The 134,133-nt window shown below is 39.6% G+C and overlaps 1 protein-coding gene across 1 annotated transcript; it reads right to left on the bottom strand.

Moving 5' to 3' along the window:
* Window positions 1-2,993: 2,993 nt before the first annotated feature.
* efnb3b (ephrin-B3b) lies at window positions 2,994-107,485 on the bottom strand. The gene is made up of 5 exons (XM_062993307.1): window positions 107,326-107,485; window positions 60,220-60,515; window positions 11,400-11,492; window positions 8,253-8,315; window positions 2,994-4,052 (listed from the first exon to the last, which is right to left on the bottom strand). The coding sequence occupies exons 1-5, from the start codon at window positions 107,472-107,474 to the stop codon at window positions 3,628-3,630; spliced, it is 1,026 nt and encodes a 341-aa protein (XP_062849377.1). The 5' UTR covers window positions 107,475-107,485; the 3' UTR covers window positions 2,994-3,627.
* Between the last annotated feature and the right edge of the window lie 26,648 nt (window positions 107,486-134,133).

Below are 134,133 nucleotides of genomic sequence, written 5' to 3' on the forward strand. Positions count from 1 at the left end.
ATACTCATTGTCACAACAAAGTAACACTGACATGTAGCGAACTTGATTGTGAAGCTTTAACAGAGAATATTGACATGACACAAAAACAATTCTGCTGTGTTACATTAGATTAACTCATCAAAACTTCTTTCCATATCAGGTTTCTAAACAAGACTCGCCTTGAGCATGAAATGTGTGTGTGTATGTTTATGTGAGGCCCTCTGTCTGAACCCAGCTTTGAGCGAAACATGAAGCACACACTGATTAGCTGTAACACAGTAAGCAGTAGCGTACATTACCTTAACGACCACCTTCTAGCATCGGCGCACATATTGCAATGTAACAAAAAAAACTCACAATACTGGGGAAAAACGAGACTCACGTTGGCACAAATAAAATCACAAACCTGTCTTTTACTGTATGAGTGTAATCAGAATGTGTATATGTGTGTGTGAGTGACTCCAATCAGAATTTATTTCATGTAATCAGCATCCATATTTTCGACCTGAATGGATTTTCATTGTATACCTGTGTGTGTGCATATGTGTAGCTGTATGCAGTATGTAGACACCCGAAGATCACATCCATGTGTGCTTACTTGTTATGTGCATTAACATGAATCTGGACACCTCCTATACATTTTGGAATGACTGCATGACTCGCTTGCATGAGTAAGGTTGGGCACTGATTGGTTGTATAGCCTTGCTTGATTTAGCATGATGGTTCACTCATGTTGGATGGGAGTGATGTTAGAGCTTTGTGCAGGTCGGTCAAAACAGGAATGAACCTTAGCCTTAACTGTTTCTACAAAATTAAAAGCAACTACATCTCTAGAACAGTGGTACTTAAATAAAAGCCTGACAGTGGCTATGCTCGAGGACCCAACATTGGTAGCTTGGCGATGCCAAGATTTGATCCTTAATCCTTTAGTACAACACAGAGTCCCAAGCACTGAACCACACAGCCACATTTCATAACTGTAGATGGTAAATGTGTGCATGTTTTGACAGTAAAGGATTTCAATCATTCTTCGTCCAATTAAATATGTGAAAGCCTGTCTGGTCTGAGCCTGTGCTGTAAGGACCTATAGAGCCAAATACAAAGACCTAAACACAACACTTAGTGAAACACGATTGGCTGCTATATATGTAAGCCTTGCAGTAAATTAAATCCTGGGTTATAAAAATATGTCATAAAAACCGGGTGAGTCAAAATGATGTTAACACTAATGAATCTATTTCCTGCAAAATGTGTGTGAGAGCTTTATTGTTTGTTTGTTTATTAGGATTTTAACGTCATGTTTTACACTTTGGTTACATTCATGACAGGAACGGTAGTTACTCATTACACAAGATTCATCAGTTCACAAGGTTATATCAAACACAGTCATGGACAATTTAGTGTCTCCAATTTACCTCACTTGCACGTCTTTGGACTGTGGGAGGAAACCGGAGCACCCGGACGAAACCCACACGGACACTGACAGAACATGCAAACTCCACACAGAGAGGACCCGGACCGCCCCACGTGGGAATCGAAACCAGGACCTTCTTGCTGTGAGGCAACAGTGCTACCCACTTTGGGCTTTAAATGGTAGTTGCTCGCTGGTTTTTGTGTGTTGAACACGATGGTGAACAGGTTGAATCTGTCCTGTAAATAAATCATTTTACACATATGAAGAATGTTTTTTAAATAAATGGTTTCCGCCAATCAAGTGTTAACATCATTTTAATTCACCCGGTATTGCCATTTAGCAAAAGCAAGCAACTGACAAATTAACTACCATTAATAAGTGTTAATCTTTCCATCAAGTGACTTTAGGTACCACTAAACCCTGAAGGCTGTATAATTAAGATTTCTATTTACTGAACTATTAAGCTCAGCCCAACCCATGCATTATAAGGAGTGTCCAAATCATTGTATCATTGCTTTGTAGTTCTAAGAACAACACTTATGTTAAATTATGTGTCTTTTTTGATGTGCGTTCTTATTTTCGGATGAATGTGTAGCTGCACCTGTTTTTGCTCATATGCATGTGTGTGCATGTGTTATTATACTGAGGTGTATCGCGAGAGACTGAAAAAAGTTGAATCGACTCTCAAATATTTCCACTTCAGAAAAAAAGATGTATGAAAATCTATTTCCATCTATCCATCTGAATCCCTTTTTTTTCTCAGCAGCTTTGTGGCTGTGTACTTAGAAATCATATTTCCCTCTCCTATTTTCACACAACTTGTTTCAGAGTTGCATTACTTTTCACCATCTTCCTTTCATTTCACCACCCCTGTATCTACCTCAAGATGACATCCTTCGAGGATCCTTCACCTCCCCATTCCACCCCCTATCCCTCCCCTTCCTCAATTCGCACTTTTTGTCTACCCTGCACCTCCTTCTGTTCCTATTGTCTATTTCCTCCACAGGCAGCACCGGTATTCTTTTCTGGCCACCCCTCTCTTTTTTTCTTTCATTCTTTCCTTTTTTTCTTTTTTCTTATAAAAAAAGAAAGTGTCTTTGCACATTTACGAAAGGAAACTTTTCCCGATTGTGCCTCTACCTCAACACTTTCACAAAACGAGGTCTAACTTCAAAACTACATCATTGTACAAGGAGTTATAAAAATATACATGGAGAGCAAAGACTCCTGGGAAATGAGGAATGAGTAGAAATAAAAAAAAAGAAAGCAGAAAGATCTGCGAAATGAAATGAAAAGTATTAAATTAACTTGTAATACAAAGGAGAAACGGGGTCAGCTCTGTAAAACAGACCAAAACTAGTCTAACAATTTACATTTCAGGTAAATAAAAATGAAAACATATGATTTGATGGAAAATTCATACATCATAATAATGTAATGAAAGCAATAAAAAACATTTTTGATATTTGCTCATTGTTTTTTTGTGTGTTTTGGTTTTGAAACAGTCTAACTTACATTCACGCAAGTGCAACACACACTCTCTCTCTTACACACACACAAAAACACTGCGACTGAAGCACAGAATGTGTTCACACACGTGTGTGCGCCGGCAGTGCCGTACTTATTACCCTACACACTCACAAAATACACGTTATGAAAATATACAAGATTTTCGACTCTCCTACTAATCCACCGATCACAGGGTCATGTGACAACAGCCTGCTCTGTAATTGGCTGAGCCGGGGCCTCCTCTTTTTAGTTGAGGAATAACAAACACAAACGATGAAACTAAACTGCTATTTGTAAATTATTGTAGTATTTCAAGTCTGGATAGACAGTTTACTTTGTGACAATCTTTTTTTTCTCTTGTTGTTGTTGATCATTCACAAAGGTGTATTTTCTGCCATGTTTCTTTTACACACCTCCGGGAGTCATCAAGCCTTTCAGGTTTATTTCCATGTGTTTTCGGCTCTGAAGGGGGTCTCGTTTAACATTTAGAGCATCTCTTGCTCCAAATGACACAAGGATTTTAATACAAACTCCTCATGTGTGTCTGCATTAATATATGTATGTGTGCATGTAGTGGGTTTCAGTAAGAGGGTTCGGGAGAGTCACAGTCAGAGCTAGTACTGCAGATACAGGGAAAGGTTTGCTTCATACTGCTATGGTTTAGGTAGTAGGTGAGGGTGGCACACTCTGGGTACTGCAGGCTGGCATCATCCGTTTGCTCGTCCTCATACTTTGTAGTAGATGTTGGCTGGGCTCTGAGGTGGCATCTCCTGGACGATGTAGACCGGGTGCCCATAGTCACCGCTCACCTTCTCGTAGTGTGGGCAGTACGCAGAGTCCGAAGTACGCAGCGGGATGATGATGTCACTGGGCTCGGAGCCGTTGTTGTTACCCCCGCCTCCACCACCACGCTTGGGCGAGGTCAGGGAGGAGAGAGAGAGAGGTGGGTGGTGTGATTCCGAATGCTTCGAGTGACGCCGGCGGTAGCACACCACACAGATTACGGCGGTGACCAGGAGGAGGAAAGCGGAGCCTCCGGCTGCGCCAGCGATCAAAGCGATATTGGAGGCAGGAAGAGGGCCATTCTCGCCACCTGATGTAGCTCCGCCTCCACTAGGCACTTTGGGTAATGTGTTGTTTCCAGTAGACCCTGTGGCATGAGAGAAAAAAATTAGCATTTACTGGCATAAATCCTTACTGGCCTGCAGATGAATGATGGCATGATTATCGTCTTTAAACTAAAATATCCATCCATCCATCCATCTATCTATCTACCTACCTACCAACCTAACTATTTATTTATTTATTTAAGGCAAAATCCATGAAGAATCATAAAAAGCATTGTACTCTGGTGGTTAAGGTACTGGGCTAGTAATCGTAAGGTCCTTGGTTCAAGCCCCACCTCTGCCAGGTTGTCACTGGTGGGCTCTTAAGCAAGGCCCTTAACCCTCAATTGCTCATACAATATACTGTCACAGTACTGTAAGTCGCTTTGGATAAAAGCGTCTGCTAAATGCCAAAAATGTAAATGCATTGACACAGCATAACAATCACTGGACACCCTTACAGTACTGGTCAAGCATTTAGAGCTGTACTGTTCACTTGGTAAATTCCATACATGCACTAGCTCACTTGTGATTGAAAACAACTAAACATGAACCACTTTAGTCTTTGGAACTGAAGCTCCTGTCATCTGTAATTCTTGATGCAAGTGTAATTTGTCAGTAATATAGGGCTGAAGTGCTTATTCAAGATGAATTAATCATTGTTAAGCTTGATATATTCCAGGCAGCCGGGGCTTGTTAACAGGGACTCTGGGCTATTTTGACAGTGCTGGCCACTTACTGCTACAATACGCTCAGACATACTGTACTGTTTTATTTTTTAATAAAATGCCCAAATGTCAGCCAGTACATGACTGGTTGGTGCAAAAATGTCAAAGTACTTCACAATTCAGTGTCCATAGTTACCAGCTACTTATACAGACTTGCATCATTTAATTTAGTTTGCTAAAAGCTGAGGAAACTGTATGACCCGTAAGACCAACATAACACACCCATGCTACAGACTGCTTAATTAAATGCCATACCAAACAAAAATATGCACACATTAATCTGTCTGTTTGATTATTGCTTGTTATTGTTCTTATTTATGTGCTTATAATGAAGCTCTACATTCAATATTCAAGTGTCCTTGTAAAACCATAAATAATAATGAGTAAGACGGGCTTCAGGGTCGACATACAGCATGAAGTTTAAAGCTACAGACCATGTCTCATTAGTAATTATGTATACACAAATGAGCGCCTAGTGGCATTTAAGTACCAAACTAGAGAAAATAGAGCATGTCTAATTTAAAATGAAGAATAGTTTTTCATCTACTGGATCCTATTCTGCATCATTAAACAGATGGCCGAAATGACCACGATTGTCCACATACAATTGCGGAGTGTATCAATAGCAGAACACTACAGATTTAAATATCTCTAACTTTGGGGACTTATTAAACACAAAGTGAAAGACCGGATAGTGGTCACTGACTGGGTATAATGGTCTCAATTTAGGTTCAATTTATTCCTGTGTGTGTATGTAAATGGGTGTGTGTGAGTGGCAGCCAGCAGCCAGGGCAGGAGCTCATACCGAGCAAGGGATTGGTCAGTAATAGTAGGGATTCGTTTGCAGGCGGGCTCAATTGCCACATCGTTATTCAGCGCACAATTTCCCTTGTTTTCTCTCTCACACCCCCATCCTACCCCTCCTTGTAGCCTCGTTGTGTGGCTCTAATGCCGTTCCTGTTATTGAGCTCATAATGACCCCCCGTGCCCTAACTGATCTGTCTGTACTAACATAATAAGAGAGTGTTAGTGTTGCTGCTTTGTTCATCAGTGTCTGGCGCTCCTCTTGTTTCTATAATTCTCAGAAATAGGAGGTGGATAGAAGAAAGGTCGTCATTTCGCACCTCTTAGCTTAGCTTAATTTCTAGTTGTGTATACACTTAGACATCAAGGGCTATTTTTAGTAATTAAGTAATACATCTGAGGACAATATGAACATATCTGACTGTCATTGTACCTTTACATTGTCCGTATCAAAGGCTATGTGTTAGCTAGACAAATAATTATTGTATTACAAACTGTATTTTAGTTAGATGACATTGAGGTGAGTGTTATCAATAAAGGTCATCAAGTGATGGCAAGCCAGGTTTTAGTAAGAACTGTCACAATTGTGATGAATTCTTTTGCATGTTTTCCAATTTTCCCCCCAATCTAGTCATATCCAATTACTCAATTCCATTTCACTTCCTTTCCACTAACACATGACTAACACACGCACTCTCCGACACGTGTGCAGAGTCATGTACTAATCTCCATTATCCCTCAATCCTGGTGCAGGCCATTAATCAGCCAGCAGAGATCGTAATTGCATTATTTATGGGGAACACCCTTCGGCATCCAACCCGACGGACAAACCAATCATTTTCGATGCAGGTGCCCAGCCCGCCGGTAGCAAAGCTGAGGTTTGAACTCAGCATCTCATTAGAAGTGCCTGTGTTACCCATCTTCTTCTTTTTCTGCTACTCCCATTAGCCCCATTGCATTAAAGACTTAAAAAAGATCCAAGCAAGATCCGTTAAGGAAGTTTCACTCTAACGGATACAAAAAGCTTAAGCCAGAGCCTAGTTGATCCTTTGTCCGGACACAAGGCAGATTGAGACTGCTGGTGGGGTCCAGTGCATTTGATGCTGTGCTGATAAGCCATAGCTGGATAGATTTGTGTAGTCGCTGTTCCATACATATCACACATTTAGTTTAATATTGAGTGAAAGCTATGGAACAGACATGACAGAAATAAATCCGTGACAAATACAGTGAATGACTAATAATCACCTCTGTCCTCTTTTCCCACTCTCTCTCCTGCTTTTCCTTTTCTCACCCTTTGTCTCTGTCCATCTTTTCCCTTCTATCTTTCTATCTCTCCGGACCAACAAAAACCAGGCCGCCAAACTAATAGCAGTAATAACTCTTTGAAATGGTTCCGCACTCCTCCCTGCAGCCTTCTCCTCTCCCTGGACAGCCATTATCAAACCATACACTGCCTCCGGCACGGGCCTTGCAGGAGACTCAGAGGAGAGCGTGAGGCAGAGAGAACAGAAGGATGGAATATATCAAACGAAACCGCCGTGCCAGCATTTGTCCACTTCTCCCTCTCTCTTGCCATATGTTGCTTCTTTCTCTCTTGCCATGACCATAACTTGGTTTGAATTTTTGGTGTGTTTTTGGGATGTACTGCTTTTTACATACATTATTATACATAACATTATTTTTATCAGGTAGCAGCTCAGGGCATCAAACAAGGATAGATTTTTGTTCAAAAAAAGCTATTTGAGAGGAAGCTCATTATTTTTAGCCAAAGGTAAAAACATTAGAAGTACCTTTGGCTTAGGTTTTCAAAAATCTGGTTTTGCCAGCCTTGTGAATGGAATCAATCTTTTGGAAAGAAATTTACAGGCACTAAAATAAGTCCAACAAAGTTGCGTACATTCTCAGATTACTGCTCATTTACCTTGCTTGCCAATTCACCTTAGTCACTTGCTAGGCCAACAAAAACAGTACAAATAATGAAATAAAAATTAGTTTTTACAGACTAAGAAACATTGCTTTTTTTGTATGGAATACGTAATTGCTGGGTTGTGAAGTATGATGTGAAAGCTCATACCAGCACTCTGCTGAAGCATTGCTTCCTTTATTAAAGTTGGTGCTTTCTTTAAGGGTCGAGACAGTAAGATGACATTATCGGTATACAATGCTAATTCAAGGCTCAAAATTTTTATTTGACAGATTATTAAAGTTGAACTTTATGTAGGGTAAGTGCAATGCAAAATCATTATCACAGTCAATTATTTTAATATAACCAGCATTTTGCTTGTAACCCAGTCTGAGCACAGCTTTATGGCTACAGTTATGGTTAATGTGCTCACATCTCATTACAGATGCAGTTTTTCTATCCAGCTACCACTTTTTATATACAAAAACACATACTAAGAGCTAAAGCGTTAACCATAAAGATGCACTGATCTGATAGTAAGTATGACCATATACATTTAGATTTTAAATATTCTTCTGGTTCACTAATGCATTTTACAAACATAAACCATCATGCACAGAAACATAGCACAGTAATTGATATAAAACTTGCTTGTCTTATTATGCTTGTATTTTTCACCAGTGTTTGCTTGGTTACTGTAACAATGACATTATTGGATCACAATCAGATATTAGCCAATATTCAGAACCTTGATATCAGTGTAGTATTACAAATACATAAATTGGATCAGGACATGATTAGTTTACCTGGACGTCTGTTGTGTCCCGTCTGTTCTGTTTTTCCTGACTTGGGGGGCAATCCATAAGGACCTGTTAAAAATACAAAGAAAAACCTATTTTTAAAAATAGGAATATAAAGCTAATGTTTTACCTTCATCACAGACCAGTCTGGACAGCTGGTTTCTAGCAGGCTAGCCAAACAGTACAAAGCAAAAAGTAATTGGGAAAAAAAACTGAAAAGGCAGTTCAACATGCTTCCGATCCGACTAAGAACACTAGATGTTAGATGCCGGCCTCTTTGTTATTTGCCAATTTTATTTACATAAAGTAACTAGATTATTATGTTATATATTTTAAAACATTCAACTACAATTAAAAAAAAAATTCCTAATAATGTAACTGATATAACTGAAACTTTTAACTCCAAAATAGACTATTTAAGCTATTATAAGCTTTATCTAGATGGCATATTAAGTTAGCGACCAGAGCTAATTGGATGCTGTGTACCACCTTGAGTCAGAGTACTAATGATCTCAAAGCTAGTGCACTTATTTGACGTACTATCTAGTACAGCTGTATGTAATATGGGACAGAGCCAAAAAAGGCAGCTGAAAGTGATCTGGTCTGGCCTAATATTTTTGAATGTCAGGAAAACATGGGGAAATTTTAATATGACCTTTGAGAGTTCCTTAGATGGCAAAGAAGACAAACAAATGGATCATCGATCAAGTCAAACCTGGACTGGAAGTCCAGATAGCCAAACTAAGGCTGTCTGATTTTGGACACATTATGAGAAGAACCAATTAATTGGAAAAGACAATAATGCTTGGAAGAGTTGAAGGTAAAAGAGGAAAAGGACAACAACAAGATTGATGGATACAGTTAGAGAAGTAATGAACAAGCCATTAAAAAGCCTAAAGGAACATGCAGGAGACAACATGTTTTGAATGAACACTATTCATAATGTCACCAGTAGTCAGAATTGACTTAATAATAATATTAATAATAATAATAATAATATAAATAAAAAGAAGAAACTAACTTAGCTACATCTACATATTTCATTTTAATGGTTAAAAACTACAATCTCATAATGCTGGACATATCAAAAGCTCTGTAAATTTAATTTTATGTGAGCTGAGGGAGCCACGCTTATGAATATGATGACAGCAACACATGCTTTAGATGCTAATCAAATTGTCTCAGTCTGAGCTTGTGGGCCACCGTCAGGTTTTTGTTATTTTCAGGAGACCATGCTCACGTTTGTGTGGTTGTGTGTGTTTATGTCTGTATGTACTGCGTATCTCATCAGAAATCTGCACCCGGCTTCTATTTAGATGACAAACAAAACAGATGTGACCTTTCAGCCGCAGAGCAGATAGAAAACAGGGCGAGAGAAAGAGATGGATGGAGGGATGTTTTAAAATGTGCTATGCAAAAAATGTCAAAAAATTGAAACAGAACTCAGAGAAGCACAAAAGCAGGTACTCGATAAGCCCCAGAGAGAATTCTGAAATGGAAAAAAGAGAGAGAGCAAAAGGAAGAAGTTCTGGTGTGTATTTTTTTGTTTTGTAATTTTGCGATGGTTAGAGTTGACAGTAGCTCAATACTGGAAACTTTCATGCACACACAACTGTTATGGCTAAAATGTTATGTCAACATGGCCAGGATTCGAAGCTACTGTCGAGGTAAACCAAGTTCACTAATACAGTCACCTCACAATGGAAATATTTGTGAATGGTAACATGTGCATGCATATAAATATTGTCTAGAAGTTATTATCCTGATCTAATGATTTACAAATCCAACATCTGTTACTGCGATTTTGACAGAGACTCTGCCTTGTGGCTTTTATCTTCTTATTGGGACCATATGATATGAACAAAAATCACATATTGCATTAATAACACTACAGTATTGCAAGTGTGCTATGCCTTGCAAGATATTAATACAAGTTATTACCTGTTATTAGTTACAGTTTACCTGAAAATGAAATAAAATATACAGTAGGAAAAGTCAGGGGATTTTTAAGGATGTAATGATCCGATGTTGATCAAGGGTATCGGGGTAAAACTGGCCTGAAACAGGGAATCTGTATCTAATTTGACATATTTTATGCTGTATATGTATAACAACAGTAATTATCCATATAAACACTGACACAAACAAATCTTGTGACTGTCGATTGTGTGGTATTAGATCTGTATCTGATATCAGCTGATACTTAGAAGTTTTAATATTATTATCAGTGGGACAAGAAATAAGTCACAAATAAAACACAGCAGCTTTAAATCATGCAATCATCTTACATGTGCATTAATATGACAAAATAGTGTTATTATTTTTGCGATTCTTATTTATTATTTTGCTAGATTTTGTAGTTTGTGTTTTACTTTTCTATATAATTTAGTTTAATTAAGCTTAAAAAACATCCCACTGTACTTGTACAGTGACAGTAAAGATATCCTATCCTGTCTTGTCCTGTCCTATCCTAGATCATATCCTATCCCCTATCCTATTCGAGATCCTATCCTAGATCCTAAATCCTATCCTATCCCATCCCCTGTCCCATTCCCTATCCTATCCTAGATCCCATCCTAGATTCTATTCTAGATCCTATCATAGATCCTATCCTAGATTTTATCCTATTCTAGATCCAAAATCCTATCCTATCCTAGATCCTATCCTAGATCCTATCCTAGATCCTATCCTAGATCCTATCATAGATCCTATCATAGATCCATCCCATCCCATCCCATCCCATCCCCTATCCTGTCTTAGATCCTATCCCATCCCCTATCTTATCATAGATCCTATCCTATTCTAGATCCTAAATCCTAAATCCTATCCTATCCTATCCCATCCCCTATCCTATCCTAGATCCTATCCTATTCTAGATCCTATTCTATCCTACTGTATATCTTATCATATCCTGGATCCTATCCTATCCTAGATCCTATCCAATTCTAGATCTTAGATCCTATCCTAGATCCTATCCTATCCTAGATCATATCCTATCCTATCCCAACCCCGATCATTATTTATTATTTTTACTATCAGGCAGATTTATCTACAGTACTTGTAATGTCAAGGACCTACTTCATATGCCAGAGTTTAAGCCATATTCTTGTCCTGGTGCTTGTAAGTGGCAAAAAAATGCATTTGTGTACTTACTTTGTCCAACTTTGAGTACCACCTTCATGCCCTCTGTGGCGCACACCCCTCCCCTCATGCTCTCCAAGCCTTGACGTGTACCATCCGATGTGGCTGAGGAAAGGAACAAAATACTGTGAATTAGCACATTAGCACATATATAACACCGCTCTTCTACAGGGTATTTGTCAGTATTTATTTTTTTTTTTTCTTATCTTTTGTTAAGAACGTAAAAAACATGATTAGCCATTAAATAACTTCATATAAAAATATCTAGCTAGTACATTTTTGGCTAAAGAAACATTTGAATATTTTATTCTCCGCTTTAGTTTGGTAGTAGATTTAAACAAACATTAAAACGGTTGATTAATTCACATGAATTCATGAGTGCATGCACATGAGCCCCCACAGGCAGTGTATTTTCTCCTGCTATAATGACACAACCCCCTACACACACACACACACACACACACACACACACACACACAAACACACACATTTGGTGGCACTGAGTCACTGTTCTCACATTTTAAATTCACACACAGTAATGCAAAAATGTTCAGCGCGTAGCTGCAGAACTCATACATGTCCTCATTTAGAGCGTCCCCAGAGGACATTTTACACCGTAATGCAACTGGTCTGGATTTTAGCAATCTCCATCCTTTCAAATGCGCACTCACTCATTTTTAAGTGGTCGTACCATTATGTTGAACTGAGCTAGCACAGGCCAGGTGTGGGCTGACCCTGGCTTTACCAGGCCTAGAAAATGAATAGATGGCTCTCAACCCACAGACTGTTACACAATGAGCTATGGACTGCATTTCTACACTATATGCCTTACTTCCCATTCGTGCATTGAAACTACATTACAACATTTTTAAAAGTATTAATGGAAATACATCTTATTGTACAGGCATTTGCAACAAGAATGTATATAAGTATTATTATATTTAGTAGATTCAAGTATATTCATATTTTTACAACATACCTAGACAGATTTTAATATATTTTCATTTAATTAAGGGTTGTAAGTGCCAGACCTGAACTATTGACAAGAAAGGGCACAGTCTGCCCTTGGTGCAGACTTCAATAAGCAGAGGCAAAAGAGAAAAAGCAAGAGTGTGTGTGCTTAAGCGAAAGGAGGAAATGTCTTCATATACGCATATAATATAGTTCTTATTTACTGAAGGCTGGAGAGATAAAGGATGAAATATGATGGCTGAAAGGCCAGACACACGTCCACTGTCTCGCACCTTAGCTCTTTATCAGAATTTTTTCCATTTGAGGAGAAATCATAAATCAGCCTTTTCACCTGCACGGCTGAGCTATAGCGGAGCATCTTAAATAGGGCCGGAGGGTGTCAACAAACAGGCATTCACACCTCTCTTCCTTTTTCTCCATCCTTCTATCACTCATTCTTTCTCATTCACACACTCGGCAAAGAAGAATAAAACGTGTGAACGCAGGACGGTAAAAAATACAGACAGCTTTCGGAATCCTGCACACACTTGAAGACATGATCGAAAGAGAATAGCAGACGGTTTAGAATATCACACGGAAAGGGTATTATATAAAGAACAAAGGGATGAATAAGACAGGCCAAGAGAGACTGTGAGACATCATCAGCAGTTGAGAAAGCATCATTTCCTCACAGAATCCTAGAGATTACAGGCTATTTTGATTCACCACAGCGGGGGCCACACATATGAAAGTGTACCTAAAAAAGTAATGCATAAAGGTAGTTCTAATGTGTCCGTATAAATGTTTTTGTTAGCTTTTTTGTTAGACCTCACCATATATAAGAGCATAGCTGTGTACATATTATATACACTAATCAGCCATAACATTAAAACCACCTCCTTGTTTCTACACACACTGTCCATTTTATCAGCTCCACTTACCATATAGAAGCACTTTGTAGTTCTACAATTACTGACTGTAGTCCATCTATTTCTTTACAAACTTTTTTAGCCTGCTTTGACCCTGTTCTTCAATATTCAGGACCCCTACAGGACCACCACAGAGCAGGTATTACTTAGGTGGTGGATGATTCTCAGCACTGCAGTGACAATGACATGGTGGTGGTGTGTTAGTGTGTGTTGTGCTGGTATGAGTGGATCAGACACAGCAGCGCTGCTGGAGTTTTTAAATACTGTGTGCACTCACTGTCCACTCTATTAGCCACTCCTACCTAGTTGGTCCACCTTGTAGATGTAAAGTCAGAGACGACTGCTCATCTATTGCTGCTGTTTGAGTTGGTCATCTTCTAGACCTTCATCAGTGGTCACAGGACGCTGCCCACGGGGCGCTGCTGGCTGGATATTTTTGGTTGGTGGATTATTCTCAGTCCAGCAGTGACAGTGAGGTGTTTAAAAACTCCATCAGTGCTGCTGTGTCTGATCCACTCATGCCAGCACAACACAAACTAACACACCACCACCACTGCAGTGCTGAGAATGATCCACCACCTAAATAACACCTACTCTGTAGTGGTCCTGGGAGAGTCCTGACCATTGAAGAACAGCATGAAAGGGGGCTAACAAAGCATGTAGAGAAACAGATGGACTACAGTCAGTAATTGTAGAACTACAAAGTGCTCCTATATGGTAAGTGGAGCTGATGAAATGGAATAGTATAGAAACAAGGAGGTGGTTTTAATGTTATGGCTGATCAGTGTATATTGTCTACAATCTTGAACAGCACAGATTTACACATTCATAACAAACAATTAACAGTCGTTTTCTGTAAAAATAATAAAAGTTATATTAATAATAATCTGCACTTGAAGCCTGTATGTCTGACTGAAGTCACATGTTTGATTAGGTTACTCTCTCAGCTACAGTATGTTCATGAGTCTACAACGTTAATACACATTTCATAATGTCAACAGTAATTATCATGCCCCAATAATTTAGGCGAGCAGTCATATTTATCAAGCGTGAAAAAATTGTTTGGACCCTGGGTGTATTTGATAAGGGAATTATCAGCCGGTTAGCAAATGGTATGTTTAAACAAAATAGCTCTTTTAATTGATACAGCTGCATTTTAAACTACAACAGTAAATGTGTCAAATCAGTGCATCAATATGTGAGTCAGCGGTGTCTATACTATACTATGTAATGCAGTAGTGGGTTTGTGCTTAACAAACTTAATTAAAACAAATGTTTTAAATGACAGTAAAATCAAGAATGTTTGAATTGTTTATTCTCCTTAACAAAGAAAAGATTTCCAATGTTTTATTGACCAAGTAATTTGGATTTTGTAAATATAAACTAATTTAGTATTTAAAACATGCAATGCATTCAGAAAAGTTGGGCCATAGGCATGTTTACCACTGAATTACTGCACAGTTCCAATAAAATACCCTTTTTAATTGTTTGGTAACTGAAGACACTAATTGTTGCAGTATTGCAAGTGGAATTTCTGCCCATTCTTGCTTAATACAAGACTTCACCAGTGGTCTGATTCTGCTTTTCATGCTGTAACATACATTTTCAATAGTAGTCAGATCTACTGAGACAGTGGTAGCTTAGGTTAGTGGACAAAGCTTTGAAAAGATTGTGAGCTCAAATCCCATCTCTGCCATGCAGTCACTGTTGGGCCCTTGAACAAGGCCATTAACCCTGTACAATGGCTGACCCAGCACTCTGACCCCACCTTCAGAGGGGCAGAGACCTGATGCTGTCTTGCTAAAATAACTATGTACCTACCACTGGTGTGTAGGAACAGAGTTCTATACTGAAATCCAGGGCTGAAATCTAGTAACCATAACTGAGCAGAACTAGGAAGCCAGCCAACCACAGGTACAAAATCAGGTCAGAGGCCCACAGGAGACACAGGGTCAGCCTACAAAAAGTTTTACATATATATTCTCCATGACCTTTTCTTTTTACTAGTTACTTCTAATTTCCAATCTCCCCCAAAATATGTGCACACAAGAATACACATATATACGCATAATTCATTTCACACGTCATATGTGACCCATAATACATAAGACTCATAATGATCCATGAATAATGGTCCATCATTCAAAATTCCACCTGGAATAGTCCCTTGTTTACCCTTACAATTTAATTCCCTCAACGTCAGCAAAGTTCCTCCACAGTTGTTTGCGCCTCTGTAAATCAGAAGCTGTCCGGGCGCCAAGGTCATAAAACCGCAAACAAGCTAGTAACAACACCACTCTAGCCTTCCTGCCATGTCTAAAACATAACGGCAACAACAACAAAATAAGCAGCACCATGCTGCTTTAATTAAACGTGAATGTAATCGAGTACATTTGTTTTCTATTTTTAAAAGATGAAAGATTTTTGTTTGCAGCTCTGTAAGTTCAGCGTACTGTTTCTCAAGGTCTCAAGAGTGTTTTGGTCATCAGTGGCATGAAGAAACTTCTCATTTTGATAAACAAAGACATAATGGAGCATCAATCTTTTAAAAACTACTATTTTAAGGTTTCATGACCATGTTAAATCGGACAGCCGGGGTTATTTAATGAGCCAAGGACATCAGTGACGTTACTAATGTAGCACTTTCCACAAGGTTGTACTGTACTTTCATTTTCACTGATAAAAATGTGATGAATAATCAGCTTTTGCTCTAGCTCTCATCGAAGTGTGACTGAGTTCAGTTTTACATAACCGTTTTGGATAAACGTCTGACTGGCAACCACAGGGTTGCTCAACTTTCAAGCATACAAAGTAAAGGTAGGAAATAATTGGAAAAAATTTATAGATGCAGGAAAAGCTGGGGTAACAAAACACTGATTGCTCTCGACAGGCTGTTGTTGACATGTCTGATAGGAAGAACTTATGCATGAAGAAAGAAGAGAAAATGAAATTGGTAAAAGAAATATAAAAGGCAACAGGCCCCCCCCCGGTGCTGGTTATTTGTGGAGCAACTGTTTCTTCAGTGTACAACAAAAAGTGAAGGAAAACGCAGGAGGAAAAATAGAGTGATAAATAAGGGAAACGAGTTTTGGCAGCTTGTTTGTAGTGTTTAGGTTAAAAATGGAAGGGGGGTGGAAGGGAAAAAAGCCAGAAGGAGGAGGATGAAAATGTGAGTTGAAAGAAAAAAAAAGAGAGGGAAGGAGTAGGGCTAAGTAACAGAGGTGATGATAAACAGTAATGTTAAAATTTAGAGAAACTGGGAGGACATGAGCTCCGATAGAATGTCGTTTCCCATAAAAAGCAAAAGTGAAAATGAGGTAAGGAGATGAGTGGAGGAAAAAGCTGCACTGATGAAATATGAGCACATTTAGTCCCATTTGGAAAGCACTACCAGTCAACCAACATACAAAATTATACATTTACTAAGTGCACCTCCATGTGTTTGTGTTTCTTACAGATGCACAAGGTTTTTCCAGGTCACCAACACCCACTAAAGAAAACGTGTAGTCCAACACCACAGTAACACTCATGTGATCTAAATGTAATACAAACGCTACCCACCAACACCCTGACATTTCTTATTTTACACCCATCTTTACCAAGAGTGCCAATAATTCTAAAGCTAACTCTACATTACAGGCCTATTGCTGTAAAAAGCATAAAATAAAATGGTATGTTTTATTAGAGTGTGAAGTGGCATTGGCAGACAGAGTGATTGATCATTTCAGTCACTAAAATTAAAATGACTAAATCTGATTACAGAACTAAAATGTATAAAAAACAAACAATTAGTAATTTATTCATTCATTCATTGTGTTTACCCTATTCGGCATCATTGGTGGGTACAATTCACCAGGCAAAAGACAGGAAACACCACAGACAGATCGCCAGTCCATTACAGGGCAAAAGCACACACACCCACACCTAGGGTAATTGTAATATCTCCAATTAACCTGACAATTAACCAATGTCTTTGGACTGTGGGATGAAAACCAGAGCTCCACCTGGGAATTGAACCCAAGACCTTGTTGCTGTGAGCCACCTTCAAATAAAAAATAAAAATAAATAAATCCCAACAAATAATTTTTTAACAAAAATATTAAAACTTAGATACATGCTTTTCTACTTTTAGTTGTTCAAAGTGTGGGGGGTGGGGGGCGGGGTCACAAAGCAACATGGTTCCTGAGGTCCTGGGTGCGATCCTGGCTTCTGATCACTGTCTGTATGAACTTCATCCCAAACTTCTACTAAATCAGTTGATTTGTCCTGATTTTTTTCATCATGGTGGTTATACAAGTATGACATTTTTAACAGTGGGCATGTGAATAATTTAAGCTGCTTGAGTTGTATGACAGCTTGCATGACAACTCAAGCAGCTTAAATTATTCACATGCTTGCATGACAACTCAAGATCCAGATTTGTGGTGAAATGTTTGGCTTTACGGATATACCAATTTACCCTATGAGTCAAACAGCAAAACATGTATTCTTATTTTATTAATTAGCAATGTTTTCTTTATTATAGTAAACAGTCATCATTCTAGCAATGTTAGTCACATGACATTTGCAACTCTGGTTTTAGGTTATGATGTTTATAGAAAGTAAATCCCCCATAAAGTGAAAAGGGCAATTCCCAGGAACTGTACATTCTTTAATTAAATGATTCAAAGCTCGTTCTAACCACGCTCTCTTGTGCAGACAGTAGCATTTTGGGTAGCATTTTGGTGCCCGAGAATCTGAAAAAGTTCCAGATCAGGAAACAGCACCAGAATGTCAGCAGAAAATGTCTACAATGCATTTGGATGAAAAATTAAACAAAAACAAATTCGAAAGGTCATGCGTTGTCAGTGCTGAAACGAATGAACTATCAAATAAAGAGAAAGTAAAATTGGAAGATGTCCCACTATGTAAGATTAATGGAATTGATTTGACTTCGCTGTTGACACTTTGATAACACATAACAGAGACGATCACAAGGGTGAAAGCTCTTACTGCGCTGAACTGTTTATACGAGCGCTGCAGATGTTGCAATGTGTCTGTGCTAACCCCACAGTAAGTGTGTGAGACCTAACATAAGTCATAATGCGACTCGATTGAATGCACATGTTCAGCTCGTATCTCAATAACTTCAAACAGAAACATAACTCAAAACACGTCTGTGAATGCGCCGCATCTGTGGATAGAAACGTCCAGCAAAAATGTGTGTGCAGGAGCGTCGGTGTAAATCTTAGTTTGTGGATGTGTTTGAGTATGTATGATGTGTTAGTGTGTGTATGTGTGTTTGGTTTTTTATCATAAATCTACAGAACCATGGTACAAATCATGCTCATCAGAAAAGGCCAAAGGGTGTTTTGGCATGGATATTTTTCAAACACACAAAGTACTAGAACTTTTGCTGGCAGGAACCTGGAATCATGTATTTTCCAACAACTGTATCATCGAGTTTGGTTCCAACAGAACATTATGGTTTGATGCCACAGTAACACTCATGTGATCTAAATGTAAAACATAACCTACCCAATTTCCACCCACATCTTGACATTTCTTTTTTTTTTTTTACCCATCTGTACCAAGAGTGCCAATAATTCTGAATCTAACTGTACAATACAGGCACATTGCCCATTACTAAAAAGCATAAAACTTTATTAGTGTGGAAATGATGTTGGCAGAATAGAGTAAGAGTTCATTCCAGTCACAAAAATTAAAATGACTAAATTTGGCATCTAAACTATAATATATAAGAAGTTAACAATTATATAACCAAATATACAAAAATATCACAACTAAGATACATGCTTTTCTCTTTTTAGTTGCTCAAAGTCGTAAAGCAACATGGTTCCCAAGCCCCTGGATGTGACCCTCGCTTCTGGTCATGGTCTGTGTGTGTTTCATCCCAAACTGCTATTAAATCAATTAAACTATCAGTTACTATTAAATCAGTAGAACTTTTGCTACCAGGAAATGGGAATCATGAATTTTTAATTAACATCTGTACCATCCAACTTAGTACCAAAGATTTCTGTTCTTGTTTGGTTCCAACAGGACGTAATAATTCAGCTAGTACCACTTTTATTGCTGTAGAGCCCTGAGTTACAGTGAGACTCCTGTAAAACAGCTGTCGAAAAAAATATATTGTTATTTTTTATATATATATATATATACACTGATCAACCATAAAATTAAAACCACTTCCTTGTTTCTACACTCACTGTCCATTTTATCAGCTCCACTTACCATATAGAAGCACTTTGTAGTTCTACAATTACTGACTGTAGTCCATCTGTTTCTCTGCATGCTTTGTTAGCCCACTTTCATACTGTTCTTCAATGGTCAGGACCACTACAGAGTAGGTATTATTTGGGTGGTGGATCATTCTCAGCACTGCAGTGACACTGACATGGTGCTGGTATGAGTGGATCAGACACAGCAGCGCTGCTGGAGTTTTTAAACACCTCACTGTCCCTGCTGGACTGAAAATAGTCCACCAACCAAAAATATATCTAGCCAACAGCGCCCTGTGGGCAGCGTCCTGTGACCACTGATGAAGGTCTAGAAGATGACCAACTCAAACAGCAGCAATAGATGAGCGATCGTCTCTGACTTTACATCTACAAGGTGGACCAATCAGGTAGGAGTGTCTAATAGAGTAGACAGTGAGTGGACACGGTATTTAAAAACTCCATCAGCGCTGCTGTGTCTGATCCACTCATACCAGCACAACACACACTAACACACCACCACCATGTCATTGTAACTGCAGTGCTGAGAATGATCACCACCCAAATAATACCTGCTCTGTGGTGGTCCTCTGGGGGTCCTGACCATTGAAGAACAGCATGAAAGTGGGCTAAAAAAGTATGCAGAGAAACAGATGGACTACAGTCAGTAATTGTAGAACTAAAAAGTGCTTCTATATGGTAAGTGGAGCTGATAAATAGACAGTGAGTGTAGAAACAAAGAGGTGGTTTTAATGTTATGGCTGATCGGTGTATAGGCTCACAGATGCCCGGTAAAGGAATAGTATACTAGACAAGTCTTTCCTTTCATAAAACTAAACAAACCAGATTGGCATTTGATGTTAAAAATTTCCAGACAAAATGAATGTGCCACATTTTGCTATAACAGTTACTGTTAAACCTTTAGTTAGTAATTACACTAATATGAACTGAATGCTAAGAAACATGCAGCTACTTATTCACATCAGCACTTTAAATGTTCCAGTTGTCTCTTAAATTGGTGGAAAATAACCTAGAGCCCCATCTATTGCTAAAACCTGTTTGGAGCATTTCTTGTTTTTGAGTGTTCAGTATAAAAACATCCTGTGTGTAAAAATGTTACTGCCTTACAAGTAATCAAAGAAAGCTAAGACAGAACTTTGTTGGTTCCCATGAGAAAAACTGCTTCGTCACACAGAAAAGACTTTATTTGAAATCCGAAAGGTTTATGTTTAGATACTGTGGTTCAACTTAGGCTTCAGTTTGTGAGGCGGCAGAGTAAAATGAGAAACCGACAAAAAAAATGCAAGGCTGTTGTGTGTTGAACTGCACATGTGTGAGTTATGGTGTGTTTTTTTCTCTCAGGCCAAACTGGGAGAACTGTTCTCCCACTCACCTCGGCCCACTATTTATATCTTTGGCTCTTGCTTCGTATTTCCTCCGACCAAAAAGTCTTTATAAATCACATTCAGCACCTTCATAAAAATGATATAAGCTATCGACGAAGGCTTCGTACGCAATTAAGAGATTGAGGACAGCTGGAGGAGAGCGAAAGAGCAAGTGAGAGAAACACAGAAAGAGAGATAAACAGCCTTTAAAGTACATGAGGGGAAAAGAACAAGAGCGGAGAAGTGGTTATTAACAACACTTGGAGGCAACACAAATCTTAATGTTCCTTCATAAACATGCAAAAAAATGGCTGCTGTGTGACCCTAAAAGAAGAAGTTTAACGACAAAGAAGAGCTGTTGTGGAAACTGCCCGCGCAAATGTGTAATGACTTGCAGCATGAAGGGACCTGGTGACTCTGATGCTGACGGTACTTAACGTAATGCGGCTCAGTTCAGAGGAGCTTGTGTCGAGATTTGTCAGTTTATGACAGAGCTAAAGATGAAGGTGTGTAGTCGGAGTGAGAAAAAAACAGAATTAGTTTTCTGCAGAGGATGCTGGAGTAGTTGTACACCTCAAGTACTGTTTGGTATGTTAGTAAGATAGGCATCTATCTAGAGAACATACAATTCAAATCACAGTCCACAGCATCAGGTTTACAGTTCAGGATCAAGAATTATTATATTATGTATTTATTAGGATTTCAACATCAGGTTTTACACACTTTGGTTACATTAATGACAGAAATGGTAGTTACCATGAGGGTAGTAACCCTCAATTTCTTAGACTGTAAACTGTCACATTACTGTAAGTCGCTTTGAATAAAGGCGTCTGCTAAATGCAAAAAATGTCAATACACAAGACTCATCAGTTCACAAGTTTAATGTCAAACAGTTATGGACAATTTTGTATCTCCAATTTACCTCACTTGCATGTTTTTGGACTGTGGGAGGCAATCGGAGCTCCTGGAGGAAACCCACACAGACACGGGGAGAACATGCAAACTCCACACAGAAAGGACCCGGACCGCCCTTCCTGGGGATATAATAATATAATTATTATATTAAGATTAAAAATGTGTTTAAAACTATTATCAATAAAAAAAAACAATACTGTAACCCTACATTTAGACTGGCAGTAATGTGACTCTAATTTTCAATTAGAGCTGGCGATTTCCGGGAACAAGATGTGGAACAAACGTTGTCGACACAAAAAAATTGAGCAATGTTTAACGTTATGCAAATTAGAAGCGAAACAATGTGGTGATTATCAGTAGGAATTGAGCATTGAGCAGAGCTGTACTCACATGAAACGGTACATTTCGTTTTTGATTCCTAGATAATAGTTCCTAGTAGAGATAAAAGAGAAACACATTGTCACGTTGTCAAACTTATGTAAATAGACGGCAGCGATCACAAAGAGCAAACAGAGTTTTCTTGTCATGTTGACTGCACAGACAGTGATGAACTGCGCAGGGATGAAATATGTCTGATTAGAGGTACAAACTGTGTGAGAAGTAATCCGATTTGTGATCAAATTATTTTTTCTATACACTCTGTAGATACTAGCCACTAAAGTACGCTGTACTTTCATGGCATTTGCTTTTTTTGGTTAAACCATGGAAACCAAATGGCCACAGGTGATGATGACACTGCTGGTGTAAAAACAGGGTGATGAGCGGTCAGCAATTAGGGCGACAAGAGACGAAAAGTCACTGCCAGTCTGAACATAGGGTTAAATGTATTTTCAGTTTGCTAGCTTAATAAATAGTTAATAACTCCCACTGTTTATCATTTATTCATTGATCTTCATTGACTGCCCTGATGCCATCCAGAAATGCTAGACAGAAGGCAGGAACAAACCCAGACCAGCATGCCAAACCATTGCATCAAAAAGTACACTCACTCACACCTTGGGAGAAATTTCATTTAGCCAATACATCAAATACATTTTTATTCATTTTAAGAGGTGGGAGGAAATCAGGGGAACCAAAAAAAATCCACACAGACACTAAATTCCTTACAGATAATGATCAGTGGTCTGGACTGAACCCAGGTTTAAAGACTCCCACACTACCTGCTGCATGAGGACATGTAAGGTCATATTGGGTTCAAAGCTAATTAGAGAAAGCATCACACTCTTCAGTTTTACTCTCTTACAGGGAGAACATGACAAAATGTATACAGTCAATACCTAAAGGGTTGGATTGAAGCCAGGTCCCAGACCTCCAGGCCCACAATTATCTGGCATATTCAATCATTTAGATGGGTAAATAATTTAATGCCCCATAAATGTGAGAAAGTTAGTGAATGTCTGTGTTGGCCAACAATGTATTGGTGCCAAGTACAAGATGCACTCCTGCCCTGCGCTGAGTGTTTCTATCAACAAAACAATTCAGAATTTGGCCCCATTGAGTTGGCATCTCTAAGTGCACCTTATGCCTAGCAGTTATTTGAGTGAATGCCATTTGAGATTTAGTCACAGTAAAAGAAATGTAAGGCGTAATGTAAGTAAATAAACGTACATTTTAAAGGGGAAAAATTATTGGAACATTTCATTCAAAAAGCTATTAATGTAACAAAAATGTATCATTTTGCTAGCTGTCTTTCCTTCTCTGATGTGTAGGAGTGTGGGAGTCAGAGTAAAGGGTTGTCTAGGCGTGAGAGGCTAGACTAAATCACACGAGAGTGTATGACCGAGTACAGTTTTGGGAGTGTGAACTTGTGTGCGTTGTGTGTCCAGAACAGCTAAAGTAGCCTCCTGTGGTACGTCTGAGTATATCACGCTGACAGTTCTGGCGCTGATGCATTAATGTGCCTCATAATAATTACAAATGAGAATATGCATAGTTGCACACACCCAAACACAGCCAAATCAAAAGCAGACGTCTATTCTTTGCACTAGCGTACGCACATGCGCCGCAATGAGCTCGGTGACTCGGCTTGCGTGCTGCTCATCACCTTGATCTGCCCATGGCGCATCGTGACATTTCCATTCTCAGCAACTTCTATACTTTCCAGCACGATTAATATCATCCTCTTTCATCGCTCATCTCACTCTGTCTCTTCATATTTTCTCTAGTTTACCATCCAGTGTTGAGGCACAGACCCCAGGGCATCACTAAGTTGCCAGATCCTCCACTGAGAGACCTGGCTGTAGGCACACAACCAATTCCAAAACAAATCTTTGCTGCATCAAATGACATACCAACATACATTTTTAGACCAATTGAGAAATATGCAGACTGCTGAAATGTTTCTACATAATTGGCAACATATTTAAAATGATGTATGGTACAAGGTGCCAATAATGTACCACTGTGCTCCTGATTTTTCTTTCAGATCTGCCTAACAATTTTCCTAGCCAAGGTAACGCAGTGCCAGTTGCAGGGTAAATCACAGGTGTTATAATTAAAATGAATTACTTGGATGGGAAGAAATATGCGGGGTTTTTTTTGGATGCAACGGGTGGAAGATTTAGCCAAAACAGTGGTAAAGGTTTATATCAGCATATAACACTTTTTTTTATGTAGAAGAATGGCAGAAAAGGTTGCTCATGTTTTATTTATCTGCTTAAAATGATCAACAGTGGACTTAGACCCCTTGATTTTTTGCATGGATATTTAAAATGACTCAATCTACACTCAATCACATATAAGTGAAAACGTTTAATTATTATTATTATTTTAATGTTGCTGTATTTGGCTGTATTTATCCATCTTTCCATTATCACCAGTCTACCACTGAGAAGAATCCCCATACCATGGTGCTGCCACCACCATGTTTCACTGTAGTATTAATAAAATTAATCAGGCAATGTTCACTGTCTGTAGTTTATACACATAAATAGTTAAGCACATATATCCCTAGACAGTTCCTTTGAATGTATGGCTTGTTTTTAGTCATAACAGTGCAGTTTAAATTGTGGGAACTTATGGACCCAAGTGTGTCTTTCAAACCTACGTCTAATCAGTTTAAATTGCAACAGGCGGACTTTAAGTGAGTTATAAACACATCTCAAGAAAGCTAATGGACACATTTATATTATCACAGCTTTTACCTTGCTGGACTGGTGGCTGTCTGGTGATACAAAACACCCAGAGGGTGGGTGGGAAATGGTATGTGTTAAACTGGTAAAAAAAACTGTGTTCCTTTTTCATTAAAATGCCACCAAAACAACTATACATGCATTTTAATGCACATTTATGACAGCCCAGAATAGAAGGTCCCCATGAGACTCCAGTCTCTTCATATCAGCAAAGTAAGCACATCACCACCTGTAATTCTTAATTGAATTAAATTAAATTAAATTAAATTAAATTGTAATGTCTGTAATTCTTCATTTAACTTGGCCATAGAAGCCTTCAGAAAGTGAGCCTGATCATTTTGATTACTGTCAGTCTAAAATTGTTGTACAATTTCTTATAATTGCGGCATTTAGCAGACGCTCTTATCTAAAGCGATTTACAATTATGACTTAATACGACTCAATTTAACCAATTGAGGATTAAAGGCCTTGCTCTAGAGCCCAACAGTGGCAACTTGGCAGTGGTGGGGCTTGAGCCAATGCTAGTCCAATGCGTTAACCACTGAGCCACCACTTTTATATCCATATGTAACACAAATATGAAAATGGGATTAATTAGAACTATGCAGGAGGGAAAGAAAAGGCAGACAGAAAGGTTTTGTTTATATAACTATACATAAGTGTGTGTGTGTGTGTGTGTGTGTGTGTGTGTGTGTGTGTGTGTGTGTGTGTATGGGCAGCATGAGCGACTGGAGGCCTGCCAGGCTGGGTGCTAAGCCATGAGGAAAGCCGTTAACCTGTCTGCCCCTGTAATCGTCTCAACTTCAACAAACGCTCCACCGCCATTCACTCTGTCAATCACAACAACAACACAACACAAACAAACAACCCACACGGCCAGAGCAGGTGTCCGGTGCCTTACATGGGTCAAACAAAAACAAGATTTAAAGAGATAAGGATGAGTCTGAGGATCTGACAAAAGTTTTATCCTGTTCTCTCATTATTTGAAGTGATTCTGTTATTTTCCATCGGGTGGTTTAAGCTAAAAATAAAGAGATCAACAAAACAAGCCACTTCTGCACATCGCCTACGGATGTCAGCCTTTTCTCAACCACTTTATTTCATAAGCGCTTTCTGAGTTTCTGAGTGAACAGATTGTTGTGCTGTGAACAGGAATAATACAACTGACACCGCAAACGATTGCTGTGGTGTTAATTAAAAATCTAATGGGTTACAAAATACACTCAGTAGTTATGCTAATTCGCTAAAGTCTACAGTATGAAATCGACCGCATGAAATTTCATTTCTAAATATTTAGAAAACCAGCTAATAAGAATTAACTATGAGGCTGACTGTGGTCCAAATGGGTTCAGCAGAGAGTTCCATATCCAGGATGGAAGAAAGTCCAAAATCAAAACTGTAATTATACGAGGAATTATACTGTAAGTGAGAACGGCAAGGAAGAAATTAAAGGAAAAAAGAATGAGAAATGTGGAAATGATCGAGAATGCATAAACGAGATTTTTATATTTCATTTCAATACAAACAGCAAGTTTTAAACGTTGGCTACAAGACAGCACAGTGACATGTATCTAATTTTGTGATTTATATAAACCAAGACAGAAAAAGACCATAATGCTAAAGATTTAAAACATAAAACTTTTCCTATTTTATAAAGCACATTCAGAGAGGATATTTCAGAAGGCAAAGGTGCAAAATTAGGTGTAACACCAGCCATAAGCAGACGAAGCAACACAAATGTATGAAGTATAAATTGATTTATATATACCAGGACAGAAAAAGACCATAATGCTAAAGATTTGAAACATAAAGTTTCCTTATGTTATTTCTTTTAAAATAAAGCACACTGTGAAAGGATACTTCAGAAGGAAGAGGTGCAAAATTTGGCATAACACCAGCATTAAGCAGACGAAGCAGTTGATGAACACGAGTAAATGAAGTATAAATTGATTTATATATACCAGGACAGAAAAAGACCATAATAATTTCCTTATTTTATTTATTTAAAAATAAAGCCCATTCTGAGAGGATACTTTAGAAGGCAAAGGTACAAAATTTGGCGTAACACCAGCATTAAGCAGACGAAGCAGTTGATAAACAAAAGTGTATGAAGTGTAAATTGATTTATATATACCAGGACAGAAAAAGACCATAATGCTAAAGATAAAAACATAAAAGTGTCCTTATTTTATTTACTTAAAAATAAAGCACAATCTGAGAGGATACTTTAGAAGGTAAAGGTGCAGAATTTGGCATAACACCAGCATTAAGCAGACTAAGCAGTTAATAAACACAAGTCTATGAAGTATAAATTGATTTATATATACCAGGAAAGATATATTTATTTTAAAAATAAAGCCCATTCTGAGAGGATACTTTGGAAGGCAAAGGTGCAAAATTTGGCATAACACCAGCATTACACAGCATTAAGAAGACAAAGAAGTTGATAAACACGAGTGTATGAAGTATTAATTGATTTATATATATCAGGACAGAAAAATATCCTAATACTAACAATAAAAACTAAAAAATACAAGTGTTCTTATTTTATTTATTTTAAAATAAAGCACATTCTGAGGATACTTTAGAAAGCAGAGGTGCTAAATTTGGCATAACACCAGCATTAAGCGGACCAAGCTGTTGATAAACACAAGTGTATGAAGTATTAATTCCAATTGCTACAGGAATTATCAGGCAAAAATAATGAAATTGTGAAATGGTGCATCCTGGTACATAACACTGTAAAGCTAGTGGTAACTCCACTAATGGTAATTACCCTTATTTTGAGAAGTTAGACAAGAAGAAAGATAAAATTAACAAGCAAGCAAATTAATACCATATGAACACATTAAACAATAATTATTTAAGTAAATACAATATGAGCTGTAGTGTTTTAAGATGACCAGTTCCCATAAGTGTTATGGACCCTCTCCTAAGAGTATGTTGTAGAAAAGCTTAACAGGGATGTGGATTTTGTTGAGGTAACGGACTGGGTTAACCGTCATCGCAGTGCTTTCATAACACCGGCGGGAACATGAGGGTCGCACAGGAACAAAATCCACTTAAAACCGGATCGAGGATAAACACAAACATGCTAAACTGAGTCTTTTTGTGTCTTTCAAGGTTGTTCATGTGCGTGTTTTTTATTCATCTCAGACGAGAGCGATTTTACTAAATCTAGAGTTTCACCTTGAGTAATGTGGTTTCAGTTCACTAGGGATGAATCAGATTTCCAATGATAAAATCTGGCAAGATACAAAATATGAATCTAGGAAGGTAAGACCTCTATTTTGTTTAGCAGTCGAAAAAGACTTTTATTTGTTTCCGTCTTGATTTATCTGGACAAAAGGTCATGATGTGATGGAATAGTCAGGTTAAACGTGTGTGTATAATAAACCAGTGTGTGCATGATTGTCTACAATTGGGTTTTCATGCACACAATATCCAAATCAGTTAAGGGAAAGCCTACATAGGTGAGTATGCCGTGCATAAGTGAGTGTATGTGTGAGTGTCTATAGTCCTACTTGAGTGAATGTTGTTCTTAGAGACAGTGGTATTCTAGTGGGTAAAGCTAAAGATGGCCAATTGGAAGGTTGTGGGTTTGAATCGTGGCTCTGCCAGGCAGCCACTGTTAAATCCCTCAGCTCCAAGGGTGGCGTACAATGGCTGCCCCTGCGCTCTGACCCCAGCTTCCAAACAAGCTGGGATATGCGAGTAAAGTATTTAATTGTACTGTACACATGTATATGTATATACGACAAATAAATGCATTCCATCTGCCCTAGATTATCCTTATCCTTGCTGCCTGAGTGAGGTCATTGGTATAGATACTGTGCATGAACATTTTGTTCACCAAGGTAATAGCAATGTACATGAACCTCTGAGGTACAAGAGTGTTCCTCAGGGTCCAATTAGGTATCTGAGCTGGGTCCTAAAAGTATACCACATTCACTTTACCAAGCAAAATGTATCTCTCTAGTGACAGGGCATGTAATGCTGAAAGGTACTGTCTGTTAGCTTTTTTGAGCTGTCAGTTTTTTTAAGAAGAAAACTGTGAAGGAGCAAGTGCAGGTCTGTGTGTGTCCTGTCTTACTTATATCAGTCACTGTACTGGAGGCATGTGGAAATGGGTCACTGGTGGCCATCGCTCTCTCTCTCTCTAGACTGTGCTCTTTGCTCGTACAAGCATGAATGTCTTTTTTATCCTTGCTATTTTCTTCTCCATCTGACAAATGTACAAAGTTAAAATGTGTTTCTCGACTCTGTAATGCCGAACATCTCTAGGCTTACACTCAGCTGAGAACACACACACACACAAACTCCTGTTCTTTTTAAGTTGGAGTCTTGTATACATTGGATTTTCAGTTACCATTTTCTTGTCTCTAGAGTCCATAATTATAGTCTACAGTCCATCTCCAGCCTTCAACTGACCCAAGCACACACACACACACACACACACACACACACACACACACACACACACACACACACTATAAACACACTGTGAGTCCTGTGCTTTTAAAGGTGTAGTCAGAAATATTTAGTGAGAAAAGTTGTCCACACATCAGGAGCTAACAATAAAATATAAGTTGATAAAGCAATTTGGTCTCTGTATCTGAACCAGGTTCTGTAAACAGGGCAACAACAAACAGAGGTGGCGGTCAATATTTAACCAGAGAGAGAAGGTGTTTTGCTTGGAGGTAAATTATGTTTGAACACGTAAATGGATATGAAAAAATCCAAGGGAGTGGCAGAATTTAATTGGTTGGTGAGTTTAAAACTTTAACTATGGTGGCTAAAACAGTCACTTTCTTCAACAAGATGGACTTTTTTATTAGATTTAAATTGTTGTACCTTGTTACTGCATTAAATCAATAATGACTTGGTAAAATTTTAACAAGACAATTATATTTTTACCAAATAATGGACAGCATTGTTTTTTTAACACAAACCAGAAGTCTGAGTGCTTTCCTAGATTTTCCTCACAATGTTATACATTTTGTTTGTTTGTTTATTAGGATTTTAACGTCATGTTGTACACTTTGGTTACAATTATGACAGGAACAGTAGTTACTCATTACACAAGGTTCATCAGTTCACACAAGGTTATATCGAACACAGTCATGTATCTCCAATTTACCTCACTTGCATGTTTTTGGACTGTGGGAGGAAACCGGAGCACCCCGAGTAAACCCACGCAGACATGGGGAGAACATGCAAACTCCACACAGAAAGGACCCAGACAGCCCCACCTGGGGATCGAACCCAGGACCTTCTTGCTGTGAGGCGACAGTGCTACCCACTCAGCCACTGTGCCGCCTAAATTTTTTACCATTTATTTAACTTATTAAATCAAACTTGAAAAAACATAGTAGGAAAATAAGCAGAACTTTGACAGTAATAATAGTTTTGACAGTAAATAAATGAGTTTTAGCCTTTGTTATTTGTAATATGTCATATACTATGTGTCACATCTATTATTCCTGAAATAACCATTCTGCTTTTCCCTCAAAGTATATATTAGTCCTGAGGGAAGCACTGATAAATGACAAATGGACTTAATTATAAAACATATATATATATATTTAAACTTAAAAATACCAACACCAACAGCACTGAATCTGTTGCATTCTGAATACGGATGTTAATGATTCACTAAAACCCACAAACAAGGCCTTGTTGGACTATTGCTGTCAGTTAAAAAGGTCATTCAAATGAATTTTCAAGAACTGACAGTTGATTTGAATTTAGAACAAAGATTCAGATGTAACACACACAGCAGCGTTGTGAGTGACTGACAGAGAGTCAGTGTTATGCTGGACTTTGCACACATGACAAACAGCGAAATTATTATGTTTTTAAATTATTTAAATCATATGCATCAATATGAAGTCACTTGTAAACAAATTATACTGAACTTAGCACGTTTGAATACCTGTATAACGACATTTTTTAACAAAAATAATTTAAACATTGTGATTCAAGCTCTAGTATAAAGACCGGAATCTGCTAACCTTTGTTAAATTAGTCATTGTTGTGACAGAACTTTAAGATACTGGTGCCATCTTTATTTGGTAAGCATTCTTATCTGTAATAAACTGTCAGTTGCATAAAATCAATGAAGTTGAATTAAATTTACATTATAAATGTTGAACTGACTCTAGAACCTTTGTGATACATTACTGTAGTGTTGTAGTTTTAATGTTAAGTTGTGTGTGTGTGTGTGTGTGTGTGTGTGTGTGTGTGTGTGTTTGTGTGTGTATTAGTTAATGCAGTCATTTATTCTCAGTAACCACTGGCAGTAGGTCCAGAGCTACCCAGCAACACTTGCTACCGCAAGAATGCATCCCAATTTCTTAAAGGCCTAAGTAGAACAATCCACCTTCTGCATGTTTTGGGAGGTGGAAGCAACCTAGAGAGAAACCCATATGGACGTGGAAAAAGCATGTCAAACTCCTCACAGACTAACTGGAGGCCAGAGTTTTTCTGTGTGACCACTCTGACCTCCCTAAGGAACCTTTCTGAGCTCATTTAAAATGAGTGTTTTGGAAGCTTGTGCTCGACCCAAATCCAGACAGAGAAGGATTTAGATCGGAGCATGTCACAATAATGAGTTCTCATTTGCATGTTCTCATTTTAAATGTGCTCAGTTTCCTTTTAAACTTCTCATACTCTGAATCTACATTGGTGGATGGTTATTTTATGGCTGTTCTAGGAAAATAAAATATGTACAGTGTATCACAAAAGTGAGTACACCCCTCACATTTCTGCAGATATTTAAGTATATATTTTCATGGGACAACACTGACAAAATGACACTTTGACACAATGAAAAGTAGTCTGTGTGCAGCTTATATAACAGTGTAAATTTATTCTTCCCTCAAAATAACTCAATATACAGCCATTAATGTCTAAACCACCGGCAACAAAAGTGAGTGCACCCCTTAGTGAAAGTTCCTGAAGTGTCAATATTTTGTGTGGCCACCATTATTTCCCAGAACTGCCTTAACTCTCCTGGGCATGGAGTTTACCAGAGCTTCACAGGTTGCCACTGGAATGCTTTTCCACTCCTCCATGACGACATCACGGAGCTGGCGGATATTCGAGACTTTGCGCTCCTCCACCTTCCGCTTGAGGATGCCCCAAAGATGTTCTATTGGGTTTAGGTCTGGAGACATGCTTGGCCAGTCCATCACCTTTACCCTCAGCCTCTTCAATAAAGCAGTGGTCGTCTTAGAGGTGTGTTTGGGGTCATTATCATGCTGGAACACTGCCATGCGACCCAGCTTCTGGAGGGAGGGGATCATGCTCTGCTTCAGTATTTCACAGTACATATTGGAGTTCATGTGTCCCTCAATGAAATGTAACTCCCCAACACCTGCTGCACCCATGCAGCTCCAGACCATGGCATTCCCACCACCATGCTTGACTGTAGGCATGACACACTTATCTTTGTACTCCTCACCTGATTGCCGCCACACATGCTTGAGACCATCTGAACCAAACAAATTAATCTTGGTCTCATCAGACCATAGGACATGGTTCCAGTAATCCATGTCCTTTGTTGACATGTCTTCAGCAAACTGTTTGCGGGCTTTCTTGTGTAGAGACTTTAGAAGAGGCTTCCTTCTGGGGTGACAGCCATGCAGACCAATTTGATGTAGTGTGCGGCGTATGGTCTGAGCACTGACAGGCTGACCCCCCACCTTTTCAATCTCTGCAGCAATGCTGACAGCACTCCTGCGCCTATCTTTCAAAGACAGCAGTTGGATGTGACGCTGAGCACGTGCACTCAGCTTCTTTGGACGACCAACGCGAGGTCTGTTCTGAGTGGACCCTGCTCTTTTAAAACGCTGGATGATCTTGGCCACTGTGCTGCAGCTCAGTTTCAGGGTGTTGGCAATCTTCTTGTAGCCTTGGCCATCTTCATGTAGCGCAACAATTCGTCTTTTAAGATCCTCAGAGAGTTCTTTGCCATGAGGTGCCATGTTGGAACTTTCAGTGACCAGTATGAGAGAGTGTGAGGGCTGTACTACTAAATTGAACACACCTGCTCCCTATGCACACCTGAGACCTAGTAACACTAACGAGTCACATGACATTTTGGAGGGAAAATGACAAGCAGTGCTCAATTTGGACATTTAGGGGTGTAGTCTCTTAGGGGTGTACTCACTTTTGTTGCCGGCGGTTAAGACATTAATGGCTGTATATTGAGTTATTTTGAGGGAAGAATAAATTTACACTGTTATATAAGCTGCACACAGACTACTTTTCATTGTGTCAAAGTGTCATTTTGTCAGTGTTGTCCCATGAAAAGATATACTTAAATATCTGCAGAAATGTGAGGGGTGTACTCACTTTTGTGATACACTGTACATTGTCACCATATCATCTTGGTGTCAGTTATTATGAGATTTTTATTTCTATTATTTATTATTATTTTTTTTTTATTAAATTATTTTAATTTTGATTCATCCATTCTTTCCTTCTTATTTAAATTATTCATATTTTTATTCTGATTTTTATCACTGCCTTTAGTATAGTCACTCTTAATTTAACCTGGATGTTAAGTACAGAAGTGCTGCACAGTAATTACATAACCACCCAAACTTGTAAAGAAAAATAACCAACCTAGACCTTGCTGTCATAATTAAATTCATTTGACTCTGAATGCTATTCTGAGTTGGAAAAAAAGAATTGTAATTGAAATGTGTCTGTGGCAAAATGTGCATATTTGGTCAAATAAGCCCTTGACAGATGAGAAGCTCTGATGCACCAATGAATTGATGTTCCAATGGAGTTGAGGTCAGACTCAAACCAAATCTTTATGGACCTTGCTTTGTGGGCAAAGGTGAAGCAAAGTTGAATGCACACAACTTACTTAACGTCTTTGATTTTATATAATTGTTAGCAGTGGGTGTGTCCATACACCTGAACTCAACCATTAGAATAGGGAGTTAACATACCTATGGACATCTAGTCTACAAACTCATCCTAACATTTAGAAAATTCCTGCTATATAATCTATATGCTGCTTGTATGTTGTGTATTATCTGTAAATTATATGTAGATTGTTTGTATATTGTATATAACTCTAGAGAGACACCAAAAGCCAAGACCAAATATATTGTGTCAACAAACTAGGCCGATAAATCTGATCTCCTGTTTTACCAAATCCCAAAGTGCTCAGTTGGGTATTAATCTGGTGACCGAGTAGGCCAAACCAGGCAACGATTGTCCTGTCCTTAGCAGTCCAGTCTGATTTGATCTTTCTCTTCTGCGCTCTACTGTATCTGTATTCAGAGTCGCCATGCCACATTCAACCCCAGCATAATGTGTGACAAAACATTTGTACAACCCCCAGGCCCCTTCGATTTAAGAAACGTCAGGGCAGACTGGGTAGCAAAATAAAGCGGTCAAGGTGAAGGGCAAGAATTCAGAGGAAAGTAATGGGGCGATGAGGGATGGAAGGATGAGTGGGGGAAAAAAACAGGGAAGTGGGTCAATGGTCTGATGGGAGGATAGAGGCCTGTGAAATGGAGAAAAAAGAGCAAGGGGAAGAGGGAGGATGCTATATTAAGAAAAAGGGATACAGGAGTGAAGGATATGAAGAAGGAGAAGATTAGGGTGATCTGAAAGGCATCTTTAAAGACGAGCTAGTCAATTCTAGGTCATTTTGAAGCCAAATGTTATACAGGAAAAGATTTCTCGCACACACACACACACACACACACACACACAGATACACACTTTCTCAGGCAGTGAAAAGTGTGGCATAATGTTCAGGAGCACACAGTCCGTTTTAAAGACTGTAATTACATTTTACTGTCACTTTTAATTAAAGGTTATAATGAAGGCAAGCACAGCACTGGAAGACAAGAAAACCAGCGAGTACCCTGACACTGACGGGGTGTAGGCATGTGTGCGCGCCCATGTGTGTGTTCGTGTGTTCCGTAATCACAGATGGCGTATATTCCTGTGCGCCAACGGTCGTGCATGTCATTAGTGCTAGAATGTGTGTCTACAAAGTTATTCTGTTTCCATCTGTTTTTATTTGATGCTTTGTGTTTTTACCAAGCATGAGCGAGCATGCAAATGTGCACTGGTCAGTGTGTGCATGTGCGTCGCTGCCAGGGACGGGCTGTAATGGATACAAGTATTTAGAATTATCCTTTTATCTTTGGAAACTGCTAAATCCCGGTTGGCGTAGAGTTGGGTCCGGAGTTTGATGGGACACACTGAACAGAGCACCAGTTAATCAAAGAGCATCACATATTCACTTATTTAAGCATTCATTCAGTCAAACCTGTGTTCAATTAACAGCATATCAATCTACTGTCATGTTTTTGGGAATGTAGACCGAATGTACAGAACTTCTCACAGACTGTTACCAGAGACAAAATTAAACACAGGTCTTCGAGACACCAATCTAATTGCAACACCACCATGACTCCTAAATTTATATTTAAAAACAAAACATATATTAATATTCAGCCCAAAACACATTTCTAAAAGGCAGTATTTATTAACTCATTTTTTCTTCCTTTACAAGATTAATCCTGTTTCTATTCTTAACATATATAATATATCATTTTAGACTGTGTGTCAGGAAAACTGACAACTCATTCTTAAATCTAGTTGCTTTCTTAAAATGTAAAATGAAATAGGAACATTGACGACCTAATGAGGATTGTTTGTGAGGAGTTTTGCTCTCCTTTCTTCATGTGTCACAATAGGTTTCCTCTGGACACTCCAGATTCTATCCACCATACACAAAAATACAATTAACTGATAATTTAACTAATTTAAATTCTTTTGTGTAAGTAAGTGAATAAATATGTGATTTTGTGTTGCCCTGCAAAAGATTGCAGCTTAGTCCGAGGTGTATTCCTTATGTGCGCCCAGAGTTTTTGACCAGAGTGGCACCAAACCCACTGGAAACCAAACCCACTGGAAACCCACGACCTAATGAGGATAGTTTGTGAGGAGTTTTGCTCTCCTTTCTGCTTGTGTCACCATGGGTTTCCTCTGGACACTCCAGATTTGTTTTACCTCACAAAAATACAAATAACTGATGGGTTAATTTAAATTCCCCTTTTGTGTAAGTAAGTGAATAAATGTGTGAGTTTGTGTTGCCTTGCAACAGACTGCCACCTAGTCCAGGGTGTGTTCCTTACTTGCGATCAAAGTTTTTGACCAGAGTGGCACCAAACCCACTGGAAACCAAACCCACTGGAAACCCACGACCTAATGAGGATTGTTTGTGAGGAGTTTTGCTCTCCTTTCTTCTTCTTGTGTCACCATGGGTTTCTTCTGGACACTCCAGATTTGTTTTACCTCACAAAAATACAAATAACTGACTGGTTAATTTAAATTCCCCTTTTGTGTAAGTAAGTGAATAAATTTGTAAGTTTGTGTTGCCATGTAATAAATTGCCACCAAATGGCACCAAACCCACTGGAAATCAAAAATAAAGTTATAATGAATACATTTAAAACACAATGCTGATTATTTATTGTTTCTGGTTGTACTGGTTTTGAAAGGATATTAAGCTTCTGAATACATTACTAATGATTCATTATAAGACTTCTTTTTTTAGGGGGTGGGGGTGGTGCAGGTCAATTTTAATCAAATGATATAGCCTGATATGTTACACATTTTTATTTGTTTAAAAAACTGCTTTGTGCTTCTATTTACCCAGCCACCTGAGATCACTTGCATTTAGACACAAGTGGGTCCAAAACTCTCAACACAATGGCACAGTATTTATATTCTGAACACATATGTTCAGTTCAGCAATTAAAAAGTAACTGTGCATTAAAATGTACAGAAGTTTAATGTACATGATGTGTACATCACAAAAAAAATACAAAATGTGGAATTTGACTATGAGACTCCATTCTTGGATCCATGCCTAGGACCTTACTTTTAAAATAAGCACAATACAGACATAAATGCACACACAACAGAGAAAAGCTGGATAAGAATAGATTTGTTGGTACACAAACCCTCAAACTTATGGTTTAGCCAGGCAGTCTAAACACACACACACACACACACACACCCTATGCAACAATTTCGAAAGACAGTCTAAAGCTATAATGATCTTCAAACCAGACTCCACCAACACCACAGACTGCAGAGTTCTGTGAAAAGAACGAGGGAGAAAGCAGTGGAGAGAGAGAGAGAGAGAGAGAGAGAGAGAGAGAGAGAGTGATCACAGCCAAATTACTGTGTTCATTAAAAGAACAGACACTAACAACACTTTACACACACTCACACACACTTACCCACACTCGCAGGCAAGTAAACTGTTCAATATGCGAAAGATGTAGCAAAGCGCCCCAAACGGCTCAGGAAAGTCCAGAAAGCAATCAGCGTCCCCGCTCTCAACACTATTAAACGTCTTCCTGCAAACTACACAGTATACACGCTCGCTAATGAAGGCATTAATCCTGTAGTTTTGCGCATGAGTTACGTTTTTATTAAAACCACCGAAATGTCAATAGTAACAAGAAACCTTGAGATAATACGGGATCTGATCTGATGTACTGCTATAGCAATGGGATACATTACAGCTTCCACAATGAAAATAAATCACAATTAACATATACACCGATCAGCCATAAAATTAAAACCACCACCTTGTTTCTACACACATTGTCTATTTTATTAGCTCCACTTACCACATAGGAGCACTTTGTAGTTCTACAATTACTGACTGTAGTCCATCTGTTTCTCTGCATGCTTTATTAGCCCCTGTTCATGCTGTTCTTCTATGGTCAGGACTCTCCCAGGACCATCACAAAGTAGGTGCTACTTGGGTGGTGGATCATTCTCAGCACTGCAGTGACACTGATATGGTGGTGGTTTGTTTGTGTGTTGTGCTGGTATGAGTGGATCAGACACAGCAGCGCTGTTGGAGTTTTTAAACACCTTACTGTCACTGATGGACTGAGAATAGTCCACCAACCAAAATTATCCAGCCAACAGCGCCCCATGGGCAGCGTCCTGTGACCACTAATGAAGGTCTAGAAGATGACCAACTCAAACAGCAGCAATAGATGAGCGATCGTCTCTGACTTTACATCTACAAGGTGGACCAACTAGGTAGGAGTGTCTAATAGAGTGGACAGTGAGTGGACACGGTATTTAAAAACCCCAGCAGCGCTGCTGTGTCTGATGCACTCATACCAGCACAACACACACTAACACACCACCACCATGTCAGTGTCACTGCAGTGCTGAGGATGATCCACCACCTAAATAATACCTGCTCTGTGGTGGTCCTGTGGGGGTCCTGACCATTGAAGAACAGGGTGAAAGCAGGTTAAAAAAGCATGTAGAGAAACAGATGGACTACAGTCAGTAATTGGAGCTGACAAAATGAACAGTGAGTGTAGAAACAAGGAGGTGTTTTTAATGTTATGGCTTATCAGTGCACATTACACACTTTCAAACATTACATTTTGCCATCTTATTTGAGATGATGCTAACAGTCAGGTTAATCAACTACCAAACCATTCAAATCCATTCCACAAACATTACAGCATGGATTGAGCCAACCAATTCTTTCAAATCTAATTAATGATACGGAATCAAACCTATCTGATTCAATCAATTCCACAGAGTGTTTATATAAAACACCCACAACAGCATATATTTAAAGATAAACCGTATTGATTCATTTTTTTAGAACTGACTCTTGGTCCAAATTGTGGTGGGTCCAGTGCTATTTAGAAACACTGTAAATATACTTTGGACTGAGCACCAATCCATACAGCAACACACTCAAACATTTACACACTCCCACGTAGGGGCAATTAATTGTAGTCAGTCCAACTTCTGAATGTTTTGAAAGGTGAAAAGAAACTGAAGTACCCTGGGGAAAGGTACTTTCAGATACAGGGAACACATGGGAACGATTTTTACAGACACTGAGGGAAACCAGTCATGGGTTCCTACTCTACCAGCTGCACAATCATGTCAGCCACAGATTATTATATAACCAAAATTTAATTGCTATCATATACACTTTTACAGCCTGCTGTATATGTTGCAGTGGTTGATGAGAAATGGTTTGTCCAAGTTGTTTTGTATCTGATACATTCAACCATTTATTATCAGAGACAAAATAAAACAGACATAGATTAAACTGTAAATTATATAAGATATATAAAATGATTCTCACATAAGTAAACGCTAAATAAGCACTAGAAACACTTTAATCCAGTCAAGCTTTTGAACCAGCGTAATCAATTTAGACAAAACCATGATTTGATTAAACTGGCAATAGCGTCCCCTCTTAGGAAAACATACAGTGTTACCCCTCCCTCTGCTCACAATAAATCTGTGTAAGCAAGTGAGTGAGGAAGTTAGTTTATGACATGTTTTGCATTTAAAAACATCCAGTTAAGAAGACTAAAAAAATAATTGACTACTTTCCAAAGGTCAGGTGTCAATGCGTGAACATAACTGACAGGTAAAATGCCTCCTTGTGCTGATTGGTTACATTTTGAGTGCCACGTCTGTTTGTTTTGTTCTTCTGTTTACAGGGTTTGGTGCAGCCTGACAGACTGATTTTGTATTTCTGAACATATATTTTATTGCTATCCTACAGCATGCATGAAGAAATTTTCAACCATTTTATTTCCACTAAACTGGGTATAAACAAACAGGCTATTAGATGAATAGCATATAGAAACAATGGAACACTCATAATAAAAGGTGGCACAGCAGTCTTATGCACAATCTCAGCTGTGCTATTGACCAGGCCAGGCATCTAGCAGACATAAATGCCCATGACTGAGGTAGGGAGGTTTATAAGGTTTCATTACCATTGCACCAATACAAATTCTGCTGTCTGGTCGAGTATAATTCACGAAAAGCATAGTTTGACTTTCCATATACAATACAGCTATCTGTGAGACTTCGTCGCCGGCAGATGACAAGAAGTCAGCTGGTGGGTGTGATAGTCTGTGGCTCCCTCAGTCAGTGTGTGGAAAGAAAATTGCAATAGAAATTTGAGAACAAATCGATAAAGAGAACAAATGACAGAAATGAAATAAATAGAGAAATTTCCATTAAAAAACAGCAGTACAAGCACTGATCATGTTAAATTCATCACAACCCTGAGTGTTCATCTGAGATTCTAATCAGAGCAAAATTCTGACACATGTAACTAAAGCAAAAATGTGTACTCTCAAAATGAATATGCAACTAAACCTAATTATATCAGCAAAATGACCAAGTACACAATTTTAAAAGGAATACTAAAACTAAGCCTGATTCAGAATTTATTTCCCTGACATCTGGACTCATGGTGACACTGCACCCCCTTTCAAAAAGGGAGATAGATTTGATCCTAATAATTACCAAGCCATCTGTGTTAACAATAATCTAGGAAAAGCTCTTTGTACTATTATTCATTTAAGACTCTCATCAAGCAGATTGGATTTGTACCAAATCACTGCATATTAGATCAGAGTTACGGCTCACAGGGATTAATTGAACAGAACCAGAACCACGACTAAATATCAGCATGTGTGGGCTTACGTTTGCCCATAGTTATGCACTTATTATTGCTAGCTTTCCGTTTTATCTGGCACAGTTTACTACATTTTTTAAGCTGGCATAGATGGTAAAACATATGATATTAATAAATCCATATACATACCCAAGTGTGTGTAATATAAAGGGAACTCTAATTTCTCTCAGGAGCGATGAGTGAGAAAACACAGCTACCTAAACTCAGCGTTCAATGATTACATGACTAAATTAGCCACCATTTTAACTAAGTCCGCAGCACCTGGTGTGCACACCGCTGAGATCAAATTGCTCCTCATAGAGAACGACCTGATTCTGCCACCCCCTCCCGATAAACACGGCCTAAAGCACAGTCTGGATCCACTGAAGCAAAGCTGACAGACCAAAAGCCTGACAGGAAACATGAAAAAGACTAAAAGAGTCATTTTCTAAAACAGATCCAGACCTCAGGGCACTGAAGACCGACTGTCCAAAGACATCCATGGATGTCCTTTATTAAGTCAATCTGGACTCAATTAAATCAGCCCTTAAGACGACACAGTCTTCTTACAGTAGTTACATTAATGACTGCAATATGCTCTGCAAAAATTCGGAAAACACACTGGTTCAAGCTCCTGAGTGGCATCACAAAACAACCCTTCACATTATCAGAAGATGAAGCCCTGAAAATGTCACAGCTATTAATGGGTTTGAATCAAAGGAAGCATGGTTGTTGTTCTCTGCATGGGACAGGTTGTATTTCTCTCTATCAATCAAAAAACACTAGCCAGTCTCACGCATCTGTAACGTCCTCCTTCGAATCCCAGAACTACCATGCAGTAATTATTGGGTCCTTGAGCAAGGCCCTCAACCCTCTCGGCTCGTGGGGCTGGTTCTGCGCTCTGACTCCAGCTTCCAAAAAAGGTGAAGGTAAAGAATTTCACCGTACCGTAAACATTTATATGTATATATGATAAATAAAGCCAATCCATCTGCCCTAGATTATGCTCATCCTTAATTATATTTTCAGTTAAATTGTATGAGCTAAAATTCCCAAAAAGTCCAATACAGAACAGAACTGAAGGGTGCAAATTGGCAACAATGTATTTCAAAAAATACGAGTAAATGTGGAATGGCATATGGTTAAATACAGGTGTGCATAATTTGAACCAGAATTATTTGTTATTAATTACCAATTCTTAAAATGTGTTTGTTTGATTGTTTTTATAATGTCATGTTATCACATTTGTGATATTTATGACAGGAATCTGTGATTTATGCTAGTTTTACTGGTCGTGCGTTGGTATTTAAAAACTCCAGCAGCGCTGCTGTGTCTTATTCACTCATACCAGCACAACACACACTAACACACCGTTACCATGTCATTGTCACTGCAGTGCTGAGAATGATCCACCACCTAAATAATACCTGCTCTCTGGTGGTCCTGACCATTGAAGAACAGGGTGAAAGCAGGTTAAAAAAGTACGTAGAGAAACAGATGGACTACAGTCAGTAATTGTAGAACTACAAAGTGCTATATGGTAAGTGGAGCTGATAAAATGGACAGTGAGTGTAAAAACAAGGTGGTGAAACAAAAGGTGGTTTTAATGTTATGGCTTATCAGTATATATATATATATATATATATATATATATACTGTATATATATATATATATATATATGTGTGTGTTTTCAGTCTTATAGTATTGAGGAATTAATTCTATATTGTCTTGGGTGAGGATTTTTTTTTAATGTATTGTGCATATGTAGTCGTCTTTCTCTGTTATACTTTGGGCATTCATTTAGGATGTGTTTGTTCATTTGCATATTGTAGTCTTATGTGACCTAAGCACATGGATCATTCAGAGCCTAAACAATGAACAATGCATCGTGCAATTCTGAAAAACTGTTGGCTTAGTTTACATCGTCCCTGGCAGCCTAATCCAGCCTTTAAATATACACCTGGAAAGAATCCACACTGGCATAGGAAGAACATGGAAAACCATTCACAGACGGTGACCGGAGACTCAGATTAAACCTAGATCCTTAGAAACCAATCCATATGACTGAGGATCACTCACCCGACCACCTATTTCTCTTTATGCCTGTTTATACAGCATAGAATTTAAGGCTTGGTTCATCTGCTGAGGAACTAAAATCAAAAACATGCCAGACACAATTAAACAACACATTTACTATCTATTTGCCATCTATATGAAGAGTAAACTAAGCTTAAATGGCTCAATTATCCATTCTCCAATATTGTGGTGGGTTATGTAAACTGCTTAACAAACCACAATGGTGCCCAATGGGACAAATACCCAGCTGTAATTTTGTAAAAGCATTCAGTGAATGTTCACATGCCCTGCTATCCCCTCCAACCGTTTTTTTCTGCTTCACTTACTCTCCTATTGTTGCACTTATTTGCATTTTTTCCTTTTCTTGCTTTGCTTTACTATTCTTTACTCTCCCTGACTGTAACCAAAAACAATGTTCCCTTAATTTCTTAATACATCAGTTCTTGTTATTTGTGATGCTCCTTTGGCAACTTTGCAACTAAAAACAGACAATAAAGCTCATCGCACTGATGTGAAACAGAGAGAGAAGAGTGCAACTTAGGGAAGCAGCCAGTTGAAATAATGCATCCTGACATCTGTCCCTGCCCAGTGCTCCGAGAAGGGCTATAGAAAAAGAAAGAGAGAGAAAGTAAGAAAATGGAGGGGAAAGAGGGAGGACACAGAGCTGATGGTTTGTGTGAGAAGAAGGGGTGATGACAGGGGAACGACAATGTGTTTGTGTATCCGTGATGCATGTGGACGAGTGCATGTTTGTGTCCCTGTATGTGTGTGTGTGTGCGCTTGTTGCATGATGTGATTACAGCCTGATTGTTCTCTCTCTCTCTTTCTCTCTCTCTTTTCTCTCTCTCTCTCTCTCTCTCTCTCTCTCTCTCTCTCTCTCTCTCTCTCTCTCTCTCTCGTGTGAGTGTGTGTGTGTGTGTTTATTTGCAGAACGTGGCATACTTTCTGTTGTCTATCTTTCCTCAGTGGATTTGCAGATTTGGAAGCTGGTTTTGGAAGCTGACACATTTGGATGGATGCTCTTTTTGGCAGTGTGTGTGTTTGTGGGAAAGAGAATGGGTATGAAGTATAGAGAGCTTCTGTGTGAATTAGAATAAAAGAGAAAGAAGGTGATGAGAAGGATTGGTTACTATTCCTTTAAACAACTTTTCATCAATGCTAGGTTCTGAATTTACACAGCTGAAGTAAAGAATGGTTGACAGAGTCATGAGAGACATGTACTGTATGTGTTGGCAGTTTGGGGATTTCAGTCTTTAAGCCTATGGTAGTGGGGCACGGTGGCAAGAAGGTCCTGGGTTCGATCCCCAGGTGGGGCGGTCCGGGTCCTTTCTGTGTGGAGTTTGCATGTTCTCCCCGTGTTAGCATGGGACTTCCTCCCACAGTCCAAAAACATGCAAGTGAGGTGAATTGGAGATACAAAATTGTCGTGATTGTGTTTAACATTAAAATTGTGAACTGATTAATCTTAACTACCGTTTCTGTCATGAATGTTACCAAAGTGTAAAACATGACGGTAAAATCCTAATAAATAAATAAATAAGCCCATGGTAGTGAAAAGCTTGCTTGGCAGTCGATAGTAACATCTGTGTTTTAGTAGTTTTAAATAGGGAGTATTTGCTCTTTGCATGAGGTCACTATGACCTTGACATAAGACCACTGTTCCTTATAGTTTGTTTGCCTTTAAACTAGCCTCATTTATTTGGTCACATAGATAGTCACAGTCAAAGATGAGCACCTGCTACCTCATGTCCAGTAGAAACATGGATCACTGTCCTGCAGCTGTATTTTGCTGTCTATTGACACTGCATGAGCAGCCTTTACAAAAGATGAGCACCATAGCTGGTGGTTTAAAAAAAAAAAAAAAAACCTCTTGCATGTGATATGGCTGGCTAACATTTACATTAACAGCATTTAGCGGACACTTTTATCACTTTTATTCAAAGCAACTTGCTATTTATTTTCATTACAATGTTTTTATTACACTTTTTAACACTAGTACTCAAGTAGCAGTGTTTGTAGTTCTATTTGTTTCTTCTGTACGTCAGTGAGTAATTAAAACCCTTTTTCATCAAGATATATTGAAGCCATATGCTCAGTTATTGAGCATCGGTGCCAAAAAATATTGTGTCCAAGTTTTTTTTTTTTTGCAGAACTCAAAGCTACCAGCTAAATTTCGAGTGCAGTGATGACTTGGTCGGTGTGTTAGGTCTGGTTTAAAAAAACTTTCCTGTAAATGTATTTCTTATCTCGCAGCTCTGCCTGTTTCAGACACTTCAGATTTAAAAGTAGGCTATTAGCTTGTGAGTGAACACACACACACACACACACACACACACACACACACACACACTTCGCTCCCATTATCTAAGGCTGTTTTGTGTCTGGAGTGCAGGGTATTAGGATTAAGTCAGATCCATAACTGAATAGAGAAAGGTTTTGTGCGTGTCCCGCTCTTGCACCCCTACAGAATAAATTACCCTAATTAAAGTCCCTAATTGCATGCATTATAAGAAAGGATTGAAAAGGTGCAAATGAAAGAACCAGGATCAGACGGGACAGACAGAGCGGTAGGGGTGTGCAGCAAAATTCTGTTTTCAACCTCGTACCTATCCATATCATCCTGACAGAATGTAACAACGGCCCTGAGGGGCCTTTCATTATAATTGAGGCATCGTGGTGGGTCTTCGTGGTGGGCTTATCTCAAAATTATTGAGCACAGGCTGGAAATTTCCTCTGGACGGGTCATTCACTTACTAATTACAGTTAGGTTACATTTTAAGTAGACAGTCTATTTACTGGCATTTTTGGGGGAGTAACTAAAGCGCAGACAGAAACGAGGTAAAAACAAACCCTGGGTCGATGGATCTATGCGGCACTTAAATAACCCATTACCCACCAAACCACCCACAGTGATGAGTGAAGTAAATAGTAATCACACAAACAATATATTTGTGGTGTGTAAAACAAAGGTTGGAAAGTGCTGGACTTTTCTTTAAATCCAACCAGTCGAACATGAACCTACACCCTGAGACAAAAACTCATCAACCCCCCTCTACAATCCCCCTCACAGCCTCTTTCTCGCTCTTCGCTTTCCATCAGTCTCTCTGTCTTTTACTGCGAAAGTGGACAAAGCCGACATTGTTCCACATTCTTGCAAGGAACTACTCGCCGAGGGATGTGTTTCCCTGAAACAGGGGGCCGGTTTATCCAACGTGCACTATGCCATTGACCCCTGACACCGGCTCAGCGGTCTGAATGCAAGGACGTGCAAACACGAGCGTGATTTAGCGTGCAGGATCACGCAAACATGACCCATTAATGGCTGTAATGAACACAGTGAGCATTTACAACACATGCACACAGCTGCTGCTATACAGTCTGTGTTGTAATGCCACAATGGAACCTTCGCTCTTACAGACTTAATTTACACTCTCAGACAGACACGCGATTGAGGTACTAGCCTTAACGTGGCAGTCAGACATGGTCGGGTTGTAAATTTTGTCAGACTATGCATTTGTAATAAACGCACACCGTTTCTATTAGTGCAGTCAACCTAGCCCTATTTATAGGGGCACAGAGAAGTCAAGATAGAAACCTAAAAAGTTGGGTTTATTTTGGAAAATGCAATATAAATTAGAATATGTGATTCAGTAATGATAAAAAACACTAAATACTTTAAATACTACTTTTTTAAAATTTCTTAATACTAGATACAGTCAATTCTATGTTCTTTATATGTATTTTGAATATTTGTATTTTCTTACACCCCAATCCTGTTGTTGTGTTACCATAAGGTAACTTATGGTACCAGTAGGCAGTTGTAGCCTTAACCCTCCCTAACCCTCAATCGCTTAGGCAATATGCACCAATCAGCCATAACATTAAAACCACCTCCTTGCTTCTACACTCACTGTCCATGTCATCAGCTCAACTTACAATATAGAAGCACTTTGTAGTTCCATCTGTTTCTCTGCATGCTTTGTTAGCCCCCGTTCATGCTGTTCTTTAATGGTCAGGACTCTCCCAGGACCACTACAGAGTAGGTATTATTTGGGTGGTGGATCATTCTCAGCACTGCAGTGACACTGACATGGTGGTGGTGTGTTAGTGTGTGTTGTGCTGGTATGAGTGGATAAGACACAGCAATGCTGATGGAGTTTTTAAACACCTCACTGTCACTTCTGGACTGAGAATAGTCCACCAACCAAAAATATATCCAACCAACAGCGCCCCGTGGGCAGCGTCCTGTGACCACCGATGAAGGTTAAGAAGATGACCAACTCAAACAGCAGCAATAGATGATGAGTGGACACGGTGCTGCTGTGTCTGATCCACTCATACCAGCTCAACACACACTACCACACCGCCATCATGTCAGTGTCACTGCAGTGCTGAGAATGATCCACCACCTAAATAATACCTGCTCTGTGGTGGTCCTGGGAGTCCTGATCATTGAAGAACAGCGTGAAAGCAGGCTTAAAAGGTATGCAGAGAAACAGATGGCCTACAGTCAGTAATTGAAGAACTACAAAGTGCTTCTATATGGTAAATGGAGCTGAAAAAATGGACTGTGAGTGTAGAAACAAGGAGGAGGTTTTAATGTTATGGCTGATCAGTGTATACTGTCATGGTACTGTAAGTCGCTTTAGATAATAGCATCTTCTTCTTATTTTTTTGTAAATCTAATTCTTCAGGACATCTAGTTAATACAAGGAGACATTTGTCTCTACCCCAATCAGTCTTCTATCTTTCTCCCTCCCACACTTTCTCTCTCACCCTTCTCTCTCCTCTTGCTTTTTTTTGTTCTATAGGCCGAACAATGCCAAAAGAATAAATCACTGCACGCTGTTATACGATTCCAAGATTTTAATCATTGTTAAGGACGCAAAACCAATGTTGGCGTATTGGGAAGTGGTGTTTGTGTGTAACCGATCACCTTGATGATATTATCGGTCTTGTAATGTAAGTGGACCGCCTTTTGCCGCTGCGATAGGTCGATTTGGGTTCCACTTGAGGGCTTACGCTTCTAGAATAACACGTAACAGGACTACAGCCTGCAAGGATTTAGATCGACTTGCACAGATTAGTGAGCGGGTAACACAGCGAACATTACTCAGTGTTCCTGCTTAAAATGCCATTTAAAAGAGGTTTTAATTACAGATAAGTTAGAACAATGTGCAGGTTTATTTAATTCATTAAAGGAATGTTTCAGCGTGTCTATCTAGAGCATCTGTCACGTATGTGTAATTACCCCAAATTATAAATTCAGCATGTTTGTCTGTACTGACAAAAGAACAAAAACCTAGAAGTTCTCGATGAAGACAAGAAGTCTAAACCATGAGCTTGTTGGACATCCCAGATCGAAAACAAATGGTATTATTTTTTATCTCTTTGTGACCTTTTTAGCTACAACAAGACCTTAAAGAGGGACTGTGGGAGTTTGTGCACATTCAGTCAAAACATTATTTGTCTGGCTGGGCACTGATGTTGGTCAGAAAAGTCTAAACTAAAGCTGTTCAGTGGGGCTGAGGTCAGGTCAGAGTTTCTTTAAAAAAAAAGCCTTTCTTCATGTGTTTGCATGGGAAAGGACCTTCCCTAAACAGTTGATGCATTGTTGGAAGCATATAATTTCCTTAAAATAATAAACTATTACACCTGTTAGCAATTGTTATGTCTGAAACACATGAATTCAAATATTAGAAAAGATGTCCCAATACTTGGAATGGAATTAAACATGATACCAAGGGGCTATTTGCTATTTTGAACTGACCCTAGGTGTAAGTAAGTGAATGTATATGTGTGTGTTGCCCTGTAATGTATTAATACCCTGTACCCAGTGTTTCCGGGTGGTGCAAGACCCATTTGGACCCTGACCAGGATAAAAAGGTTAATAAAAATGAATAAAATAAATGTACATATGAAGTCTTGCCATTTTCTTTATTGATGGTGGCATGACGGCATGGCAGGCTGAGCGTGACAAGAGGAGTTTGGACTGTTTCTCCTGTATCTTGGTGTCTTTCAACCTCTGAAAAAACACATACAATATGTGGATTGGCTATGCCAACTTGCCCCTGGCTGGGAGTAAGTGAGTAAATGTTTGAGTGTGTGGTGCTCTGTGATGTCCAGGGAGTATTTCAGCCTTGTGCTTCCAAGTGATACTGGATCAATATGGCACGATTATTGAAGATATGACAATGGAACAGGTATTATATACATACTGACCACCGTATACTACAAATAAAGATACATAAAGGTATCAGTAAGTACTTTTGACTGCCGAACCCCAACAACTGCCCTTAGACCTCCTTTAAAAGTGAGTTTTGATTAGAGAAGATTTGTAATTTTTTTTTTTTTTTTTTTTTGCTCTTCCATGTTCATTGGCCACCCGGTACAGATACTGTAACCAGGGACCGGCTAAAAATGCTTTAAATGAATCACAGCGTTAGTAGGAATCCAATTAGCATCAGCTTTGTAATGTCTGATCATTAGGGAACGAAACACAAAGTGCAAATTGCAAAAAGCAGCAAATGAGGTGCCACAGCAACAGCTAAGCACATATGGTCCAAACACACACATACGCACACACACCCAAGCTTTTGCTTGTATAGATGCGGGTTTAAAATGTTGACCTAAATCGGAGAGGCGACCTGTCACATTCTCTTATTCACACTGAGCACACACTTTATTTTTCTTGTCCTCTCTCTCATCAACTATGTCGTAGTGTAGCATATATCCCACACTCCGCTTTGCCCTACATTGTTTTGTCTGTATCTGTGTCTGTATGTTAGATGTGTGTGTCTGTGTGTGTCCACTTATGTAACATGTATTAGATCTTCCTGTTTGCCGTCACTAGTATTCTAGTCACTGTCTGTGAGGACTGTCAGCACCATAGCATGCTGATTGGCAGACGAAGCCACCCAGAACATGTCTCGTCCAATAAGAGCGGAGCGAGCCAGATGTGCCATGATAACCACCATCCAGTCAAACATAATGGCAGCATGTTAACGGTATTAAGCTGGGTCATTAAATGTGTTAATGCGCTTTTCCATGCTTGCTTCATTTTATTTCACTCTATTCCTCCTACCATCCCTGTCTGCTTTTTGCTCTGTGTGTGTGTGTGTGTGTGTGTGTGTGTGTGTATGTGTGTGTGTGTGTATGTGTGTGTGTGTGTTTATGGATTTAAAGTCAGACAGAAGTGAGAAAGTCAAATCACAGGGTTTTAAAATGCTTCAATATTCATCAGATGAAGATATCTCTCAGTCTCTCTGCTTTTCAGTCGACTCTTTCTAGCTTGTTTACTATCATCCTCCCTTAAAGTTGTTCTTGTAATTTACATGAGAGGGAAATCATAGACAGTAAATAAAGCAATTAACACCCTAGTCACATGTACAGCAAATATTGAACTGTTTATATCTATGCAAACACTACAGCTTGGATATTGTCACTGTAATTTTTATCCATATAAATGGATGGATGGCCGGCTGGACGGACGGACGGACGGACAGACAGACAGACAGTCTATATACATTATATAGTAATATATACATAATAATTACAATAATAAGCATAAGAATGGGAATAGCTAGGTATGTATAATAATGATGATGATAATAATAATAATAATAATAATAATAATAATGTAGATATGTAAAATAAATTACTATACATAGAGTCTTAATGGGTATATAATTGTGGAAATATGTATGAGGTAGATAGAAGACTCTTTTATGATAAATAAAAGCAGCTGCCTTAGACAACGCATGATTGTATTTTTTACAAGAGGTAAAAAATAAATAATTAAAATCAATGTTTTATGTCTACCACATCACTCTTTACTCGTATTGAAAATTTAGCAGACACTTTTATCCAAAGCAACTAACAGTACTGTGACATTATGTTGTCTAAGCAATTGAGAATTAAGCATCTTGCTCAAGGGCCCACCAGTGGCAACCTGGTAGTGGTGGGACTTGAACCAGCTACCTTTTGATTGCTAGTCCAGTACCTTACCTCCTAGGCTACAACTGCCTGTTACTGTTTAGTTCTTAATTTCAACTGAGATATAGCCAATCATGTCTGTGTATGCTGGTGATGAATCGACTGTAAAGCCATAACTACAAAGCTGCGGTTCTGACTTAGCACACTTAAACTCACACAGACGCAGACGCAGGTAAGAGAACAGGAGGCGCAATCATCTGTGGTGAGAGCTAACAGAGCATCACAGCCGCAAAAGTGGAAGAAAAACGCAGTGCAGATGTGACTATTGATGTGTATGAGCGCTGTGTTAATCTGCGGTTGTCTGTGTGTGTGTGAACGTGTGTGTGTCTGTGTGAGTACGTAAACTGGTTTCTGCTCGCTGAATCCAGATGTACCACTGACTCTGATCCTTCTCTTCCCCTCCTTTCTGTCTTTTCCTTGCTGCTGCATTTCACTCATCCATCACCTTCTTGCTCTTCTTTAGCTCTCGTTCATTTTTTATCCCTGGCTCTGTCTCTCTGCTCCTGACTGACAGGTTGCCATCTGTCTCTGCCTGCTGTCACAGCAACACCACAGCAACAGCAAGCCCACTGCACATCTACTGCTGTCATAGACCGGTACACACCAACTGACAGTGTGTGTGTGTGTATGAGTGTGTGCAAGGAACTGATATGAGAGACAAGTTCAAAGTTGTGTCATGGTTACACAAACGTTTATAAACCATCAATCACTTTTTGCCTCACCTCCTTCCCTCTTTCTCTACTTTCTCACTTCCTCAGGTACCAAATAAAGCATATAACATACCACTTATAGTTACTCTATTCCAGATCATGGTGGTCCTGGAGTCCTCCCAGAAACACTCGGAGCAAGGCAGGAATACACCTGGACTGGTTGCCAATCTTTAGGGTACAGCCAGGTTTGATCCACACCCATGTGGAGTTTGCCTTGTTTGTCCTTTATCAGTGAAGGTTTACGCACATTCTTAAAACATGCCAGTAGGCAGAATGGCTATTCTAACCTGCCACTTTGTGTAGAAATATTGGAATGAGTGAGTGTCCTACCAAGATAAATTGGCTCCAATAGATAAATAAATAAATGACCGATAACAGTAACCACATAGATAACTGAAGCAATATTACACTTTTTCATTACAGAGATGATGAGTGGTGGTGTCATCTTTACTCCACCCACAACTGCAAAAATCCACCTCCTGCTCTTTAGCATCATACTTTATTACACTCATGGTATTGATCATGGTTCTTGATTATTTTTGCTGATTGCTGTTATTGATTCACCTTCATAACAATTATTCTTGATTATTGTTATTGAATATTCTTATTGATTATTCTGGCTGCTGATTTGAGGCACAATAAAGCAAGACAATGTTTACATATCTGAATGAAGTCATGTTGTGGAGTTATTATGAATATATTTCTCATTCTGTTGTAGTTTTATTATACAACAATAGGGGTATGACTGCCTGAATGATCAAAGAATTTTGTTTACAGGAAAAATCCAAAAAAAAATCTATGTATTAATAGTTTTTATCAATCACTTTAACACTGGGTGCAAGGCAGGATCATGGACAGGGTGCCAAATCATTACAGGCCATCCCCTCTCAGAATTATGTCTACAATTATGTCTGTGTAGACGCACGGGCAGTCGATAGCACAGCTGAGATTATACCGTAATTGACCACTGCGCCTATTGACAACCATGTCCATGGTCCACCGCAGGGCAACACACACTCACAAATGTACCTACTGCCTCATACCCAGGGGCACTTCATAGTTGCCAATGCACCTTTTGAATGTGTTTGGAGGTGAAAAACTTAAAGCTTTTTCGAATATTTATTTGCTGTTGACGTTGAGTGACATTTTAAGGAATTTTTCAAAACACCTAGATACATACAGTAGATGTTCTTTGTGGATTAGTTTAATTTCCACTTTTATAACACTTTTACACTGTCCTTAAAAACTCAATGGCTAAAAGATAACTAGGTACGAGTTCAAGTATTCAAGTATATGACACTCGCAAGTCAAGTGTTCTTAAAAATATGGAAAAGTATTCCCTAGCATTTGGGTTTTGCAGCTTCAAAGACATTTTAATTGCAATTCATTCATTTATTCACATATTTTCAGTAAGTCATAGTGAATTCGCCACACACAACCTGGACATGGCACCAGTCCATTACAGTTTAACTTACACAACTTACACTTAATTATTCAAACCATAATTTTTAAAAGTAGCCAAATTATCAGTTGCATGTTTTGGGAAGGTGGGAGATGCCCGAAGTACCCGGAGAAGGCCCACAGGGATACTTCACCCAACAGATAAAACTTACAGACAGTGACTAGAGGGGGGTATCAACTGGTGCCACTGTTTTACCCAAAAATAATAAGCATTAATTTGTCCCTTTTTTGCCATTGGTTAGTAAATATATAACAAATTATTTGAACTAATTATATAAATTCAAAAACTTACAAAATGTGTATCAATAACCCAAGCACTCAGATTCTTCACACTGAGGGCAAGCCCTGTTGTGTTATAAATAAAAGTAAATTATACATAGATTATTATTTAATATAAGATAATATTCTGCTTATCTAATGTTTACAATAATGAATGTTAAATATGGCTGTTCATCACTTTAAACAGCCACCATCTTAGCAGCAGTAACACACAAGTAAATTAACAAGATGCATTGTTATATCATGCAGTAATCATTCTCACAAACTCACTGGTCCTCTCTGCTGAGTATTGATTTGTTAAAACAACAAAAGCAAAGCACAAATTTAGCTCACTTGGAAAGCATGACCTGTATCAGTTGCCTTTAAGCCTTGCAAAAAATTTAGGTATAAGTGCAAACTAATGTCCAACTAACCACATGATCTTGGTGGTGCTTCTACTGGTCCATACATCTTGCCGTCTATATAAAAACAAACGGCCCTGTTTTTCCTCTACATCATTTAATTTTAATAGAATTCGGAATGTAAGATTCTCACTGGAGGCGTCTGACCAACCTAAGCATGCAAAAAATGCCATTTTCTTCTCCCTTCATCATGTAGTCTGTACTCAGCTCATTTAAAGCATACTAATAAGTAATTCACCCTCAGGCACTGGTCTGCTCCATACACACTCTTACCGATTTAACACACACATCATTACACACAGGCAATCAGGCATGTAGTCTAATCTATAATAGAACTCATTATGGTCCATAGAGCTGCTTATACAAATACACACACGGAACAGAATTAAATGTTCAATGACCCTTAGAATGACCTAGTACATGATCCAAATCGCACCTCTTCTGCTGCAGAGTCGCCACGCTTTTCACTCACCTTGTCAGTCTGCCTTTTCATTTACCTCAATTTGTCTCGGGGTTAATCACAATCAGGTGACATTACTACGACTACTCAACTGTTTGGGCAGACAAAAAAGGAACTGTTCAAATGCCTTTCGCTTCTGGTGTTTTCCAGAGAAACATTGTTTAAAAAGTCGATGTGCCCAAGTTTGGTGTATAAATAAATAACTTGCTTCTTTACTTTTGCACTGGAGTTATAGGACTATTGTTACTAGCTGATATGGTTTCAAACATAGTATGACACGGTTCCATCTAAAAATTGAATGAAGACATGTTTAAGGAGTACGCACATGATGAAGATGAAATCATTTTGTGTGTAGTACATTACATTTAGATTTACCTTTTCAGCATTTAGCTGACGCTCTTATCCAGAAGTGCTTCCACAGTAAACATTTCCCTACTCTAGTTCAAGTAGACAACAGTCCAAGGATACAAATCTGCTGAACCCCTGTTAGAACAAAGTATTTTCTGACAGATGGTATAGAAAATAAGTGCATGTTAGTTCTCAGCTTAAGTGCTTAGTAAAGAGGTGGGTCTTAAATAGTCTTGAAGATGGTGAGAGATGAAGAGGACGGGGAAGTTCATTCCACCACTTGGGTGCTAGAACAGAGAAGAGACGAGCAAGACTTGTGGCTCGGAGGTTGTGTGGTACAAAGCAGGGTTTATGAGTTCTCTAAGGTAGACCAGGGCTGATCCATTTTTGGCTTTGTAGGTGAGCATCAGTGTTTTAAACTGAATTCGGGCAGCTACAGGAAACCAGTGAAGAAAGCAACGCAGTGGGGTGGTGTGGCAGTGTTTGGGTTGGTTGAAAACCAGGCAGGCAGCTGCATTTTGAATCAGTTGCTGGGGTTTAATAGTGGACATGGGAGCACCTGCCAGGATTTGCTGTAGTCCAGCCTTGTGATGACAAGTGATTAGACAAGAATCTGAGTGGCTTCCATAGAGAGAAATGGGCGGCATGAGCTTTTCATATTATCTACATAAGTAGAGAAGGACAGCTGACTATCCAGAACAATACTGGTTGTGTACATTGTCAGATGGTTTGATCTGGGAGGTATTAAAACACATTAAATGTAGATGAGACAAATAGCTCAACACAAAAGCATTCGTCCTTTTAAAAGATGATTATTAGTTCAATTCCAACAATGTAAGAACCGTCACGCCAGGAGCTAAGAACACTGCAACTGCAGTCATAGTGCATAAATAAATATGGTTGGTTTTATACGTCTTACGCATTACCTTTCACCCTCTCAGCCTAGAAACTTCAGGTAAATTATGAGATAAATGGGGTACCAGTAAAATGTACCAGTTAACTTGTTTATTAGTTCCAAAACTTAAGAAATACCTTAGCAATGAACTATCGAGGTGAAGAACAAAACTATTTTAATTTTGGCAGTATTTCTTTAAAAGATCGTGCTTAAGGACCCAGTAGTGGCAGCCCTGGGATTTAAATGTTATGATTTAATGCTGCCACTGCCACATAATTTTATTTTATGGTGCACTTATCTGTAGACCTAAATTTTGTTTCTTATTCATTTTCACTGGTTCTCTCTCTCTCTCTCATTTTCTGTCACCTCCATCCCCCCTACCTGCTCTCATCTCCCTGCTGACCCATCTCTTCACCTGTCCATCTCTCTATCTCAGTGTGTGTCTGTGTGTGTGTTTGCCTGACCTTGCATTTGAGACCTCATCGATCTAGTTGGCCTGTCAATCGATTTGCTGGGTCTGTTGGAGCGATGATAAAGGCCCTGACGTTGAGTGTGTGAGGATGTGTGTGTGTGTGTGTGTGTGGTGTTAGTGGCAGTGACAACACTGTCTCTATGGATGTACACACAATTCCAATCCCTGTTTACATTAACAACCACACAAACATGAATACACATACACAAACAGGCAACATGCCATCGCTGCATGTATGGAATGCTAAACAATTTTTGCCTGACTGTCTGATTGTGATAGACACATAGAGCCACAGTGCCACTCACTGTTACACACATTATATAAATGAATGGCATCAAATTACCTACATAACCCAGAGGAAACTCTTTCTAACATATACAACAATATAAGAAACTTTAATACATACAGGTCCTTCTCAAAAAATTAGCATATTGTGATAAAGTTCATTATTTTCCATAATGTAATGATACAAATTAAACTTTCATATATTTTAGATTCATTGCACACCAACTGAAATATTTCAGGTCTTTTATTGTTTTAATACTGATGATTTTGGCATACAGCTCATGAAAACCCAAAATTCCTATCTCAAAAAATTAGCATATCATGAAAAGGTTCTCTAAACGAGCTATTAACCTAATCATCTGAATCAACGAATTAACTCTAAACACCTGCAAAAGATTCCTGAGGCTTTTAAAAACTCCCAGCCTGGTTCATTACTCAAAACTGCAATCATGGGTAAGACTGCCGACCTGACTGCTGTCCAGAAGGCCATCATTGACACCCTCAAGCAAGAGGGTAAGACACAGAAAGAAATTTCTGAACGAATAGGCTGTTCCCAGAGTGCTGTATCAAGGCACCTCAGTGGGAAGTCTGTGGGAAGGAAAAAGTGTGGCAGAAAACGCTGCACAACGAGAAGAGGTGACCGGACCCTGAGGAAGATTGTGGAGAAGGGCCGATTCCAGACCTTGGGGGACCTGCGGAAGCAGTGGACTGAGTCTGGAGTAGAAACATCCAGAGCCACCGTGCACAGGCGTGTGCAGGAAATGGGCTACAGGTGCCGCATTCCCCAGGTCAAGCCACTTTTGAACCAGAAACAGCAGCACTGGACTGTTGCTCAGTGGTCCAAAGTACTGTTTTCGGATGAAAGCAAATTTTGCATGTCATTCGGAAATCAAGGTGCCAGAGTCTGGAGGAAGACTGGGGAGAAGGAAATGCCAAAATGCCTGAAGTCCAGTGTCAAGTACCCACAGTCAGTGATGGTCTGGGGTGCCATGTCAGCTGCTGGTGTTGGTCCACTGTGTTTTATCAAGGGCAGGGTCAATGCAGCTAGCTATCAGGAGATTTTGGAGCACTTCATGCTTCCATCTGCTGAAAAGCTTTATGGAGATGAAGATTTCATTTTTCAGCACGACCTGGCACCTGCTCACAGTGCCAAAACCACTGGTGAATGGTTTACTGACCATGGTATTACTGTGCTCAATTGGCCTGCCAACTCTCCTGACCTGAACCCCATAGAGAATCTGTGGGATATTGTGAAGAGAAAGTTGAGAGACACAAGACCCAACACTCTGGATGAGCTTAAGGCCGCTATCGAAGCATCCTGGGCCTCCATAACACCTCAGCAGTGCCACAGGCTGATTGCCTCCATGCCACGCCGCATTGAAGCAGTCATCTCTGCAAAAGGATTCCCGACCAAGTATTGAGTGCATAACTGAACATAATTATTTGAAGGTTGACTTTTTTTGTATTAAAAACACTTTTCTTTTATTGGTCGGATGAAATATGCTAATTTTTTGAGATAGGAATTTTGGGTTTTCATGAGCTGTATGCCAAAATCATCAGTATTAAAACAATAAAAGACCTGAAATATTTCAGTTGGTGTGCAATGAATCTAAAATATATGAAAGTTTAATTTTTATCATTACATTATGGAAAATAATGAACTTTATCACAATATGCTAATTTTTTGAGAAGGACCTGTATTATAGCTGCTTTAACAAAAGTGAATGAGCCTTTTAACGTAAATGTGAAGAAATATAAATGATCCTGTAATCGCTGTTTAAAGAAATGTAGTAGAATAGAACACCTTGTCATTTATACATATACATGTGTACAGCACAACAAAATTCTTTCTTCACATATACCAGCTTGTTTGGAAGCCATTATACGGCGCCCCTTGCTTGGGCCTTGCTCAAGGGCCCAACAGTGGCTGCATTACAGAGCTGGGATTCGAATTCTCAGCCTTTGAATTGATAGGCCAAAGCTATACCCACTAGGCTACCTCTGTCCCGTACACTGTGTGTATTCATTGGAATTTTTTATGGCATACTGTAAGTACAAACAGCAAAATAATACACTTCACTTTGGAGTCATACCCCTCCTTGATTCCTTCACTTAAACTGACTCCTCATTGTCCTTGCATAATTTACTGTAATTAATTTAGCTGTACTGTAATAGCTAATTGGCTAATGTTATAAATGAGTTTATGTTTACGTATTGTATTTTCCTTTGTGGTGGCTATGCACAACTGTAGTGCTATGTTTACTGAAGTCTGTATTTATTTTAAGGCTTTTTTGTGTGTAACTTCTATTTAAAAGCTGCACTCCGTGACTAAGGATATATATTGTTTGTTTCACACATGACAAAACAGGTAGTCAGGTTACACATGATTCAACAGTTGACAGCTGACAGTTCAAGTTCAAATGTCAAACACAGTCATGGGCAATTCACCTAGCTTACATGTCTTGGAGACTGTGGGAGGAAACTGTACAGACACGGGGAGAACATGGTAACTCCACATGAAAGGGACCTAGACATATCCATGTATATACTGTATATATAAACACCGATCAGCCATAACATTAAAACCACCTCCTTGTTTCTACACTCACTGTCTATTTTATCAGCTCCACATACCATATATGCCCTTTATAGTTCTACAATTACTAACTGTAGTCCATCTGTTTCTCTACATACTTTTTTTTGCCTGCTTTTACCCTGTTCTTCAATGGTCAGGAACCCCACAGGACCACCACAGGGCAGGTATTATTTAGGTGGTGGATCATTCTCAGCACTGCAGTGACACTGACATGGTGGTGGTTTGTTAGTGTGTGTTGTGCTGGTATTAGTGGATCAGACACAGCAGCGCTGCTGGAGTTTTTAAATACCGTGTCCACTCTATTAGACACTCCTACATAGTTGGTCCACCTTGTAGATGTAAAGTCAGAGACGATCACTCATCTATTGCTGTTGTTTGAGTTGGTCATCTTCTAGACCTTCATCAGTGGTCACAGGACGCTACCCATGGGGCGCTGTTGGCTGGTTATTCTTGGTTGGTGGACTATTCTCAGTCCGTGTCAGCAGTGACAGTGAGGTGTTTAAAAACTCCAGCAGCACTGCTATGTCTTATCCACTCATACCAGCACAACACACATTAACACACCACCACCATGTCAGTGTCACTGCAGTGCTGAGAATGATCCACAACCCAAATAATACCTACTCTGTGGTGGTCCTGGGAGAGTCCTGACCATTGAAGAACAGCATGAAAGGGGGCTAATAAAGCATGCAGAGAAACAGATGAACTACAGTCAGTAATTGTAGAACTTCAAAGTGCTTCTATATGGTAAGTGAAGCCGATAAAATGGACAATGTGTATAGAAACAAGAAGGTGGTTTTAATGTTATGGCTGATATGTGTATATATATGCCAAACATTACTTTGTAAATAGGCTGATTCTTTGCCTCCTTGTTAAAAATATATTATTATGATTCCAGCCCCGACTGTACAACCCTACTTTATAGAAACTAAACGAACTAAAACATTGCGGACATGTCACAACAAATGTTGTGGAAAACAGGAGTCAGCTCTCACATTCAACCCCCTCCTCCACGTAATCCCTGTTTCCGTATCCATTCTTCCAGTCTAACCTGCTCCATTTCCTTCCCACCTCACCAACCACCGCAAGCTCCCGTTTTCCCACTCCCCTTTCTGTCTGCCATTCTATTTTCCTTACACATGAATAGATACTAAAATAACATCCGCACTTTTCGCTGAGCCGAGCCGTTTGCTATTAAGTGTGTGGAAAAGGTGCAGACTTTATGAAAGTTGTTATTTTTTAGTGTAGATTTTAGAATTCTGAGTGTTGGACTATGTTATCTACCTGTCAACATACGCTGTTAGAAACTACCCTCATAAATGTGACAATAAGATAATTGTATGTGATTAAACACAGTAGTATGTCAATCAATCAATGTTGATGTGCATAACTGTGATGAAAGGAATAAAATATGAAGGATTAAGACAATTTTGAAGGTTTGGTCTGAGGGCCAAATGCAACTTATATCATACAGCAAATTTATAGGAGCATGTTAAAAGGAAACATTGATTTATTTTCACTAAACAGTCATCTCTGGTCAGGGTTGCCTCAGTTGTGCAAATTCATCAAATGGCGACACACACAATCTATTTTGTGCAGCCAATTAATCTTCTTCGTGTTTTGTAAGGTGTATACCCAGTAAGGACATCCTCATGGACACTGGGAGATGGCAAGACTTAGATAAAACTTCTCGCAAACAGTAAACAAAAGCATTGATCAGACCCTGGACCTCAGGAACTATGTTTTTTTAATAGTAATAACTGAACACACACACACACATACATCCACACAGACTCACCGATAATGTAGTAGTCATGCATGGTTTTGAACTCGTGCCCCCACAGGTTGGGTGAGTACTCCTGGAACTTGATGGTGAAGCGCATGTCACTGTTGGGCTTGTCGCAGGTGAGCAGCAGGTTCGGAGCTCCCGTCACCTCACACATGTCCGCCTGCTCGCGAGATGACACCAAGTACAGCTTATAGTACTCATAATCAGCTGGGGCGTGTGGCCCTGGAGGGTCCGACGCTGGACAGATGAGGTCCAGACGATCTCCTATTTGAGGGTACAGAATGTAACCCCTATCATCTCTAAACCTACAGAGACAGAAAAAGACAGATACATGGTTTAGTATTTCATGAGACAGCCCTGGTTATAATCGATCATCTTTATAAAATAACACAGTAGTATTTAAATTAAATAATTACACTATTCAAATTCTTATCATTTTAAAACTAAAATTTTAATGCATGATTATTTGAATTAATTCCTTTTTCAAGCCCAGTGCTCTTTTTAGAGAAGATCATTGGCTACATCATTTTTAAACAGTATCAGAAAAGGGTTTTGCACATTATTTGTGGTTATGTACAATAAGATGTATGGCAAAGTAACCATTCAAAATGTTAAAGTGGTCATATTTTTAAACACAACACGGGACATATAGCTGTCTGAGATGCAGTTTTAAACCTTTAATACATTTACCAGCATTGCTGATAGGGCAGTCGTAGCTCAGTAGTGAAGGTAATGGACTAGTAATCAGAAGGTTGCTGGTTCAACTGCTGCCAAGTAGCCACTGTTGGGCCCTTAACCCTCAATTGCTCAAACTGTGTTCAGTCATAATTATTAGTTGCTTAGGATCCAAGCGTCTGCTAAATGCCACAAATGTAAATGTACATTTTCAGCATTTAGCGGACGCTTGGATCCTAAGTGCCTAAGTACTGTGACAGTATATTGTCTAAGTGGCAACCTGGCAGTGGTGGGGCCTGAACCAGCAACCTTTCCATTATGTGTCCAGTACCTTAACCTACTAGCTACTAGCACATTTTGCAAACTAGTCTTAACTAATGTTACAAATGTAACCAGCTATAACTACTTCATACTGAGAAATGTAGAACAATATAACAATAAACTAATTTCATATTCTATTGATTATTCAAATGTTTGAAATATTGAGGATGTGACAGCTTTGTACCCTGAGGCCAATTGTTTGGTACATCAGGGTTTGACAGAAATGATCCAAGCTGGGATTCCTAAAGCTAAACATTGCTCTTACCCTCCTGAAACTGACCTACACTGAATCACACCTCCAAAAAAACTAGTCTGTGAACAAATCAGTAGGCCTTGGCAACCTGATGGCATTTCTTAGCTGAAAAACCAACTTTATGTGATCTCAATCGTGCAAACGTTCATTCACTCATTCTAAATTCCTTTGTTTTTCCATCATTCACATTTAATTCTCTTTACTCTGTAGAACTCAGATGTAAGCAACGACTCAGGCAAACATGAAAGCTTGTTTCAAAAAATGCAGTCCCTTGGAAATATCTATCGCCTCTCAACTAAATAAGTCTGATGAAAATGCGACCAAACGTGTAAATATGCAAGACTCTTTCTCATTTCCTTTGTGCAGCCTAACAACTCAACTCTCAAAGCAATAAGGCCTCATTATCATTTCAACACTTCTGCCAGGCTTTGGTGGATGCTAGCCTGTTAACCCTGATCTGAGACCGGTTTTAAGGTTTCTGCCTGCGCTAACGCTTTGAATGGAGGAAATAAACCCTGATCTTAGATAAGACAAAAGGTCTATATAAATTTACATTTAAACGCTCCTGTTCTGAAGCATCACATAATTAGCATGAGAATCGTAGAGAAACGCTAATAAAACTTCAGAGAAGCTAACAGGCAACCTGAGAGGTTCTGAGGCATGGCGGCAACTTTTTCTACATGTAGCATGTCCTAGATTGTTTAAAAAGAATAAAATGTATTAAAACTGGGAGTGTTACAAAGGGTTTCTTTTAGTTAATAAAAGCTTGTCTCAGTTACCATTCATCTAAAAAGCCTTGGTTAGAGATGCTAACTTCAGCAATCTTCTGGCATTTGCCAAACTCTGCTTGGTTTATAAAATAGCCAAGTTTAAGTCTGATTTATCAGTCCAAAGATTTTTTTTTTACATTGCTCCAAAGTGTTATGGTAGTGTGCTTTACACTAGTCTAAATGATGCTTGGCACTGCACACGGCTGATGAAAAATGCAGCTCCGAATTAACAGTTCTTGTGCTAATGCCTCTTCCAGAGGCAGTTTGGAACATGTGTGGTCTTTACAATAACAACATTGACAGTTTATCAAGGAAGCTCTAGCAGGACATACATTTGACTAACTGACAACTGACTAACTGGTAGTATTCTATTACTCTGCCACATTGAAAGACCACGAGGTCTTCAGTATTACTTTCTGTTACAGACTACATTGCTTCATGTTTAATTGTACCTGTTAGCAATGGGTGTGGTCAAAATAACCAAATTCACCAGTCTGAACATCTACATATGTAGTTTATATAGCAGTTTGGCACTGTTATGAAGTTAATGTCACACAAACAAAATAAACTTTTTTAAACCAATATTTTAACCAAACTATGGATTTTAAAGATATTGTCAGAATATCAAACACAACCAAGAAAGTATGAAAGCACAGGGATATAGCAGGTATGCAGCTGGTGTAGTGAGGTGTACAAATTAAACAAGGTTCAATTTCTAAATCCAGTTACTTTATATGTAAAGCTTGCCATATTTTACTGACAGTTTTTAAAATCATGATTGTGTAACTGAGCCTCAATTGTAAATACTATATACACTCACCGAGCACTTTACTAGGTACACCTATCAGGTATGTACATGTGTTGATTATATTAGCTAGTTCCACTATTAAGATGATCTTTGTGGGTACATCACTAGCCCATCTTTTGCTCGGTACACTTAGTCACCCCTCTAAAAATGGTCAAATATTCAAATATTAACTAGTCAGTAAGGATTCAGTGGTGGTCCTTTTGTTGATTGATGAATAGGGTACAAAGAGTGAAAAGTGTGCAGAACAATAGATGGGCTCCAGTCAGTAATTGTATAACCACAAAGTAAACATGTATGCTAAAAGTAGCTAATAATCAATCTATTGATGTATGTACCAGATCTAACAACACACACTAACAAACCACCACCATGTCAGTGTCACTGCAGTGCTGAGAATGATCCACCACCCTAATAATACCTGCCCTGTAGTGGTCCTGCCATTGAAGAACAGGGTGAAAGCAGGCTAAAAAAGTATATAGAGAAACAGATGGACTACAGTCAGTAACTGTAGAACTACGAAGTGCTTTTATATGGTAAGTGGAGCTGATAAAATGGACAGTGAGTGTAGAAACAAGCAGGTGGTCATAATGTTATGCCTCACTGGTGTGTATGTATATAACTAAAGCACCAATTCACTTTTTTGCATTCATTAATTTATTCGTTCACTTACTGTCTATAACAGCTTTTATACTGATGTACAGTACTTTAAATTACTAGTCATTAGGGAGAGTGAAGAACTAAGTTAGAACTAAGTTTATGAACCCCTAGAATAAACTGGCACCTAGTCAAGGGGCTTAATTCTAACTTTGCACCCAGTGTTAATGAAGTGACACTGATCAGGATAATTAGGTTATTGAGAAGGAATAAATTCTAAGAAGCATATTGCAGAAAATGTATGTTGCTTGGTGTAAATATTATGAATGAATCTACAACCCAGAAAGGTCTCGACAAGAATAAGCAGTTAAGGTACTGGACTTGTAATTAAGAGGTCTCTGGTTCACGCCCTCACCACTGCCAGGTTTGCACTGCTGGGCCCTTGAGCAAGGCCCTAAACCCTTAATTGCTTATACTATATAATCTCACAATTCTGTAAGTCGCTTTGGATAAAAGCGTCTGCTACATGCCAACAATGTAAATGTAAATTTTTGATCACACAACACAATTTCTCCTTTTAGTTTTGCTTGCCATTTCTATGTCCAAAGCCGTTTTGCACACTTGTATAAAATTATAACATTGTATAACCTATTTCTAGACATTTCTACTCATTTTGTGTTATCCCAATTCCCATTTGAGCTTCTTTCAAAGTCAAATTAAGACATTTTAATGGACATGCTCATAACCAAAGCATGAATTTACCTACAGTATAATACATTTGATGGCTAGCCCCATCAGGAATTTACACTCGTGTTTGTGTGTGTGTGTGTGGTAAGACGACAGTTCCTGTTCCCCTCAGCCAGGTTAGAGGTTATCAGTCTCCTCTTACGGTTAGGAGCGCACACACTCAGCGCCCTCTTAACACACACTACAATTAGATAAAGAGGTCCAGGCTTGCTTTTTTCATGTCTTTTCTCTTCCTGCCCCCAAAACACACTGAGCAAACACACAGTTATTAAAATCAGCTCTACACGAGGCATGCTCCGACAGGCTCACGCTTCCACTTTACCGCCCAGCCTTCCTACCACAACTATTCTGCAGGTGCATTCAGACCTGCAAATAATGTGCACATTTTAGCACCTTAAACACAGTTGCATTTCCTGTTCTGTACATTTCAGTTGCTTTCACTAAAAAGGGAGGCCTGGTCACAGCCGACTGGTGCAGGAGAATGCGTTTGCAAACAAGATGGGTATGTAGACTGCACTAAAAAAAAAAAAAGAAGGAGGGGGAGGGTATAGGAGAGACTAGTGGGGGTGATAAAGAAGAGCAATGGAAAAAAATGTCTGTGAGATGAGGGAGTGATAATGAGATGAAGAATGTGAGGAAAGCAGTGGGTGTGATACGGGGATCAGAGCAAGGTCAAGAAGAGGTGAACAGGGAAAAATAAAAAAATGAATCAAGGTTTAAAAATCCTGACAGCTAAACTGTAATGTGCAATAGAATGAATAAGAGGAATATATATCTACGATATAGGACAAAAAGAGTACTTTACTCTAATTGCAAAATATGACAGGTGGTTTGGCTGTTTTAAGTTCTTTCTTGGTGTGAGTATGTGAATGCCTAAGGCAGTGGTGGGCAAACTACGGCCCGCGGGCAACATAAGGCCCGTTAGGCTGTTTGATCCGGTCCATTGAGCATTTACAAAATTGTCCTTTAGAGCCTGCTTTTATTTTACCTTTTTTCTTCAGTACCCTGCATTTCAGTTGATTCCACTAGTTCCAAACACTACCGACCTTTGTTAAAGTCGAGTCTATCGTCTATACACACAGACATTTCATTCTTTAATTGACAATTTATATTAGTTTACCCCCCATCTGCTACTGGCCCAGTCCGTCCGTCAAATTTTAAAACCCAGTGTGACCATTGAGACAAAAAGTTTGCCCACCCCTAGCCTAAAGGCTTTGGTCCTGCGACAATAAATGAATACAATGAAATGAAACAAATGAATGTATAATAAGATGGTATCCTTTACCATTCTACAGGAAAATGACACCACATTGACTGTTTTGTCTTAATCATAGAAAAGACATACATTTTTTGCAAGTGTAACATTGTTGTGTTGGCTGTTTAAAGTGTTTATAGACTTATTGCCTAATACCGTCATGACAGGATAATTTACTTTTGGCTGAAACAGCTTTTTGTTTAAACAGACAACACCACCATGTGCACTTTCACCTATTACCTTCACCTCGTCACTACCTGCCCCATTGTTTGACTGAACCCTGCCTTTTTGATAAACCTTGAGCGCCCCGGGCTATCAGAAGAACTTTTGATAAACCAGGATGTGGAAACGAAGACAAAGCGAGCGAGAAAAGGGCAGTGAAGTGAGGGAGAGAGGAAAGGAGGATCAGTGCGGCGTTGCTCAGTACAGGCTGTGCTGTTTACATGGTCACGCTAGTCTAAGCGCTAAAGAGAAAAACTCCCATTCACACTTTCCTTTCTCTCTCTGTTTATCATAGTTTCCATTCTCTGTGCTCACCACAAGTTTGTATTCAGACACACAAACTTCAACCATTAACATGTTTTTTCCTTTTATGCTAACGATTAAGTTCATTCACAGACTTACACAAAGGCTTTACTTAATGCATTAGTTAATGATTTTTCAATCTTCCTGTGGATGTGTAATACAGTGGCACCTTGAAACTCGATGTCAGTTGGTTCTGGGGCCAGTGTTGAGTTTAAAAGGTGTTGAGTTTCAAGGTATTTTTTCCCACAAGGATGTATGGGAAACCACTTAATGCGTTCCATGGTCCCGTGGAACTGCGTATATTTTAGGCAAATGTAAAATAATGGGGTTGTTTTTAATAAAAATATATAAATATAATATAAAACAAACAGTTAGAATGAATATAGAAATACAATAAAACCTGTGTAGATGCTTGATCTTGGAATACCGTATTCCGTTCAGTAAAGGCAAATTCACATAAATGGGGACAAAATAACTTTTTCTGCTTTTCGCCTTTTTTCACCATTTGTGCACCGCCTGGGAATGCGCGTTTACTTAACGAAAGTATTCCATGACCAAGCATCTCCACAATTAAGAAGCATATGGAAACAATAAAGAAGTGAAGGTAAAGTGCAGGTTTTATTGCAAGTTTTAAATTGATTTTTAACTGTTTTTCAATTGTATTTGTGTGTTTTAGATAGACTTATTGTACTAAAACAACGAGCGAGGAATTTCATCGGTGGAGAGAACTTTTAAGCAGTAATAAATAAGGGAAATTTAGTGTTCCTGTGTCATTCTTTTAGTACATTAATTCATGTTAAGCTTTATATTTTTACGATATGCGTTTTTAACTCGGGAAATGTGATTCTTACAATTTCTCAGAACCCCCACTATAATGCAGATTCGTCTGATATACGCACTTTGATGGCGCTTCACCGCACCGCTCAAGAGCGCTAAACAAAGCAGCTGTTAATTGTTCATTTGAAATGAAATAAATATTTTTTTTAAAAGGCTGAACAAGTCAAACTAAGGGAAACATCTAGTTTAAGGGTACAAATTTCTCCACAAAAGTTTCCAAGATTTCAAGTTTAGGGGACGTCGAGTTACAAGGTACCACTGTACATTGATGCAAATGTGTATGTAGTAAATGTAATTCATGGTACTTTAATTAATTTGGACCAGGAATATGGCCATGTTTACCACAGAAAATAATTGTAAAACATTTCTGTGTATTAAGAAGAGAACAAAAAGCTTGTTTACTTAGTTCATTTTAGATACAGGACCTGTTGTTGGGATAGTCTGTGAAAGTCTATACAAAATAATTGCTGGAAATATTTAATCAAAGGTATTTAGAAGCTCTAAATAAAGAATACTTTGTCCATTTGGATACATTTTTGATGGTGTTGTCCATTTCATATAATCGCAGAGTAATACAATAAAGCTTATGAAAAAGCAAGTAACCAGAATTGTTTTAATGTTATTACCTCAGATAATACATCAAACAACAAATTTCTGGTCAAACAAGCAGGTCTGAACCCTAATTCAAGAAACTTGGGTAAAGAAAAAGTCACTACAAATCTATACAGTATTTTTCTGACTGAACATTTGATCAGTATATTTAAACGGGAGTGGTCCCTGGTCCCTCTTTTCTAGGATTAAAATTCCTAATTCTTAGAACATAAGTATGAAACTGATATGTTTTTATGCTATAGCTCATACATCAACCCAGTTAAACAAATATGGGAAAGTTTGGACAGATGTGTTAGACAGTATTCATACCACTATTACAGAAACACCAATTGAAATAATATATATTTACAAGAATATTTTTGCATGTGTCCGGTAGACTTGTGGAAGTTATGCCAAGGCACACTGAAGCTGGTTTGTTTGCTCAAATAATCCAGCATCTTGCTACATCGCTTGAAGTTGGCTGTTCCTTTAATTTGTCACCGGTTTTTGTCCATGCTGTGTAGCTCTGTTACCGAATCCTACTTTGACACCTCTCAAAAAAGTTTAAAAAGTTCCAGAAAGCTTCTAAATGCTTGTATAATTACCCCGATTTTAGCACAAGAACACTTTTGCCCCCATGATTGAACAAATGTCAAGCAATGATTTGTATCGAGCCTGTTCAAGGTTAAGCAAGTGCTCTGCAAATAATTAGCAATGTTGTGTGAAGGCTGTGAAACAGATCCGGTGTTCACACGCATGTCCAATTGGAGAATTTAAAGCAGAGACACAAGCGCGGTACATCAACCCGGGACGTCCAAGACTAACCCTTGAAGATATAGTATCAAATATACTTAGCGGAAGGCCTAGAAAACTTATAATAATAAACAACGACTGTGCATATCTTTTTTTTTTTTTTTAAGAAAAATGCAGCAAATCTAATAGAGCACTCAAAGCCAGTATTTAGGCCTCAAAGCGAAGATTAAAGTCAAATTATTACTTAGGCTTCATTCTGTTTACAATAATTATGCACAGGATAATGCACGTCTTCAAACCAGTCCTCTCATCATAAACATTCGGGTGCTCTTTCTTCACCCAGCACCCCCCCTCACTTGTGTCTATCCATCTCTCCCTCTCTCACTGCAACAATGCCTGTATTCATTCGGCCACACTTTGAAACATGGATGGGGGGGCGGGATGGAGGGGCCAGAGGTGACAGAGGAGTGTGTGTGCGACAGGGAGCGTGTATGGCCGGCCCTTTTACGAGGGCAGAAACATCATTTTGTCAAACTCTCCTGATGCCCTTTCATGACCCTGACAGCCCAAGAAAAGAACCAAGTGTTAGTTTCACCTTGGCCCCCCCACCTCTGCTGACCCTCATCCTTCTTTTTCTTCTGCTCTGTCCCTTATTAGATTCCCTTTCTCGTTCATCCATCTATCTTTCTCTTCTACCCAGTGCCCCCCTCAGCCTCCTCCCCCCACCTTCATTCTTCACTCCTGCATTTCAAAGATTCCACTCGAGCAATTCGAGCTGGGTCCAAAAGCAGGATGGACGCACAGGTGCATGGAGGTTGACTTCTGAAAATGTCTAAGGAGGGGGCAAAGAGATAAGGGCAGGTTCAAATTAATTACAGAAATATCAGGACCTTGCACCTTCCAGAGTTTTGTGCTTCTGTACCAAATGGTGTACATGCCATTTTAGAGTCCTTGATTGTGTGTGCCCATAGCTCTTTAAAACAATAGGGTAGTTTGTTTGACTCTTAACGCCATGTCAGCTGCTATGGCTATTATTATGGCTGAATCATAAATTCGATTTGTTTCTTTATAGGAATTCATGAAGATACTTTACTGGGATGAAGGTGTAGTTTGTGTGACTGAGAGTGTGTAAAGTTTAATGAATTTTCATATCTTATATGGCATTTTTAGGTGCTTTTAAGTGCTTCTAGGAATTTAAGCAGGTTTTTTTTGGGGGGGTGCTAAGGTAAAGATTTCTTTGTAGTTGTTTCTATTGTAGTATTTTTGTTCTGGTGTTGATCATCTTTTGGCTTGCATAAGGGATGTATAGCACAGAGGTTCTTGATCCACAAAGTGGAACCCTGGTCTCCCTTTAGCAGGTAGGTATGAAGTGAGTGTGGTGTGTCCTATGTATGTAAATAATTTGATCCCATCGTTATTTGGGATGTTTAGCTTCGTCTGTTTCTATATTAGGGTGAATCTCATAGAGCGGCATTGTTGGTATAAATTTCCCATTCTTTTTGCCATGCGTCTGGGGTGTATGCTTTAATGGCTGGTCTGAGATTGGATGGTGGGTACCCATAGGGTAGTGAAGTAAGGAGTGTCCAATCTTGTTTGCAAAAGGGCCAGCGATAACCAAGCTAGAGCTAGATCTGAGTCATTACAAAGAGAGCTTTTGCTGGGCTGGAATAAAATCTTGCAAATCCTTTGAGAATAACACTAGACAATCATGGCATATGGTGTCCCAATGCTTAATGTGCTACAAACAAGGATGATTCTAAGTGTCCTTTATACTTTAAAGCACTTTTTGGTAAAACCCAACATTACAAACTCGACAGTAGACTACTATGATATATGTCTACATGGACATATTCATGATATTTCTGTAAATTTTATAATGGTGACTCAAAAAACACTTTCTTTTTTAAGACTAAATCTAATTAGTTAACTAAACATGCCTGGATGAAGTTGGACTTTCCTAAATGAAGCCAATTTAGAAAGTGGACATAAATCATTATCCCAAAACTCTTGCAATACTGGCTCAATCCTAGAGAATGGAGAACAACATTCAGAAAAACCAAGATCAAAGCCATAGGACACCCTCACTGAAGGGGTCAACAATTCAAGCCTAGATCTTTTGCTGTATACCACACATGGCTTGAATCAATGAAAAAATATAGCCACTTAAGCAGTGTTTATGACTGGAATGCCGACCATTTGTGCGCCAATAATGGACCCTGTTTATAGAGTCACTTAGATCTTTTTCAAAAATCAAGGTCAACTGGACCCTCTCAGCGTAGTAGCATTTCCCTTGTCACTCAGGGATTGAACATCAAATACTTGTCCTTACCCATCTCTCTATTTTTCACCAGAGAGCACTGACTAACCTGGGACATTCGGAGACCTGTGGATACCCTTACAAATGCATGGCCCAAACATTTTGTCCAAATAAAATAAGACACCTTGAACAGACACTGAATAGTAATTAATTCTCAACTTCTACTATGCCAGACATTTATAGAATATTACAAGGTTTTTAAACACATCAGATGTCAAACGTTAGAATCCGATTAACTGTATTGTGTATGCCTTGATTATGTCCTCACTGACACATCACACTCTGAATCTGTCCCCGTCTGTTCCGTTTTTTGCCCTAAATGTTCCTTATCCAAGCACAGCTGTATCCCAAAATACAGTGTTTATCTGTGTGTTAAGTATAGCTTAAAATAGTTGAGGTTGTTAACTGAAATCACTGAGAATAAGTACCAGATCAATGTTCCTAATAAAGTTCTAAGTGAGTGTTGATTACAAGATTTATTCAGAGCTAAATACCACACATCAGATTCTGCTCACAAATCACAGCTCTGACTTTTGAGACCCGAGACATTGTGAAATCTCTTGTGAAAAACCTTCATAATTATCACCAGCCAAACACTTCTTGTTGTAATAATAGTCTATGTCAACGATATGAAGTCGTGGATCAAAAGACGAGTACAGCAAGACTTGTAAAGACGGCGATGTGTGAACGACATACGTCAGATTTAAATGAGTATGTTTAGAGCAACATGCTAAACTGCTAGCCTATCTGTTCATTCATTCTTGTCGAAACTATCAACTCTAATATTGAAGTTAACAGTTAACAGCTGATACCACTACTTTGGATTTGACTTCTTCTATAAATGTTGATTATTTAGGAACGTCAACATTGGTCGTTTTTTGCACGACAGTCATTGTTCCCTCACACAACAGGATGGAGTCATGAATATTGAACTTGTTTATTATTTTGAATCATGGACCTCCCCCACCAAGGGAGTCTTAAATACAAACCTCACATCACAGGATTGTCTAAAAATATAATAATTTATGACTAGCTGGAAATTGGGACACCTTTTCAAGAGATGCAAATCAGCCTCAAAAGCAGCACGTTTATTCTACAGTATAATGCGAGCCAGACCAAACTCTGAACATGCCAGCCAACTGAGAGACTGGGTAAATGTTTTGCTTCTTACATATGGTAAAATAACATCATACTAGACATAGACAAACAGAATGATTATGTACAATCACGTCATCTAGAAGTTTAAGTCATTTCACATGGAATTTATTATAACTTTTATCATAGCCAAAGGTACAGACAGGGTCATACATACACATGTGGAATTGATGCGAATTGAATTTTCATTCAATTTAGCCCATTTCATATGTGAATTATCACTATTCATATGGCCAACCCTAAGGATCCCCAATTATAAGGTGGAGGGAAATGAGTAAAAGGAACTAAAAGTTAAGAAGTGGGCAAAATGGGGGTCTCTGACAAAGCATACAAGGTTGAAATGAAGTCAAAGAAAGCTGGAAGTGATGGTGGAATGTTTGCGGTGAGAGGAACGGCAGGAGTAATAGTTTCCATATGGGGAGAGAGACAGCGAGAGTGAGGGGGAATAAGAATCAGGGAGAGGGGATAGAGCAAAGAGTAAAAAAAAAGAAAAAGGGTTGATTGAAGACAGACTAAAGAAAGCAAACGCAAATTGAATAAATAAGATTTTGGTGTAAGTATGCATATGCAAAAGGATGGGGAGTAGAGATAAAGAGCTCAGTGTGTGTGCATGTGTGGAAGCGGCACAGTGGGACTCTGAAGGTAAGTGTGTCCTTGCCCGTGTTGCCGCACTGCCCTCCGCTCCAGATTGCCGCAGCGACGGTGTCACATCTCCTCCACATCACTCGCTCTGTAACCATGCGACGACGCGGGGCACACAAAAATCACCGCCACAATGCCAGAGGAGCTGGTCTTTCTACTCTGTTTATCCGAGACCCGATCTGCACGCGAGAGTTTAACACACAAGCCAATCTGAAATCTATCCTAATTAGTTTACGTCTCGGCATCTCCGCTGTCGGACTAAAATATGCAATCAGAATCCATCAGATCTGGTGTTCTCGACTCTCATTCTTTATCTGGCAGGCTCTCATGTCTTATATATTATATATTATACTCTCCAAGCAGGGGGAGTTGTCAGTAATGGCAGTAATGTGGCTATATATTCTCACGACCGGCCTAAAAAGCGTGTGCGAGAATGATTTGCACTGCAGTTAGTCAAGGCCATAAAGCCTTTACAGGAATTTGAAAGCTGTTGAAGGATCAGTGGCCCAGACAAAACTGAGACAGCTCTGGTAGAGACATATACTCACATACTGTCTCCCTCATGTGGATTCCAGGGAAGCATGTTGCATTAGGGGGCTAAAGTGCTTCTTTTAGCTCAGCTGGTGTTTGACCGTTAGCCTCCGTGTCAGTCGGTATGCGTGCATTATTCCATGTGTAAAACTTTGCATGTGTGGCTCGTTGTAAGTGTGTTTGGTGTCTGAGTGAGAGAATTCCTCAAGGGAGCTGACTCCAGGTTAAACTCACTCTCTCAAACTTAACAGTCTGATTAAGAGAGGTTAGAGAAAGCCAAGGTGGGCCTGAGGCCACATACTGTGGTATTCCACAGAGATCTGTTCCAAACCCCAAGCATCACCCTGCTGTCCACAGCCACAACTCAAAGAGCGAACCTTGTACTATGAGTAAGCTTAGCATGATTTTGTAGCTGGTTCTCTGAACATCTAAGAGGTCTTTAAAACATTGTAAATACAAAAATTGGACTTTGGAGGAAAGAATATGGAAGTGGTTCAGAGTCTTTGATTAGACAGGGCTCATGAGGAACATTGGAAAGAAAACAAAGTCCAAGACAGCGAAAGGCATAAGAAGCATATGTTGACCTGTCAGGGAGCCTAAACTTCATATATTTGCATATTTGGTGGACACTTTTATTCAAGTGGAGCTACAAATGAAACCTCCAGTAAAGGTTCTTAACTGGTACTAAAAACCTTACCCAGGGGCCTAATAATAGTGACCATCAGACCAGTAGTCCTGTACCTTGATCACTGAGCCACTATTGTGAAACCCTTGTATCACTTATTTAATAAGCTTAATAAGTTCTGTTTTAGAGCAAATTATATCTCATAGATTATAAATAGTCTACAGATGCTTAAGTGGTACATTGTTAGCTTTAGTTAGTTCTCATGGTCCAGTTCCCCTCCGTTCTTTGTCTTATCTCTGTACACAGATATGGAAGTGTATTAGACCCTGAGAAGAAGCCTAAAGAACTATCGTGGATGCATATTTCAAAGTAGTATGTATGTGTTTTAGCACTAAGAGGTTACTGAAGAGACAATAGATATTCCAACACCCCAAGGTCAGATGTCCACAATCTCACCTAACGCCTGCCCAGGCGTCTAAAGTGATTCTTATCTGCAGTTGAATGTCCGGCCATCGTCAAAGTCATGGTCAAAGTAAAATGTTTTTGGTTTTCTTCTTTCCCATGAACTGCTTGACCAGCTAGAGTCACCATTTCAGGTCATGCATTTAGGAAGGTTTAAGTAAAGATTTGACTACCATTAACTACCATGACCTTGATTGACTAAAGACCTGCATAGACAGTGAGCACAACTGCAGTTTAATTCTATTTATAGTAATACGTTCAGAAAATTCACCTCTTTTTTCTGTTTTCTGAAGAGCAATAGTGAATAGGCATTCCAGGTTTTATAGCAATGACAAGTATATTGCAGGCCAAAATGGCCCGATCCAAAATACAGTCCAGAAACTGGCCAAATAACTGGCCAAGAAACTGTAGGCTAGATGTGGCACACATTCTGATACATAGGCTCATCAGGGTAATAATGTGGCTGTACACTTGTAGCCAAATTCAGATTCATCATTCTCATTGCACTTCAATCTGAGAACACTCAAATTTAAATGTAATTGTAACATATTTGCTCCCTAGCATTACATGCCAGAGAAAGGCAATGCTAATCTAACATCAAAGTGCACAAAAAGGTTAAATTCGATGCCATCCTTTGTATTCTTGTTCAGATATTTTGAAATGTTTTGGATACAAAGGAGAACCATAGAGAACAGGCATGTGCGCACGTTTCAGAGCCGAGAGGCTATTGGAGTGACGACAAGCAGTTATTCCACACCCTGAGGCCAGACGTCCACAGCTTTACTGAACGCCTTTACAAATCAGCCCAGCCATGCCTGCCCACGCATCTGAAAGTGATTTCAGGCCTATAGCCTGTCTCTGTGTCTCTCTTTCTGTAAACCCACTTGCTCGAGCCTCATTTACATTTACGGCACTCATTTACATTTAGCAGGCACTTTTATCGAAAGACACTTAAGAATTATGACTAAATACAATGTGAGCAATTGAGGGTTAATGGTATTGGTCAGTGGCCAACAGTGGCAGCTAGGCAATGGTGAGGTTTGAATTAGCAACCTTCTGATTACTAGTCCAGTACCTTAACCGCTTCGCTACAAATACCCTTGAGCCTCATACATTCCCCTCCTCATTTTCTCTCTCCTTGTCTACGATGGGGTTATTGTGGTCAGGCTGCAGTCCCAGAAGGCCCGTGAGGTCAAGCAGCCCTGTGGTAAAATCAACAACTAGCCACAGACGGACGGAGAGAGCAAGAGAGAGGTGTTTGTGAAAGCAGGCCAGATGAACGGAGACACACATGGACTCAAACTGAGAGAGAAAAGAAAAAGTGCGACGCTGCTGCCTCAAACACCAACACCTTCGCTTATAACTCCAGTCAGGATATTGAACGGCGTCATGCCAATTTCTGTGCTTCTGCTGGTTATTTGTGTAAGTGTAGGTGTGTGAGTATAGTGTGCATAAATTTTTTTTCTAAATTCTGAAATATACACTGTGTGGATTCATAGTGGATGAATTCCATAAGTGATTTATGGTCGTAACCCTCTCTGGATTGCCTTGACTTCACAGCTTTAGCTAATAATATCATTGACTTTGAAATTGGCCTCTCAGGGGCACATCCTGTCCGCTGAATGACTGACAGATGCAAGCTTGATTGACAGGTCTCTGGTGAGAGATGGCTCGAGGGGCTTGGACTAGAGAAGTGGACTACAGGCATGATCAGAGACACTCTCTATTCTCATTTGCATGAGCTAGGGAAGAAGAGGAAAAAAATAGGCATAATTTAGGGACAAGAAGCGCAGCAGGGGACAGAAAACAAGGTTGGCATGTTTTCGAAAACATGGCAGTATTTAATACTGTGTAAGTCCCATGAGGAAAACTAAATGCCAGATTGACCATCTTAGACATGCACACTGATTCACACTAAACATTAATGAACAAATAGACAAGACGCAACCATCTAGATAAGTATACAGACTCACACTAAGCTGATTCCTAAAATCCCGATTCGGATGGTAATTAGATATGAAAGGAACTATAAATATCTCTTCCCTCCCCTTTGTGTCTTACAAGTCAGATGAGAGCGCTACCAAAGATGCTGTGAAGATGAAGCCAAAAAAACAGAACCTCCCTCATCTTTTCCCTCACCTCGTTCTGCCTCTGTCATTCTCACGGGACAGGGGGTGGCGGGTCATTATTCATATTCACTGAATAAAAAGTTCACACTAACTTGCTGAGTGTGTTAACTGGCTGAGCGATACAGAGAATGGGTGAAAGATCATAAAACAGTGCCTGAAGATAAAGAAGAGAAAGAGAGAGAAAGTGATAATTATAAGACTTTGGAAGAGGAGGAAAGGAAGGAGGGATGCTTTTGGTAAGATGAAAAAAGCAAATAAGGAAAGAAAGGACAACAGGACAGAAAAAAACAGAAAGTAAAGAAAAAGGGAAGAAGATAATGAAAAGAAATAAGAAAAATTGGCTGAATTCAAGAAAAAAATTAATAAGAGTTATAACCAGACAATCAACCAAACAACACCAAAGAAACAGTAACATAGTAAAAACTAAAAAAGACAAGATGAATGCAAAGAAGAAAACAAAAGAAAGTACTTTAGTATGAATAAAAACAGTTAGAAAAACAACTAGGAGGGGCCACAGGTATAAAAGGAGAGAGCTAGAGAACAGGATGGTTGAAGAGATACCCTGCTGAGCTATACCAGGTGTCCACAGCAGAACGAGTAAGAGAGTGTAAGAAAGTGAAAATGACTAGGTGAGAAAGTGAGAGAGAGAGAGAATTGGCAAAAACAGAAAGAGGAAGGAATAATTAGTGTGACCCCCAGCAGAGGAGATTGGCATGTGAATGTACAGAAAAAAGGTGAAAGGATACTACACGGACAAAGAGATTGAACGTCAAAATGATGAAGAATGATAAGAATCGGGAGGAGAGGTGAGGAGATGTCCAGGTCCATAGAAAAATGTCCTTTGTCATTCTTTTAAATGTTAAATGGGAGAGGGGGTTAAAAATAAGCGCATTTCTGCAGCGCCCCGTCTCACTCAGTTAACAATAGGCATTTATCCACCATCGATGGTGCTTAACAGCCTACTGATCTAATAGAGACAGAGAACAAGTCGCTTAATGAAACCCTGATTTAAGAATATCACAAGACAAAGCTACAGCTAAACAACTGCTACACAAAACACAAAAAGTCTACATTTACACTATTTATGTTTTACCCCAAATATAATCAATCAGCCAAGACATGTTTGGTTTGCATCTTTTGTTTTGCACTGGAGCTTTAAGGCTCAAATGGCTAACAAAGAACGGATGTCTAGTTTGGCCAATGTTTTCCATAAACACATGCCATGCATAAAGACTTTTCTATTGTTATTATTTATTCTTTCATGTATTTCCCCTCACCACTTCATACTGACTAGGGTTTTGTGGGTCCAGACCCAAGGAAGGAATATAACAGGATCAGAAACTAATACATTACAGTGCTAATCATAATACAGACACCAATTCAGCAACCTTTAATAACCCTTAGCTTACTGCTACCATCAAGGCCAGGAATATCTGTAAACATTGTAAATGTACCCTGTTCTTTCGAATATATAGTGAAATATATAATTTGAAATTTGAAATTTTAAGTACTACATAAATACCTCATAAATGTACTTAAGTGTAACTTGGTAGCTGTTCAATGAGATCAGCAGTAAGCCACGAGTCGTGTCCTTCTACATTGCCATTCTGGCTGGCAAAAAGGGGCACGGAGGCACACATGATGTGTCAGTTTCTCTTAATTAAAATTACTGTCGACTCATGAGCGTTAATCTGCTTCAGGAGGAAGTCTTTCTTTATATCATGATTTCTCCCTCGTACATTTGCCACCTCCTTTGTTGGCAAACCTGCTTTTCTTTAAAACAGTGATACCAGGCTGCTTGATCCGGTCTGGTTTTCCACTGGCAAGCAATGCCATCATACTTTTCTCTTTCTAGGAACTCACCCCATGTCACTGTATTTTTTAACCTCACAATGGAACAGCCCTGGAAGCATGACGTCTCTTTTTCCCCTGTTATGCATGGGGTGCATCATTTGGTGTAGTTGGGGTGGTGCTCATGCTTTGCAAGTCCCAGTTGGTTGAGTGTTACCTGTCTTTTTTTCAGAGAACTGAGTTGTTTAAGACAGCTGGAGCAGCCTGCACTATCCCTGTTCTATCCACTTTCTCCGTTGTGGGCTGCAGATGTTTTTGATTTAACTGTCCCCTTTTTGTCAGTGGCTTTTTTGCCACAGTATTGTTTAATTGATTAAACATTGTTGCAGGTGCAGGGCTTTACCTCATGCCCCGGATTACAGAAGGAGCTGGTAAGGTTGAGATGGACCACACTTAATATATAGAAAAACTGGCAATTAAGAGAAATTGATGCAATCATCTGCGCCTCCATGCCTACTTTGCCGGCCAAAATGGCAATACATAAGCACCCACGACCACCCAACTACTTCAGCAGGTGCCATGTTATACTTAAGAATAGTAACAAAGCATTTTTTTATTAGTAATTATCTAATTAGTTGTTAGCTAGCACTTACCACACCTTTAAACAATCTCAGCCTTTTATTTTTGGACCTTTCAGTTTTGCTGAAAGTGCCTAGTCATTTAGTTGACACTGTTGTAACATTCAAACAAAATCAAGCAAAAGAAAAGCATTGTTCTCAAAGCATGGCGCTTCTCAAGCTCGGCTCCAGTAGCTGTGGTATCAGCGCTAGGAAATCTGTAGTCTTCAGCCACAGGTGGCTTCAGGTTTCACATTACACTCGGCTCACTGGATCCTTCAGTCCCACGTGTATTAATGTGTGTGTGTGTGTGTGTATGTGTGAGAGAGAGGCATATAGACATTGCTGCCAGAGAGTGAGAGGTGGCAGACCTGGCAGTGCTCCTTGAATACCAGTCTGGAGGGCCGTGTGTGTGTGTATATGTGTATGAGTGAGGGTCCCCATTCAACAAAAACATCACATGTCTTTCTGGAGCTGAATCAAATGCACACACACACACACACACACACACACACACACACACACACACACACACACACACACACACATGGTAGCACCGCATGAAGACTGAAACCAAACAGGAACTTGGAAGCTAGCCAGCAATTCCACTTTTTTCAGACACACTGTCCAAACATACACACGTGCAAAACAAAGGCGTGTGGAACAAACAGTCTTGGAACCAAGTGACCTTTCGCTTTCATAGTCATCTGTGTTTCAAGCAGCACCTCTTCCTTGTAATTAATCAAGACTTCTTCTATTCATTATCTCTGTATGGGGGCTGGTAATTAACACATCAGTACAGGCAGAGCACAGCGTGTCCGCCCCCTTCCCCTGTGAACGGGCCCACACCACCATTATGCCTCGCCGAGCACAAACAAAAGTTTTTGTGCTTACTGTATCTCCCCAACAAGCCTCGCTAGAAGTTAATGTTAACAGTGGCCATTACAGTTTGTAGTTATGTAAAAGTAAATCATTATCTCATTAAATCTTAATGCTATTCATTATTTTATTTTAACTAAAACTACCTACATCATAGAATCAGAATCAGATTTTCTTTTATTTTCTCCCAATTTAGCATAGCCAATTAGTCTTCCATTGCTGGAGACCCCGATCATGTCTGAGGAGGGTATATTTTCCAGACACATGCACTCAACACACCAAGCCCTTCGTATTCGTATCCTCATATTCTACGGATTTGTTAATGAGACCAGTCTCACGCATGGAGAGTCATGCACTGATCTCAGCGCTCCTCCATTTCTGTTCAGGTGCCTCTGGCTACTAACCAGGGTCCCCACACAGTGTTGAATACCACACCCCCTTTTTTAGTCCGGTCTGTTCCCACCCAGCAGACTAGTGGTCAGACTAGTTTGTCTGCTGCAGACACTGTCAATTGTACCTGCAAAGGGGCATCCACATGTGAGTGTGTTTTTAATAAAATATAAAGTATGAAATAACATTAAATACGTTCAATATCAAGTTTTGAAAGAGAATCTGTGTCTATACGGTGTGTACATTCATCAAAACACCATGGAAGATTCAGAAAACTGTGAGTCAGGGTATTTTTGCACCAATTTCACTAAAATTACAGTGTTGTCACACTCGTTTTACTTGCTGCAAATGGATAAAACACACAACGGACAGAGATTCAGTCCAATGGGCATTACTTGAGGCAATGTAGAGCAGCCAGTCCACCTATCAGTGCATTTGGAATATAGAGTACCCGAGGTGGGAAAAATGAGTAAATTGGGAAAACTTGAGCATCAAGGCTACCTGCTACCTCACTGTAAAGCCACCAAAGGAATCAATTAAACTGCAAATCGAATGAGAGTTTAGGTGGCACAGTGGTAGCAGGTAGTGTTAAAAACATGCCTGGAAGTGGATTGGAATAGGAACAAGGATAAACTAGCTACTATAGATGAATGAATATAAAAAAATAAATGATTTATAGTCATCATGCACAATAAGTGCATGATTAGCGCTGCTCACGTCCATCACTAGGTGCAATAATGCTATTTGTTGTATTAAGAATTATGGCAAGCCTATGTACAGGTTCTCTGATTTACGAATACACGACGTACATCTGGAAAATCCTGATTTAATGATCTGCGGATCTGTACAGCAAACCTGCTCCTTGAAAGCAGCAATGACTCTTCCTGCACACCATCCTGATAGAAATGACTTTCTAACTGCCAGCTCATTTCGCAGTTTTTCTAATAAATGTCAAGGCCTGGATTAGGCAAAGGAAACTGATCATAGATCTGGGTGATTGGCCAGCTCTCACCTACAGCTGGAATATTTCGCCCAAGCGTCTGAATATGGGAGGAGAAATTATTCACTTGACACGCCTGGCACGAGATCAGACATATTTATAGCCTCTCTATGGCTCTATCTTTAAGTGCTGCTGCCAGGATGAAGCGAGTGCAGCTTGAAATACCGCCCCCACGGCACACTCGCCCTGACAGATGCACCGCACAATTACGCCACCCCGGCCCCCCCCACCCCCTCGCATTGAGAGCCGTAATCTCCGTCACCCGTCCTTCCATTATTGCATTCCCACTTCTGTCTTTCTCTGGACCTGTTATTCTCACCTGTTCTTTGTTGTTTCGGAGAGCGAGAGCTTGCACGTTTCCCTCCTCCCAGTGCTCTGTGGGGTCCAATCTACTTACAGGGTGAGCAAGAGATGGGAGGAAAGAATGGGGAAGAAAAAAAGAGAGAGAGAAGGAGAACCGGAGAGGCTCTGATGTTAACGAGGTTGCTTGTTAAAAAGGAGAAAGAACAGGAGAAGATATGAAGGTGGAGAATGAGGCGGCCGTAATTGGTAGCTTTGTGAAAAGGTTTCCATCTGTGAGCCTGAGTGTGTGTGTGTGTGTGTGTGTGTGTGTGTGTGTGTGTGTGTGTGTTTGTGAATAACAGCCCCGAGGTCTGGGAGTGTTTTAGGGACCTGCAGGTCACACATACACCTTTCAATCTCGATAATGAAAGCCTAATTTTACACACATGGAAACGCCTAAGCACACGTGAAATTTATTTAAATTATTATTTAATATATTTAAAGTGTGGACATCATGATAAGAACTAAAACATCAAAACAAGGGCCACATTTTTTTTAAGTTGTCATGATTATATACTAAATACCATGTTCAAAATGTACATTTACATTTTAGACATTTAGCAGACACTTGCATGTACAATGCACAAGAGTGATGTGGGGATTGAACCAGCGACTTTCCAGTTACTAGTCCTGTTCCAGTTACTAGTCCTGTACCGTTCCCACTAAGCCCCCCCCAACCGTATGTACTCCATAACATATTTTAATTTAAAATTGATAGACTGGAACTCATCCTTTCAACATATGCTTGTAGGAAACTTGTACTGTATGGGATGGCTAGCACTGTCACCTCACAGCAAGAAGGTCCTGGGTTCAATTTCCAGGTCAAACAATCCGGGACCTTTCTGTTTGAAGTATGCATGTTCTCTTTGTGTCTGTGTGGTTTTCCTCTTCGGTTTCCTCACACAGTCCAAAGATGGTGATTTGAGCACTTGAGAGTTAAGGGCCTTGCTCAGGGAGCCAACAGTAGACACTTGTGGTAAGGCTTGAACCAGCAACCTTCTGATTACTAGTCCAGTTCCATAACCGCTGAGCTGCCACTGCCATTTGGCGTTCACTGACGTTGAACTTGAACTGATGAATCATGTGTAACGTGTAACTACTTGTCCTGTCATGAATGTGACCAAGTGTAAAACCTGACCCTAAAATCCTAATAAACAAACAAACTGCTCAGTAAGTCACTGTTTTCAATAGAGAAATGTAACACCTGCACTGTGGTTTCTAGTTAGATCAAGTTCAGGGCCACTTTAAATTCTGATGCACACAACTCTAATCTCCCCGACTAGAACAATTCTAATTTTATTTTAATTATTAAAACCCTGTAACTAAGTGTGTGTGAGAGAGTGTGTGTGTGGCAGGCTGCCTGTTTGAGTGTGTAATTCGGCATAATCCCATCTCGGTGGGACTCTCCTCGACTGTCTGTGCCAGACACATCAACACACTGCCAATGATACAAGCTCAGTCCAACTGCACTCCAAATATCCGAGCACACACACACACACACACACACACACACACACACACACACACACACTTCTTATAAAATGCATAATAAAATGCCTAAATGGTTATTCCATTCCCTAAAATGTCATAAACACGTCTTAACTGCTCAACTGTGCAATAAAAAAAATTCCCAAACACTGAAATAATGTGTGAGGGTCTTACAAAGAGAGACTAATGAATAACGGTTTCACACAAAGAAGCGACACTTCTGAAAACGCCAGCATGACACACTATTGGCATTCAGGATTATCTCTCCATCTTACTTTCCATCTATCATTTCAACTATTTTTCATCCCTTCCTTTTTCTTCGGTCCTTTCATGCGATCGCGAGTAATAGAACAGCCGTTGGCCGAGCCGTATGGAATTCCGCTCTCGAACTCAGCATGAAATGTAATTAATAACACGGGAATCGTCATCTCTTTAAAACCTCCCCCCTCACAATCACAATGTTCCAGTCTGAAGGGTTAAAAGTTAGCAGCAGTGTTGAGAGAAGTACAACGGCTCTGGCAAATCAAATTATTTGCAATCAGCTGTGGGTTTGCATGTGCCAGAGGTATGTATCTAAATTAAGAGGGTTTTGATTAAAGGTGCAGTCAGCAACACATTATTAATAAAATAGATCATCTAGGTGCTTAGATGAAAAAGAAAATAACAACTCTGGCCTCTGTGGCACCCTCAATTCTGTACCTGGTAAAAGAATGAATAGTGACCCACCAACTTTCAACCAATCAGGTTAAGATTTCATTTTTACTTTGAATGAATAGTCTGACCCACCAAATTTCAACCAATCAGGTCGAGAAGGCATTTTTACTTTGAATTTGCCTGTCAATTATGCTGTCTGTGTGCAAACTGAACGATATGCTCCATACTTAGTGGCAACCATAAAGAAACATATAAATAAAATATCAGCAGCACTTATTCCAGCCTCAAAATAGAAAAAAATACCATGTAATCTCCTCTGATGTATTAATGGAAATTCTTGTTACCCAGAAACACTGAGCAAAAGGCAGGAATAGGTCCAGAACAGAGTGCCAATATATCACATGGCATCACACTCACATATAAGGACAATTAATAGCAGCACATGCCCTGCTGCAAACCAAAGTACCCAAAAAAAGTGTCAAAAATGTGTGGAGAACATGTAAAATTCCTTATAGGCATCGGAGGCAAGAATTAAAACCAAGTTTGCAAGTTTTTGTGTGGTACTTACTCTACCAGCTGCATTATTGGGCTGTTTACATTCAAATCACTAGTTAATGACATTGAATAAATTTGGCCCTTGATTTAAGAACACGTTGGACTTCGACAGACGATCCCAAAATTTGATTTAATTACCCATTCAAACAGGGAGGGGGAGATTGTGTAAGGTGTGTATGTGTAGAAAAGAAGACTAGAGACAGGTGGATAGAAAGAGAGAGTGATGAAAGTGTTGTCTCATAACATGTCATTATACAAAACCCACATTCTCATTCTCTCTCTCTCCTGCTACTCCGAATGTGTATTTAATCAGAACATCTATCTCGTGTGTGGGGGAGAAACAGAAAAACAATAAACCCAATATGAACTGTACAAGATAATTGATTTGGAAAAAAAACGCCTTGATAACAGAGATAACCCATTTGTCATCTAAATCTTCCCCGCTCTCTCCCACACAGGCTCATTTATTTCGCTTTTTTCCGTTAACAGCATGACTGCCCCACTTTCTCAGATCACTAAGTGAGATCTGGACTGTTTCTGCGATTTCTGAAGATTATCACTTGAAGGGAATGAACCATCTAAATCCAGATCAGAACAGTCTGGAATGAGTGGAGTTAAAGAGAAGAGAGTTAGAAAGATAGACAGCAGGAATGTGAGACAGCTGGGATTCCTAACTTTTTCTATGTGAAGGCCCACCAATTCATTACTATGCATAAAGGCAAATAAAAACAGTTTTTTTATTTGTGTTTTTTATTTCTCAAGTTTTGACGTAATATACAGGACATGGACTAAACAATAAAAAAAAAAACTCCTATTAATGTTTAAAAAACAATCATTAAAGTTATAAGATCCTGAAAAACAGACAAGAAAAAATTGTCTTTAAAGTAAAAAAAATATTAATTATGATGTTTCATATTTATTATATATTTTATTTATATTTTTTATTATGTGTTTTACTTATAAGCAAATGTGGACACTGGCCCAACAGGGCCTGCTGGCTTCACAAAGTGGACCACTTCACTGCTTGGGGTCCATTGCCTAGTGGTGGGCGGCACGGTGGCTAAGTGGGTAGCACTGTCGCCTCACAGCAAGAAGGTCCTGGGTTCGATCCCCAGGTGGGGCGGTCCAGGTCCTTTCTGTGTGGAGTTTGCATGTTCTCCCCGTGTCTGCGTGGGTTTACTCCGGGTGCTCCGGTTTCCTCCCACAGTCCAAAGACATGCAAGTGAGGTGAATTGGAGATTGTGTTCGATATAACCTTGTGAACTGATGAATCTTGTGTAATGAGTAACTACCGTTTCCTGTCATGAATGTAACCAAAGTGTAAAACATGACGTTAAAATCATAATAAACAAACAAACTACATTGCTTAGTGGTATAAAAACCCTGGAATAGAGCAGTTCAGTTCTAAACATTTTACTAAGGTGCAAACCCCAACACACACACACACATATACACACACAAACGTTCAGTATCTGCTACTTAAATAAATAAGCACAAAACATAATTGTTGCAGCTTCTTCATTACCTGCTTGTGTAAAGTATGTATAGCGGGGAACAATCCAACCAAATTTGAGTCAATTTGTTAAACGTATTCTGTTTTGAATGCAACTGAAGCTACAAGAAGTGTACACACAAAAACGTCTTGGTTGATCAACTACCTTTAGCGGAAGGAGGAGAATCTTTGTCCAAAAGACTGCTTTAAAAGAGATTTATTCAGATTTATGTTTGAACTGCATCCAGTCTCAATTGTAGGTCTTTATAGTAAGATATAGAGCATCTGCTAAATAAATAATGTCAATGTAAATATAAAGACCATACATTTTTGTGGATAATTTATATAACACCCAGGGAGGTGTGCATGCATAAAGTGTGGTTGTATAAATGTGTAACTGTGCCAGAAAAAAGAAAGAAAGAAGATTTTGTGGTTCTCAGAAGACTCAAAAAGATTACAGCCTAAAAGTGGAAGCAAAACAAGGAGATTAAACAGAAGAAGAGAAAGAGCGAGAGTGCGGCATAAAGAGTGGGAAGACTTAGAATAAAAATGAGGACAGAGAATCAAGCTGAAACAGTGCAGGTTAAGAGAAAACAGACGGACAAGGTGAAACAACACTGCTTGGGTGACAGAGATGGGATAAAAGTGAGGAAAACCTGTGGAACAGTGAGAGCAGGAATACTTTTGAGCTTTATACAGGAGGCAGGAATGAAAAAGTCTTGGTTGTGGGAGGGGTGTTGAGGGGAGGGGGGGTGCAGAGTTTTTCATGAGAAGAACAGAGACTCCTAATCCCTGAACAGCTAGCTTTGTAAAGTGATTGACAGCAGAGTGCGCCACACTGAGCCACCATCGGAGGGGGTGCGCAAGAAGGGGTGCCAGGGGATAATCCAGCCATCATTCGCACCCTCAAAAGACAGGGTCAAGTGGTACAGGCTATTTTTCTGTTGTTTTCCCACTCGCATTTCACACTTCTTTTTAAAACCTTTTTTTGTCCTTTGTTTATAGTTTTGGATTGCAAATGGAAGTGATATGGTGGGATAAAGCTGGACAAAGCACACAACCACTCTAAGCGCAAATACACTGACAGACCGAGGGCCGAGGTCAATCATAATTCTAATCTTGTCTTAATAGCCGTCAGTTTTCCTTTCCTCAGAGGAAAAAAAACGAGCAGCAAGTGGCGGCCACACGTAGCAACGTTTTCTTTTATAATGACAGATTTCTCTCTACAAGTCAGTCTAGGAGTTCTATTGAAGGCTAACAGAAGGGCCAGACTGTGTACGTCTGTGAGTGCAAGTGAAAGTTCGACAGATAGACGGGTTCCTTCTGTGGACTATTTTTATTCCAAACATAAATGAAATTCAATATCTTAACACAGACACGAGGCTGGCAGGAACTCAAAAAAAACCAAGCAGTATAGTGGATCAGTGGACCAGCAATTCAGATCTACTTAGGGAACAGGGCTGAGAACTTTGCTACCTTCAAGTGCTATCGGAATTATTGTAAATACAAGTTTTTAAACTCAGGTTTCACGAGGACACCCGAAATTTAATTATTATAAAAGAATCATTATTAATAATGCTAATACCAAAGTAGCTAGCTACAACAAGGTTTTCGTTAGTTAAGAGTGGGTGTATATGTTTTAAAATACACTTTACTTTAGTAGTTTGTTTTAGTCACGAGAACACTGCACCACTACATAATGCATGTATAGAGACACATTTATACATCACAAGTGTGTCTGTTATTCATTAGGGCTGAACAATACTTCACACCAGCACTGACACTGCATCACAAAGCCCTAGTTTAGATGACAGGCACAAGTTATAAATAGCCTTTGTTTATTTTATTTATTTATTTCATATAGCTACTACAGGGTTAAAATAGGTGGTGCTTTTTATTAAAAAATATACACAATAAAACAAATGGACAAAAATAATACCCAGCTGACCATAAATTTTTTTCAATCTGATCCTAAGGCTCTGAGGAAGAAAAATAAAATTGTAATTAAATAAAAAACATAATTTAAAAAAGTTCCAAAGAATAACCAGTAAAAATCAATAATTAATTAAAAAATTCCCAAATGATTTTGTAGCCCATTGTTACATTATTATTAATAATAAATTAATAACTGTGGCATAGTGGCGGTAACTGTCGTAAGAACCTGGGTTGGAACCAGGTGAAGTGACTAACACTCATTATCTCCTGTTAGTGGGTGGGATATTTTTACGCAGCAAGTGAATGTTTTATCCTTAAAGTTGATGTGTTAGAAGCAGGAACAATGGACAAGCGTAAGGATTTGAGCGAGTTTGACAAGGGCCAAATTGTGATGGCTAGACGACTGGATCAGAGCATCTCCAAAACTGCAGCTCTTGTGGGGTGTTCCCAGTCTGCAGTGGTCAGTGTCTATCAAAAGTGGTCCAACGAAGGAACAGTGGTAAACCGGCGACAGGGTCATGGGCAACCAAGGCTCATTGATGCACGTGGGTAGAGAAGGCTGTCCCATGTGGTCCAATCCAACAGACGAGCTAGTGTAGCTCAAATTGCTGAGGAAGTTAATGCTGGTTTTGCCGTCAGAATACACAGTACATAGCAGTTGCAGGTCTGTTTTGGAAGCAAAAGGGGGACCAACACAATATTGGTCATAATGTTAAGCCTGATCGGTGTATAGTCCCTGTTTTTAGCATGTACTTATTCATGTCCATGTGGGGTTCCTTCCAAGCAAATGTAGAAGGTGCCCTGTACATAGTCTATATCTACTTTGTACCCATCGTTCTCAGGTAGCATTGAAGCAACCTGCCCAGGATACAGCAGTTAGTGAAAATGATAAAATAAACACATTATATTTAACAACTGTTTAGCATTGGTAAAGTAAATTTGTAAATCTGTAAGTACTGGAGTACTGGTTAAATTATAGTATAGATGACTGCTAGGCTAATTAAAGAGCTTAATTAACTTTATCTGCACACTTTATTTGTTATACTTTATTTGTACACAGATGCTTCATAATTATGACTCCAGAAGTGGAAATGATACATCAGATGCGCACATAAAGGCAGCACACATTCATTTGCAAAGACATTTGTTGTGCACATTTGTTTGACACATGACACTGTACAGAATTACCCTTAATTTGAGAGGTGTGTATGAGTGTGTGTGTTCTATGGGGCCACCGCATTCCGATTCGAACTAGCAAAGCAAGTGGTTAAGTAAAAGCCACAACATCATCATTAGCCGGCATGTGTTCAGATGAGTGTGTGTGGTACGGGATGAAGGTTTAAATAGTTTAAACGGTAACATGTGAGTATCTCATGATGTGGGATTACAGCAGATAAATACGCTACAACCTCAGCAGGATTAAATTTTCCCACATATGCAAACTAGCCGGGAATACCAGATAACATGCACCGGTGCATTAACAACACATCCACATACCACAAACGCTCTATATTAAAAGCTCGACACAAACAGGTATGAGTGTGCAGGTCATGGGAAACTGAAAACGTGTGCTGTCTTTACAAGATGTGAACAAGCAAGCACAAAACAGGCCACCATTTATCTATCTCCGAAACAAACAAGGCTACTGCACCCGAAAAACCATCAATACACGCTCAGAGAAACGCACACAATCGGAGCCACATACATCCATCAAGCCGACATGAGCATTACAGAGCCCGGGAACAGGGACGGGGGTTTGTGGCATGGCTGAGTTTTTGTGTCTTTCCACCCCGCTCCCCCTGCGAGGAGCATTCTTCAGGCCTCCTTTTTTTTCTTTCAGAAGTGAGGAAAAAGAAGAAAAGAGAAAGCACGAGTGAAAAAGAAAGGAAAGAAAAGCACTCCATCTGTTTTCTCTCCCGTGGTGCTGCAGCTACTCTACAGATGCCCTCCGACTGAGAAAGAGAACGGTGGCGAGAGTAATAGACGGGGGAGAAAGAGATGGAGAATGTGAGAGACGTGGATGAGGTGGTGGGGGCGAAAAGAAAAGCTCAGGAGGAAAAGTAAGGAAGGATTGATTGATTTTCAGGTCATATAGATAGGAAGAAAAGAGAACGGCCTCTGCACAGGTTGATATCTCGCGGACATTCACAAGCGGTGCTAAATTACTCTGACACCACGTTGATAGGCAATCAGGGCTATTCAATGTGCCTTTTGAAATCAGAATTATTCAGAGGGAAAGAGGAATGTGTGTGTGTGTGTGTGTTGGTGGGACTGGCACCAACCAGTTAAACCACCCCAAAAAAGCAGACAAAGAGGAAAGTGAAAAAACAGACAGCAATTTAAGACGTACAAATGCCCAAATGCTGCCAACTTTGAGCAACATAATAGACGGGGCGGATGAGGCGGAAGTTAGCACGCTCGGGTTTCAAATAGGAATGAGCAATACATTTTTCTGATAGCCTGTAGCCAGACCGTAGATGATAATTAGGGCCCTGCAAAATTCACAGGAAAATGTGCCTAATTTCACAGAAATCACAGATTTCACAGATTTTTACAGAAAAGTGCCACATTTCACGGCGGTCATTAAATAACACTCATAAACTGAATGATAGAATAAATGGAAGCTACAATACACAGCATAGCCTACCTTCCGCCTACCTTTCTCAGTCATTGAATCTGTCCTGTGCACATCCATCACAGTGTGGTTTGGTTCAGCCACAAAACAGGACAGATGCAGATTGCAAAGAGTGGTGGATAGAGCAGAGAAAATCATCGGTGCTCCCCTGCCCACCCTCCAGGACTTATACAAAACAAGAACCAGAAACCGGGCAGAAAAAATAATCAGACTCCCCACACCCTGGACACGAATTTTTTAACCTTTTACCCTCTGGCAGGCGCTACAGAGCCCTGCACACAAAATCAAACAGACACAGTAACAGTTTTTTCCCAAATGCCATCGAACTAATTAATATCCAGAACTGAACTGTTGTTTACATGCTGTAATTTCATTTAAATTGTTACTATTTATCTATGCTATTTTTCTATTTTCTGTGTTCCAGTTTCCCCAGAATCACAGGGAACAAGGCAGTAACAGACTTCGGTCAAGATGCCAATCCATCTTGAGGCCTCAATCATCCCCTCATCCACAGACATATCCAATCGTGTCTGTATGTAGACCCCCTAATTGGCTGATAGCATCTCTAAGGATTCAAACCCTGGATTAGAGCGGTAGTGGCCTAGCGTAACTTTCCGCTGCGCCACTCCAGTGCTAAGAACACATTTTTCCTAATACAGATAATATGAAGACACTCATTAAAGTGAATTACTTCCCTATGGACACTATGGTGAGCAAATAGTACAATGTCCAGTCTGCTTTTAAAGAAACGGTTAATCATTTTAACAGTTAGCCATTATTGGCCCAGATTCCAATACTCATAACAGGATTAGAACAACCTAAACTTAAATAAGTTCTATAAATAGAGCAAAGGAAAATGTATTCTGATAACTTGAATTCATTTACAACTTTACCCTTTATGCATGTGTGTGCATGTGCGCGCAACACACAACTTGCCGACGAAAGCTCTTTTGTACGGCAAGGAAAAGAAAAAAAACAGGGCAAAGGTAGAAAAACAAGTGTTATGCTCCTAAAGAATAAAAAACACAAAGACTGAATGGGGGGGGTTAAACCTCTGAGGAAATTTAACCCCTGACACTGGACTAGATCCAACACTCAGAGCTATAACTTTTTTCTCTGCCGTGCATGTGTGTGGCGCTTTTTGGAGAGAGAACATTAAAAAAAAAAAAACAGTGAAACTCGAAGCAGAGCGCATTCTGATGCATAGCACCGGGCTGCTGGGATGCATTTAGCGAATCAGGAAAAGAAACCCTGAAGTGATATTAAAGCAGGACGACGGCTGTGAGCCAAACTCAAGCTGCTAGTCGTCAACACGAACGCAACCGGCCTGCCAGAGCTCCTCAGCTCTCGCCTGCAGCCCTCCCGTCCAGAAGAGTTCTCATTTCTACCCAAAGCAGTCCAACACACAAAAAAAGCATTAGAATAATGATTTGCAGCTGCATCGGTGAGATCAGAAGGTTGTGCTTCTCAAAATCAGCCTAAAACTCAGTCCTAATGCTCAGGCTTAATCCAAAGGCCAGAGTCTTGCTAGTTCACTTCCTGTGTCTCAGGAACAAAATATGTGGACCACCAACATCTAACCAATGAGGACAAGAAGGGTATAAATTAACCTGCCAATTATTTTAAAAAGCTAATCATTCAGGTCTTCTAGACTAGGTGACAAGGTAGTCATGTGATACGGTTTTGGATTTTTTGGGTTTTTAAACAGCAAGATTCAGCTAACTTCTACCCAAATTACTGATTTTGAGGTAAGACAGGTAAAAAGTAGAGCCATAAGAACACAAGGAAAAATTATTTTGTCAAGGGAATGAAAAATTGCCCAAATTAGGGGTACCAAAAATGCTATATGGTGGGCATTATGCCAAAAAGGACACACTGTGTCATTAATGTAGAAATATGTCACTGCCTTTAGCTTTACATTCACACATATCACGAATCAGAATATGTAACAATGCTTCTTTGTTTGGGTTTTTTTCTTTATGCTAACAAAAGGAAAGGAGATGTATTGTAAAAATTTTAATATATATACAGTGTATCACAAAAGTGAGTACACCCCTCACATTTCTGCAAATATTTTATTATATCTTTTCATGGGACAACACTATAGACATGAAACTTGGATATAACTTAGAGTAGTCAGTGTACAACTTGTATAGCAGTGTAGATTTACTGTCTTCTGAAAATAACTCAACACACAGCCATTAATGTCTAAATAGCTGGCAACATAAGTGAGTACACTCCACAGTGAACATGTCCAAATTGTGCCCAAAGTGTCAATATTTTGTGTGACCACCATTATTATCCAGCACTGCCTTAACCCTCCTGGGCATGGAATTCACCAGAGCTGCACAGGTTACTACTGGAACCCTCTTCCACTCCTCCATGATGACATCACGGAGCTGGTGGATGTTAGACACCTTGAACTCCTCCACCTTCCACTTGAGGATGCGCCACAGGTGCTCAATTGGGTTTAGTCCATCACCTTTACCTTCAGCTTCCTCAGCAAGGCAGTTGTCATCTTGGAGGTTGTGTTTGGGGTCGTTATCCTGTTGGAAAACTGCCAGTTTTTGAAGGGAGGGGATCATGCTCTGTTTCAGAATGTCACAGTACATGTTGGAATTCATGTTTCCCTCAATGAACTGCAGCTCCCCAGTGCCAGCAACACTCATGCAGCCCAAGACCATGATGCTACCACCACCATGCTTGACTGTAGGCAAGATACAGTTGTCTTGGTACTTCTCACCAGGGCGCCGCCACACATGCTGGACACCATCTGAGCCAAACAAGTTTATCTTGGTCTCGTCAGACAACAGGGCATTCCAGTAATCCATGTTCTTGGACTGCTTGTCTTCAGCAAACTGTTTGCTGGCTTTCTTGTGCGTCAGCTTCCTTCTGGGATGACGACCATGCAGACCGAGTTGATGCAGTGTGCAGCGTATGGTCTGAGCACTGACAGGCTGACCTCCCACGTCTTCAACCTCTGCAGCAATGCTGGCAGCACTCATGTGTCTATTTTTTAAAGCCAACCTCTGGATATGACGCCGAACACGTGGACTCAACTTCTTTGGTCGACCCTGGCGAAGCCTGTTCCGAGTGGAACCTGTCCTGGAAAACCGCTGTATGACCTTGGCCACCATGCTGTAGCTCAGTTTCAGGGTGTTAGCAATCTTCTTATAGCCCAGGCCATCTTTGTGGAGAGCAACAATTTTATTTCTCACATCCTCAGAGAGTTCTTTGCCATGAGGTGCCATGTTGAATATCCTGTGGCCAGTATGAGAGAATTGTACCCAAAACACCAAATTTAACAGCCCTGCTCCCCATTTACACCTGGGACCTTGACACATGACACCAGGGAGGGACAACGACACATTTGGGCACAATTTGGACATGTTCACTGTGGGGTGTACTCACTTATGTTGCCAGCTATTTAGACATTAATGGCTGTGTGTTGAGTTATTTTCAGAAGACAGTAAATCTACACTGCTATACAAGCTGTACACTGACTACTCTAAGTTATATCCAAGTTTCATGTCTATAGTGTTGTCCCATGAAAAGATATAATGAAATATTTGCAGAAATGTGAGGGGTGTACTCACTTTTGTGATACACTGTATATATAAAGCTTAATTGTGTGTAATTAGGAAAAGTGTGAAAAATCAAGCAAGTGATTAAAAGAAAAATCTAAAGAATCTAAAAGTCTAAAGAACAAATAAGAATAACTCACTCACTCACTTTCTTAACCGCTTATCCAATTATGGTCGCAAGTGGGTGCTTGAGCCTATCCCAGCTTTTCAATGGGCGCAAGGCACACAGTAACACCCTGGACAGGGCGCCAGTCCATTGCAGGACAGGCACACACACACACACCCATACACCGATTCACCTATAGGGCAATTCAGTGTCTCCAATTAACCTGACTGCATGTTTTTGGACTGTGGGAGGAAACCGGAGCTCTAGGAGGAAACCCACCCAGACACGGTGAGAACATGCAAACTCAACACAGAAAGGACCCGGACCGCCCAGCCTGGGGATCGAACCCAGGACCATCTTGCTGTGAGGCGATAGTGGTACCCACTGAGCTGCCCTAAATAACAATAAAATACAATAAAAATAAATATATAATGTAATAAACAAGAATTAATCTGAGCTCCCTATACTGAAAAATAGTTATTATAATTGTAAATATTAAAGACGCATACATTTTATGGCTAATTTAAAATTTTTTAAATTGGCCGGTTGTGGGCCAAACTGGCTTTTCAAATTATTACCCAAATTAGAACTTGTACATTTATAAGATCATAAAATTATATTAAACAAAAAATATAAAGCATTAACATATTAAAAAATAGTTACATACAGCAGATGAATATTAAATATTAAAAACTTATAAAATCACACTATTTTTTTTGACAGTAATAAATCTGCAGGATACTGACTCCGATCTTAGCTAACCCTAGTCGAAATTATTCCCTTAGCCAGCTGTATGAACTGTACACTCATGCGAAAGCAATCATTGACAAAATCAGGAAATATCAAAGTCATCAAGACCTGGACTTCAGCCGCCATGGTAGATGGACAACTTGAGAAGTAAATGAGTGTCAAAGTAGTCTGGCTTTGGTTTGGAACAAGGCCCATGCCTTGTCAGCAGTATTGTGAGCTGTTTGGTCTGTTCTCTGTAAGAGGCCAAGGCGCTTGTGTATGTGTGGGGCAGGAAGTCTTCAGGGTCATGATCCACTGACCATTCTTCATGCTCTGTAAGTGGGTCATGTCAAACTCTGCCCCCCTCCCTTGAATGGACAATTACAAACTGTATCTCACAGACAGACAAAGATCCTTGTCCCTACTTGATTTAGTCAGTTGAGAAGGAGGGGGGGTGTTACACAGTCCAGATTTTGGCTGGATGTGCTGGCAACACACATACAAAATTAATGTTGGTGTAATGTTACCCCACACGTGAACTAATCCTGGTCTGTTTTGTAGTCAAACTCAGGAGACACTTATCACTGTAAAAGCGCAGCCAGACACCACCAACTGTCGTACAGGAAGTGTTCATAAGTGCGTAAGTGTCTGTGTGTTTTGAATAGACATGCTGATACCCCCGATCCCGTTGAGATAATCATTTTGTCCCTAACGTGTAACGGATGCAAATAAGCTCTGGCTCCATGCTTTCTACACGCTGGTAAATCAGCCGTGCTCAGCACAAATAGACGTACACCCCAAAAGCTCTGTCAGTGAAGGATGGGGGGGGGGGGGGGGGGGGGGGGGTGGCGGGTGTCTGGCGTACCCATACTGCACCACCTCACAAAATGGGATTCCCACACCCAGGTCATTTTACTCGCTACAGAGTCAGCTGCAGATAAGCTTGTCTTGATACTGATCTTTATGATCAGGATATCCACTCCAGATCCCATGGTGGAAAGATAGCGCTCTCACATGCTACTGTCTGCCCTGCTAATGACTTTTATCAGTGAGTTCTTCAAATGGAACGTGATACAGTAGAGATTATAGTGCTACAGAGCAAGCAATTAGCACAAGGCGCTTCTGACTGGAACGAGCCTGCATTAGAGGAAGTACCAGTGTCAAAACTGTGTCCTTAAGCTCTGGAGAGGAGCCCTTAAAGGAATACTCATTTAGTGTTATCAGATCTAATTTCTCTTTACCACATCTGTGCAATTACCACAATTGGGAGTTCATGGAACATACCATATATTTGTATTTGATAAAAAAAAATTTACCTGAGGTTTAACTCTGCGTATATACGCTTGCAAAATGATCATGATCATGCTAGAACTGGAATATTGGAAATATGCTGTGTTCTCTGTACTCAAAGAGTTCTGACCAGGTAGAAGCTTTCAATTTAAATAAATTACAGGTAGATTTTACCTAAAAGGGGTTCTGAACATTCTGGGGTTGCAAGTTCTTGAGTTTGACATACATGAGGTCATTCTTTATTGTTTCCAATGTTGTCCTTTATAAACCATGACTTAGCATTTAGCTATGGCAAACATCAAGTCAGAATACATTCTGGAAAACCAAACTTCAATTTAAAAATTCAATTCAAGTTAAAGAAATATATTTAAAGCACTAAATTAAGTCCTACACTTAAACAAATGTTTAAACAATGAGTTCACTGGCAAACTAGTCTATATGGTGTGCATGAATGTGTTTAAAGCACATATTCTAAAGGCCTGTATAAAATATATCAGGGAAGCAATGGGTGGAACTACACAGCTGAAGTTACATCAATATTTAGAAGAGTCCACATACTTTGGGCCATATACAGTACCTTGAGTCGGCTGAGTTGGCTGTAGTAGTATTATTATTTTTATTATCATTTAGGGCAGCGCTCTCCAACCTTTTTTGCACCATGGATCGGTTTCATATAAAATAACATTTTACAGACCGGCGGGGTCTGAGCTTTTTTCACTGTAATGAGACGCTGCTTCCACCTGGGGGTGATATGAGATGATAAACACCCATGAGTTGGAAATGGAAGCAGTGTTTTTATTTCTGATGTAGCGATCTCTAATAATTTATTCTTTCTGTGTGACCGGGTAATAAAGACCCACAGACTGGTACCGGTCCGCAGCCCGGTGGTTGGGGACCACTGATTTAGGGTGCTCAGATGGTAAAGAGGGCTAGTTGAGAACTAGAGATCTGAGGTTTAAATGATGTGCCATCTGCCAGTTGTGCATTTGTGTGCAACTGCACGTGTACATGATTGGCTAATGTCAAGGGGTTTGATAGCCGAACAGCCTAGCCTTTGGAAGGTGGACTTGTCAATGTGCCTGAATAAAAAATAGGTTGCGTCAGGAAGGGTATATACTGTAGTACACAGACTATGGACTAGATCCGCTGTGGCAACCCCAAAATTCAGGACAGTTAAAAAAAAAACATCATCTAAGGCAAATGGGTACTAGAAAGAATAAAATCTAAACAAAATATGAACCAGGATTAGTTCCATATTTCTGCATTAGTGGCGTTTTTAACACTACAATTTAATATTTTATCATTACTTTCTTTTATAGCACAAGCTCTACAAATATCCAGCACAAAATACCGTTATAAAATGTTATTTTTTATGTGGTTACAATGACTATAAAAAAATTAAAGTAGCAAAAAGCTTATGAAAAAATAGTACAGCAATAACAGTTTCCAGTATGTATATCGAGTGTCCCAAAAACAACCTTTATAAGTGCATTATAAGTAATTTCGAGTAAACATGTTTCCTTCTTTACTGTTTCTTCATCCAGGAAATGAGTGTCCTTGGTAATTACACATAGCCCAGAGATATGGATTAGGTTAAAATGCTGGAGTATTCCTTTAATCCCTAACTGCTCCGAGCTCTGACCTAGCCTTCCTTTTATGTATGTCCGAGTGTTTCTGCTCCTTTGAAGAGGGGAGCTGGGACAAAAGAGACAAAGTTCAGCTTCGCAATACAATGACCAATAAAGTAATTTATTCTAATCTACAGGTCTGGAGTCAGCCATGCAGAACCCTGATAACAGCTCTTAAGACCATGCCATCCAAACGGATTAGAGATTTTAAAGCCCTCAACATTTTTACAGCCTTAGGCTGTCTGTACCACACCCATCTCTTTAGCATGACACTCCATCAAAACTAATTATCTACAGGTCTGCGATCAGGCATGGCTTGAACACCTGGGAACATTTCTCTTACAAGCAAGCCTTCCAAACTGGTCTCAGTACAGAGACTAAGAAAGGTTAGAGACATATGGAAGGGAAGCAAGCAGCAGTGGGAGGCGAAACGTCAATAAAGGAATGCCCGTATGGACAATGCTAATCTATAGTAATATGGCTGTGTGCGGAAGGTGGGGGCGGAGAAGTTAGCCTCAGGCTAATCAACTGAAACTGTCCACTCAGCTCGGCTCTCATGATCTACTGCTGAACCTGCTGGTGAACGGGAATGACAATAGAAGGAAGAAAAGAGAGTAAAGGTGTGAGATTCTACAGGAAAAGGACATGTCTGCACATGAAAAGGCAACAAATTAAGTTTAAGACTTGTCACTGTGTGGTTCCCCTTTAAAGAAATGTCCATTTTGGGAAACATTATTGTTAAGTCACACTTTTAAAGGTAAAAATCACATTTTTTGAGCTTTGTTTTTACTTTTAAGGTATTATGTATTTGGCAGATGATGCTGAGCAGTGTCCAACAACTGTGGGTTTGCAGAACCAGATTCTAAACTCCCAACTTTCAGAGTAATGCCAGTCCAGTCCATTGTGTTTTTGCTGCCATATTTTCTTTTCAATTTAGACATTGCTGATTCCTACTATTACCTGACAACCACCAGACAAGCAGCATCTTAGGTAGATTATACACACACAGACACTCACTCAAACACACCAGGGATCAATCATGAGTGATGGAAGAGACAGTAATGGCATTACTTTCACCCAGAAAGCACCTTTTGACCAGCAAATAGCATGTGGGGTGATAGGGACTCAAAATTCTAAGCCGTGGATGATGCTTTTCACTGAGGACCACTTCATTTCAGGAGAGATGCAACGTGATGCTTAGACACTCAACCTTGATTCTACTAACTGAGCTTGCTGTAATAAGTCACTTTTATACTCCTTGTGCACTACTAAAAATATAAAATTCATTTTTCTGACAAAGTAATGAAGAAAACAATTAGACAAACTAAGATAAAAGATGCAGGTAATAAAAGTTAGATGAAACCCATGAACTAAATTGTGCCTGAGAGATTCAATAGTCTAATGAAGGAAGGAGCTCGCTCACACACACACACACACACACACACACACACACACACACACACTTTGCTGTTCTGAGCACTGCTTCTTCCCTTGCAAAACAGCTATGTGACCCCAAAGACCCATGGATCAAATAAGCAATGAGGGAGAAAAGAACACAATCAGAAGGAGATAGGCAGCATTAACTTCTATAACAGGTGGTTCAGACACTGCCTCCCTTTATGAGAGAACATTATGGCCGCTCGGCTTCACGGATGGAAAAGAAAACGTAGACGGGTAGCGGTAGGGTTAAGCTTTTACTGATATCTCTGTTATACGACTTCTGCTCATCTGTGTTTAAATGTTATGGTTTGGGGAAAAGAGGCCGACTACCTAGGGGCTGCCGGCTAACCGCCGCTGGGTACGCACTCCCATACTGGCAAACAGAGAGCCGATGATAGATGCCTGGAGGACCGCACACACTCTCAAGTCACCCGCAGTGAAGGTCCGAAGGGTTATGCCTCCAGGGTGCTCTCACATCCACAGAGCAGTGCAATACATGTAGCACAATGTTTATAGCTTGTGTTTATTATAGTTGATGTGTCTCATCTAGGGATGGATTTATTTAAATAAACAATAATCCAATCATAATCTAGTGTTTCTTAATCTCAAATGCATTTGAATATTGCAGGTGTAATTAGCAGAGGTAGGTAAAATAGCCCAAAACCTTACTGTAGTAAAAAGAAAAAACAATTCAAATATTTGTTTATTCAAATAATTACTTTTTTTAGAGAGAAATGAAAAAGAGCACACGTAGCATAAAGAGCAAAAGAGCACATGTAGCATAAAGTTCCTAAACAGCATGGGGTTTGAAATAAAAAGCTATTCAATGTAAATGACTGGAAACTAAAATAACACACAGTGTGTAATACATCTTAAAGAATGGACACACAAGAACTTATGTTTAACTGTGTTAAATACCAGACTGGTTTCTTTTCTTTATACATGTGTTTTTCTGTAGCAGAGTAACTGCTGATGCCACTACTATGTATTACGGTATAGGTATATATGCCCAGAAATAAAATGCACTGTAGCTGAATAAATAAGGTTGAATGTTCCAGTACGAATATTGATATATTTTGTTATTTTCATCTTAATGTAAGACTGGAACATACTCTCAATTAAAACTGCTATGCATTTAATTAAATAATAATAATTAAATATTGTTAATTTGTTTATTTGTTCATTATTTATTCTAATTATCATTTATTCATATATTACATCCTAACCAGGGTGATGATGAACCCAGGGCCTACTTACTAGAATAAAAGTGTGAAGTCAATATAGTGCCACCTCTGGTAATTTTGAGTACAAATTAAATGTTAGTTTTTGATGATAAAGACAGATTAAGTTTTAGACTGTATACTTTAATGTCTTAGTTTAATCATTAATTCCTTTTTTGGGAACAATTATTTTATTGTTTTTAAACTTATATGTTGTCATACATGTTATCATTTACATTTACATTACATTTTTGGCATTTAGCAGACGCCTTTATCCAAAGCGACTTACATTACAGTACACAGTCTGAGCAACTGAGGGTTAAGGGCCTTGCTCAAGGCCCTTAACCCCCCCAACAAACAAATCCATTGCCATCTTGAGATAACATGAGGAGGCTTCCATCAGCTGGCTAACAGTTTATTTGTGGCTGTCAAAGTACAGAGCATCAGTAGTTTCTGCTGGACTGAGAGATTGAGAGAGGGAAATAGATACTGAGCATGGAACATCATGGTCTAGTAAGGCTGAGAGATGTTTAATTGTTCATTCTTGACTACTATATTAACTATAACTATCATTCAGATATTAAAGTGGATATTAATACACAAGTATAGTATAAAGTGGTTTCAGAGTTAACGTTTATTTCAAGTCATGCGTTGAGTACCATGTTGTTCCTATTGTGTCAGAAGTCTTGACATATTTACTTGTGTGTGTGTGTGTGTGTGTGTGTGTTTGCCACAACAGCTAAGAGCCATTTTCACTGCTCCTGTTGCTTAAGGCTTATACAGCCGACGGCACATCACACACACACACACACACACACACGCACACACGACTACTTCTCAATGCAGGGGCCTTCGATAGCCACCGAACAATAGAAAAGCTGAACAAGCATCCACACCCACACACTAATTTATCCACCTAGCACCACACACGCTTAAACACACCTTTTCTTCCTGGAGATTTAGATGCTGCTACACACTGTTGCCTATTTGGCTTCAACAGACTAAAACCTAATTTGCCTTGACCACGCTGCTGTAACAGAAATTAGCCTCAGTCCGCAAGCCTCAGTAGATCCAGCACAAAACAATTTAGTCACAGAAATTAATGATGCTTCACAAACGCAGACCTTAAAATGTCCTCCTGGTAATTAAACTGAGATCAATTCTGAAGTTGCAGCGTGTAACTTTCCCTCAGTTAAAACAAAAGAAGCAGCACTGTTAAGTGTATAAACAGTCTATATTTATGTACCCCCTGAGAGAAAAAAATCTAAATATGGTTTTCAATGCAGTGCAGCAAGTCAGCCTGAAAGTTTTACAAATTTTACAAAAAAACGAATACAAAGTCAAAGTGTCTGATCAAATTCGGGACCATTATTCTGGACTCGTTACAAATCAGTGCCATAAGCTTGGGCACTTCTTTAACATGCATTGACCTGCAACCATTACATTATGCTACGCTGAGGAAGGAAATGGGGTGAACACCAGTTTAACTAAATATTTTTAATGAATTCCTTCCAACACTGTATTTCTGCCAAGTCTCCAAAAGTTATATTCGGCTGCTTTAATGTTACATTCTTTCCAAATGTAGTAAAGTCAAACTGATTTTTTACAGCTTCAAAAAAGCTTTTTATATATTAAGATTTTTAAATATATAAAAGTAATCTTCATCTTGATCAGAGTCACGGTGGCTCCATAGCCTATCCTTAAAACACCAGGTGCAAGGCAGGATTACTCCCTGAACAGGGCACCAATCAATTAAAGGCCAACACACTCACCTACTTACTCACTAACAAACACAATGGGTATCACCTACTGGCATGTTTTTAGAAGTGGGAAGAAAACACAGTAAAGCAGTCACAAAATACAAGTAACAGTACCTTTATGGTCATTCCAAGAAACTCACCAATACTATGGCATTAATATAAATTTCCAGTCTCCATTAAGCCTTGTCATGATGTGTTTAGCCTCAAAAAGCAGCTTTTTATCCAGAACTAATTAGCTAGCTATGAATTAATTGTTGAGAATCTGGAGGGGATTAAATGTTAATGTGTTAAGGGGGGAATAGTTGTAATACAATTACCACTGACATTCACAGGATGAAGACACACATGTAACCCCAATAGCATGTATAGTGATGCACATCCTCTTATCTGAGGTTTTTTTTACAAACACACACACAGAACTAACTAAAACATTAAGCACTGCACCCAGAAAGACTATGTAATAGGTCTAGCGGTGTGTTGAAAAACCAAAACAGAGCTGTAGTCAGTTTTGACCTCCGTCAACTGGACATCCAACATAATAAACACAGTCCAACAACTGTTGCTTGTTCACTGAACTCATATAAGGCACGATGTGCTGTATCACAACAGCATTGAGCAAGACTTTTAAGACCTGTACGAGCTCCTTATCAAGCTTTGCAGTTTGATTGCTTGTTTTTATTTTTATCCCATATTTCCTCCAGCTCAGTCACTGCCAATACCCACACAATACACACTTACTTAGGTATCTATGACAGAATTAATGTCTCAATTAAAAGTGCAGTTCAGTCAGAATAAATTATCCACAATGTGTCCTCATGCAGAATGTAGTCCATCAGGTATTACATGTCTAGGCCACAAAAATGATCTCTCTAGTTTTGTTCTTGAGTCTACGAGGCTAATGGAACTAACAAGAACAGTATTAGACTCCAACAGCTACCAGTTTAGCCTTGAGCAAACAATATGCATACAATATGGTACCTTTGCCTGTAAGGAAACCGTCTGAAAAGGTAACATTACTACAGAATAAGTCTGTATTAGTCAATCTAAATTAAAACATTAATCCTCTAACATACAATTCTACCTTCAATATATAGTTTAAACTGTGTATTCTACAGTGTTGGAAACCACATAAACAATTCCAACTCGGGGAGGTTTGAGGCATGTGTGGGATGAGTCTGAAGTGGTGTTTGCACAATACCACTATATAACCGTAAGCAACATTAGCCTTGTGGCTTCTAAAAAAGTCTAAAAAACTGCTTCAGACACGAAATATGCCTTGACTGATTCTACTGTGGAGTAGGGTTGAACCTGACCAACCATAAACTACACAGACAACCTAGGTCAGCAGGTCAAAGGACAAGGTCCCAAGAAGCAATTTAATACTCAAGTCACTAATCTGCCATTAAAGCAGATACAGGAAGTAGCACTAGCATAATCTGCCTGGGTCTTCATCTACCTCCAGACTCGAGCACATACTGACAACGTCAAATATCAATTCTGACATTTTATTCAATTTCAGTGTCTACAAGTGACACCTTTGGTCTTTATAGATTTTTTTTCACCCTCATCGGTCGTCCTCAAGGTGATCACGGTGCTGCTCTTGCGTTTTCTTAAGCCTAACTGGTACTGACATCCATGGCTTAAAGGATATCGATTTTTTGCACAATGAAGGATGCACCCTGCTGCTTTTCTCCTATCCAGTCTTCTCATCCTTCTCTCCCTATCGGCTGAGCGTGATCATTACCCACTACATGCTACATGTGGGTTTAATTGGGCACGCACAGTGTCAGCACCATCATGACCAAAGGAGAAGAGATCGGCAAAAGGAGAAAAAAGGCCAGGAGGTAATAAGCCACTTAATGATATAAAAAAATGAGAGATGGGAGAAGAGGAGCTTTGAGGATGCTCTAGTTTAGGAGTGCAAGGTAAAGGGATGTCAAGGACAGAATTAAGTATGCCACAGAGGCCACAAGGACCTCCATATGGTAACTTTTAGTCACATTAAGGTCATATTAATTACACAGGAAAGCCCACAATGATCTGCATATGGTTACTTTTGATTCCAAGTGGCACAGATTGCTTTGGTCTGCGCTGTGTTTGATAGTTCAGACCAACAAGTGCCTGTGGAGTGTGCACCACGTTAAAAAGAATTTTAAAAATCCTTTCCACATCGTTTCTGCAGTGTGAAATCCAACAGGTCTGAAACACAGTGTGAAAAACAGTGAGAAAACTAGCGCCGCTGCTAAACTGCGTTAATCAGCACACACTCTAGGCGCAGGTCATGCAGAAAATGCAAGGTCACTTGGAAACAAGCACTGTGTGTTCACATACCAAATTAAAGCCCACAACCCTCATGATATTAATACAACCCAAAATCCTGCACTCATTAGGATCGTCTGGCACCCTGGCTGAACGCGAGCCCTAGCCGAGCTGTCTCTGAGCCCTCTCTGCGCCATATAGCATCTGCCTAGGCGCCGAGTCACACGGCCGCATTAAACAGAAATCCGTCTTTCAAGAGCACCATGGCATGGCTAATAGCCCCTCATAACCCACATACTGATTTAGAGCAGGCTAGAAGTACTCCCATGAGGCCGGATGTCCACTTAAACAAGCGGCTAACAACCAAAGGGTGTGGGGGGTTAGGGGGGTGGCTATTCATTAGGGGCTTGGCCCTCCATAAAACCGCCATAAAGTTGCACCCAATAGTAGCCCAAACAGTGTCCTGCTGTTTACTAAAGCTATGAAATATGATGGTAAGATACTAATATTGTTTAGTATTAGGACCACATACACACGTTTTGTGTATTGCTGATATTGTCAGGTGTTTTTTGTACCAAAAGTATCCTTTTTACCTCTTTTTCTTGGATAGTTTTCGATAGATGAAGTAGTTTTACATTGAAGTGTTTCATTGGTAAGTTGGTTGCAAAACCCACCATAATACATCTGCAATATGTTATTTTAGCTATAATACACACCTCTACTCTTCAGACTAGCTACTAGTTAGTGGAGGTTAAAACTGATTTCGATACAAATTACAACTTCTGAGAATAGTGCTTTTTAGATTGTTATGAAGCTAGAAAATGTAAATTTTATATAAATAAAAATACTGATTAGTAATAAGTATTACTAAAAAAGTTCATTACTATTCAACTTATCAATATTATTAAGATCTGTTAAATATTTATAATTAGAGTACGATTTGTAACACAGCTATTTTTAGTGGTTAAAGTTGTCCAAAAATGCCAAAATAATTAATAATAATAATGTTAATAAAAACACCAGAAAAAGTGCAACAGTGGATTTAAATGTTCAGTTAATTACATTACAAACAATACTAAATAAAAGCAAATGAATGTTGTGGTTTTATCATAAAGTGGTGTTGTTCTAAATGTGAGCTTTTGTTTACAAAGATGAAGAGATAAATTAAATCCTGCTCAAAACCACAGATAAGGAAACATAATCAAAATCCGTATTGACCGTATCTTTTCCTGGAATGCACCTTGTCACTTTAGTTATGGCAGAAATCAATATGCCATCAGTGCAGCAAACATGGAAGTTTACACACTTTACACAAAGTGTGTTTTTGAGCCTAAGGCTGATCATACAAATAATCATGTAATATATTTCAAGGCTTTTTAAACTCAATTGGTATTCATTTAAAAAAATTAAAAGCTGAACTTTTTTTGAAGCAGATGTTTAACCATGTTCTATTGTAAATATATTGTTAAGAAAACATTAAGCCACAACAAAGAACCAATGTTGCACATCAACATTATAGAACAGCAATACACAAACTGATCAAAGAGTCAAATTTTGCAATAAAAATCTGAATGTTAGTTGAGTGCAATTAATTCCATGCTTTTGAAACAATACATTACTTTTTTTTATCATGGTTTATATAAAGCAGAGCTAATAAACCTTTACAAACCACACAGCTCAATTTCTAATCTAAAATGCTCTTTAGGCCGTTAACAATGCTTTGAGATAGCAGTATGGATAGTAATGACTAACCTTAAGTTGGGTAATGAATTAAAGAGTTTCAAAACAAGGATACATTCATTTTGTGTTCCTACATTATTTCTATATTGTTTTATATTATTTAGATTTTTTTCCCCTCAACCTTAAATTTTTCAATTGCACCATGTGACTTAGTAACAGTAGAAATCAAAAGGCCTAATGAGACTAAAAATTGAGGTTTTAAACACACTACAATTTTCCAAAATTGAATTAGAGTTGTAGATAAGCACCAAGCAAAAGTATATATATTTATATTTATAATCCTAAAGAATTTTCATGATCGTCAAACCTGTTGACATGATCTTTTTTGTCGACTGGTGCATAGTGCAGCAGAAAGCAACAGACCTTTCACGGACTTTTACACACAGTCCGTCATGAGAACAGTAAATCTAACAAATGGGGTTAATTATTTTTTAAAAATAGAATCAGAAAAAAACTCTTTACAACACTAATGCTTCAGACTGGTTTGTAGTTCATTGTACGTTTAAAATGTCCTAAATGATATTTATCATTTTTAATGGACACATCACAATATACTATCTTCCTATATCATTTCTATTATTTTAATAACTGGCAATACATCAAATATTCAAAAATGTGTATGGACATGCATTCTGAATTGCACCATATTACTAAGCAAGACTGTAATCAGTATTCTAACCAACATGTTTAATTTAAAAAAAAAAAAAAAAAAAAAAAAAAAAAAAAAAAAAAAGAAGGAAATGTAATATTTTAAATCATTTTTATTATTTATCATGTAAATAATTAATAAAAAAAAATACCATTATGTGTTTATTTAATAAATATTACAAATTGTAAAGTTCAGTATTTTTGCAGTTGTGTTAACCAATAATAATAATACTCTGGGGAAAAAACATACATGACATTCTAGATCACATGATAACCTATGAAATATTATGTTTTAAATTAAAAAATTAAGTCATTTGCTATATCACTAATCACTACTATTAAGACACTAATGCACTATAATAGGCTTAAGTAGTGTTAGTACTGCAGTTTATTAAGCAGAATGTTCCTCAGGTTCATGCCATCATAATACAATTAGCAATATAATAAACAGATTTTACATTTACATTTAAAAGAGGATACATTTCTTTCATTAACACGTTTTATTGTGATTATTGACACCAGAATGTTAGAATATTAGGATACTGGGGGTACTGGATGAAACTGGGCACATGTTCTGTGTAAATGCTGCGGTGTGTTGTGTAAACTATACACAGGTTAATTTAAAGAGACAGGACTTAAATAAAAGAACCTATAAAAGGCGACGCATCCATAAACGTGTTGTAAAAGGCTCTGGCGTGCACAGTGAATGTAATGTGGTGTTTATGAGTTCTGACTGACGCTCAGCGCTTCAGTACTTCCTCTGATTATCTACTGAGTATTCCTGCCTCTGTCTAACACTACCTGACTTCTACTTTCTCTCACACTGAGTGAGTGCAGAGTCGGATTTCTGATCAGAAGTGGAACCTGTAGGCTAGTAAAACGCACTTTATATAGAAAAACAACCCAGATTTGGGATCTATGCGTGATTAGATTTGAGTCCTACCTTTTGTTTAGAGAGTTCCAGTAGATTGGCTCCATATTAGAAGCTGTGATTCCGAGTAAATCCACCAAGAGTAGCAGGAGAAATCCCAACGAGTTCCTACAGCTCCGTCTTGCCATTTCCATCGCTGAACAAGCTTGATTTCTCCCCATTTGCGGTGCAAAATATTTTCCTTTAAAAGGATGGTTCAGTGTTTTTAGGAAAAATCCTGAAGCTGAAGTGATATCAGTGCGTTAAGGCGCAATGTGTCCGCATGGATAGCAATGCAAAAGCAAAAGGCGCACTGAAAACAATGCTGTTGCTTTGTATGTTTGGACTATCCACTTTAAAATAACAATCCTAATTTTTTTAAAGATGCACTTTTCTTGAAAGTCGAATTTTCACTCCTGGAAAAGCTGCAAATCTTGTCACTTTTAATCCTGGTTTTAGCTTTATAATTGATGACTTTTTGCCTTTGTATATTAAAATTCTCGTCCTGTCCTTGGTTGTGATCTCTTCTCTCCCATTACAGCCTTTCCTTCAGATGTCTTCTTTATAATACTTCCTCAGTGGACAAACAAAGCATGTAAAATACAGACTGGATGCGTGGTTAAAACGATGGAGAGATGCGTTACCCAAAACGCTATAAAAACGCAGAGATGCTGTGTGATCTCTGTCCACTTCTTTTTACCTTTCTCACCTCTCTTTTCTTTCCGACTTTCCACTCTCCACTTGTTCTTCTGTTTTCCTATTGATTTGTAATTCCCAAGCCCTTTATTCACTCAAGCTCCGTTTTGGTTTTTGCGCATAAGATTTTGCCGACACTGATCGCGTCGGGAAGGCAGCGCGCAAACCCGACCAAAAAGTGGAAGCGCAAAAAATCAAACAGGAGTAAAAAAAACAACTCCAGTTCTTGAGCACAGTTAAATGTCCACAATACAGATGCACAAATAAGAAACTAGCTGATCAGATGGTAAATGGCTAAATCCCGCTGGGTTATGGCTTTAGGAGAGCTCGGTGCTCCTCTGTCTCCTTCACTTGGTGCTGAGAAGCCTTGTGGTGAGATTTGTCCTCGCTTGCCGCTGACAGACTGACTTGTTGGAGAAAAGCAGAGGGAGGGGAATCGGGGGGAAACCTATCTTCCGCCTGCCGACTGCACTAACATTCTGAATTTTTCCTCTTTTTTAATTTTTAACAAGAGGTAATATCGAACCTGCCCAATTCCATCAGTGCTTTATTATTTCTACCAAAGTTGCGCTTTCGAACACAACGCTGCTGCATCCAAACCCACATGTACTCCTAAATAGGGTCACAAAATACACACACTCTTCTCAAAGCGGAGCTTTCCAGAAACACAAAGGTCCCGTGCGCCCCCTTGAGGACCGAGTGATAACTGCATATTTTGTTTTTCACTCATTCGTTGATCGACGTTACTGCTTTATCGTGACCGGTCTTAGTGGGTCAAGTGCCACCCGAGAACAGTAGGCGCAAGGCAGAGACTCAGACTCAGACGCAGCTTTATTGTCATTCAACCACATGATAGAACGAAATACATTTACCCAGGCATCGGTGTGTGTGTGACATGAAAATAAATATGAATAGACTAAGATGAGTATAAAAATAGAATAAGCTAAGAAACTAAAAAAGTACAAGTAAAAAGTATTTACTGGTTTATTTTTGGTTTAAGCTGGTTTTGTTTAAAGCACAGCCAGTGAGGGACAACATCAGAACCATAACGTCCAATAACAAAACAGTAGAAAACAATGGGTGTGTTTGAAAACCTAGGGAGCTACCTTGCTGTCTTACTGCCTACATAGGCAGCTGCCTCAGTAGAGAGGATTCTAATAAGTCAATGACTATATATATACATTTTAAAGTATTGCACAAAAAACTGCAGTAGCTTATGTTGTCTAAAGTGCATAAATGCAAAAAGTATAGCAGCAAAACAAAGCAGCAACAAATCATGGGATGGTTAAAGTGACAGTGTGCCAGTTGTGTTCAGATACACCAAAAACCTTCTCAAAGAAACACATATTCTGGACAGTGGTAGCCTAGTGGATAGATGTTTGGGCTATCAATTAGAAGATTGTTTGTTCAAATCCAGGTTCTGCTATGCAGCCACACCTTGAGCAAGGCCCTTAACCCTGTTTGCTCCAGGGCCACTGCACAATGGCTGACCCTGCACTCTGACCCCAGCTTTCAAACAAGCTGGGATATGTCATTGCACTGTACACATGTATATGTATATATGACAAATAAAGGCATTTTTCTTCTTCTTTAAATTCGCCCATTACCTTACTCCACTCCCTCACTCACACACACAGTGGCAGCCAATCCACCTTCATGTTTTGAAAGATGAGACGTTACTAAAGTACTTAAAGGAAACACTGGACCGTGCCAAACTCCTCAGAGAGACAAATTTGCTTGTAAATAGGTATGATTAAGTGAGTATGTTACTCTGCAATGGATTGGAATCTTTGGAACCTGACAGAGATACATAAAAAAAAAAGGCCAACACGATTAATAACTGGATAAATGTTTAAAACAGGTAAACCCACTCTGAAATCCACATACAGAAACGGGAAAATATTCCAAACTCAACAAAAACCATGCAGATAGGTGGGGAATGTGCCACACTTTACAGACAGTAACCAAAAATCAGGATTAAATTTAGCCAACGTAAGGTGTACTTGTCAGTGTGCTCTAGGTGCCAGTCTCAAGCCCAGACAAAAAAGAAGGGTTGTGTAAGAAAAAACATCAAGTGTGGTATGTGGACCAGATCTTCTGTGGCGCCTCAGCATACCTCATGCAGACACAACGTTCGCCTGGCTTCGGCGACCAATGTGACGTAATTGAGGAAAAAGCATACAACCACGGACATCGCGCAGGCTTCGCTCGCCTTGTCACGCACATTGAAGCTAGGTGAACTCCGCGGACGATTTTTAAAAAGCGTCTCTCAGAGCAAGTACGGCGGTATCGTCACCTTTATGATTCCTCGCTGAGAGATTATAAAGACACTCAGATTGTTATAAACTCATGGAGAGAAATCGGAGAGACTCTCGGTAGAGATTCCAATTTTTGCCGTCAAAAGTGGAAAAACCTGTGACAAATTTGTGAAAGCAAACGCGACAGGCAAAACAAAAGTATGCCAGCTTGTAAGCTCACGAAGGCGTGTTCGGCTTCATGCAACGCTCACAAACTTAGTTTCTTAGAGGCCTTAAGAAGGCACACATATGGCCGCTCAGGTGGCGCAGCGGTAAAGTACACTAGTGCACCAGAGTTGGGGTTCTGAATGCATCGCATCGAATCTCGACTCTACCTCTCCGACTGGGTTGGGCGGCAGCATGAACAACGATTGACTGTGGTTCAGGGTTAGAGGGTAGAGAGTCGGATCATAGGTCCTCATAACTGGTACAACTGCGGGCCCTGCTGGCTGACTGATGAATAATGCTGATGGGGGTGTGACCCTCCGTACACAGTGTCCATTAGTGTATGAACTCGACTCGTGCAGGTGAAAAATGCTGTCTGTACTGATTGCGTACCGGAGGGGGCGCAAGTCAGTTGAGATGCGTCCTCAGTCAGCGGTGAAGGGTCAAACCAGTATAGAGGATGCGACTAGAATAGGGGAGAAAAATTGGGGGAAAAAGTGGGGAAAATAGATAATAAAAAAAAGAAAGAAAAAAAGAAGGCACACATATAAGGAAAAATAAGAACATTTGTTCAAACCTTACAAATGTAACTGTATGTAGAAAATTAAATAACTTAATTAAATAATCCTGTTCTGAATCACCAGTCTTTCTGTGGGGAAAAAGGTCTGCATTAGCTATACGCTAGACTTAGCTGGTCTGTCCCACTAAATACTGGTTTATTTTTGGTTTAAGCTGGTTTTGTTTAAAGCACAGCAAAACAATGAGGGACAACATCAGGACCATAACGTCCAATGACAAAACTGTAGAAGACAATAACGTCAATCAACTTACCAACAAATTTAATGGTGTTCAGTTTACACCGTTAATAAATAGATTAGTATCTGACTGCTGAAACCAGCTCAAACTAGCTCAAACCAGCAACCAGCTAACCAGTTAGCCTAACGTTTTTGTTTTTTTTGCAACGTGGATATTTTGCATGTAAACAATGCTTTCTAGGGTATACAAAATCAATATAACTGGGAAAATGCTAATAAATACATTAAATAATTTAGTTTTCGTCGAGAATTTCTAGACTCTGACTGGCTGACTGGGTACGAATTGGTCCAACAGGTGAGTTACTGAAGCTTTGCTAACTACATTATACACCAAACACAGGCGCTCAGTAAGTGAGTGACTCAATGAAGCTGGAAAGATTTGCCTGCAGTGCCACCCAGCGAATAAAGTGAGAAATAACACCGTTTCCACTTTAAGGTATTATTTTACATTTACATTTTCAGCATTTACAGTTTTGACTGAACATGATTTTAAGCAATTGAGGGTTAAGGGCCTTGCTCAGGGGCCCAACAGTGGCAACTTGGTGGTGGTGGTGGGGCTTGAACCGGCAACTTTCTGATTACTAGTCCAGTACCTTAACCACTGAGCTATCACTGCGTATTTAGCATGTTCATCACTAACCACTTTAGTTTGGTCAGGATCGCAGAAGGTCTGTCACCTCCCATTAGCACAGGAATACATTACAGAAACACACACCCTGCTTATTCACTTAGTATACATAGAGAAGTCTTGTACTTAGAGAAGTCCATCCTAATTTTGCACGTATAGGGGAGAGCGAAAACACAGACTAAAGCGCAACATGCCAAACTCCTCTTAGACAATCACCAGAAGTAAGGATTGAACCCAGGACACATGTTGCTGTGCGACACCTACTCCAGCAGCTGGGCCACGCTGGTCACTATTACATTTTCAGTTCTGTAGTACCATTGTACCACATTGACATAGAAAGTCTCTGCTAATTGTCAATTTACCTCAATTAGGAGTTCTGTACGAGAGGAAAAAATCAAATATTCTAAGCAGGGGGAGTCCAGGATCAGGGTTGGAAAAAAAAAACTCCCTGACAGAGGAGGCTCTGTGTTTCTCTTCCTCCTAAGTTGGAAGTGAGGTTGGGGGTAAAGTGACTCACATGGTACAAGGAACAGAACATTGATAAGTGCTCCAAGGTAGGTTGGAGCTAATCCATTTTTGGCTCTGTAGGTGAGCATCCTTGTTTTAAATTAAATGTAGATATCTGCAGGAAGCTAGTAAAGGAAGCACAGCAGTGATGTAACATAACAGCTGCAGTTGGAGAGTGTTTGCCATCCTATCCAGGTGCTAGGAGTTCAAGCCACTGCAATGCCTTAAGCCATTCTGTGGCCCAGAAATTGGGAGGTTACTGGCCCTGTTATTTGGGTCCCCAGTGACATGGGTTTATGCAACTGATTATTGTTGTTTTGAATTTTGCTTCTTGTGTTCAAACGACTTTTAAACTGTTTTTACATTCAAACCAGTACTTTAAAGTGTGTCCAGAATTTCTAAGAATCAAATGTCATCCTGGACGCTGAGGCGCGTAGTGTCAGATTAGCTCAAGAACAGTGCGTAGAGAGCTTCATGGAATGGGTTTCCATGGCCGAGCAGCTGTATCCAAGCCTTACATCACCAAGCGCAATGCAAAGCGTTGGATGCAGTGGTGTAAAGCACGCCGCCACTGGACTCTAGAGCAGTGGAGACGTGTTCTCTGGAGTAACGAATCACGCTTCTCCGTCTGGCAATCCGATGGAAGAGTCTGGAACGGTACTTGTCTGACTGCATTGTGCCAAGTGTAAAGTTTGGTTGAGGGGGGATTATGGTGTGGGGTTGTTTTTCAGGAGTTTCATGCTCCCAACTTGTGGGAACAGTTTGGGGATGGTACCTTCCTGTTCCAACATGACTTCGCACCAGTGCACAAAGCAAGGCCTATAAAGACATGGATGAGCGAGTTTGGTGTGGAAGAACTTGACTGGCCTGCACAGAGTCCTGACCTCAACTCGATAGAACACCTTTGGGGTGAATTAGAGCGGAGACTGCTTCTCGTCCAACATCAGTGTCTGACCTCACAAATGCGCTTCTGGAAGAATGGTCAAAAATTCCCATAAACACACTCCTAAACCTTGTGGAAAGCCTTACCAGAAGAGTTGAAGCTGTTGTAGCTGCAAAGGGTGGGCACTCAAGTTCATACAGTGTATCACAAAAGTGAGTGCACCCCTCACATTTCTGCAGATATTTAAGTATATCTTTTCATGGGACAACACTGACAAAATGACACTTTGACACAATGAAAAGTAGTCTGTGTGCAGCTTATATAACAGTGTAAATTTATTCTTCCCTCAAAATAACTCAATATACAGCCATTAATGTCTAAACCACCGGCAACAAAAGTGAGTACACCCCTAAGAGACTACACCCCTAAATGTCCAAATTGAGCACTGCTTGTCATTTTCCCTCCAAAATGTCATGTGATTTGTTAGTGTTACTAGGTCTCAGGTGTGCATAGGGAGCAGGTGTGTTCAATTTAGTAGTACAGCTCTCACACTCTCTCATACTGGTCACTGAAAGTTCCAACATGGCACCTCATGGCAAAGAACTATCTGAGGATCTTAAAAGATGAATTGTTGCGCTACATGAAGATGGCCAAGGCTACAAGAAGATTGCCAACACCCTGAAACTGAGCTGCCGCACAGTGGCCAAGGTCATCCAGCGTTTTAAAAGAGCAGGGTCCACTCAGAACAGACCTCGCGTTGGTCGTCCAAAGAAGCTGAGTGCACGTGCTCAGCGTCACATCCAACTGCTGTCTTTGAAAGATAGGCGCAGGAGTGCTGTCAGCATTGCTGCAGAGATTGAAAAGGTGGGGGGTCAGCCTGTCAGTGCTCAGACCATACGCCGCACACTACATCAAATTGGTCTGCATGGCTGTCACCCCAGAAGAAAGCCTCTTCTGAAGTCTCTACACAAGAAAGCCCGCAAACAGTTTGCTGAAGACATGTCAACAAAGGACATGGATTACTGGAACCATGTCCTATGGTCTGATGAGACCAAGATTAATTTGTTTGGTTCAGATGATCTCAAGCATGTGTGGCGGCAATCAGGTGAGGAGTACAAAGATAAGTGTGTCATGCCTACAGTCAAGCATGGTGGTGGGAATGCCATGGTCTGGGGCTGCATGAGTGCAGCAGGTGTTGGGGAGTTACATTTCATTGAGGGACACATGAACTCCAATATGTACTGTGAAATACTGAAGCAGAGCATGATCCCCTCCCTCCGGAAACTGGGTCGCAGGGCAGTGTTCCAGCATGATAATGACCCCAAACACACCTCTAAGACAACCACTGCTTTATTGAAGAGGCTGAGGGTAAAGGTGATGGACTGGCCAAGCATGTCTCCAGACCTAAACCCAATAGAACATCTTTGGGGCATCCTCAAGCGGAAGGTGGAGGAGCGCAAAGTCTCGAATATCCGCCAGCTCCGTGATGTCGTCATGGAGGAGTGGAAAAGCATTCCAGTGGCAACCTGTAAAGTTCTGGTAAACTCCATGCCCAGGAGAGTTAAGGCAGTTCTGGGAAATAATGGTGGCCACACAAAATATTGACACTTCAGGAACTGTCACTAAGGGGTGTACTCACTTTTGTTGCCGGTGGTTTAGACATTAATGGCTGTATATTCAGTTATTTTGAGGGAAGAATAAATTTACACTGTTATATAAGCTGCACACAGACTACTTTTCATTGTGTCAAAATGTCATTTTGTCAGTGTTGTCCCATGAAAAGATATACTTAAATATCTGCAGAAATGTGAGGGGTGTACTCACTTTTGTGATACACTGTATGTGTGTGAAGGCAGATGAGCGAATACTTTTGACAATATAGTGTATAAATCAAGTCATGCTGATTTCATTAAATAATTTGCAATGGTCTCTTCCTCTAAGGGTACAGGTGGACCCAAACTATGTCAGCAAAATTCCCAGATAGAGTAGTAAAATGCACAGGGTAAAACATTTATCAAATTCTGCAGTCCCGTAATGCATACAATTATCCAAACCATTTTGCCAATAGTTTGCAAAACCCCCATTATGCAAGCAGTTTGTAAGAAAAAAGAAGCCCGGGTATGCATCCTGTTTATTAAAATTTACCTTTTTATTTGCATTTTTGATTCCTAGCTTCTTTCCCCAAAGACATAAGGTAAGGAATCAAGGGCAGTGAATAAGGAAAGAAATCGAGTTTGAACTAACATAGCAAATGCATAATTAATAATATAGTAAATTGCCTGTGACACTGAAGTATCAAATTCAGTCACTTTTAAACAAATGCCATTTATTGATCACTTGCCAGTTGTGATGTATATGAAGTATGCAGTTGCAAACAGTATATAGTATTATAAAATACTATATATTTATTAGATTATCAACTTTAAACTTTGTTTTTCTTGAGGAGGAGAGAATGTATCAGATATTGTGGTGGTGGAGGTGGTGGTGTCAAATTATAAAACATGTATTTGAATAAAGTATTAAGCCATTTCAAACCATTTCAAGTTAGCTTGGTATACTAGTATTGGTATACTAGTAGTACTAGTATACACTAGTATTCTAAAAGTTTCTCAAAATGTTTTAAAAGGATAAAATTTTAATTTCTACAAATGATTTTCCATAAATTGGGGTCTTTAAAATGCTGGTACACCAACATTAACCAAGTCCAACATCTCCCATAGCTGCAATCTGGTGACTTCAAAGCCACACCATGTGATTTTATGACACAAGGTAGAAGTAAAAAGCCTTCTTTATATGAAACATAGGTGTATCACTGACCTAGAGGACCCTTATAGCTTTAATTCTTCGAAGTGCATACAGAGTATTCTAACATCCTTAAAAATGTCTGACATTATGCAGCATGCATGAGCTGAATATAGCAGTTTATATTAAGATGCACCCAAAGAGTGCCAGATACTGAAACTTTAACATTTGGAAACAGAAAGAAAGGTGGATTTATTCAGATCCATAAGCTGTCCTTATTTTTAAACACATTCTAAGAAAGAAAAGAGAAAAGAATAAGAAAGATTTTAAAAACTGATGTCAAAGAGAGAAAAGGGGATGTGAATTGTAAAAAAATGATGTCAAAAAGAGAAATAATGGATAAGACAAGAGCAGCGCAGCAGCTAGGCGAGCTTTAAGGCAGATGCAGACTGAGTCAGACAAGCGGAAAACTACAACAAGCACAAGCTGGAAATATCAGAAACGAGCAGGAGGCAGCAGCTTCTTGGACGAAAGAGAGTAAGAGATGAGAAGTGAGTAAAAGGGCTAAAGCCAAGTCAATGACGTTAGCAAATTTAACAGAAAACAAAAGTCAGACAGTGTGCTGGCACAAACAGAAAATTCTCTGTCTCCTCTGGCCAGCTTAGCAAGGTGCAGATGCCACGCTGGACCCGGGCCTGTTTTTGGAGCTGTTCATTTATTCATGATGACCTCATTACGAGAGCTGACCTTAAACTTTGCCTCGTCCCACATCCACTCCCTGCAGACTCAGGCCAGACTGTCCTGCAGCTGCCACAGGACACAATACACACATACATACACACGCATATACTGTATAGACCCACACACATACAGGCAGAATCCAGCTGAGTTATCATACTAAGAAAGCCAGATGAAAAAAAAAAAAAAAAAAGTCACAGAAATAGCCCTGGCAAAATAAAGAAAAAAATAAGACAAAAGAAAAAGTGATGAGAATGAAAAATAATAAGAGTGAGCATGAGAGCAACAGTGCCAGGTAAACAACACTAATGAAGAAAAACTGCATTGGTAAGGTACAAAATGGGACAAAGATGGATGTGCAAGTGAGTTTGCACTCTCACCTGTCCTAAAGCTAAAATAAAGGTGGTGACAAATGATACAAATGTGTTTGAATGAGGCATTGAGCCATTACAAGATCCTACAAATTTCAGAAAATGTTCTAACAGGATGACATTTGATTCTTTCAAATGATATTCCATCAATTGGTGTCTTGATAATGCTGGTACAATGCACCATCTAACATGTCCAACATCTCCCATAGCTGAGATCTGGTGACTGCAAAGGCCATATCATGTGATTTCCATCATTAGTATACTCATAAACCCATTAAAAAAGCCCCCATGCTCTGAGGATTAGGGAAATATCGTTTAAAAGACCACTCCATTCAGAATAACACCATACAAACATACACTATATTGCCAAAAGTATTCACTCACCCATCCAAATAATTGAATTCAGGTGTTCCAATCACTTCCAAGGCCAAAGGTGTATACAACCAAGCACTTAGGGATGCAGACTGCTTCTACAAACATTAGTGAAAGAATGGGTCACTCTCAGGAGCTCAGTGAATTCCAGCGTGGTACCGTGATAGGATGCCACCTGTGCAACAAGTCCAGTCGTAAAAATTTCCTCGCTACTAAATATTCCACAGTGAACTGTCAGTGGTATTATAACAAAGTGGAAGCATTAGGGAACGACAGCAACTCAGCCACGAAGTGGTAGGCCACGTAAAATGACAGAGCGGGGTCAGCGGACGCTGAGGCGCGTAGTGCACAGAGGTTGCCAACTTTCTGCAGAGTCAATCGCTACAGTCCTCCAAACTTCATGTGGACTTCAGATTAGCTCAAGAACAGTGCGTAGAGAGCTTCATGGAATGGGTTTCCATGGCCGAGCAGCTGCATCCAAGCCTTACATCACCAAGCGCAATGCAAAGCGTTGGATGCAGTGGTGTAAAGCACGCCGCCACTGGACTCTAGAGCAGTGGAGACGTGTTCTCTGGAGTAACGAATCACGCTTCTCCGTCTGGCAATCCGATGGACGAGTCTGGAACGGTACTTGTCTGACTGCATTGTGCCAAGTGTAAAGTTTGGTGGAGGGGGGATTATGGTGTGGGGTTGTTTTTCAGGAGTTGGGCTCGGCCCCTTAGTTCCAGTGAAAGAAACTCTTAATGCTTCAGAATACCAAGAGCTTTTGGACCATTTCATGCTCCCAACTTGTGGGAACAGTTTGGGGATGGTACCTTCCTGTTCCAACATGACTTCGCACCAGTGCACAAAGCAAGGTCCATAAAGACATGGATGAGCGAGTTTGGTGTGGAAGAACTTGACTGGCCTGCACAGAGTCCTGATCTCAACTCGATAGAACACCTTTGGGATGAATTAGAGCGGAGACTGCGAGCCAGGCCTTCTCGTCCAACATCAGTGTCTGACCTCACAAATGCGCTTCTGGAAGAATGGTCAAAAAATCCCATAAACACACTCCTAAACCTTGTGGAAAGCCTTCCCAAGAGAGTTGAAGCTGTTGTAGCTGCAAAGGGTGGGCCGACATCATATTAAACCCTTTGGATTAAGAATGGGACGTCACTCAAGTTCATAAGGCAGACGAGCGAATACTTTTGACAATATAGTGTATAAATCAAGTCATGCTGATTTCATTAAATAATTTGCAATGGTCTCTTCCTCTAAGGGTACAGGTGGACCCAAACTATGTCAGCAAAATATCATCCACACTAGTTAAGTTTTTCCAGTCTTTTATTTTGTTTTTTCCTTCAATTTGCCACCCACCCTTCTCCTCAGTATGTTTGTCTTCTAGAGGTTGTCTCTCTCTCTCTTCCTGTGTATAATAAAGACTGGGAATCAGATGAATGGCATGCCACAGCAATTGACCTGAATAATTGTCCATGAGTATAATTACACACCCCAGCTCTGTTTGTTGCTGCATGCCTTTCATTTTCTTCCCTCTAAGGTCACTAACAAACCGAGCCGACTGGGTTCTGTAGTTTTTGTGCAACCACTGGCACTACTTGTCACTTCTCAGCACTCATCAGCACTGACTGAGTTGTTCAATAATAAGCAAAGCAAGCATACAACACAAAAAGAGCACAGAGCTCTGCAAGGAGCTTTTTATTTAGGCCCAGACCACACATGCTTATACAAAATTTCATTCCACTCCCAAACAGAATTGGGTTTGTTTGTACAGCATCATTGTGTTGGATTTATCCCTTTCCCGTCCACTGAAAATCACTGGATTTATTTTTTTTCCACAAATGTTAAATTTCCTTTGCAAGCACCCTGAGGCTCAGCTTGAATAGTAGGTGCCCCACAGCATTGTAGATCCTAGGGATCCAGTTTAATCCTTTCCATCTGGCAATGTCTAGAGAAGAACGTAGGAAATATTTTCCCTATGTTTGTGTGAGTTTCCGCTGAATACTCTAATTTCCTCTAAAGACCTCACAAAAAATTGATTGCGAGAGTAAATTGATCTGAGGCGTAAGCACACTTAAACCTATATTAGCAACATTCAAGTGAATACAAGGATAGAACTAAGGGTAAAGGACCATGCTTGAGGTCCCAACAGGGCTGGCTTGGTGGTGACGTGGCTTGAACCAGTGACCAATACTGTAACTACTGAGCTATCACTGTCAACAGTGTGACTGCTACCCTAGGATAAATTAATGCCTTTCTCGGGTGTGTCTTCTCTGAATCTGTGTTTCCTGAACAAAGTGGTTAGTAAAAATTTAATATTTTACAGACCCTGTTTCCGAAAAGTTAGGACATTTTGTAAAATGCAGTAAAAACATTGGGACAGAAGAAAAATAAGAGTGAACAGAACTATAATATTCAAGTTACACCACTCTGAGATATTTCACAATAAGCAGGTGAATTGGTTACAGATGAGGGTGTAAAACAATGGTCCACCAAGGGCTCATTCTTTCCAAGCAAAGGTAACTCATAACTCGCCAATCTATGCCAAACTTTGTTCGAAAAGAACATTTCTCACCACGATTGCAAATAATTTATGTCTTGACAATCTACTTTACATACTATTGAGAAAAGATTTATAACCAGCAGAATCCCAGTCCGTGTAGGCCAAGGTCAAAACCCACTGCTGAATATGAATGACCTTTAAGCCCTTGGACCTCATTGCATGAAAAACCATCATGCTACTGTAATAAAAAACCTAATACAATTAAACTGGTCAGTGACAACCTGGGAAATCATTTCTTTGTACTTTTGTCAGTTAAATAAAGTTTCAATGGAATTAACAAATAACAGGTTTTTGTTGTTATTGCATAAACCCTATTTCTGGAAACATTTACATTTTCAGCATTTAGCAGACGCTTTTATCCAAAGTGACGGTATGCAATCTAAGCAATTGAGGGTTAGGGGCCCTGCTCAAGGGCCCAACAGCAGCAACCTGGCAGTGGTGGGACTTGAACTGGCAGCCTTCTGATTACTGGTCCAGTACCTTAACCACTAGGCTACAGCTGCCCTGAAAACTATGGGTGTGTTCGAAAACCTAGTGAGCTGCCTTGCTGTCTTACTGCCTACATAGGCAGCTGCCTCAGTAGAAAGGATTCTAATAAGGCATTGACTTATGAGGCAGGTTATTTGAACATGCTACTTAGACAGCGATAACATAGGGTTTCGCTTACTAAGCTAACACAGTTAGCATCATGCCATTCAAACCAATGGGATGGAGTGGCACAGTGCGCTAGCATGTCAACTAACATCTCCCTTCATGTACCGAAAACAGCTAAATTCGCTGACAAGCCCGAATTTGCAAATAAATGACACTTGTGCACGTTTATACAAGTTAGAAATCAATAATAATTTATTTACATTTGAAAATAACTACGTTCGTTCCTAAAATGCTGTCTATGTAGAGAGCTCCCTAGCTTTTCGAACACACCCAATGGGTCCTGTGCGCGCTCCCGAGAAGGAGGCTGTTCGAAATCCTAGATGCCTTAAAATCCACACTTCTGAGGCATCTTATTATTTCAATGTTATTTTGGCTCAAGAATGAGGGAGCATCGGAAACGTCCTTAGTGATCAAGGCAATCCCAGCATTCATTGCGGGTCGGGCGCTCTTCTCTAACAGAAAGATAAACATGGCTGACGGGGCGGAGAAACGAATGGAGTTATTTTCAAACGGAAATAAAATATTACTGATTTTTAACTTGTATAAACTTGTACCGAGTGTTTTTATTTGCAAGTTCGGGCTTGTCAGGAAATTTAACCGTTATCGGTACATGAAGGAAGATGTTATATTGACGTTAGCGTGCTGTGCTACCTCAATCCATTGGTTTTAATGGCTAAATGCTAAACGCGAAATGCTAAACCCGATGGAATCGCTATCTAAGTAGCGCGTTCGAATAACCTGCCTTATAAGTCACTGACTTATTAGAATCCGCTCTACTAAGGCAGCTGCCTATGTAGACAGTAAGACAGCAAGGCAGCTCCCTAGGTTTTCGAACACACCCATTGTGTGGCTTTAAGCATTAGCTATCATCCCACAATACTGGGTCTTCAATAATTCAATAATTGGGGAAACAACCAATTTTAGTCACAGCTTGCATGTGTCTTTTCATGCTCTCCAACCATCTATCTTCCTTTTGAGTCACATACCAGAGGTTTTAAATGGGTTTCAGGTCTGTAGATTGGGCTGGCCATAAGTCTTCATGAGCTATGAGTCTTTATCTGGTGGTCCTTGATCCACACCCAGATTGACCTGGTTGTGTGGCATGAAGAGTTGCTCTGCTGGCAAAGCCTCTCATCAGTCTGGATCATCATTGCTTCTCCTTAATAAAGGCCTTTTTCTAGCTCTGCATGACTTCAGCCCTGCCCTGAGGAGCCTGTTTCAATTTGTCCTAGCTGTGCACCTTAATCCAGCTGCTGTAATTTTTATTGCAATTTATTTGATGTCATCCTTGTAAAGTGACATTTAAATGAGTTTATGTTAAGACTCATTTTCACTTTCTGCTAGTCTGTTGTATTGTTGTCCCAAATGTCTACTGCTTTACCTTGTTCTTATGAGCTACCACCTTTGACATTTGAAGGATGGAAGCAACCTGACACTTACTGTATCCCTCTGCCAGTAAAGCCAGAACTGAAAACATTTCTTTATGGTGTACTTTAATGGTGTATCATATAGCAGCCTCTTTCCTCTTCTTCATCTGTTTCATCCATCCCAGGGTCAAGCCTCTAGCTCAGGGGTCGGCAACCTAAGGCACGCGTGCCAAAGCTGGCACGCGATACACGTTTGCCTGGCACGCTCGCAGCCCTGCACATAAAAAGTGTATTTTATGTGCAGGGCTGCGAGTTATTAGTTGGATCCGTCCCTACACTTTATGCCTCGTTCCCTACCTCTTGATTAACCGTAACAAGCATAAATTACTCCACCTTAACTCCATTCGCCACCTCCTCCTATGGCCAATTAAGGTGGAATGATTTATGCTTGTTTAAGTTAATCAAGGTGTCGGAGTGAGTCGACTTTCAATGCGAACTTTAGTATAATATGGCTGCTAAACGCGCAAAAGTGGATGTTCGTTCATTTCAACAAGACTGGACAGATTTGTATGGATTTATTCAACAAAAAGACCGGGCTGTATGTGCCATATGCTGTGAAAGCGTCGTTAGTCGCACATCAAGTGTGCGCCGTCATTTTGAGACAAAGCACCAAAGCTCATTTAGGGATGATGCTGAAAAAAACGAATCAATCAAACGAGCAATTTCAAGGTACTATAAACAGACGAGTGTTCTTCAAAATTTAAGCCATGGTAAAAGTTATGCCACACTTGCAAGTTACAAGATAGCTCAGTGCATTGCTAAACGTGGAAAGCCATTTACTGATGGAGAATACATTAAAGAAGCCTTTTGTGCAGCAAGTGATTTGTTTGACGGTTTGCCGAACAAAAACACTATCATTGCTAGGATTAAAGACGTGCCTGTTTCAGCAAGAACAGTTGAGCGCCGTATCACAGATATGGCGGGTAATATCAGGGAGCAGCAGGTGACCGGACTGAAGGACTGCGCTGTGTTTAGCGTTGCGCTTGATGAAAGCGTGGATATTAATGATTTGCCTCGTTTGGCAGTTGTGGCCAGATTCTGTGACTCTGTTGGAGTACGAGAGGAGTTATGCTGTTTAAAACCCATGTACGGCACCACAAAAGGTGAGGACTTGGCTAAAACCTTTGTTGAATATTTTGAAAGGATTGCCGTTGATATTCGAAAAATCGTTGCAATCACCACTGATGGCGCCCCTGCAATGGTGGGAAAGCAAAAAGGATTCGTCAAAATAATTGAAGACAAAATTGGGCACCCTGTTCTTAAATTTCACTGCATAATACACCAGGAAAATCTGTGTGCAAAGATGTCGAATTCTGATCTTAACACAGTGATGGCAACGGTTGTGAAAATCGTGAATTTTCTGCGAGCTCGCTCTGCCTTAACTCACAGGCAGTTCCAAGCACTGCTTGATGAAATGGATTGTGCATACAAAGACATCCCGCTTCACTCCAGTGTCCGGTGGCTGAGTAGTGGAAAAGTGCTTGAGAGTTTTGTGAACTGCATTGATGCAATCAAAGCATTTCTTGTTGACAAGGACCAGAATTATCCAGAGCTGGAAGATGTCAGATGGCTTGAGAAACTTATGTTTTTGACTGATATTACATCACACTTGAATGAACTCAATGTTTGCATGCAGGGAGCTGGACAAACAGTCATGGGGCTGTTTGAGACATGGAAGTCATTCACATCCAAGCTTAAAGTTTTTGCAGAAGATATAGAAAAGGGGACATTTCGCTATTTCAAACACTTGAGAGAGATCTCCACTCGAAATTCAGTCAGAACAGCCAACATTTCCATGTACATGAGAGAACTTGAGTTGGAATTTGCCAGGAGATTCCAAGATTTCCAGACACATGGACCAATGTTTTCCTTTCTCATTCATCCGGACAAACTTAGTGTGAAAGACATGGACTTGTCAATTTTCCAATGGATAGGCAGTGATGATTTTGAAATGCAGCTGATTGACTTTCAGAGCTCATCTCTGTGGACAATGAAGTTCTGTGAACTGCGGACTTCACTTGAAACATCTAAAGAAAATGCACAGTCCCTGTTCATGTGTTGGACATCACTGCCAGAAAAATATGACTGTTTGAAGAAGGTTGCATTGGCGATGCTGTCAGTCTTTGGATCAACATATCTGTGTGAGCAGATCTTCTCACACATGAATTCCATCCTCAACCCCTCACGAAGCAGGCTTACTGCAGACCACTCTGAGAACTGTGTTCAGCTCAAAGTCACCTCATATACACCACAGATAGATCATCTTTGCAGAGAAAGTCAGGGACAAGGATCACACTGACATGTAAGTTTAATTAGCTGATTTATTGGTTTATGTCACATACACATCAACTGTTTGTGTTATATGACTAATGTATTCCATGGCACACTGAGTACTTCATTTTCAATTAATTTTTTTTTTATTGGCACAGTGTACATAAAAGGTTGCCGACCCCTGCTCTAGCTGTACATGCAGCACCTTGGCCTGCAGGACCGCCTGGCCTGCAGCCACTGTAAAGAGAGAGAAGCAAAAGCTGAACAAGAGTCAGAAAAATGGACAGAACTGTGGAAAGCGTGTGAAAGGAAGCTGGAAGTAATTGATGAATTAGTGGGAGGGATGAAGGGAGACAGAATGGAAAGAGAAACAAAGACGGGAAGAGACAGAGAGGTGGAGAACACATAAAGAGATAGAGTGAGGAATAAATAGAGTGAGAAGGAAAGATAAGGATGGATGATCAGGTTTGGCAAGGTTGAATGTACTCGGTTTCTGAAGATGAAATCAGTCTTATGCTTTGGCTGCAGTGCACTCTCCCCAGAGTGCAATTACACAAGCAATTACAGACCATTACACAAGGTCTCCTCACAGATCCAAACTCCTGATGGCAGCTCCATTACTGCTGCTGCTGCCTTCACTCCATCTCCATCTCAGAGGAAACACTGACATGAGCTTGGGAATGTATTATGCTGCTCATAATTAGCAAAGGTAGCGCAAATGAGGTCAGAAATTGTTTGAAAACAAAACCAGTCACAAGGATAAAGCTGCAGTGTATAGCCAAAAGTTATTGTCATTTTTATCATTATTTCAATGAAACCCTTTACATTTTTATTAGAAATACTTGGACGAAGGACAAACAAAATGATATATTTGTCAATAAACACAGAAATGTGAACAAATTAGGACACCCCATTAAACATTTAGTTTTACTTTTAATAAGGACATACCAATATTTGGTCTTCTTTTAAACATGTAACTACCACATTCGGCAATGTCACCTTTGCAAACAATTCCTTGGTGGAATTAGTGAAATCCTCCATCGAATCCTCCATTTCTTTCTAAGGTTCTCGAAAAAGTCATAGCTTCTCAGCTTCATGACTTTATGAGCACAAATAATCTGATTTGAAACTATCCAGTCTGGTTTTTGTTCCCAACACAGCACTGAGACTGCTCTACTGTATGTGCTGAACGATCTAATACGTTCCTCGGACACTGGCTTTGTCTCGTTTCTTCTTCTTCTAGATCTCTCTGCTGCCTTCGATACGGTTAACCACAACATCCTTCTGAGTCGTCTGTCTGATATTGGGATTTCTGGCACTGTACTGTCCTGGTTCAAATCCTATCTATCTGACAGGCTTTTCTTCATTCGCTTGGGTAATCACGTTTCCGACACTGCTTTGGTGAAACAAGGGGTACCGCAAGGCTCTGTACTGGGGCCTCTACTTTTCATTATTTACATCTTTCCACTTGGTTCCATCATACGCAGACACTGTCTTAACTTTCACTGCTACGCAGATGATACCCAACTCTACCTTGCCTTCAAACCATCCATCTCTTTTCTTCCCTCCTCACTCACCTCGTGTATCCAGGAACTTCAATCTTGGCTGCATTCGAACTTTCTGCTGCTTAATCCCCTTAAGACTGAGCTTCTTGACGTGGGCACTAAAACTTCACTTTCCTTCTTCACAAACTCTCCCCTCCTCATTGGGAATGTTTCCATCACATCTTCTAACTGGCTACGAAATCTTGGTGTTCTGTTTGACCCTCTGCTTTCATTCGGACCTCATGTGAAATCACTATCCACATCAGCCTTTCTTCACCTTTGCAATATTACTCTTCTCTGTCTCTTTCTTTCATTTGAGGTGGCGGAAACACTGATACACGCTTTTGTCACCAGCCGTTTGGACTACTGCAATTCCTTATTGCACAGACTTCCCGCCAAAACCCTCCGTCCCCTGCAAACTATACAAAATGCGGCTGCTAGGGTCCTGACATTTACCCGAAAGTTTGACCACATCACCCCTATTCTGGAAAAATTACATTGGCTGCCAATTTCCATGCGTATTAAATATAAAATTCTGGTCCTCACTTTTAAAGCACTTCATGGTCTCGCACCCGCCTATCTTACTAAACTTCTTACATGGCACACACCATCACGCAGACTAAGGTCGTCAGACACAAATCAGCTTTCTGTTCCTAGATTTAGGATGTCCACTATGGGCGGCAGATCCTTCAGCGTTGCCACCCCAACACTCTGGAACTCTCTGCCCTCAACTCTTCGCTCTATTTCTTCTCTTTCTGTTTTTAAGGTGTCTCTAAAGACCCATCTCTTCTCACAACATTTTCATTTTACTTCTTGAACTTATATTTCTAACCTATCTTCACACACTTCTGTTTGTTTTTGTTTTGTTTCCACTCTCTATTACTGTACAGTGAGCTTGGTGAAAGGCGCTACATAAGTTGAACTTATTATTATTATTATTATTATTATTATTATTATTATTATTATTTGGGTCATTGTTACTGTGTCCGTAAACATTTGGTAACTTGTCTTTGTCTTCTGACCTCTGTATTCATTTCAGAGGTTCAGAGGTGCTCAATTCATCCAGAGCTAACCACAGCACCTGTTTTAACAGGTTTTATTCCCTCTCCGATTGGTAACAACTCCAACACCCCTAACCATTATCTTGGTTCTGGGCTATGATTGTAAATAATTGTCTTTGTGCTCTACCATTAGAATTCCACTAAGCTTGGACACATACACCTGTTATCTCTAACTATTTATCTCCTGCCTTCATACAATAAACTGGAAGTTCACTCTAACTGTCTGTGTGTGATAAGTTTCTTACTGCACACTCAAGGTTTTGTAGTGCTTTTTCTCTCACACACAGTAAATGACACTGGAGTAGAAGATCTAAGCACTGTGATGTCTTCAAGATCTCTTGATGTTCTAACAGTTATGTTGCATGTTCCAACTCAGCTTTAGTTTTTGGATAGATGGTCTCAAATTTTCTCATATTTCTCCCATCTTTATTGCTTTTTGATAGAATAAAGTAATGAACTCTATGATGGTGAGCTTGCCAGGCCCTGGTTTAGCAAAGGAGCCCCAAACCAGGACATCTTCACACCCATCTATCACAGCTGGTATTATGTTCTCGTGTTTTGAATGCTGGGATGCTGTAATGTATTGATGCGCCAAATAGGTATTTTTTCTGTGCCCAAATAATTTGACTACATTTACATTACATTTACGGCATTTAGCAGACGCCTTTATCCAAAGCGACTTACAGTACAGTTACAGTATACAGTCTGAGCAATTGAGGGTTACGGGCCTTGCTCAAGGGCCCAACAGCAGCAACCCGGCAGTGGTGGGGCTTGAACCAGCAACCTTCATATTACTAGTCCAGTACCTTAACCACTACGCTACAGCTTAATCTGTCCAAAGCACTTTGTTCCAGGAGTCCTTTAGTCCTGGTACAGTCTCTTTTTGATGGTAGATTCTTGTACTTCTTCTTCATGACAACTGTGGCAACAGATTCAAGATTCAAGAGTTTTATTGTCATGTGCACAGAAGAACTAGCAGTTACACTGTACAATGAAATTCTTACTTTGTTCGTCCTCCAAACGTCAATATAAGTATTATACATAAGAACAAAATTATACTAACAGAATAAAAGCTTAGTATAAAAACTTTTTTTTTAAATATAAATTTAAACTATATAAAAACTTTTATATACAATGAATAAAAAAGGCACATAGCAGCAGTCATATAAGGTGCAGAAAATGTGAAAATGTAGTAGCATTTTAAGTTATATTTTTAAGTTATTTTTAGGTGCAAATTATGCATAGCTGTCATTGTGATGTACAGTTGTGATGTACTGACTGAGTTCTGTCAGATAGAAAATTTAGTGCAAATTATGCATAGCTGCAGTCATTGTGATGTACAATTGTGCATTGTATGATGAGGTTTAATGTTCATGAGGTAGGTTGTGTATGTAATAGTCCATGTTTGTTCACAAGCCTGACTGCCTGTGGGTAAAAACTGTTGGTCAGTCTTGTTGTTCTGACCTTTATGCTTCTAAAACAGCTTCATGTAGGTACCATGATGACATTTTAAGAATGTTGAAAATGCCTTGGAAGCATCTTGTGGTCTGCTCTTTGGCTGAACTTGCTAGGATGGCCTGACCTGGCCATGTTGGCAGTTGTTTTAAATGTTCTTCACTTGTATTTTTTCCTGTTTATGGAATGGCTGATTTCTTACTGTTTTCAGATCTTTTTTAATCCCTCCCAGACATTTACAGTCTTTTTTTCTGTCTCAGTGAGTTCTTTGCATCTTGCCAAGGTAAAACCACTCACTTTAACAATTAACAGCAAACCAAACTAAATATATGAGGTTTAAGTAAGATTTGCTCTTCCAAAAGATGTTCTAATCATTTGCAGCAGATGTGGTTTTAATTTTATATTACCTCCATCTGTCAATAATGGTATAATAAAGATCAAATATCTACATGTTTATATATGTTTCAAAGACAATGGTTTTATGGGGTATCCTAATTTTTGACACACATGACTGTATGCTTCATTTTCTCAATTATATTCAAACCATTTCTTGTGCCTTATGCTTAATACCAGATTGAAGATGGATCCATGGATAAAAAAATGAATGAGACAGTGTTGCACTGCTGTACTGAAGCACTTACAATTAAAAGAATTAATTGCTTGTAAGGTTTAAATCTCAGCAGTGCAATCAGCTAGCCGAAACCCACATAGACATGATTGGCTATGTCTAGGGTGATGGCTGAAGTCCTACAGTAGACTTACACTCTGTCCAGGGTGGTCAAGCCTTGCTCTCATTGCTTCATATCAAAATCGGACTGGACGCGACCTTGACCAGGGTAAAGCGGTTGATCAAAATAGAGGCTAATGCTAACAGTCTCTCCATTCGTGGATCTATGCTCTATGCATCTAAACTACCAGCATAATGTTGCTATTCAGTTACACTGCTAGTGATTGGCTGAAACAGAATACAAAGGAAAAATAAGCAATATAGTTAGCCTTAAAAACTCTAATTTTCTGTGTTTACTGATTGATCATTTGTTCATGTTTTATGTATATGGTGCCACCTAGTCCACACTACAACATCTCAGTGGCAGGAAGTCCGACAGTCATTAAAAGTTTTAATACAGTTTGTCATGGTGACCAAATTATTCTTGCAGTAATAACTCTCAGACTAATCTGGTTCCAGCTGTTCAGACATCTTGTATTATCCATTAAAAGAGAAACCATTTGAAAGTCTGATATGAGCACAAAGACCTAATTAACATCAAGCCATTCAACTGCTGGGTGACCATATGAGGTCTTGGAAATGAAAAACTCTTGTCTGACATATTTGAAAATGTTTCTTAATCCAGTAACTAAGATCCCCCAGGCAGCTCACATTTTTGCTGTTTTTCCAACATTGATTGATTAAATGCCTAAGGCACGTTGGAAGCTGGAACAAAAATGTGAATTGGTTTGCTGTCCTTGAGGACTGAACCCAGACTGCATTTATATTTCATGAAGTATAAGTGTTTGGGGCTTTGGTTTAGGACCTTAGACACCTTGCAGGTTTTAGGAATTTTACTTTTTATGCTCCTGCCGACTGAGACCCTCTGTTCAAAGGTTACCTTCTTCACCAAAAGTAACGGAGCACTGGTTCTAAAGTATATGCTGTAGAAAATCCTTGGTGGTACAGGAGGGAGACCATGGAAGGATTCTCTCTTTGTACTAAAGGAACCCATCTTACCTTTTACATTTCAAAAACCACAATTATGGTTTGCAGAAAGGATAGGTTGAAAGGAGTGGGTGCTCTCGGAGAGGCGGCTAAACTCCAGGCCGCGTCAGAGATAAGGGGGCATATGCGAAGCTTGAAAATGTCACAGTCATTTGTCTAGCCTTAGAGAAGGAGCCTAGCAATTAGGGGAACTGTCATCACACGGCTCTCTTCAGGTTGTTAAGAGGAGGAGAATGTTCTGTTCAGCCTTCCAGTGAGAAACATACTATTGTGGAAGTGCTGAGATGCAGCTAAAGTTTGTCAGTGTGTGGGAGACTTAACTAGTAAAACAACTAGACAGAGAAAGAAACTAAAATAGAAATTGTAACAGAAATCCTTCAAAGGGTATCAAAGGTTAAAGCTTTGAATGTACTTCAAATGTGATTTTGTACCTTCATTTTTAACCGAAGCAGAATGTTTTATATGTGGCAGTTTACGTATAATAAATACAACCCCAAATCAGAAAAAGTTGGGACAGTATGGAAAATGCAAATAATAAAAAAACACAGTTTCTTACATTTACTTTAAGTTTTATTAGATGGCAGACAGGATGAACCTGAGATATTTCATGTTTTGTTTGGTCAACTTTATTTCATTTATTAATAATCATCCATTCCTGCATTTCAGGCCTTCAACACATTCCAAAAAAAGTTGGGACAGTAAAACATTTACCACTTTGTAATATTGCCATTACTTTTCACCACACTTAAACGGTTCTTGATGCAGTGCTGTCTGAGGGATCAAAGATCACAGGCGTTCAGCTTAAGCTTGTGCCCTTGGCCTTTACACATTGAAATTCTTCTGATTTCTTGAATCGGTTAATTATATTATGCACTGTAGAGGGAGAAATATGCAAATCCCTTTTAATCTTTCTTTGAGGTACATTGTTTTTAAACATTTAAATAATTTTCTCACACATTTGTTGACAAACTGGAGATCCTCTGATCATCTTTGCTCATCAAAGACTCAGCCTGTCCTGGATGCTGCTTTTGTGCCAAACCATTATTACAATCACCTGTTGACATCACCTGTTTGGAATCACATCTTTATTTAGTTTTTTCACCTCATTACTAGCCCTAAATTGCCCCTGTCCCAACTTTCTTTAGAATGTGTTGCAGGCCTGAAATGCAGGAATGGAGGTATATTAACAAATGAAATAAAGTTGAGCAGACAAAACATAAAATATCAAACTGTCTGCATTCAAATACAAATTTAAGTAAATGTAAGGAAGACTGCATTTTTATTTAATCTGCATTTTCCATTCTGACCCAACTTTTTCTGATTTGGGGTTGTAAAATATTAAGTGAGAACACATTAAAGAAGTTAGAGATGATTTTGGGTTCTACTAAAGCATTAATGTAAAAGCATTCCTGCATCCTCCGTGTCCATGTAAAGCTCACTAAACCATGGACAGTATCACCCATGTTCCAGCAGCTTCTTATTTAATTCATACATGTGTTGATGGCATTTAGGTTACATTTGAGCATGAAGCCATACATTTTTTTATTTTTTACAAACTACCCAATAATGGACAGAATACTGATGGATCTGGCACCACACAGAAACACTGTGCAAGGCAAAGAAAAACGCAATTTCTAGAAATACGTCGTTTTCACTCACTCAGTAACATATAGAGGAAATATAGAGTTGCCAAATTACATACCTCAAACTGCTATTTATCTTCTACTTCTTTCTGACCTTAGCAAGAGACTACAGCACAAGGTATTTTTCAATGAGTGTAGTGAACTAGCCCTTTCTATGAGCACAAAAAGTCAACCATAATTACAAGCAATAACTGTATCTTATTGTAAATAATTGTACAGTGGGGCCAAAAAGTATTTAGTCAGCCACTGATTGTGCAAGTTCTCCTACTTAGAAAGATGAGAGAGGTCTGTAATTTTCATCATAGGTACACTTCAACTATGAGAGACAAAATGAGAAAAAAAATCCAGGAAATCACATTGTAGGATTTTTAAATTTATTTGTACATTATGGTGTAAAATAAGTATTTGGTCAATAACAAAAGTTCAACTCAATACTTTGTAACATAACCTCTGTTGGCAATGACAGAGGTCAAACGTTTCCTGTAAGTCTTCACCAGGTTTGCACACACTGTAGCTGGTATTTTGGCCCATTCCTCCATGCAGATCTCCTCTAGAGCAGTGATGTTTTGGGGCTGTCGCTGGGCAACACGGACTTTCAACTCCCTCCACAAATTTTCTATTGGGTTGAGGTCTGGAGTGGCTAGGCCACTGCAGGACCTTGAAATGCTTTTTACGGAGCCACTCCTTTGTTGCCCGAGCGGTGTGTTTGGGATCATTGTCATGCTGGAAAACCCAGCCACATTCCATCTTCAATGCTCTCACTGATGGAAGGAGGTTTTGGCTTAAAATCTCACAATACATGGCCCCGTTCATTCTTCCCTTAACACGGATCAGTCGTCATGTCCCCTTTGCAGAAAAACAGCCACAAAGCATGATGTTTCCACCCCCATGCTTCACAGTAGGTATGGTGTTCTTGGGATGCAACTCAGCATTCTTCTTCCTCCAAACACGACGAGTTGAGTTTTTACCAAAAAGTTCCATTTTGGTTTCATCTGACCACATGATATTCTCCCAATCCTCTTCTGGATCATCCATATGCTCTCTGGCAAACTTCAGACGGGCCTGGACATGTACTGGCTTAAGCAGGGGGACACGTCTGGCACTGCAGGATTTGAGTCCCTCTCGGCGTAGTGTGTTACTGATGGTAGCCTTTGTTACTTTGGTCCCAGCTCTCTGCAGGTCATTCATCAGGTCCCTCCGTGTAGTTCTGGGATTTTTGCTCACCGTTCTAATGATCATTTTGACCCCACGGGATGAGATCTTGCGTGGCGCCCCAGATCGAGGGAGATTATCAATGGTCTTGTATGTCTTCCATTTTCTTACAATTGCTCCCACAGTTGATTTATTCACACCAACCTGCTTGCCTATTGTAGATTCACTCTTCCCAGCCTGGTGCAGGTCTACAATTTTCTTCCTGGTGTCCTTCGACAGCTCTTTGGTCTTGGCCATGGTTGAGTTTGGAGTCTGACTGTTTGAGGCTGTGGACAGGTGTCTTTTATACAGATAACGAGGTCAAACAGGTGCCATTAATACAGGTAACAAGTGGAGGACAGAAGAGCTTCTTAAAGAAGAAGTTACAGGTCTGTGAGAGCCAGAAATCTTGCTTGTTTGTGGGTGACCAAATACTTATTTTCCACCATAATTTACAAATGAATTCTTTACAAATAAATTTTTTTTTTTCTCATTTTGTCTCTCATAGTTGAAGTGTACCTATGATGAAAATTACAGACCTCTCTCATCTTTCTAAGTAGGAGAACTTGCACAATCAGTGGCTGACTAAATACTTTTTGGCCCCACTGTAAATATAAACAGATTTAGAATTTGATGCCTGCAACACACTCAAAAAAGTTGAGACAAATACCTTGTGTTACATCATCTTTTCTATTAATTACACTTTTTAATTATTTGGGAACCAAGGACACTAATTGTTGCAGTTTTGCAAGTGAAACTGTTGCACATTTTTGTTAGATACAAGACGTCAGCTGCTTAACAATTCATGGTCGGCATTGCCTGATTCTCTTCATGATGTGCTTTACATTTTAATAGAAGACAGATCTGGACTATTAGTAGGCCAGTCAAGCACACACACTGTTCTATGAAAGCCACACTGTCATAGAACATGCAAAAATTTGCATTAGCTTTGCATTGTCTTGCTGAAATTATCATGGGTTTCCCAGGAAAAGATGTTGCATTGATGATAGCATGTGTCTCTCTAAAATCCAAATACATATGCCTCTGCATCAATGGCACCTTTACACATATGCAAGTCACCCATGCCCCAAGCACTGATTCACC

This window comes from Trichomycterus rosablanca, chromosome 4, assembly GCF_030014385.1.
Source record: "Trichomycterus rosablanca isolate fTriRos1 chromosome 4, fTriRos1.hap1, whole genome shotgun sequence".
In the NCBI taxonomy this organism is placed as follows: domain Eukaryota; kingdom Metazoa; phylum Chordata; class Actinopteri; order Siluriformes; family Trichomycteridae; genus Trichomycterus; species Trichomycterus rosablanca.

Excerpts from the sequence above, each read along its gene's own strand:
- efnb3b (XM_062993307.1), bottom strand. The coding sequence starts at position 107,474 with ATGGGGAGAAATCAAGCTTGTTCAGCGATGGAAATGGCAAGACGGAGC. Across the intron at positions 8,316-11,399 it reads GGTACTCAAAGTTGGACAAA|GTCCTTATGGATTGCCCCCC; the intron begins GTAAGTACACAA and ends TATTTTTAACAG. Across the intron at positions 4,053-8,252 it reads GGGACACAACAGACGTCCAG|GGTCTACTGGAAACAACACA; the intron begins GTAAACTAATCA and ends CTCATGCCACAG.